The sequence below is a fragment of the Candoia aspera genome, chromosome 2, assembly GCF_035149785.1.
Source record: "Candoia aspera isolate rCanAsp1 chromosome 2, rCanAsp1.hap2, whole genome shotgun sequence".
NCBI classification, from domain to species: domain Eukaryota; kingdom Metazoa; phylum Chordata; class Lepidosauria; order Squamata; family Boidae; genus Candoia; species Candoia aspera.
Window position 1 is genome coordinate 97,631,216 of NC_086154.1, and position 144,179 is coordinate 97,775,394.

General features: G+C 40.4%; 3 protein-coding genes across 6 annotated transcripts; 1 reads left to right on the top strand and 2 right to left on the bottom strand.

The window, feature by feature from the left end:
* The first annotated feature begins 529 nt into the window (after positions 1 to 529).
* EVI5L (ecotropic viral integration site 5 like) lies at positions 530 to 56,030 on the top strand. 3 transcript variants are annotated; one of them, XM_063292504.1, is made up of 20 exons: positions 530 to 766; positions 14,335 to 14,561; positions 20,040 to 20,229; positions 21,299 to 21,523; positions 25,136 to 25,210; positions 26,996 to 27,121; positions 27,297 to 27,440; positions 28,005 to 28,094; positions 32,474 to 32,571; positions 32,953 to 33,013; positions 33,452 to 33,505; positions 34,457 to 34,489; positions 44,316 to 44,456; positions 45,511 to 45,639; positions 46,314 to 46,454; positions 48,536 to 48,694; positions 48,989 to 49,135; positions 49,529 to 49,624; positions 50,254 to 50,349; positions 51,347 to 56,030. In XM_063292504.1, the coding sequence occupies exons 2-20, from the start codon at positions 14,380 to 14,382 to the stop codon at positions 51,656 to 51,658; spliced, it is 2,499 nt and encodes an 832-aa protein (XP_063148574.1). In that variant the 5' UTR covers positions 530 to 766; positions 14,335 to 14,379; the 3' UTR covers positions 51,659 to 56,030. The 3 variants fall into 3 exon arrangements, with proteins under 3 accessions (XP_063148574.1, XP_063148575.1, XP_063148576.1); XM_063292505.1 differs by lacking the exon at positions 34,457 to 34,489; XM_063292506.1 differs by lacking the exons at positions 33,452 to 33,505; positions 34,457 to 34,489.
* Positions 56,031 to 59,432: 3,402 nt separating this feature from the next.
* Positions 59,433 to 89,865, bottom strand: LOC134489690 (transforming growth factor beta receptor type 3-like). Its single transcript, XM_063292507.1, has 15 exons — positions 89,756 to 89,865; positions 84,104 to 84,276; positions 83,127 to 83,243; positions 81,966 to 82,134; positions 81,235 to 81,394; positions 80,676 to 80,817; positions 80,038 to 80,227; positions 77,995 to 78,230; positions 76,466 to 76,612; positions 75,425 to 75,742; positions 74,831 to 74,960; positions 74,132 to 74,206; positions 66,839 to 66,949; positions 61,235 to 61,340; positions 59,433 to 60,032 (listed from the first exon to the last, which is right to left on the bottom strand). The coding sequence occupies exons 1-14, from the start codon at positions 89,832 to 89,834 to the stop codon at positions 61,255 to 61,257; spliced, it is 2,133 nt and encodes a 710-aa protein (XP_063148577.1). The 5' UTR covers positions 89,835 to 89,865; the 3' UTR covers positions 59,433 to 60,032; positions 61,235 to 61,254.
* Positions 89,866 to 96,173: 6,308 nt separating this feature from the next.
* Positions 96,174 to 133,478, bottom strand: MAP2K7 (mitogen-activated protein kinase kinase 7). Of its 2 annotated transcripts, XM_063292508.1 has the most exons (12): positions 133,336 to 133,478; positions 126,422 to 126,469; positions 111,241 to 111,388; positions 110,056 to 110,122; positions 109,464 to 109,577; positions 109,044 to 109,163; positions 108,835 to 108,942; positions 107,891 to 108,070; positions 107,399 to 107,479; positions 106,681 to 106,823; positions 105,681 to 105,726; positions 96,174 to 105,273 (listed from the first exon to the last, which is right to left on the bottom strand). In XM_063292508.1, the coding sequence occupies exons 1-12, from the start codon at positions 133,457 to 133,459 to the stop codon at positions 105,136 to 105,138; spliced, it is 1,317 nt and encodes a 438-aa protein (XP_063148578.1). In that variant the 5' UTR covers positions 133,460 to 133,478; the 3' UTR covers positions 96,174 to 105,135. The 2 variants fall into 2 exon arrangements, with proteins under 2 accessions (XP_063148578.1, XP_063148579.1); XM_063292509.1 differs by lacking the exon at positions 126,422 to 126,469.
* Positions 133,479 to 144,179: the final 10,701 nt, after the last annotated feature.

Genomic DNA, 144,179 nt, shown 5'->3' on the forward strand with positions numbered 1-144,179 from the left:
TCTCTCTCCCTTGTCTTCGAAATCTGTATTATTCGACATTTCAGAGATGACAAAAAACCCTTAATTTTTCTCATAGCCCATAGCATCCTGCGCTTTTTATCCCTAACTCCACCAGACGCTCCGCCTTCCCGCGCCCGTTATTATTCCCGAGCTCAAAGGGACTAACAGCCTCATTCCCCATTTGGCTTTTAAAACTCAGATAGGTGGAAAGAACTGCCTATTGCTTCTTTCCGGTGCCCTATTGGTGGAAGCGAGAGCGGTGGGGTTAATATTCCCGCCCCTCTCAGGTTTTCCTTCCTCTATCGCTGGGGCTGCGGGCGGCTAGATCCCTCTTACTTTGCTCTATGAACGGAGGCATCTAGTGGGGCGGGGCCAGGATCCGGTGCCTTGGCGAAAGCTGAATCCTGGTGAAAGCTGATTAGAGAATATGGCCAGGTAGGAGGAGACCGAGAGCCCAGGGCCCGGATCCTAATTGGTCAGTTGGAGCAAAGGATGTGGAGCAGAGGGCGGAGTTCGCTGCCCATCAATCGGGGAGTGAATTGGGATTGCCACGGCAGGCGGCGGCGGCGGCGGTTCCGGTGGTTGGTCTTTTTCCGCCGCTGTCCGCAGCGGCTCCGGCTCCTCCATGGCTGCTGCAGCCCCTGGCGCGGTTCTCCCTGCCGTGCTGGTAGAGGGGGAGGCGGTGGCCGTGGAGGCCAGGCCCGGAGGCTTGGGATCCCCGCCTCTCTGAGGAGAAGGAGCCGAAATGGCAACGCCGGCCGCCCAGGTAGGAGGGCGCGGGCGCTCGGTTCCTTTTTTCTGCTTCTCTTCGCTGAATAGTGCAGGCAGCCCTTGCTGCAAGGAGGGCGAAACGCTTTCCTTTCTCAGCCGCCGTTTGCTGTCCCCTTCTCTCCCTGCGGAAAAGCCTCTTTCGGGGAACCGGGTCTCCTTTTGCCCGCTATCTCTTGTCCTGCTTTCAGCCGGTGGGTAGGTCCTGCGCGTGCCTCGAAGGTGGTGGTACTTGGCCTACCTATATTGGGACCTCCGGATTGCCTATAGGTTTCCTCGCCTTGCTTGGGAGTTTTCCGTGGGAAAAATAGCCACGCTTTTCTCCCACTATATCGTTTTCTTATCCCGAAGAAGGACAAGTCATACTCCGTCAAACCCAGTAATTCCCCCATCCTAAAGAGGGGGCATTGACTACCCCTGAAAGAGGAATTTCTCCTTGCCTGCTCTCTGCCAACTGGGGAATGGTACGCTCCTCTTTTCTGCTAGGTAGGTCAGTAATTATGATAATCATTATGCACTCTGAATGTAAACGTTGTTGCTCCACCATCTTCAGTTACTTTGTGCATATATCATTAAAGCTCTTTTCTAAATGAGCACTGGGACTAAAATTGTTGGAGGGTATGTAAAGTATTTCTTGCTGATCTGAGGTTTGAACCTGTTTGTGGAAAATAAGGTTATTTTAGCTTCGTATTTTACCTCGAGTATTGGAAACAGTAGATCCTTGAACACCACTTGTTAGGAAGCATAAGCAGAAAGGTGCTATTACGCTCATGTCCTGCTTGGGTTGTATATGGACATCTCATTGGTCCCTAAATAACCTTTGGTTGGATCTAGCATGGAGGTTTTTACATTCTTCCATGAATACCCTGTGTGGATCAACACAGGTTCATTTGCATTGGGAACCACTTTCTGACCTAAAAATGATCTCCTTCCCACTGCCTCCCAGTGATATGCCTTGGACAAGAATGCAATTGGCATTAAGGATTCCCTTATATATAGTATCTCTAAATTAGTTCCTTTGGTTTTCTTTGAAATGAATGGACAGAGGAGTCTTCTCTCTTGTTCAAGAACAGTTAAACCTATCTTCTTTATTATTAAATTTTTGTTGTTGAGAGCTTTTAGGAAATGTTACTGGGTTTATATGGGTAGGAGAAAATTTAGTCTTATTAATCAGCCAAACTAACTTATTTCTAGCAGGAGAAAAATATTCCTTCTTGAATTCTGTAGGGTAGAAATTGCTGTAATGTTCTGATCTCAATAAATGTTTTGAGTTTAGTGTTTATATTAAATTCAGTCTCTTAAAGATTTTTAAAATTTTGTGAACACTAATTTTAGTTTGGCGTTTGGTACATTTTTCATAGTCTAACTGATGTCACCCAAAGTATATGCTTACATTGTCTAGTTGTTTATACTGAGATTAGATTAGATTAGTTTTAGGAATCAGGATAGAAGAAATCCAGGACACTTGCTCTCTTGATACAATTTTTGTACAACATACAACCATTCCTTTTTGTTGAAAGATTCCTGCACATATTTGACTTTAGGTTTAATGCCTATAATCAATTTGTCCAAAATGGCCAATACAGAGAAGTTTATTTGCTGTAGTTACTTCTTTGCAAATGAGAAATCATAGTTTGAAAAAAATTGATTGAATCCTGGCTGCTTTTAAAGGACAGTATGTAATAGAAATTGGGCCCAGGAATTGGCTGGATGCGGTTGATCATGGAAAGTGAAGCAGGGATTGGCCTGGTTAGTACTTGGATGGGAGATGGACTAGGCTAGGCAGTTAAAAAAAAAACACAGAAGAAGATAAAGGAACAACCTTTCCATATTGTGTCAAGAGTTTGACTTTAAGACTATACAAGCTTCTTCCGTAATATGTCAAACTGTAGAGGCGCATTTTATAACTGAGCATGCCCTTTGTTCTGGAGTGCTTCATTTGTGAATATTGATAGCACAAGAGGACCAAATTTAAACATGAAATAATTCTAGCTTATGTTTTACTGCTGTTCTTGCTGGCTCTTCCTACAAATGACATCATGGCTAGTTTACGGCTAAGCATTTGTTCAAACACAGAACTACTACTACATCTGGGCATTTTTAACCATGATATACTATGGTGAACTATGTATTTTGTGATGGTTGAAAGCAATGTTTGCAAATCATGCTGTTCCGTGATTTACTAGCTGAAAGCAACTGGTAATATGCCTTAATAGTTGTTAATCTATAAAAATGTTCAAGCTCAATTGAAATAAATGGTGTTGTACATGCATGGTCTAATATATGAATATTCATTTTAATAGAGTCGCACATGAAAATGAAACTTCTTATTACATTGTATCCCAAACCAGCTAGCAGTTGATTTTGGAAATGTTAAATTGTACTCTCTTCTACTCAGTTTTTGCGTAAAGATTTAGGCAGCCTTCATAGCTAAAAATAGGGTGGTTACAGCATCACTCTGTTGTAAATTGTCTTGTTCCTATCCCAATTCACTTTGTTGGGGATTCTTTATCCTTAACCAGGTGTAAGCTGGACTTGAAAGTTTTTTGTTTTTCTTTTAAAGAGCAACTCACTCTTATATTACTGCCAGGAAAACATCATAAAGATGTCCAGAGAGTTACCAGAAGTTGAATGTAACCTGAAGGAGACTTAAACTTTTTAACAGAAATTGGACATTGAGTTAGCCTGTATACTATTAAGGACCAGTGGGAAGCATTCTAATATTAATAGACATTTGTTTTTAGCTAGTTGAAGCCCAGGGTTTTAGCTCAAACAATGGGGAACTGTTTCCAAACAATGTCTGTCAAAAGAAGGAAGAATTAATCTATTCATGGGTACAGATTTTTGTTGTGGCATATACTGAAAAACCAACAATTGAGAAGAACTATAATTCTGGTTGCTGGTCATGGTTAACTATCTGTAAGAATCTTTGTCAGCTGGCTACCATGCTTGATGATTATTGAAAACAATTGATCCTAGTTCAGGATGTCTTCTTCACCTCTACAGTACTTTATTTAGAATTGTCTTATATCCGAGCTAGTTAAGAAACCAGTGTTTCTTAACCTTTCTGTGTTCATAGATCCTTCTGAGAATCTAACCAAAGCTGTGGACTCTCCTCTCCAGGAAAATGCACATAAATTTATACACACAGAATTTATTTCTTTATATTAAACTGTAAATATATACAGTTTAACTGTGTTTCCTTGCTCCCTTAACATCAAGTATTCACAAGTATTAAATAATAGTATGATTAGTTTGGCATTTAAAAAAAATTACAGTGAGCTTTTGAAAAGTCTACAGTTTTACTTTTAAATTCACATTGACCTGATTGAACAATAATGGCAGGATGTTTTTTCTTTAATTTTTATCAACAGGAAACTCTTTTAGACATCATAACATGGCAGTGATAATTATACATCCAGTGCACCCTATACTTTGAAGTGAAACAATGTCTTAATAATAATTTTATTAGACATAAGTACAGATTTTCCCAAAACATATTTTTCAAAGTAACAGGAAAGAAATTAATGGAGAAAGAATGAGTGGTTTTTGTTACTATTGTTTTGCACCTGGTTCACAGCCTCCCTGAGGACCATTCATGGTTTCCCAGGAGTCCATGCACCCAGTTTTAAGTACCGCTGGTATAAATAGAGATTGCTTTTCAGCTTCAGCTGTAATTCACTATGTGTGAGAGTGAATGATTGCTTGGAATCTGTCTTCAGATGTCATTACAACTTAATATTTAACCTGTTTATTACTGAAGTCAGCAGTTTTAGCACTGAACTGAAAATGGGATATGAGTTCTTATATGAAATGTGGTCTGTAAACAAGCATTTTAGAAAATGGTATTTTTTTCGAATGCTGCAATAGCATTCATAAGATACAGGGTTTTATTTCTAATATTGGCCATATGTTTTCTGTATTGTCATTCATGTTTTGTATTATTTGTCTGAAGTCTCACTAGTCTAAAAACATCAGCTGAATAGAAATTGGTTCCAATTGATCCATATGTTATTAGATTTTTATCCCACCTTTTTAATATATAACTCAAGGCCACCACAGCCACAATTGTTAAATGACTATTTGTAGCTAAAGGTGCAACCTAATATCAGTGTTTGAATCAGAGGTCCTTCTGTTATAGGATAACTAATATTACAGCTTTGGGGTATGTTTATACTAGTCTGTTACAGCAAAATTAATACTGTTTAACGCTATTATTACTCTGAGCATAAAAAGCGAATCAAATTCCCACGTACTCTAATTGCTAAATCATGACAAAACAAAAACAAAAGCCTCCCACAGGCTCTTTTCGTCCATTCAGAGTCTATTGTGTAATGTTGTAGACCTTGTTTATGATCCTCAAGTGCTTCACTGAAGTCTGCTGAAGACAAGGTTATAAAAGGATGAGATCTTATGCATATGAAATTTGTCTTTTTCAATCCTAGCACCTTCATACTGTTTCTTTTTCATCCTGCATTTTTTCACAGGACTTGCTCTTAATTGAGCAGTACAATTGAGCAAACTATTGGATCTTGGATTTGCTTTATACATTACACTGGCTGGATTTCACACAAATACCATGTCAAAGAAGGCAATATAGTTTTGTTGTGTCATCAGTAGATCAGAAACAACTGACTCATGTTGTTAATAAAATGTTTCTGTATTAGTCAAACTTCTTGTCCAGCCACAAAATGACTTCACTGTGTCTTTGGGAGCCAGCAAGCCTGTTCTGGTTTCTTGTGGATGTTCCAGGAAAACTTAGATGCATATTAAAGATTGAAATTGATAAAAGGGGAATGCAGGGAAAGCCCGATGAAGATATTTTTCCTTATTCCCCTAGTGAAATCTGATCAGACTCTGCTGTAGCATTAATAATAATTCTACAAAAATTAACAAGTTCACAAATGTTTATAAGAGCATCAGCCATCTCTTACATACTTTATTTTTGACTTCTTTGACATAATAGAAAAGAACTTCCCTGCCTGGGAGACTGCGTTTTAAGGAATTTAAACATCTGATTAGTAGCTAGTTACAATGCTGCTATCGTGTGAAACAGTGTCAGTGGTATGTAGTGATTTTTGACTTCTGAAAGTGGTGGTATCAAATACTTTTTTAGAGAGAAGTTCAAGGTCTTTGCAGTAATAACAAAAGCTACAGATAATTTTTTGGGCATTTTAAAAATGAATTATTTTTTCTAGCCCTAACTTTGTAGCTCAAATTCTACAAAACAGGGATTAACTAAACATTAACAATCTCAGATATGCAGATGATACCACTTTGATGGCTGAAAGTGAAGAGGAACTGAGGAGCCTTATGATGAAGGTGAAAGAAGAAAGTGCAAAAGCTGGCTTGCAGCTAAACCTCAAAAAAACCAAGATTATGGCAACCAGCTTGATTGATAACTGGCAAATAGAGGGAGAAAATGTAGAAGCAGTGAAAGACTTTGTATTTCTAGGTGCGAAGATTACTGCAGATGCTGACTGCAGTCAGGAAATCAGAAGACGCTTAATCCTTGGGAGAAGAGCAATGACAAATCTCGATAAAATAGTTAAGAGCAGAGACATCACACTGACAACAAAGGCCCGCATAGTTAAAGCAATGGTGTTCCCTGTAGTAACATATGGCTGCGAGAGCTGGACCATGAGGAAGGCTGAGCGAAGGAAGATCGATGCTTTTGAACTGTGGTGTTGGAGGAAAATTCTGAGAGTGCCTTGGACTGCAAGAAGATCAAACCAGTCCATCCTCCAGGAAATCAAGCCAGACTGCTCACTTGAGGGAATGATATTAAAGGGAAAACTGAAATACTTTGGCCACATAATGAGAAGACAGGACACCCTGGAGAAGATGCTGATGCTAGGGAGAGTGGAGGGCAAAAGGAAGAGGGACCGGCCAAGGGCAAGGTGGATAGATGATATTCTAGAGGTGATGGACTCGTCCCTGAGGGAGCTGGGGGTGTTGACGACCGACAGGAAGCTCTGGCGTGGGCTGGTCCATGAAGTCACAAAGAGTCAGAAGCGACTAAACGAATAAACAACAATGAAACAGTAGTAGATAGGCTAGATAGGCTCCTTGAGCAAATCACTAAGATACTCTATAGAGAGATAAATATATACATTTCTTGGTTTTAAAGCAACAAGGAGGCCCTCAAACAAAATGTTGCAGTGTAGAGCTCTTATATTCAGGGATTGATTGTCATTCTACCTACCCTCCGTTCTTTTTCTTCTCCAGCTGCCCTTTTATTTTTTTCTGTAGCTATCTGTCAGCATTCTGTTATTGGATTGAATGAAGCAAAAGGTGATTTGTTTAGTCTGAGTTATTCTGTGAACTCCACCAATTGTGAGTCATTTAATAATAGGTGGCTAAAGTATTCATTGTTTCACATAATCAATGAACCAGATTTGTTTTTGTTTTTCTTTTCCCCCCCTCTCTTTTGGGGATTTTTTTCTTGAATTGGACATGTTTGTGTCTAAACCCAGCACATTAAAATCTTGGATTTCTTAAATATCTCTTAGATTCCTTTGGACCTTGAAAAATAGCTTCTCACTGTGAACTAGGAAATGTCCTATCCAAATGCTTATATGAATCCGCTTTTTTATCCCTTTATCTCTGTTTTTCTTAGCCCTCTTTTTTCCCCAGCCATTCCATTCTCATTCTTGCATGGTTTCCTTGTTTTATTCAGTCATGCTATCAGATTTCTATTCCTACCTATTGAGAGCATTCCATACCATTGAATTATGCTTCTTGGAACATGTTGAATTTGCTATGAGACCTGCTTTGATTTCAAAATATAGTTACTTTGTAGCTTTTGGGATCAGGAATGGAAAAGACTGAAGTAAATGGATTCAGTTTGAACAATTGATGGATGTTGCTCTATGATACATGCAAAGAAGATCACAAACGTGAATATAGTATGCCACTTTTGAATGGATATTAACAACTATATGCTTTGTGTGTGTGTCTGTGTGTTGGAGTACATGTATATAGTACTGAAGATGCATGTTTGGGGAAGGCTTATATGAACTTCAGAAAGACCTAACTTGCTCCATTTCTAGTACTGGGCCCAGCTTGATAAAGATACTTGAATTGAATACTATTATTCTTTACCTAAAAGAGAAAAAGAATGTTAAATTTGTCTTCCCCGGTTGTTGAATGTTCTTCTAATTATGTCACATGCTCAAAGCAATATTTATTTACAAACCAGCTAGGCAAATAACTTCACTTGCCTTGAATAAGTAATTTTATTATCTTCTTCCCTGTAGCATTTTGCAGCCGAAAACAGAATATCAAGAATAATTTGACCTCTGCTATGTACATTCCTTATTTTGTATGTGGTTCTGCCTTCTGATTTATTACTTGGAAATTAAATAATAGTTGTAAAGTTCCAAAAATATTACTACTGACATCTGAGATATCTAAATATCAGCCTTGTGTTTCTTGTATTTAGATGGTTCATATTTAGCCTTAGTATTCTTATGTTTGTGGCTTGGGGTCACTACTCAACATGAACTTTTATTTCAATTGTAGACCAGTGTAAAATACATAGAATTGCAACTATTCCAGGAATAAGAATATATGTATAGAAAAACACATTAATATAATTATAAATATTACTAACATAGAATTGTAATACAGTAAAGACTAAAATACAATATAAATTTAAAAAGCAGAATAATATAAAATGAAATAAAATAGAGTAAAAATAGTCAGCAAATTTTTAAAAAACAGTTTATATTGTCATCACATAGCTTTCATGACAGTAGAAATTCACTAGCAGGCTACTTGGAATTATAGGAGTTAGAATTCAAGGTATAAAATAACATTTAAATATCAGTATTATTTTGGATATCAACACAAAATTGTAAAACTTTAACACTAAGATCTAACTGTAAGAATGGTATTACTAATATTAAGACTTGAAAGGCTACTCTATAAAGTAGATGATAAAATAGAATTAAATGACTCAAAAAAATGTCCAAAACTGTCAGCAGATCTAACAGTCTAGATTATAAATTATATTAAGACTTTACATTACCAGCATTAAAAGGTAGATTCAATTTATTTAATTCAACCAAATATATAGAAGAGAAAAAGAATGCATAAAGGTACAAACAGCAAGCATTGAAATGGAAAAAGAGAAATCCAGAGTTGGAAAATAGACAATCATAAAGTTTATTTTATTTATTTATTTTATTTTTATCCTGCCTTTATTATTTTTATAAATACCTCAAGGTGGCGAACATACCTAATACTCCTTCCTCCTCCTATTTTCCCCACATCAACAACCCTGTGAGGTGAGTTGGGCTGAGAGAGAGTGACTGGCCCAAGGTCACCCAGCCGGCTTTCATGCCTAATGCGGGACTAGAACTCACAGTCTCCTGGTTCTTAGCCCAGCACCATTTAACCCAGTTAAATCTAAATATAGAGAATCATTTTTGTAGCACCTGTGATACTATTTGTTTCCTAATATTCCAGAGACAAATTTTGTCACCTTAAATCTAAGGTAGTTAACATAAAAGGTTTCTGATCTACTTAAGTATTTAGTTAGAGGTGTTATGAGTAAATTTTGGGAGTTCTTGTATAATACATTAATACATGCGCCACTGACTCTGCAGATCAAAAAAGGCATGGACATGTCTTATAGGACACTAGCAAATCTACCTTGCATAATTGCAGAGGGTAAGGCATTTAAACAGGCTAAAGAAAAGGCACATTTTCTTTAACAACAAATTACAGATTGTTTCTTTAACAACAAATTAATAACAAATTACTAAAAAAATAAGATGAAAATTCTAGTTTGATTTCTGACTGCACCGCAACAGGTGGTTCTGCTAATGTAATTTTGTTTATCAGTATCCTGTGGGCATATTTTATGGTGTTTTTGGCTTTTGCATATCTAACAGATGCCATAAGAGTTGGATAAGGACTGCAACCCCTTGGTTTTGATTCCAGTGAAATTGTACACCTGGAGTGACATTGATCATACAATGTTAAGGGGGCTAGACCTTCTGGACAATATATCAGCTTAAACCAATTAGACAATCTGCTTTCCTAGATTGTGGCTTCTGAAGAAACAAAGCCAGCTTCAGTTTATTCTGTGGCATTTAGAACACAACAGGAAATACAGTACAAACGATCACACTCAGGAGTTTAGGTTGTATTTTTTTCAAGATGGTGGTCTTTATTTTTTATAGGTGCATCTGCATGTATTGTAAAGAAATTGGATGATTGCTTTCTCATGGAAAACCCAGAGAGTTGATGATATAAATTGGCAGATGCTGACCTCTGGTCATTTTCTGTGACCTGAAGGATCTGGACATTCCATGTCCCTGAATCCTTAGATGCTATGCCCAAGTATTTGTATTGCCTCATTTGCTCAATAACATGACCACTAATTGCCATTTGTGTCTAATTTGTTTTCCTGAAAAGATTGTAACTTTGGTTTTAGAGTAATTTATGCTGAGTCTTCTTCACAATACATTGCAAAGGACTGTAATGTTTTCCTAATCTCAACACCAAGAAAGAAATAGTGACAATGCCATTGGCATAAAGTAAGGTAGAATTTCTCTTTTGGCCAGAAGTGGGGAATAGTGTTTGTGGTTTCTAAGCACTTGGACTACAGAGTTTAAATAAAGATTGAACAGGAAAGGAGCCAGTATACAACAATCTTTCATTCACTTGTTTTCAGGGATGCTTTGTGTCAAGTGTCCTTGGGCATTTCAACTGACCTTAAGAAAGTTGTTTTTATTCAGTTTTCATAGTGAAGATAAAACCTTTTATCTATGATTGAAATCTCCAGCTTTTTCCAAAGTCTGTCATTTGGGATAGAGTCAAAGGCAAATTTAAGATCAATAAAGGCAGCATGAAGGGGCCCATGAAGGTTGGCACTGTATTTTTTTGCCAGATGTTGATTTCAGGCAGTGATCAATTGTAGACAGACCAGTTCTAAATCTGGCCTGTTCATGGGGTTTTTTCAGACTACAGCCAATTGTAAAACAAAGATGTCTTGAATATAGTTTGCTGGTTATATGCAGCAGATTAATGGGATGATCATTGCTAGGGTCTGCACAGGACCCTTTTTTATAACTGGGAATAATAATTGTCAGTCTTTTAAAATGGCCAGCAAGGAATCAATGACATAAAAAAAGAGCTGCTAAAATTAGTGCCCACAAGTGAATATTAATTTTGAAAAGTTCAGGGATATCATCCCATCCCACAGCTTTGTCTATTTAACCTGTGCCTCTAAGTTCTTAAATTCTATCATTATGATGGAGGCCACACTGGGAGATTGAAGGGTACAAGGTCCTAGGGTGAGACAGAATTTGTTACCTGCTTCTGAAGCTAAAAGGATTTGAAACGGCAATTGCCTGTTCACTGGAGGAATATGACAGGTTTAACCAAGCAGCTTCATTTTTTTTTGTCTTTTTGACTACGATCTGCCAACTGTTAACTGTATTTCTCAGTTATCGCTGTTCTTCACTTGATTTTTATTTATATGATTTGTATCCTGTCTGTTTGCCCGTAAACATTCTTTACAGTAAAAACAACAACACAAAACAGGATTTTAATGTTTTAATGTCCCTTAGAATATGGAGGACAGAATTAGCAGGTTCATCTGAAATACCTTATTGAAGTGTAAGTTCTGCAGAAAGGCAGTTTACTGAGGTCCTGTGAGCTCTGTATAGCAGCTTAGCAGACTCACGAAAGCTGTTGTCTCTTTATATTAAAATTATTTGAAGTTTTTCCCCAAGCGTTTGCCTTGTACCCGAGTTTCATAATGCAAAGTTTCATTATATGATAGCTATTCATTTTATATTAGCAAACTGAGAGATCGCAAGGTACAGTATAAACTAATAAACATCAAAACTATGAAACCAATAAACATTAGTGCCACGTGTATCTTCTACATTTTCGGTTTTTCCTCCAGGCCTTAGTTAACAGTTTTATCTAGATCTCTGTAGTGCCAAGAGTTTTGTACTCCTTTTTTGTTCCTTTATAGTCTTGGACATGGTAGCTTAATATCTGCTACGTTCAATCACTGTGTCCCCAGGTTTCTCCAGTGTATTACGTTTTTTTCTCTGAGATTTGCTATGAACTTTGAAGAAGCTCTTCTGTCAATAAATTAGGAGTTGACAAATGAAACCTCAAGGTGAAGTACATGTATATAGCTATTACATAAACTTTAAAGTTTAATTACAAGTTTCCCTTCCTGATAACATATAATGTTTGATCCTATCTACAGTATATGACAGAGACAGGTAATTTAGAACAACCAAGGCTTTCAGTCCCAAAATCTGGCCATAAATAAGATTGGAATGGGTCTAGAGTAGCCTTTCTCAACCTTTTGACCCTGGAGGAAGCCTTGAAATATTTTTCAGGCCTCAGGGAACCCCTGCATGTTCAGGCTCAAATATAGGCCAGAAGTCACAAAATTATTATATCTGTTTCACGTGTAGGCCTGCATATATGTGTTAACAGTGTTCCTAAACTAAAAATAAACAATGAAACAACCAAATGTTCCTTTAAATCATTTTGATCTTCTTCATCTCTTGTGTCAAAACGATTGATACTTGTTCCAATGTCATGAAATGCTGGATTTATGTGCTAAGTCTCCAGGCTGGCACCTATGGGGGTTAGGAAGTGGATCCTCCTGTAGCTTTGCGTTATTTATTTATTTATTTATTTATTTCTCAAATTTCTATTACCGCCCATCTCTCCCAAAAAGGGGACTCTGGGCAGTTAGAAGGATGGCCTCATAATAATGGTCACATGACTGTGCAAGGATAATACTGAATGCTAAATTTCAATAAATTTGTGTGCTCTGAGTTAGATATCCTAGTCTGCATTTCTCAATAACCATTACACCCCAACTGTTAGGCCACATTATAGTGATTTCTATACCTTCAAGGCCCCTTGCTCCTTTCTTGGTGGAGCAGCATGCCTGCAGATACAGGACAGTGGCTGGATGTCAGCATGGTGGTGCAGGGCAACTGTGGAAATGTGTAACAAAGCATCAGATTTCTCTAAAATGAAGAGAGCTAGGTATCCAAAATGCAACTTTTATGCATTGTAAAATCTAAGGCTGCTCTTTTGAATTACCTAAAGCAGAATCCCTATATATGAAACATAGTTAAAAGCCTCCAATGATCAACCAGTGCAACAGAACCAATAAGTTGAACACCAAGCAAAATGAGTTATTGGCAAGGCATGAACAAATCAGAATGTCTGAAAGTATTTTTTTTATTATTTAGCAAATTTATATAGCTGTCCATCTACCCAGAGAACTCTGGGTGATGAACAGAAACAGAACATCAATCAAACTGTAGAACTCTATTTAAAAGAAACTGGGTCAAGGCCCCTAAAAATCACATTATCGATACATCAAACATAACTACACCCATGCCAGAGCTCTATCAACATCCCAGCCACTGGCCTGGGAGGAAAGGCAGGGCTTCACAGCTTTCTGGAAGGCCAACAGGGTTGGGGCTCTCTGTATCTCATGGGGAGGCTGTTCCATGAGGAAGGCACCATGACAGAGAAGGCACACATCCTAGAGTCCACCAGGTGACACTGCTTCACCAGTGGGACCTGTGGCATGCCTTGTCTGCTCTATCTGGTAGGATGGGCAGAAACAATCTGGGAAAAGTCCCACAAATTAGTGCTTTGGACAAGCATTCTACATCCAAACTCCATAGCAGAAGAAACTTTTTTCAATCTGACTACAGTCAGGAGAGTATGAAACAGAGCTGAGAAAGGCAAATGTAGTTTATGTTTATGGTGTGGTCCTTTAGCTATCTTAGTTACAAGCAGCAACACCAGCACCTTCCAAATTGTTCCCATTGAATGCCTCTTTTTTAAAACTTTTAAAACTTTATTATTAATTTTTCAAGATATAATTAAGACACATAATGCAGAATATAAGACCAATAGAATACAAATCTAAAAGATTTGTATGTATAGTTCTGCATTATCTCAACATAACTTGCAGAAGCAATGACTCAGTTTTAAAATTAATAGGTCTAGTATAATATCCAAATTAATTGTATTGATCTAGTTACTCTTTAAGAGAAATTTGTATTTACATTTTTTTTTTTTTAGTTTAATGCTAAAAGCAGAAAGTGACCATGTGGATGTCTTTTTAAAGAAGGCTTGTAGAATATTCATTCATAATACTGATTCTGCTGAAAAATACAATGGGCTATCCTGAGTGTTTAGCAAGGATAGAATTTGTTGAACTCTGCGCTGTGACTTACATTCAAGTTATACAGGTTTGTCTTTGGAAAAGCAGTTCACATCCCCTGAATATTTTACAATTTTTGTAGCCAAATGTTGCTAAGGATTAATTGGGAAAATCAAAATGCTTACCTGAAAAGAAATGCTTCTTCACAAAAGAAATGTAAAAAACAAAGACAGACCCCTTGGTTATCTTGGAATAATGTTTCTTTTTTATTTGATCTGTAGTAGCAATTCTCCTTAAACTAGGAAGATTATGATCCAGTCTTGGGAACAGCTTATGAAGTAGAAGGGAGAAAAAGACTGCTGTTTTAAATAGTCTGTTGTCTTTTACAGGTGATTCCTTAACTTTCCTGATCACTGTTTCTGAGGACTTTCTGAATGAACATTCCTGTTACTCTCAAACTGCTGGAGATGGCAAGTCCAGCAGTCAGCCCTGACTCTTCTTCCCATGAAGCGCTCTCTTCTGTCAACTCTGTGCCTGCATGTTCCCCTACTTCCGACTCTGAGAACCTGAGCCCAGATGAATTGGAGCTATTGGCCAAGTTGGAAGAACAAAACAGGTAGGGCATTCTGAGTTTCTGCTGACTGAAAGCCAGGGGTTATAAATAGCTTATAGATCAGGGCTGGTGTTCTGTGTAAGTATACAGTTTAAATGTCTGCTGGATGCTCCAGGTTTACTGGATGGTCCCTGTAAATACACAGTTTAATATTTCCTGAAGCATCAGTATGCAAACACGAAATATCACCAGGTGGAAAACACTCATAGGTAACAGTTAAGTTATGATTCTTTAATCTATCTGGCAGTACTGTTACTGCACATAAAAAAAATCAACTTCAGTATCAACAGTCTTTTTGTTGGATATCTATTTATTGGACGAGTTATATATCCATACATCCTAAACAAGTAACTCTGGACAGCTAACAAACAATGCATTAAAAACCGATATTAATAAAGAAAACAATATAAAACAATATGGAATGCAATTAAGAATAGTTATCATATTATAGCTATAAGGCACCTTGAAACAGCTCATACACCAACAGGTGTATTGGGCTCCTGTTAATGTCCTGGTCCTCATGCTTGAGGAAAGAGCCAGGTCTTCATAGGCTTCCAGAAAGCTAATAGGGTCGAGGCTGCTAGATCACAAGGCCAGGTGCTGTGTCTGAGTCCCATAAGACAACATTGTTTCAGAGAGGGGACCTGGAGCATTCCCCTATCCCACTGGCAGATCTGGTAGGTAGGGTCACTGCAAGCAGGTGTGGAAGTTGTACACATGGCACCAAATTAAGTTTTAAAAATCAAATCTCCATTCTGAACACCAGCTGCATGTGCTCACTTATGTCAGACAGACGTTGTAGAAGCAGCATATATTGAAAGGCAAGGGGAGACAGATTAATTCAACTTCTATTCCCTGAGTAGAAGCTGAACAGCTTCAGACATTGTAATGGTATGCAGGAAAAACCTTGGGAGACCGGCAAAGAGATGCTGCCTAGCGAACGGTCAGATAAGAGAGAGCATAGCCTGCAGCTGGATAGTGGGCAGGGCAAGAGGCTCAGAACTTCCTAGTTTTTCCGGCTATAAAAGAGACAGTGGGAGAATTGTACTTTCAGACTTGCAAGATTCTGTTAATGTAGCTTTACAATGAAGTAGAATTAGCTCATCTGGTTGGGTTTCCTATCTGGTCTACCTGGTAAGTTGACAGGCATGGTGATGGCATGTGTTGGAGACGGTGAGGACCATGAAGGAGAAGGCATTTGTCTCCCAAGCAATGGTATGTGTGCCAGCAGGGCTGCTAGAGAGTGTGTCTACTTGCCAGAGAGATTGCAAGGAGGGGCGGGCTGGTTGTGTTGGTGCTGAATCCACACACCCTCCCTTTCCTACCTGCTCTTCATCCTCCTAGTCCCTCGAGTCTCCTCCTTTCCCAGGTTACCCTTGCCTGGGCCTAACAGGTGGCAGCAAGTTGGTTCCCCTTTTCTCCTACCCTCCAATCCTGCCTATTCTTGCTCCTTCAAGGCCAGAACTGCCTTTTGCCCTTCATAGTTATGTCCAAAATGAGTGCTTATATGTCTATCAGCAAAAAAGAGCAGAAGAATGGATTACACCAAAGGATAATATAGACTCCTTTACCCCCCAGGGTTCAGCCAGATGTTCCTGGGAACCCCTCTATCAGAGGCTTATTTTGTTGCTGAATAAATAGTATATTTGAATTAAGGAGACTGCTACGAGCACCATTTTGCCTTTTGCATAGGGGCAGCAAAAAACGTTTTGCACAAAGGGGCCTTACAGGTCAGTGGTGGCCTTGCTGGTAGGACAGGCTGAAACTAGTGGAGATAAGCAGTCTACAAGTAACCTGGCCATGTGTCATGTATGGCTTTAAAGGTGATAACCAGCACCTTGAATTGTATCCAGGAGCCAAAGCGGCTCGTACAGCAGTGGTGTCACATTGGTGAATCTTGGTGTGCCCAAAATTGTTTGTGCCACTGCATGAGGGATCCTAAATTGTGCACCAACTCTGTCTGGGGGAGTGCCACCATCCAGAGCCAGAGATGGAAGGTCTGCAGATCCAAGGGGCACGAAACCCCACAGCCATTCAGTCTTGTTAGGATTGAGTCTCAGCCTGTTCTTCCCAGACAGTCTTTCACTGCCTCCGGGCAGTGGATAAGAACCTTGATGGCATCACTTGTACAGCCTGGGCCAGAGATATATAACTGAATATCATTAATACTGAGGATACCCCACCCCATGCCAGTGGATGATTTCACTCAGTGGCTTCGAGTAGATGTTGAATAGGAACAGGGAGAGTTGAGCCCTGAGGCACCCCGCATATCAGAGGCCTAGAACTAGACCTCTCCCCTTTACCACCAACTGGAACTGGCCTCAGAAGAAGGAGGAGAACCATCACCGAACTGTACCCCCCATTCTCAACTTCCTGAGCCAGTCCAGAACAAAACCCCAATTAATGGTATTTAAAGCTGCCAAGACATTCAGGTGGACCAGGATGGATGCACTATCCCATCATGAGCTCTCTAGCATGATCAGTGCCATCTCAGTAATACAGCCTGGCCTGAAACCCAATTGGAAAGGTCCAGATACTCCACTTCCTAAAAAGAGAAGGTTGGAAACTGGACAAAAATTATCCAGTATGGTTGGATCCAAGGAGGGCTTTTTGAGGAAGGGACAGACCACCATGTCCTTCAAAGCAGATGGGATCATCCCCTCTCACAAAAAAGCATTCGTCACCACTTGGATCTAACTACATGTCATTTCCGGGAGGGGGGGGCTTGATCAACCAAGAGGGATATGGATCTAAATCACAGGTGGCAGAACTCACAGCCACAAGGACCCTGTCCACTACCTCAGGACCAATGGGCTGGAACTCTTTCTAGGTTACCTAGCAAGACCATGCCTCTGTCAGTTCCATAGGACCTGCCCAGCAGATTTGAGTAACTTGGTCTGACAGATCCCTAGTATAGTCCTCAAGCGACCTCACAAGGGCTCCCCTAGCCCATCCTTACCAAGAAGGGAGCTAGTTATCCAAAAGGGCTGCTGGTCAGCTCTCTGCAGACTCAGTAAGAGCAGAGGAGTAAGCCTGCTTTGCCACTTTTAATGGTACACGGTAAGACCTAATAAAGGTTCTCATCTGCACTTGGTCAGATTAATTCTGTGTCTTCCTGCAGTGGTTCTTTAGGCATCTCTTGTGTCCTTTCATCTCCTGGAATTCCTCTGAAAACCAAGGAGTCCTCCAAGATCCAAAACCACAAAGTCTGCACAGGTGTGATCCAATCTAAGGCTGTTGCTGCCCACTCATTCCAGGCTGCATCTAAGGCCATGTAACCAGGCTTCACCAAAACCACAAAGTTCCCCCTGGAATGCTTTCAGGTTAATCAGTTGCCTGGAGCAAATCAATGAAATAGGTCCTTCATTTGTTCAGTGGGGGATAGCTGCAGAGGCTCCCCAAAACTAGAGGGGAGTTGTAGAGAATAAGGAAGATGACCTTGATGGAGATATGCAGGGACCAATACCTAGGTAAAAGGGGCTGAAACATTTTTTTTAAAGTCCAGAGCAATGAGATAAGATTTGGAAGTGGCTAAGGCAGACATTTTCCTAATTTACTGAGTTATAAGAGGGACAAGGGGCACAGCACAATCAGACTTGCAAGATTCTGTTGTCATAACCAATCTCAATAAAAGTAGTTCTAGCCTTCCTATGGAGTTGGTTTCCTGGTCTACCTAGTGGGGCTGACAGGAGAAAAACTAGACCAAGTATGTGAAAGCTGCCAGAGATTCAACAGCTGCACCTCCACACCTGCTCTGGAATCATGGTTGGTGCTACACCTGCAACCCAGAACGGCATATTTCAGAGAGGGAACCCCCCACCCACCAATGCTCAGCCAGGTTTCAGTAATGCAAACCAGGTCAGCCCTCTCATTTATAGCCAGCAATTTCATTTAGTAATTTACTTTAATCATATGGAACAATCTCTGTGTAAGAATATGAACATTGATATTAATGATGAAAAACCCATTTTACAATCTCCTTGGGCTTTCTATCATGTTCAGCTTCAGTTCCTCCAGAATATCAAAAGATAGGTAGAGGTGCAATTTGGGAATATTTCACCATTTCAGTAAGGATTGGCTATTTCCCATCCATAAAATTAAATGATCCTTGCTCAAAAAATTAAATGTTTTCCCTTGTATCAATTACTGTATTTCCCATGAGATAAATGCTAAATCAGCATGAATGCTAAATCAGATGTGGAAGGAATGGGGATGGATGAATGGACATCCATTTATTAATATTTTATTTCACATTATGTATGTCAGTGTTGCTCCATCCACACTAGGGCCAGAACATTTGCCTAAGTAGATCCAGATCCAGCACTGAGGCAGCTATTAGTGGGAATCCTAGTTTGACTTTGCCTTCAGTTAATTGGTATACCTGGCTTTGACAGCTGCTTAAAACATATAAGAGACTGTAGATCCCTTTGATCAACCTATTTCTGTTAATATCCTGTTTGATTGCTATATGATCATGTGGTGGCAACATAATGTCAAATGCTTTATTGTAGTGAAAAAACTTATAATGAAAATATCAAATCTGGAGTACATAGGCAATGATTTTGGTTATTTGTCCAGTGTTGATTGCTCATTTGAAATACTTCCCCTTTTGATATAACATGAAAAAACTGTTTTCTCAGTCCTAAAGCAATTTTCTTTATGTGACTATTTTATTATAACTCTCTGAGATAATGATTAATAGCAAAATGTATTGTGTTGATGAGTAAGCAGCTCCTATTCTGAGAATCTGAATAATCAAATTAATGTAGCTGTATGTAGTAAATAAGATTACTTATTGAAGTATATACTGCTCTTGACTATAAATTACAAAATTTGGCTAAAAGGTGAAAGAAATCTTTAAAACTGGTATGTAGTATAACCTTGTAGAGAATTACACTGAAAATGATTTGTAGAAATAACTGAATTCAGTTTGTTTTAATTTTCTAGTATTGTCACAGAATACAATTTCTATTCATCTTAAACTGGTAAAACCAGAATGCAGTTTAAAGATAGAAAGGTTTCTCTATATCCTTGATTTTAACTACATGTTAAAATTCTTTTATAACTAAGAAAATGTTATAAAATGTTCTGTCTTCTTCTCTTCATCCCCAGCCTCAAACAGAATAATTTGCATAAATTATTTATTTATTTATTTATTACTCAAATTTAGCCACCGCCCATCTCCCCCAGAAGAGGGACTCTGGGCAGTTTACAATAAAATCCCAGTTACAACTTTATGCATGTATCCTTCCATTCTCCTTCAGAGATGGAAGAGTTTCTGATGAATGTTCAACATTACAAGAGAATTCTCAACATATTGGTTGGCAACCCTAATCTCTACATGTATCATGTTGCCTCTTAGTTGAAATGTTTGGAGAAGCTTGCTTGTGTGGAAGTCTCTGGAGCATCTGTGGTGCTCTGAAGTCTAACCTAGTTATGGAACTGGTAGAGATACCACTAAGTTTTTATGACATTTTCAAGGCTTCTGGAAGCTGATTCAAAGTCATTACGCTCTATGAATGGTTCTCGAAGGAATAGCGGGTCATCTTTGGTATCCAGTTCTTCTGCATCATCCAATCTGAGCCATCTTGAAGAGGATACCTGGATTTTATGGGGAAGGATTGTCAATGAATGGGAAGAATGGCGGAAAAGAAAAGAGAAATTACTCAAGGTGAGGAAAGTAATTGCCTCTAGTGGTAGACATGTTTTATAAGACTTATTTTGTAAGTCATAGGCATGTTTCCATTTGTTATACTTGGTATACTTACATGGTATACAATCATTCTTTTTCTGATTGTATATTTCTGCATCATAGTTGTGGACTGGAACAAGCGAGGCAGTGGGAAACAAAATTCTTTTTATGTAAGAACAATGTGTATTACAAGAATACTTCACATGTTCCTGGCTCTTTACAAGAAATGCCTGTAAAATGGTGATAAAAGAACTCTGTAAAGCTGAGGGCAGGAACCAGAGGAGAAACAAATTGTTTTCTAAAAGCCAGTTGGTTAAGGTATTGAATATTTATTTTGTGGATTCAGATGTTCCAGAAGACCCTCAGGATGAGTATGAAAACCTTAATTTTGAGACTTTTTATTAAGCTGACTCTTTGGTGTGTTGAAATTGTGGATGCAATAACTATATTGACCTGCCTCACCTGATCCTGCAGAGAGGGCATGTTACAGACCCCGTCTGTAAGAGAATTTCACCTGGTGGGGTCCAGGAAGCTGGCCTTCTCTGCAGTGGCCCCCGCCCTTTGAAACATCTTGCCCCCGGAGGTGAGGCAGGCCCCTTTGCTCCTGACCTTCCGGAAGGCCCTGAAGACTTGGTTCTGCCATCTCGCTTGGGGTGGGAAGGTGGGTAGCCATTCTTGGGGGTGGCTCGCACCTTAGAGCCCCTCCCACCGGATTGGAATTTTTATAGCCACTTGGATTTTATATTTATTTATATTGTATTTAATATCTGTAACTTGTTTTTATTTTTATAGGATTTTAACTGTTTATTATTATAGTATTAATTTTATTGTAAACCACCCAGAGTCCCTCTTTTGGGGGAGATGGGCGGTAACAAAATTTGAATAATGAGTAATATTGTACTCAGTTTCCCTTTTAGTTTATGTCAAGGGTTTAAAACTGACTATATCCCTTCAGTATTGAGTAGAAATATGAAAAAGACATGGAGTGTGAACCAGTTTTCCATAATGTCATTTGGAGTATCTTGTACTCTTTTTCCCTACTGCTTAGGAACTCATAAGGAAAGGAATCCCTCACCATTTCCGGGCAATCGTTTGGCAGCTTTTGTGCAGTGCCACAGACATGCCTGTGAAGAATCAATATTCAGAGTTGCTGAAAATGTCTTCTCCTTGTGAAAAGCTAATCAGAAGGGACATTGCCAGAACATACCCTGAACATGAGTTCTTCAAGGGGCAAGACAGTCTAGGCCAGGAGGTTCTCTTCAATGTTATGAAGGCAAGTAGAAGACAATGTTGCTTTTGAAATTACATTCGATGTATGTCCCTTTATATGCAAGTAGAGGTCTATTTCATGAAATTAACTTCAGTGTCTCAACTTTAAAATCAAATGAGCTCTTGTTACCTAGAATGGCAGCTTTCTTCATTTGGCTCCCCGATTTTTTTACAGTATTTTTACAGTATCAATAATTAGCCTTGCAGATCAGACTAAAACTGCTTTGCTTGTTAATTTCATTGGAGTTTAATTGGAAAAATAGAGTCTTATTCTAATAAATTATTTTTCTTTCTACTGTAAGCCTGTTATATACAGGGAAGATCAAATATGGAAATTGATTTTAAAAATGAATTGTTGTATAACAGCTACAAATAAGGCAGATAATTCTTTGATGTTTCTCTTGCAATCTCTGACATACTGTAAAATTAGTCTTTTAAAAAGTAGGGTCCTCCAGGAGTGCTGGAACTAAAATTCCCAGAATCCCCTCTTAGAGTGTCCTTGGCTTTTTTTGGGGGGGGGGTTACTAATTAGCCTGGTGAGAATTTCAGAAGGCCTATCACTCTCCCATTGCATTTTGGTTTTATATATTCACAATTACATAAATTAAGGAGTTGACTGGCTTCTGTAGATGAAGTGGGAAGAATATTTAGTCCTTAATAGACAGCCAAATGCCTTTTGCTCATTAAGAATTGTGTACCTTGGAATAATTGGATACCGAATCTAGTATTTGTGCTCTACATGACAAAATACACATTGTGTCCAACAAGCTGTTGTTCTCTGAGCTTGCTTGTTTCTTACTGATGTTTCATTACCAGGTTAGGTAACATCATCAGTGAAATCAGCAATTCAGTTCTGAGCTACATTTGTTCTCCACTGTTAAGAGTTACAATAATAAAGATCCTTTGGGTGATTTCACAGTTTACCTTCCATTAGAAGGATGTTTAATTTATTCTTACATTCTGCTTTCTGTGTATGATTTATAATATAGCCCAGATCGTTAACCTTAACCCTGCCAGATGTGGCTTATTCAGTAAAACATGGTTAAGGAAATTGTGGATTAGCATGGTATCTTATTTTTTTTTATACTAAAGTGTATGTCCTTTTTTGGTTTCATTTATTTATTTGCTTGTTAGATTTATATCCTGCCTTTTGTTAAAGGAGCTCAAGGCAGTGCACATAGCTCTCTTTTCTCTCACTTTTCCCAACAATAACTCTGTAAAGTAGGCTGAGCTAAGAGAGGGTGATTGGCCCAAAGTCACCCAGTGACCTTCTGTGGCTGATGATGGAAGTGGACCTGTCTCCCCAGTGTTAGTCTAATACTTTAACTGCTACAACACATTAGGAAACTTATTTTTCTCTAATCATGTTGCTTGTATGGACAGTGTGATAGATTCTTTACTGATTATATGTATTCTAGCTGTCCTATTTGTTTTAGTGAAAGTCTTCATGGTCTCTTTCACATTTTCTTTTTAACCAGCCCCCCCTTTAAAAAAAACCCTCATGTGATTCTTGAATTTTCATGGCAATATTCCATCTACACATCAGTGTAGTATAACTAATTCCATGTGGTTCAGTAACATTCAGACTCTATAATTGGTGTTGGGTACCATTGAGGACTAAGTCATCTCCCTTTTGATTACAGTCATTTAGAACATCCAAAACTTTTACTTCTTTGTTATATTGATTTATTTATATTTCAAATTTCATCACCGCCCATCTCACTCAAAGATATATTATAACTAATATATGCATATATCCAGTCTATCTGTGAGTATTTACAGTCTTCTATATTACTACAGTTATTTTTTCCTTTGGCTGCTCTCTTATCATTGTCTCTCATGAGCATTTTAGTGAAAAGAATAGTAGTACTGAAGGTTTCTAATACTAAATCGATATTCTTGGAAATGCCTTTTCTGTAATTTTGTAGTTGGAGGAGAGGAATATTTTTTAAAATAATTTTTATTGAAAGTCTTTTTAAAAAAAAACAATGAAAGACAATACAAACTAAACTCAAAAGGAAAAGTAAAGAGAATAGAAAGTGCAAGAAAAGAGGAAAAGAAGAAAAAGGAAAAAAGAAAAAAGAAAAATATTAAAGAAGTGACTTCCGATCTTCATCACAAGTACAATCTTACTAATTCTTCACCCCCCATAAGGTTGCATGCAAGTATTCTCTTCTTCCCATAAGTCATCCCTTATCCATATGCAAATCCATAAACCATTAATATTTCAGTACCAATTGAAGCGAAAATTTGTAGCTCAGAGTTGAACTGTGGAGTCTTTGGTGCTCTCTGAGCCTTGTTGTTTTCTTGCAGACGTTTCATTGCCAGGCTAGGCAACATCTTCAGTGCGAACAGGGAGAGGGCCTTGCTCTCTGTTTATATACTGTCCAGCTTGTGTTGGTGGAGGTGTTGTTCTCTCCTTAGGAATCAGCCAAGCAGCAAACAACAACCCAATCAAGGAACCCCTAAGGAGAGAACGACACCTCCACCAACACAAGCTGGACAGTATATAAACAGAGAGCAAGGCCCTCTCCCTGTTCGCACTGAAGATGTTGCCTAGCCTGGCAATGAAACGTCTGCAAGAAAACAACAAGGCTCAGAGAGCACTAACATTTCAGTCCTGGCGTCAGCAAAAGTCCATAAAGGGTTCCCAGAGATTTATAGAAACATATCTGTAATTGGAATAGAGGAATATGTACAATAATATCACATTTGTGTATTTATCGTTCATCTTAGTTTCCAGTTGGTTCCGTAAACAAAAAGAATGGATTGTTGAATAGATACTGAAGCTAGGGTATTTGATTTGGGATATATCTCAGATTTCAAGAATGAAATGAGAAACATCCTGAGTTCCTAAGAGAAAGGGCAAGATAAAAATATAAGAAAAAAATAAATCCAAGAGAGGCAACTGACTGCTCTTAAACCCTATAAAATCAAAGCAGATTTTTTTAACTTTTGCATCTTTTGTTGCAATTTTGACAATATAGCCTTGTTACTTATTTATCCTACTCATGTAGTTGCCAGGAGTCAAAACGGACTTGAATGCACCAAAAACAGCTACCTTGTATTATGTAATTCCTTGAAGTATCTCACATTCCAAGAACATGCAAATTCTTACATTTCCCAAGAGTTGCCTGAAGTGTATCATCTAATTAATGCACTGTATGTGCATCTTTCCTCAGTTAATCCTTCTCTTGTTCAACTGGGCAATATTTTGCATTTATTATCTTATCTTTGTTTTCTAAAATATTGATCTTAATTCCTTGCTATAAATGGTAACTTAAGCAATTATGCTCTCTCCACCTCAGCTATCTCCATATCAGATGCCCAAGATAACCAAGTTCCAGATTCATTACTTTCCCATAGTTGATACCTGAAACTTTTTCATGGCAGGAAGAAAAATTCTGTGGCTAAGTTTATGTCCATGCATCTTATAGAGAGAACTGTGATTCATGAAGCCTTGTTTAATAATACATTGACTAAACTTCAAGGTATCGCAAGAATTTTTGCACATTTTAAGATATAGCCGCGTACATCTTTTAGCTCTTTCAGATGAATTTATGGCTAAGTTGTGAGCTGTAAATCTTTTTCTTGCTTAAATTCCTATCTCTTTCAGGCTTATTCTCTAGTAGACCGTGAGGTTGGGTACTGCCAAGGTAGTGCATTCATCGTGGGACTACTACTTATGCAGGTCTGTGCTACTTAAGATTAGAAATCTGTCTGGAATACAAGTGTTAACCGTTAGGAATTTCTAGACCAGTTCATTATCTTATAAAACTATTACATTACGGGTCTGTAGGCTACAATTTGCTTTTATGCATTTGTTCTATTTATATTGCACCTTGCTTTTGGAAGCTCAGGGCAAAATACCTAAGCATACTGTCCTCCAATTTTTCCCCATAACAATAACCTTGTGAGGGCTAGGGAGTAACTGGCCCAAAATCACATATACAATTTCCATAGCTGAAAGTGGACGACATTAGTTCTCGTCTAGTTTCTCAAACCTTAATATTGATTAAAAATATGAACCCAGATTAATTCTTGTTTTATATAGAAAGAAATTTTTGTCAGTATACACCTACTTAAAAACTTTTAATTATCCAAAATTTTTTGGAAGCAGGTCCCTAAATATGTTGTGCTTTTCTAGGGATTTGAATATTTGACCTGTGCAGATTACACTCAATCCACATTGCAAATTTAATATATGCTGTTTTGATGAAGTGTTGAGGCCCAGCTGATCCAATTTGATAGGTGTGGTTTCAGATCCAAACAACTTTTTACTGGTTTGAAATGAAGCAGGGCAACAGCTTACCCTAAACTTAGAAGAGGCTGGCTGGCTGACTGGTTGGTTCTGCGCATTGTTTTGCAAGGATGGCCTTAGAGCTTCCCTCAAAGTAAAGGGCCATTTGGAAGATTACAGATTCTTGACATTCAGCCTATAATAGGGCGACACTTACATTTTTTCCAGCCTATATTAGAAAAAGTGTAATCTAGAATGAACAATAATATAGTTACCTGCATTTTAAAGCATCTGATCCATATCTCTTGATGTTCAACTTGAATTGATGTCATTTTTAATGGCATGATCAAATTTACTAATCACAGGCATGCACAGTGTAAAATTCCCAAAATAGTATTTGCAGTGCTTTAAACTAAAGTCTAATAAACTGGGAAGTCCAAAAACATTCCAAAAAAAGGCAGTGGGAAACCATTTCACTACTGTTGCCAAGAAACTGTGTGGTTGTGTCCATGTAGTCATTAAGGAAGGGAGGGCAGGTGCTCAAAACTAAGGAACAAGAAAAGCCAAGTGCCCTTGAAGAAAACTTAATTATTCAGGTCTGCAATGTTTTGGAAGTGTACCTTTTCCAGGGACAGGATGAAAAACAGATATAAAGCCATGATACATACTGTAAACATTGCACTGTTTATTATGCAGTAAATAGGTCAAAAGCAGTGACTTGATTTTTAATTACAATGGCTTAAAAGCATTGTATTGATTGTGATGAGTTGTTTTTCTTATATAACTTGTATATAGCAGTTAACAAAAACAAAAACAGTCAAATTTATTACTTCTTTAATCTCCATCCTACTTAAGACATGTGGTTGTGTTGAATAAGTTTTGTTGTATATTCATGCTTGTTATTTTCATGCTATCAAGAATAAAAACCAAAACATTGTAAAATCACTCACTTATTAAACAATTGCAGTTGCTTTAAAAAAGTTTTCTTGGGTTGTTATACAGTGGAGCTGAACAAAGGAGGCAAGACTTTTCTTAATTTTGATTAATTTTGATGAACTCTTTCTTTTTAAAGGAGATAACAGAGACTCAACTGAAGAACCCTTATATGAAGAACATATATTTTACTATTATTAAGTTTTCTCCCATTTGGGCTTTTAGTGCTGAATATTGAGCAGAAGATTTTCATCCTTCATCAGGTTTTAAAGAGACTCATGCAAATGCACTCTCTACTTCTAGATGCCTGAAGAAGAGGCCTTCTGTGTATTTGTACGGCTGATGCAAGAATATAGATTACGGGAATTGTTCAAACCCACTATGGCTGAGTTAGGACTTTGCATCTACCAATTTGAATACATGCTGCAGGTAAAGAAATTTCCAAATCTTGGATTTAAAAAATGAACTGCCTTCTTCTTTCCAAATCCATTACCTTAATTTTCAGAATTGAGAATCCTGCTGAGGAATCTCTCAATGCCTGTGTAGTAGTGATTGTTGGCTGGACTTTCTCATAATTAAGATTTATGTTATATGTTTCTGTCAGGAACAACTGCCTGAGCTGAATATCCACTTCCGCTCCCAAAGCTTTCTTACCTCTATGTACGCATCATCCTGGTTTCTTACACTCTTCCTCACTACTTTTCCTCTGCCTGTGGCCACACGAGTATTTGACATCTTCATGTATGAGGTAAAGCATATGGAAGGGGAAGAAATTGAGTGGTCTGCATAACTGATTTGATCATTAGAATTGGCACTGGGAAAAATAGAATATGAGGGCAACAGCATTCTTATCTTGCTGTACCCTGGCAGTAGGACTCTACTTCTGCTTCTGGTCGGGGGAGGGGGGGAACAGATAATCATAGATAGTAGCCATTGCTACCCTTACTCTCCATGGATTTGTCTAATCCATTTCTAAAAGTTGTATCTGAACGAATAGTCCAGATTGATTTGTCACAGAATGCTCTAGCAATATTTGCTTCTGTAAATACACTAGTTGCTGCATAAGCATCTGCTCAGTTAAATTTAGAATTCTTGGTATAACTTGGTCAAAGATGAAACAAGAACATTTTAAATGGTGTATGTGAGTGGATAGTTGAATTTGTGAGGGAAAACCAAAGTATGATTCCCATTATATGTCTTATACTTTAATTTACATTTCTTTCACATAGGAAGGACAGTTTGACAATTATTGTAAACCGTGGGAAACTCAGTTACAGGTGGAGTCTATCTAACCTCTGCTGACTTCTTATAGGGATTGGAAATAATCTTCCGTGTAGGAATGGCTCTTCTACAATTCAACCAAGCTGAACTGATGCAATTGGACATGGAAGGGATGTCACAGGTCAGCTCTATAGTACATTGTGGGACTAGAGGAAAGATGGTTAGATGTTGTTATAACAAATTTTCAGTTGTCCACAATTCCATATTTAGGCTAGTATGAGTGGGAGATTTACAGGACTGAGGATAGGATGAGATAGAGAACTGATCCCAATAATATCCTAAATTTAAGCCATTTAGAACCACTGTTCCAAAGTGTAAAAACTCAGTTTTCAGAGAAGAGAAGGTTGAAGACCCAAGCTCTGGCTGTTTTGTTTATGTTCAGTTTTACTATATGTGACAAGGCAGAATCAGCTGTTTTCATCACTGGCTATGAAGACCTAGAAAGTAGTTTTAGACCTACAGCCTGAAGCATCCAGAATGACCAGGGGAAGAGAGATGGCGAAGCAGTGACTCTTCTGCCCATTGCCTGTTTGTTTTATTCTTCCTTCTACTTAGAAAAAGTCTCGTGTGTTTTCCATCTTTTTGTGGCAGTATATCAATATGTTGAATATTGAGGATATCCGTTAAGTGCCTACTAGGATATCAGGCAAAGATTCCTGAGGACCACATGGACTGAAATCCAGTGAGTTGGTGGCCACATCCCTGTAGTGGGTAGGGAGAGAGCTGTCAGTTCTCTCCCCCTGGCAGATGCAACACTAGATATCTAATGTAGCTTTTTCTCCATTGCCTTTCATAGCCAGACATAAAAGCTTAGTCCATGCACTGGGCCAAGCCATAATGCAATTTGTTTAGTTTTAGCCTAGCCTTTCTTTGAAACTCAGTCCCTGTGACATCTTTCACCAATCATTTAAAACAAACCATGGCTGAGAATGAAGTGTGTTTATGGTCTCCCCAGTACTCTTGCTGCAACCACAAAAACTATCTTGGCTGCATTAGGAGTCCAGCTAGGGAAGGTATATTGCAAAGATACCTTTCAAAGATCTGTACACTGCCAGCTGCTAAGAGCAGCTGCACAGGACTCCTGACTTTTTGCTGCCCACCGATGATCTACTTGTCAGTGAAGTGTGTGACACTCTCCAATACTCAGTGGGCAGGCAAAAGCCTCTGGGGCATGAAGTCCAGTACAGGAAGGAATAATAAAATACATTTATCTTTCTCTCACACACACCACACCCACTCATTTGCAATCATGTACAGACTCTTGGCAGCCCACAACATAAAAAACCAATAACAATCAAATTGATTATACAAAAAGCCCAACAGTCAAAATAGGCAAACCTACATTCCAGAAACCATCTGGCATCCACCCCCAAACACACTTCTCATGGGAGGCCATCCAGAAGCCAGCCAACTACAAAAAAACAATGATTCCACATCTCTTCCCCTCTGTCTCACCACGACCTCCCCAAAATGGTGGGATGACAAGCTGCTTCTCCTAGTGTGATTGAAGTGGCTGGGTTGATTCCAGTGGATTGATATATATGTCTGTGTAAAAAATAATCAGGTGTGAGAGTGATTGTATAGTGAATATGCTCTCACTCCAGTAATTTAAACATTGGGCTTACATCCTTTAAAATAGTTCTAAAAATAAAATTGACAGGATATTTGAAATACCCATGTGTACACCTTTTTCTGAAATACAGACAGCAGAAACATGCATTTCCCCAGCTATGAAAAGCAACTCACTGCTTGGGTGGATATTTAAAAGTAATGTGAGGGGTTAGCTGGTGGCAAGCATTATAGGTTGGCTTCTGCATTTGGATTTTCCTATTCACCTAGGATAACTGCTGGTCACCTAGATGACTGGCAACTTATAAAGTTGAACTAGTACATTTCGTGGCTCCAGACCCATAGAGTTAATAACTGCAAATGTAAGGCAGAACCAAAAACAACAGCCAATGGAAAGAAATTTAAATTATTTTGCCTCCTGATGCTAATATCATTTAACCTTGATAACTCAGCTTTTCACCTTACAGATGATATGATGACATTATATGAAAGCATTCCTATTAACTCTAGTTATAAACATCTAAATTCATGAAAATATACAACTTGTTGGTATATGACTTAACAATCTTAAGCCCCAAAATGCTTTGGGAGCATTTTGGCTAAGGGTTGTCCAGACAAATTTCACATAAATAACAATAGCTTTTCCATTTGTGATAATGCCACAGTGGGTTTGTTTGTGTTTAACAAGTGAATGCTCTGAGCTAAATCTAATCTGTATACGGTATATCAGATTTAATCTCTGCGGGGAAAGCTTCTCTTCAAAAATATAGAATTACTTCAAGCAAGTTTAATAGTTCTGATACACCTTCCTTCCCTTCCTACAATATTGCATATTTATTTTCTCATTATACAACAGGATAAACTAGCTGAGAAAAAATGTTTTACTCATTACAGCTTATATCCCCATACCAAAAAAGGGAAACACTAAAGAATGTTCAAACTATCGAACAGTGGCACTCATTTCACATGCCAGTAAGGTAATGCTCAAGATCCTGCAAGGTAGACTTCAGCAGTTCATGGAGCGAGAATTGCCAGATGTACAGGCTGGGTTTAGAAAAGGCAGAGGAACTAGAGACCAAATTGCCAATATCCGCTGGATAATGGAAAAAGCCAGGGAGTTTCAGAAAAACATCTATTTCTGTTTTATTGACTATTCTAAAGCCTTTGACTGTGTGGACCATAACAAATTGTGGCAAGTTCTTAGTGGTATGGGGATACCAAGTCATCTTGTATGCCTCCTGAAGAATCTGTATAACGACCAAGTAGCAACAGTAAGAACAGACCACGGAACAACGGACTGGTTTAAGATTGGGAAAGGAGTACGGCAGGGCTGTATACTCTCACCCTACCTATTCAACTTGTATGCAGAACACATCATGCGACAAGCTGGTCTTGAGGAATCCAAGGCTGGAGTTAAAATCTCTGGAAGAAACATTAACAATCTCAGATATGCAGATGATACCACTTTGATGGCTGAAAGTGAAGAGGAACTGAGGAGCCTTATGATGAAGGTGAAAGAAGAAAGTGCAAAAGCTGGCTTGCAGCTAAACCTCAAAAAAACCAAGATTATGGCAACCAGCTTGATTGATAACTGGCAAATAGAGGGAGAAAATGTAGAAGCAGTGAAAGACTTTGTATTCCTAGGTGCAAAGATTACTGCAGATGCTGACTGCAGTCAGGAAATCAGAAGACGCTTAATCCTTGGGAGAAGAGCAATGACAAATCTCGATAAAATAGTTAAGAGCAGAGACATCACACTGACAACAAAGGCCCGCATAGTTAAAGCAATGGTGTTCCCTGTAGTAACATATGGCTGCGAGAGCTGGACCATAAGGAAGGCTGAGCGAAGGAAGATCGATGCTTTTGAACTGTGGTGTTGGAGGAAAATTCTGAGAGTGCCTTGGACTGCAAGAAGATCCAACCAGTCCATCCTCCAGGAAATAAAGCCAGACTGCTCACTTGAGGGAATGATATTAAAGGCAAAACTGAAATACTTTGGCCACATAATGAGAAGACAGGACACCCTGGAGAAGATGCTGATGCTAGGGAGAGTGGAAGGCAAAAGGAAGAGGGGCCGACCAAGGGCAAGATGGATGGATGATATTCTAGAGGTGACGGACTCGTCCCTGGGGGAGCTGGGGGTGTTGACGACCGACAGGAAGCTCTGGCGTGGGCTGGTCCATGAAGTCACGAAGAGTCGGAAGCGACTAAACGAATAAACAACAACAACTCATTACAGCATAGAGTTAGAGGATGAAGAACTGGGATCTGAGTCATTTTTCCTAATTTATGAAATTGGAGTATTGAACATTTCCACATTGCGCTAAGAGAGATTTAGGCAAGAGAAAATGTGAAAGGTTTTTGATTCTCATTGCATTAATACCTGAGATTATCATCATCTAAATAACTTCTGACCTGTACAATTGAAAACACTGCATTCTGTCAGACTCTGGCTCCATAGGCCATGTATATAGCATAGATGTGTTCCATCCAGGTACTAGCAGTATGCTAGAAGTTCTCCTTGAAGTTGGGAGTTATCCTATAGGAATGATTTAAGACTGTACACTAGTAAAAAGCACTCTGTTCTGAAATGTCTTGTTCTTTGTGCATGTGTGCTCATGTAAGCATCCAGACTTAGAATATTTTAATGAGCTATAATAAATGTGGTCAGTAATGCTTCTGTACCTATTCTATTCTAGAAGCTGTCCTACCATAGTGTTAGACTTGAATTTGAATTCAATTTAAGTTTAATGTAAATGGCCCATATTTGGAAGAATCTTTTCACAAGAAGTATTCCAGAGACTGACCACCCCTGTCTTGTTCAATTTAATCATCTGGAAAAGAATAGTACAATAAAAATGTTAGAAATTACATTTGATGATAAGACCACGTAACTTGGATGCATTTTCACTTGAGAATTGTCTACTGCAGTATTTTCAGAAGGTGATTCCTCATCAGTTTGACAGCTGTCCTGATAAGTTGATCTTAAAGGCCTATCAAGTCAAATACAACCCTAAGAAAATGAAAAGGTACGTTTTCAATTTTCCATCCTCATATATAGCTTAAATGCTAAAGAATACAGGATTTAGGTAAAACTCATGAGGTGGACCAGTTCATAATGTTTATGTTCCAGATCAGTATGTAAAAGAGAACACAGCTATCCTTTGTATCTTGATGTACTTCTCTGAACAAAAACTGAATGCAAAAATGTGTTACGAAAAATATGCTCAATCTGCAGTTTTTGTGCTGACTTTCAAAATAAAAGTTAAAATGGAGGTTATAGGAAAGTGGGCATTCTTCCACCATTACCATAATTTATCTGCCATCACATTAAGTTTGGTGCAGAATGAGCCTTGAGTTTGAATATTCTGTAAGGAGAAGCAGAATGAACCCTATTCTCTATTTTCTAGACTGGAGAAAGAGTATACTGCAATCAAAAACCGGGAGATGGAAGAACAGATTGAAATCAAGGTAAGCCCCCTCTTGTCTGGTACTTACAATACTGTAATCAGAAAGAAGAATTGGTGTAACTTGTAATGCTCAAAATAATGTTACCTGAAAAATAATCCTTCGTAGATAATACTCAGGCCACATTATTTCCTCTTCATATCATCGTGTCCTAGCTTTGTCTGGACATCTGGGTTAGTGATTTTGTTACCTATAGTGGGCATGTATTCTTAGAAGTTCAACTTATTTCTGTTGGGGTATATGTGTGAACTTTAAGAATTCCCTTTTTTGAACTTTAGATCTATCAGTCTGGAAGTGGTGTGATTTTTTCCTCTCCTAGCTATGATGATATTTAGTTCAGCAGCCAAGATTTTGGCATAACATTTTGGTATACTGGTTTTCACTTGAAAAAAGCTCATGCTTGTACAGCAGAGCACATGCTGATTCTAATCTTGCTTGCAGAGGCTCCGTACTGAGAATCGCCTTCTGAAACAGCGAATTGAAACCCTGGAGAAGGTGAGAAGTGTACCCAGCCGCATGAGAATCCACTTCCTCCGCTTCCAGACTAGCTTGGCCACCAAAAATGAGGCCTTACACAGCTGTCTGTCTCAGTTGACTGTAGACCATACACAGAATGCCAGCCATTAGTCTTTGTGCATCCTCTCAGGGACTGCCCTGCGCATGTATTTCTGGTATCATTCTTAGTGTAAGCACCCAAGGCAGTATTTCTCACCCTACCACTACTGGAAATCATAAAGAGGTGACCTGCTGCCAGGATTCCGTAAGATGGAAAACTAATCTGTAAAGGTGTTAGATATAGTTTCTCTGCCAAACTGAAAAACTTTGATCAAAATGGTAAATTCATATATTTTGGATACAAAGTTATTTATTTATTTTGTGGTTGATATGACATTGTTTTTCAGCCATCTTGTGCCATATACTTACACTGACCTTGTCTTTGTGCTTAAATATTAAACACTTTCATGGAAAATACAAAAAATCCTTGGATGTATTTTATTGTGGCATAAGTACACTGATAGTTAACTGGTTAACTATCTTAGTTAATTGCCCAACAAAGGTGTAACAACTCCAAAGAGTCGTTCTTACTTTCCTAAATCTCTGGACAAAGGAAGCGTGACGCCTGAAATTCACAGACATCTTTGTCCATTGGTGAAATGGGCAGGCCAGTTATGAATTGTGATAGTTCTTGCAATGTTGGGGCAAAATGTATAGGTGAAGCTGCTTCTGAGAGATCTGTTATCCGTCATTCCTTACACACAGGCACATCCTTATAGCCTGCATGATGGAAATGACATGCTGCAAATTTAAGACTATTCTGGAAGTTCCTTCTCTTGGGGTCTTTTGGGCTCTTTATCTTTTTCTTCTGTGCTCGTGTGACCCTGCTGTTGTATTTTCTTTTCTTCATCTTTCCTTCCTTGTCTGGATCTCCCTCTTCTGGGTCTGTAGGAGAGTGCTGCCTTGGCAGATAGATTGATCCAGGTACAGTAAAACAAATTTTTTTTAAAAATTTCCAACTCTCCTTTTAGTTTTCCATTTCATTTCACTTGAAAACTAGTGTCTACAGTATTTGATGTTATTGATCACTGGCATTCAATAAAGTTCAGACTAACAATTCTGTTTCGGTTGTTCAATCTTCTACATTATTATACAGATTTTTTTATACGGGACTTCGAAATTGTGACTTACACATCACTGTTTTAGCAAAAGGCTAATTAATTATACTGCTTACACCAGCCAAGTGTTTCTGGTTCAGAGCAGGTTAAATATTTTATTATGGCAAACCTAGTTACACACTTGGTGAAAGATTTAGTATTAAATGTTATAGACAGATAAAATCTCCGTAATTTTCCTGCTTTCTGGATTATAATTAGGGGTTAGGGAAAAGGAAGAAGAATGCCACTGGGGCATTTCCTCCCTGTGAAAATCACTATCGAGGATGAAACATTTTGTATTCTTAGATTTGTATCTAAAGTCTAATTTCTTATACTGGAACTTCCATGTTTTTACATCAGTTCTACCATTAGGAAGTTCATTGTATATCGTAAGTATAAATGCCCATCTTTTAATTCTGCAGAGATATGCAAGAAAAAAAGGCTTTATTAAAACTGTAGGTACATCATGGGAATTGTTTGAAGGTGTCAAAGTGTCCGAGTAGGGCTGAATAATCTGCAATTTCTGCTGTATATTTTAAGGATGGATTTTCTTTTAGAACATTAGAAAGTACAGTAGGTGGAAAAGGGTTCAGAACTACTAACATTATTCTTAGCTAGATACCTATGTCTAAATTTTATGGGGAAATGAGTCCCTTTGTAGAAGATTGCAAAAAGTAAGATTGTATAGCAATTTCTGTTCATCTAGGATTTTACTGATGTTTATGCTTGAAGTAGCTTCTTATGGTGAAAAGAAATTGTGGGAGTGGCCTTGGCAATTTGTCATGGGGCCTGTGACTTTCTGGGGACTTTCCAGTGCTTGCAGCCACCAATTATCTTAAAGCCCATAAAGTTTTCTACCTCAAGATTCTCAAGACTTGATTCCTATGGGAAAAGAGACATTCAGGAAACAGACATCTGCAACAATAAGGAGTAGGGAGGGCAGGGAGTTTCTATCATTGTCCTTCCCCACCAATCTCAACTGCCTGGAGATTGTGCCATCATCTGGGATGACATTAGGATGAGGAAAAAGAATTTGCCATTGGGAACAGCATGTGGTCTTTGTGTACAGTGATTGCATGCTTCTGGGTTTAGAATTGTAGGATAAATCATGCTGAACAATAACAATATCTTGGCTTTTAGCTTGGCTTTCAAACAACATAATTTGTGTTCTATGTCGCTTCAAATTCTGTAAGCAGGGAAGCAGTGCATGAATACCTTCTCTGTTGGGAGTTCCCTACTTTTCATTAAAATGAAGAAGTGTGAAGCTTAGAATTTGTCTGGAATATAGGAAACATTTATCCTGACAAAAAGTAATATTGCAGTCATGGTCTGGCACAGCCTTTCTCAACCTTCTGACCCTGGAGGAACCCTTGAAGTATTTTTCAGGCCTTGGGGAACCCCTGCACATTCAGGCTCAAATATAGGCCAGAAGTTACAAAATTATTATATTTGTTCCATGTGTAGGCCTTTATCTATGCATTAACAGTGTTCTTAAACTAAAAATAAAGAATGAAACTTACCTCTTTAATGTGAAGTTGCCCAAATTTGAAATAATTTTTTAAATAAATTGTGATTTCCCAGGAAACCCCTAGTGACCTCTCAGAACCCTAGGTTTCCAAAGAACCCTGGTTGAGAAACCCTGGTCTGGCAGCTGGTGGTTTAAGTGGCACAACCAAACAAATGAACACAATGTTTAGGTCATGCCATGAAAGACTTTGAATGGAGCACTTGTCGTTTGAAAAAGCCATATGGAAATACCACTTCCCCTCCCGTTATCCGAAGGATGGATTTGCATGCGAAGTTGTTATGCAGACAGATGCTACATTCACACTCCTGTGTGTTCCATAGTGCCTTTTGCAGACTGAATACAAATACATCAATGCATTGCATAGCTCCAATGATTTAGATCCTCTGTTACATGTTAATGTAACTTTCCAATGCACATTGATGCACACAGCAAGCAGATGCTTTTCCAGTTATTTAGTGATATGCACGTTCTTCAAATATGGAGCAAACTTAACACATATTTAAAACCTTGAATCTGCAGGTACCTTAGGAATTAGACACTTTAGCAATCGAAGGATATAAACAGGATTTTCAAAGAGTACCTTATCAGAATCTACAAATATGGCTGAAACTACTAACAAAGCATTAGTATTAAGTAGCCTTTTGTCAAGTCTGCTCTAAGCAAGGTTCCTTAACCATGTTTAGGCATGTGATAAGTAAATTGCTGCATTTTAAATAGGTCTTTCATTAGAGTAATTATTGTTTTTCACTAAACATGATTAATTACTTTTTTGTTCACCTTTTCCTATGTTCTCTGACAACTCTTAAAGGAATGTACTGAGTAGCTTAAGTGTTAAAAGTCTGGAAAATTGAGTAGTAGGAAAAAAATAGCCATTGACAGGCTTCTTATAGCAATTACCTGACTGCAAGAAGATCGTTTTATCTACTTAGTTCCTCTTCTGATGCAGTCCTGGTTAAAAATAATTAAGGACTAGTATAAGTGTCTAAAAAGCACCACAGTGTTCCCTTGTGAAATGAACCTTTAAAAAAAAGTATTCAGAGGAAGAATAAATTGCCATGCCACTATGTTCAGGCCTTGCCATTTCCATTTCCATAGAGGATGCTAAGCAGACCATATTTTGAAGAAGGGATATCCCTCCCATCTCTCATTCTGTGAGGTTTACTAAATCAAAATCTTTCTCTATAGGGTGAAATATGGTGTCATAGCAAGCACCTTTTTCAAAGCTAGAGGCCGTTCTGTAAAATTGTGGGTAGCAAAGGGGAATATAAAGATGCCATCAAAGTAGGGAGAGCTTTTACTGGACTGAGTGCTTTATTTGTTTATTTGCAATGCTCTTTTGTTTAGCTTGGTGTGTTGTATGAATCCAGTTAACTATGGCTTATGTAATACCTCAGGATTAAATAATTCATGCCTTAATTCATTGCATAAACTCAGCCATGGTAAAAATAAGGTTGTGAGCAAAAGAAGGCTCATTAACTAGGAGGTAAAGGGTATAGAGTTTGGGAGCACTTACCCTCGTGTTTAGACTTCGATGATAATCTTAATTACTATTGAGATAGGGGAGATTCCAGCTGGCTTATAGTTGGTGAGGTTACAGTTGCAGGCAAAATGTAGGCACTCTGATCAAATCAGTGAACAGAAGTTGTTATAACTTCTACATGGAAGAAAGTTACACATGACATTTTTCTGCAAATTTCCATGCACAGTATTTATGTATACTTGTTTACAGATTCAAAACAAAAAGAATGGTGAAGAATGGTGAATATTTGCAGTGTAGAATTTTAGACACCCTTTCAGTTCATTCAGTACTACTTACTTTAAAAAAAATACATTTACATTGTTAATAAAGCCCCAAAAGATGGTGGATTTGTTAGCTTTACATTTAACAAATTGAACAAAACTCTAACCCTTCTGACCTCTCAGATTGTGATAGTTGTTCTGTGTTCTTCAACAACCCTTGGGCTCCTCTGAGCAGTTTTCTGAGCTTTTGAAAATGAAAATAATCCATTCTTACAAAGCAGGGGAAAACTATTTTAAAAATCTCTCAACTCTTCCAGCTTGGAATTTCAGTTGTAAGAATTGGAAGTTTCATGGAACTGTTGAAGAAAGATCTAGAAGAAAAATGTCCATTAGAATTGTCCAAAAACTAGTACAATATGCAAAACAGAACCCACAGATTACTTCAAATGACCTGCTGAAAAGTTTAACTGACACTGAAGTAGTTGTCCACAGGTCTACAATATATGTTATTTGTACAACAGTGATCTATATGGGAAAGATGCCAGAATGAAATCTTTTCTCTGACCTAACCCCAAAATACTAAAGTATGCAAAATAAAATCTTGATAAGCCTGAAACATTTTGGAACAAAGTGCTTTGGACTAATGAAATCAATATTGAACTGTCTGGCCACAACCACACAAACTGCATAAAAGGGTGAAGCATTTGAGGAAAAAAAAAACCTTAGCAACTATTAAGCAACAGGGTTTTGTGGCAGACAGCGGCACAGGAAATATTGTGCAGGTGGTACGAAGAAAGGATTCAACATTATCTAAATACCAACATTATCTAGAACAGCCTTCCTCAATCTTTTGACCCTGGAGGAACCCTTGAAATATTTTTCAGGCCTTGGGGATCCCCTGCACATTCAGGCTCAAATACAGCCAGAAGTTAAAAAATTATATTTGTTTCATGTGTAGGCCTGTATATATGCAATAACAGTGTTCTTAAACTAAAAATAGAGAATGAAACTAACCTCTTTAATGTGAAGTTGCCCAAATTTGAAATAATTCTTTAAATAAATCGTGATCTCCCAGGGAGATCTGCTAGTGACCTCTCGCAGAACCCTGGCTGAGAAACCCTGACCTAGAACCTAGTGTCCCACAGTCAGTGAAGAAACTGATGCTGAAAGAAGATTGTTGTCTCACAGAAATATACAGTCTGAAACATACCTCCAAATCAGTGATGAAATACTTAAAGGAAAGAAAAATAAAGGGCTGGGAATGTCAATTATCCCAGAATTGAATATTACTGAAAATCTGCAAGGAGATCTCAAACTTGCAATGGATGCAAGGAGACTAAAGAATATTCAGAGGTGGAAGAGTGGGGGAAATTTTTTGAAATCAAGACTAGAAAAACTCTTAACCAGATACAGGAAACTTTTGGAAGCTGTTATTTCTGCCGAACAGGCTGTAACAAAGTACTAAAAGGGTGTCCGAACTTCTGCACCTGCTATATTTATTGTTTCTTTAATTCTGTAAACAGCTGCACATTAAGTATTCCTTCAAATTTGTGAAAAGTTACGGTGTTAACTCAATATATAAAACTTGAATCAGATTTTGCTTACTTGAGGATTCACTGAAAGATGCATGCCACTGCCTTTTGTGGGTTCTCAGGATTTGACCCCAGACACAGCACATCAGACACTTTTTCCTTTTAATTCAGCAAGCAGAAACAAGCTTCTAGTTTCAGTTTGAGGCAGCTTTCCGTTCTCCTCACTTTCCTGCCAGCTTTACTGATTAGCCATGGAGAAATGCTTGTAGAGCCATAAAGCACAGTAAAATCAATAGAAGCTGAACTAATAAACGGTTATGACATATTTCTAAGCTAAGGCCTTCTTTCTTAGTTAATGGAAGTTTCCTGCTCCAGGCAAACTTCACCTTGTTATGTGTATTGCTATTTCTGTATTCCTGTTCCTACTTAGAGATAGGTAAGGGATAATTGTGCTAGGTGTCACTCCCTCAGGTTGACAGTTGCACTCTCACTCCTGGTAGGGTGTGACTCTCCCCCCTCCTCAGTTTCCTGCACAGAGACCATTGGTAGAATTGTCCCACTAAGACTCCTCCTGTTCTTCAGGTCACACTCTGCTCCACTTCTGAAAGACAGCCCAGCCTGTCTTTGAGTCAACAGCACACCTTCAGGGGCCAATGCTGTCTAGGTCCATTTTGTTTCTGGCAGAACTTACACCCCTATCTCCTTTCCAAAGTTCCTTTTGTTTTGAAGGCTCCACCTTTCTCTTCCCTCTGCTACCCTAGCAGTACTCCCTATGAAAAAAAATATTCTACTAGCTACAAACAACAACTCCTGTGTTTAGGTGTATATGTGACAAGATGTTACAGAACCACAGGCAGTTGCAGACTGCCATGATTCAACTTGACCAAGATAAATTTTGCATGCAACTTTATAGGGATTGAGAATGATCTCAAGGATCTGTTGTTAAATTTGTGCAGTTTGAGATCAAAACATTATAGATTAAAAGTGAATCTAGCAATTCACTGCCAAAGAGAAGGTGATTCAGTTCAGTAATTTTATCCAGTGTACAGGATAGTTCTGCCAGGGTGTGGGGCAGATGTCCTTTTTAAATAACAGTGTTTATTACTTCAGGTATGGTGAATTAACCCTTTTCCCCATTCCTCAGATGGGAAATGGTACAATTGTAAGAAAGAGAATGAGACATCATCAGACTACATTTTTTGTTACTTTACACTGAGTGTTCTTTGGAGGAACGATAATTTTAAATTCCTAATTCTCTTTTAACATTGTTTCTATGCTTAATGTCTAGAGTAACAAAAATTGTTTTCATTTCTTGATATCTCATTCAATCTTCAGTTATAATATTAAAAGTGTTAAGAGGTATCATCTGGAGGGAAGATCACTCCTGGTTTCCTTCCACCTAAATATCAGTTAGAATAAGGACCTTCTTAACTTATAATAGAATTGATTCTCAGCCAGGCAGTTCTTTTGAGGAACCACAACCACGCCATCTTTGATTTTGAATAAGTGATATGGATCATGGAAGGATACGGGGGTAGGAAAATAGGTCTTGCTAACAATTCATGCAAATACCTACACAAACTTACAAGAATATATCCGTTCTTTTTTTTTTTTGCAATGGAAATCTTCTGGAATGTTTGATTCTGGAGTGGAGCTTTTTGGTTGAAGGCTAGTTCTGAAAAAGGAGGAGGAATCACTGCACGTGGCAACTGCTGTGAGTTAATGCACAGTAAATTGTTGATTTTAATGTGATGAGAGAATGCACTCTTCCATCCCCATATTGAAGTTTGCTGTAGTTAGGGCATTTGCCCAGGACCAAGCCTGAATTAAGCCTCCTGGAGCTTTTTATACAGGCTATGTGTCCCAGATGACAGTAGTGTAGAGAGAAATAATCACCAATCAAGACATAAGCAATTTTGCCCTTTCTGCTATGTATGAAGAACATATTTGTTGGTACATCTTAAAAATAGGGGTGGAAATGGGGCTATAAACTTTAAAAATATCCAAACAATGCATTATTCCAGTCAAGTTTTGATAACAAAAATATGCCAGGGAATTCAGGAACATATTCCACCCAGGATAATCATTTGAGTCTTAAATTCCACACCAGGTTATAGCTCTTTTCCCAACCTCCCATTGTTTTTCCTTGGCTGTTAAACTAATAGCAAATAAGGGATTAAAGAACCAGGTGAAGGAGTCAGCAGACAAATACCAACATATTTAGTAGACATTGTAGGACAGTCAAAGTATTTACAAATCTGCAGGCTTATCTTGAAGGTCCACCCTAAAGTTTTGTGTTTCTCTTGAACACAGTGTGGCAGGTCACTTTTTTAGATCTAGAGAAGTATTTGGTAAAAGCCTGTACACAATGTCTTCCAATGTCAAAATGGTTTAATGGTGCTGCTAGCAAATCACAATTGGTTGCTTTACTAAATCTGATGGAGGATCTACTTTAGACCTTTCTTTTAAAATCTGGCGTAGGAGTGAACTATGATCATTGCAAGTTATATTGCCAAGTCACTGGATGCCTTGGGTAAATTAAGTTAGGCTGAAATATTCTCATTAGTATGGCTATAAGCCTAACATTTTTGTTTTGAGCTCATCAGGAAAGGGTAACATACGAACAAATATAAAGATCTACATATGAAAACTTAATACTCAATGTGTTTGAATAAGGAATAAGTGTGCTTCTAGGGGACCCAGAACTTTCATTCATTTGCTACAGTCATTTCTTCAAAAATACCTCCTTTTATGCACCAATCCATCAAGTGGCACAGTTTAACTACTTCTTTAGACATTGCACTTAGCAAACCCCTTAACAGTTTTGCCATGTTTCTCTGAAATGTTTGTGATGTGTGAAGAAAATATAGCTCTTTTTTCCATTGGATTCCATTTCTTTGAAAGGCAGAGATTAGAGGACTTGTTGCCATCACTTCCAACTATAAATAAAGCCTAGGAAGTGTTAACGTCTCTGTAAATCTATTGCACTGATTTTTTTTCCTTCAGAAATACGTAGATCTGGACATGCTATCATAATTCTTCTAGGATTCTGTTCTTTGTCCAAAACTTGGAATAGTTCCCTAAAATTCTGCCTCCCTAAACCATTGAATCCACTTTTTTCCAAAATTGGTATTAGCTCCAGCATTCTACAGTTTAATAAACTCATTGTAGTATCATCTTTCCATAGTCAGAACATGAAGACTGAGTTACTAGAAGCAGATTATTAGTCTTAAAGCCGAGTATTGCTCTAATACAGCTTTGCTCAATCTGAATGCCCTCCAGATGCATCAGTCACAACTCCCAGAACTCTGCCAGCTCCTAGATTGGGGAAGGCTGCCCTATTACTAGAATCACCAGTCCAAACATGATTGGTTTTCTGCTGTACTACTGAATCCATTTGACTTTCTGCAAATTACTTTGGCAATCCAGGCATCTGCTCAACGTGGCTGAGAAGTTCTATTTAAAGGGCTCTTTGTAAAGAAAAATACCTTGAATAATATTTTCATATTTAGTGCAGAGGTGAGGAATCTGTGTTTCTCCACATATTCCTGAATGGTAGCCCCTGATATCTCTCACAATTAGCTATGCTTGCTGCAGCAGATGGGAATTTGAACACAACAACAAAAGGGCAACAGGTTTCCCATGCTTTATACTGTTAGAAAACATGACTATATTTCAAGAATATTACAGTATCTATATGAATTACTGTTTTAAACTGATAGAGGCCACTAAATAGTTCAAATGTAGTGGTGGGAGACCCTTCAGATCTTGATTATTTGTCCTTGTTTTGTTTCATGCAAACTAGCTACATTTCTTCAAAGCTGCTAGAGCAAGGTTTTTCAAACTGGGTTCCATGATGCCTAGGGTCCCACGAAAAAGTTGATGGGAATTCTGTGAGAGAGCAAGGAAAAAATATCAAATGACTTTCATGTATGATTAAACTAATTATTACAAACACATGTTTTGCTTTATTGCCAATTTTCTATCACTAGAGCTTTGCCTCTTGATCAAGGGGCTCTGAGAATTTTTTTTTTTAACTAACAGGTTTTATGACCTGAAAAACTTTGAAAGCCCATGTGGTAGAATCTTGAAATTTAGGTCTGTAGCATACTAAATTCCCATTGAGCTTGTAATCCTGGGAATTGTACTTATTGGGACTTTGCAAATTTGGAAAAACTGGGAATGGTGCAGAAATCAAGCAAAAGATGGACTATATGGACTTGTAGTTACCATAGAAGAGGCAGGAGAGCAGTCCAAATGCCCTGTATATAGTCTTTTCCCATTCAAAGTGAAGCTTCTTGAGGGGATTGAAAAGTTAGCCTCCTTTCTTAAGGCATTGGTTTGCACTAATAGTGAAGGCTTACTATGAAGATACTTTCAAATTAATAGTATTGATCATTTTGAGTTTGGACCACTTTCAAAATGGTCAGAACAGCTTTGGGACAACTTTCTTCAAGCTCATAGCAGGTGTTTTGAACTCAAATATTTTGAATTTGAAACCCTTTGAACACCTATACTGTAAGGAATAATCACCCTTATCTGCTTTATCATGTAGTTCAATTTTGTGCATAACTCAGTACTAGGTTTGACAGTCCTGAGTCAAGCTTCAAGTAAAAACTATTTTTAAGGCATGTGAGCAGTAGAAATATGTATCTTCTTGTGTTATACTAGAGCAACACTTTAGAATGCTGAATGTTAACAAGGATGGTTGCAAAGATTTTATTCTAAATCCAACCGCATTCGGCTTACTATAATGAAATAAATAGTTCCTTTGTTTTGCTGCTCATAAAGAAATCCCACATGAATGTCCTTTTCTTAAAAGAAAACATAACTTTGAGTCTTCTCTTCTTCAGGGTCAAGTTACCCGTGCACAGGAGGCTGAGGAGAACTACATTATCAAGCGGGAGTTAGCAGTTGTGAAGCAGCAGTGCTGCTCAGCCACAGAGAACTTGCAGAAGGCGCGAAGCACCATTCAGCAACTTCAGGACCAACAAGTAACTATGGGAGTGGAAGATACAAGAGTGAAAGGGGCTGTGTGATTGGGAGGGGGGAGGGAGGGGAGAGATTACATGCAAGCTGCCCAACTTAAACCATGGGATTTTAAAACCCATGTGACTGTTTTATGGGGGAACCCTGGAAGTGGTAAGTCCAGCCATTCCCATTCCCATTCCCATGGCAACTTCTTAGAATAAGCTATACAAAGCTGTATATTTTACTGGGCTGATTTTGGTAGTTAATGTTTTTCTTGAGATCAGCCATGTAGTGCAGGGCCTTCTTTTGCTCTTATCCCACTCTTAGGTTTAGGGAAGATTGTACATACTCAGATCCTTGCTTCAATATTTATCATACTTTAGTCTTGACCAGCTTTTCCCATCCTGAAGCATCTGAATGTGTTGAACTACAAAATAAACTTGTAACTTCAGCCTTTATGCCCATTAGAAATCTTGGCTGCTAATGTGACTTACTGTATAACACATCTGGAGGGCATCAGATTGAGGAAGTCCCATCTAGGAAAAGAATTATTCCTGGACATGACTATTCCTAATACTTATAACCCATGATTGAAGGCCAGATTTGAGAGTTCTGTGCATAGTCTCCTGAAATGGAAAGAAAAAAAAAAGGAACGACAAAACTGTAATCCACTAGGAGGCTATGGCTTTTATAGAGCAGAATAATGCTTATCTTCTTTTTCTATGGACCATAATTTAGTTTGCATTCAAAGTCACCCTCCCTGAACTGCAGTTTTCCTCTAAAGATAGAGCAATTTAAAAAAGGGCAGGGAGCTATTTTGTTCAGAAGAATGGCCTTCAGGAAAAGCCTTAAACATCTCTCTCCTTTGCTCCTCATACTCACAGCCCCCTTAAAACAACAAGCCATTCAGAGAATTCATAAGTTGCCTGCATTCCAACGTATATGATTCTGACTTCTAGTTGTAGAAATTAGAGCTAGTTGATTGCAATAAAAATTATAGGAACATTGGAGACTGCATTTATTTATTCATGGCTGTAGTAACTTGCATTGATTTACTAACATTTCTTTACTGTGTAGGGAAATCCCCGCTTCTCTGAGGAGTTTGTGAGCCATCTGGAAACAGAACTGGAGCAATCCCGCTTGAGGGAGTCTGAGACTCTGAGTGCTCTTAAAGAGATGCAGGATAAAGTCCTGGAGATGGAAAAGGTAACTTGTCTTTAAAAGACTGACCCAGAAGCAAGAAACACACACGTGTTAGAAAGTAACCAAGGCACGATCCCAGATAGCAGTATTTGAATTGGCTGAAGTCTAAGACACAATATAGATGCTCCAATAGAGACTTTTCTGCATCATGAATATTGATGAAGATTGTATCAAAAGCTTAAATGTATTAATTTCAACAAGTGTGAAAGTCCTAGGACTACGTTTTCTTTCTCACTGTTCTATTAGGAGTATCCCCTTTTAAAATGTATTCTTTGTGGTAACAATATTTACCTGTAGCAAATGACAATTTTGAAGGCATGTATAAATATGGTTTAATTATGTCAACATCTTAAGGAAAGATCAACAGTCTTTTTTTCCTGGTAAATTATTGGCTAAATTCATCTCAAGGTTCTGTGGTGGAGAAGGCAGTCGAGGGCCACCTCTGGGTGCAGATCTGACCTTGCAGGTGCAGAATGCCTAGAACCATCTTCAGCCATTCTAGGCTACTGGAAAGTGTTTGGGCCCAAAGTAGCCGACATTGCTGGGAGGCAGGAGCAGACTTGCTTGAGGTCCAAAGAGCTGCATAGGGAAGCCTAGCAGGCCAAAGGTTCCTCTATCTATGCTGTGGCATACTTAAAGACATATATAGCACTAATGCTTAAATCATCTCCTTCTAGAAAAACAGCTTGCTTCCAGATGAAAACAATGTGGCCCGTCTGCAGGAAGAACTGAAGGCTATGAAGGTGCGGGAGTCTGAGGCAATGAAATCCTTCAGAGAGCTGCAACAGCAGGTGAAGGAGCTCAATGACAATTGGCAGGTATGCTACATTTGAAAGATGCTGTACCTGGTGACATCTCACTTGTTTGACATAGTTGGCAAATTTCTTGGCTGCGTTCATGGTTTTAATATATATTTTTGCATAGAAGGCCGCAAGGACTGATCCTGTAAATTACTTAGCAATTAGTATCAAATGAATTAATAGGAAGCACCTTCAGGGTTGCAAACGTTTGGAGAACCACTAGATGGCAATAAAGGACTAGAAATTCTTGTATCTCCTTGCTGCCATCTACTGGTCATCAGGATTTTTTTAGCTTAGATTTGGGAGCTCCAGGAGCTTAATAAAATCTGGTTTGATGCATAAATCATGTTAAGCAACAAAATCCTAAAACTGGTAATGTTTGATAAAGTAGCAATAAGTTTAGAGTTACAGGTGAATGAACAAAGTTGTAGTTCAATGTATAGCACGTGGTTTTTATGTAGACGCTTCCCAATTTCTTCATATCGGATTGAGAAAGGTCTCTCCAAGATCTTGGAGGTAGACTGCTTGTCAGTGTAGATGGTGGTAACTAAATGGATCAACAGATACTAAGCAAGCATGTGTTGAGCAAACTGTTGTTCTGATTTTTTTCAAGATTTTTCCAATTTCTTGTTTTAAAGGTGGCATGAATGAAGTGCCATGTTAGAAGAAAAATTCAACTACAGGTAGTCCTCGGGTTACGACGGTAATCGGGACCAGAATTTCCATTGCTAAGCAGTTGTAAAGTGCAACATCATGTGACTGCATCGCTTAGCGATGGAAATCCCGGCATTTCCGATTGCCATCATTAACCAAATTCCACCGGTTGTTAAGCGAGGATCCACATTGATCCAAGCCATTTCCAGCTTGGTCCCTCCCAACCCCGAGCTTCAGTAAGGTAAGGAATTGCCTCCTCTCGAACACCCCTCACCCACATCTCTCTCCCCCTTTTCTGCCCTTTTGGCCTCCCTGCACAACGGCACTCCTCAGTGGTGGTGGCAGCGCTGGGGCTGAAGTAGAGGCCTGGGGTCTTCAGCAGTCTCAGCTGGCCACCACCATCCCTGGGGCAGAACTTCAGCCCCAGTGCCACCGCCGCCACCACCAAGGAATGCCACTTAAGCCCTGAGCTGTGGCCAGCCACCCTGGTGCCATAGCACAGAGCCCCAGCAGCCCTGCGTTCTGTGGGCCCTGCTGCCCCCAGCTGACCTTCGCCATCTTCTTCCTCCTGCTGCTGATGAGGTGCCCCTGGCCTGGCCCTATTCAAGGCAGAGTCTGGCTGCACTAGGCCTTCTTCCCGAGGCCGCTCCAAATTGCACACTGCCTTCTTGCGATGTTTCTGATAAGCTCGCTAGAAGGCCATGCCTGCCCCTCTCCAAATTGCACCCGGCCTTCTCATGATGCTTCTTGCAATGTTTCTGAGGCCTTCCAAAGTATCGCGAGAAGGCAGCACAGACGATTTGGAGAAGGGCATGCATGGCCAGCAGCTGCCTTTCATAGGGTCACACCAGGCGTGCCTTGTCAGCAATGGGAGGAAGAAGACAGCGGGGACAGTGGCAGCCAGCTGAAATGGAGTGCCGTTGTGCAGGGTGGCCAAAAGGGCAGAGATGGGGGGGAGATAGGCGGGTGGGAGGAGTTGATGCACCCCTGCAGTCATAAGTGCAGGCCAAGGGAAGGGAAGTCTAATATTCAATTACTGTCTTCTTATGTTTTCTGTAAAGCCGTCAGTGCTGTTGTTTATCAGAACTAAGTTGTCAGGAGAACCAACTTCTACCAGACCTGATAAAGATTATTTTATTTATTAGATTTATATTCCAGCTTTCTCCATCCTGTTTCTCCCCCACATCACTAACCCTGTCAGAGAGCGACAGGCCCAAAGTCACTCAGTGAGTTTTCATGGCTGATGGTGGAAACTGCATCTCCTCACTCTCAGCTCAACCTCTTAACCACTACCCCACACTTATGATGACCATGACCTTGCCATTTAGATGCAGAATAAGCATAATACTGCTTTCTGTTTTGTTGTGTCCATACTCAGCCTTGGTACTCCTGGACCCAATATGCTTGGGCCTAGATTTGCAGATGATAGTTCTGCTCCCCTTTAGGCCCATCTGAGCCGGACTGGTGGGCGATGGAAGGACTCTCCCCGAAAGAACACAATGAACGATCTCCAGGATGAACTGATGAACCTCCGTCTGCGGGAGACACAGGCCCAGGGTGAGGTCCGGGAACTGCGTCAAAGAGTGGTGGAGCTTGAAACCCAGGTGAGTGAGTGACAATTGTGGCAGTTCTCCTCTCCACTAAGAGTATTCCTACGGTTAGACATAATGAGTTCTTTCTACCTGCAATTTCTTTTTTCCTGAGATACAGCAGTTGTTTCTATTTTTTTTAAATGTGCAGTTTTGTATTGAATGTGGAAGTGCAAAGTTTTCAAGCATATGGCATGGTCTCTCTGTGTGTGTATGAGTGTACACACACCTCAGGTAAGGCTGTACTATGCACCAATGTAGTTTTCATATGTGACAGAGTATCAGCTGCCCCTTACTCTTCTTTTCTAGGATCAGATTCACAGCAACCTCCTCAGTCGGATGGAACAGGAGTGTTCTGGGCTGCATGAAAAGGTGCAGTATCTCACTGCCCAAAACAAAGGGCTGCAGACACAGTTGAGTGAGACCAAGCGCAAGCATGCTGAATCTGAGTGCAAGGTGAGTTACCCCATTAAAGGGTACAGGGCACATGGCTTTCCCATACAGTATAAAATGAATCAAGCTTGCTCAACTGCTGCTCAAAGGAAGGAGCTCCAAACCAGAATTCTGATTCGTAAAGCTTAGCTTGTTTTTTAAAAATCCTTGGATGTTGGAGTTACCCAGCACTAGTGCACCACAGTGTGCTGATCTGCCTATTGTCAAAATGACCCAAATCCTGTCCCTGGAATAGTTTCCAGGAAATTTAGTGACTCAGCATGAGTATAATGGCATCTACAGCTGCCATGAGGAATTGTAGGAGCTAAGACTTTTTTCCTGTTCCATATGTTGTGCAGATCTCCTTGCTTGCAGTCTGGTGGGCTGCTTCCATTGTTTTTTTATTATCTGTTGCAGAGCAAAGAAGAAGTTATGGCTGTTCGCCTGAGAGAAGCTGATAGCATGGCTGCTGTTGCAGAGATGCGGCAGAGGATTGCTGAACTGGAAATCCAGGTTAGGGGAGAGTAACCAGCAGGTGTCCTTTTCAGCCACAAGTTAAACAAGAGCCAGCAGTGTGTTGGCAGCTGGGAAAAAAGCAAATGCTCTCTTGAGGGATTAACAGAAGCATAGAGTCCAGATCATGGGAAGTAATTGTTCCACTATACTCAGTGCTTGTTGGACCCCGTGCCATGTCCAGTTCTGGGTACTACAGTTTAGAAAGGACACATTGGAGCAAGTTTAGAGGAATGCTACTAAGCTAGTGAAGGATCCCCTGAACCAACTCCTTTGTGGAAGAAATTGGTACTATATGTTTAGCCTACAGAAAAGACCGAGGGGAGATATAATAGCATTTGTTAGATACCTGAAGAGTTATCACACAGTTGTTGTTCTCCTTTGCTTGTTTGTTCTCCTTTCTTCAAACTGGCTGGCTGGAAAGTTATCTGCCAGTGCTGCTCTAGTGGATTCTGCACTGGGGAGCAGGGAAAACTGGACTCGATGGCCTCTAAAATCCCTTCAACACTATGGTTTGGTTATTTATGCAGGTCATGAAATAATATATGTGCTGGGCTAAAGTCAGAAGCTGTCATGCCCTCTTCTCCAAGCAACGATCATTTTTATCCCCCTCTTCTTTTCACATGCAGAGAGAAGAAGGAATGATCCAAGGTCAACTCAACAATTCTGACTCCTCCCAATACATTCGTGAACTCAAGGAGCAGATTGATGAACTCAAGGCAGAGGTGAGCCCAACCTAGTGGGAGAAACCATTGAGGCATTTCTGATGCCTTCTCTGTTGGACCGGGTTAACAAGTCACAGTTGTCTTTTCTATCCAAAACAGGGAAGGATTGCAGAGCTATGAATTCTCTTGGTCAGCTCTTAGTATGTAAACTAATCAAGTAGTCCACGGTTTCTCAACCAGGCTTCCATGGAACCCTAGGGTTCTGTGAGAGGTCACTAGGGGTTCCCTGGGAGAGCACAATTTATTTAAAAAATTATTTCAAATTCGGGCAACTTCACATGAAAGAGGTAAGTTACATTCTTTATTTTTAGTTTAAGAACACTGTCGATGCATATATACAGGCCTACCCATGAAACGGATATAATAATTTTGTAACTTGTGGCCTATATTTGAGCCTGAATGTTCCCTGAGGCCTGAAAAATATTTCAAGGGTTCCTCCAACCTCCAAAGGTTGAGAAAGGCTGGAGTAGTCAGTTTGAACTATATTAGTACAATAGCAGCCAGACTTCCATCAGGCAAAAGTCAGTTTTTATTGGGAAGAAAAGCCCACACAAATAAACGTCATGTTGAAAGGCACAGAGTTCAAAGGCCCCATGTCCTGTGTGATTTAAAGATCTGCTGAGACTTGTCCTTAAAGTGGCTGTCTCTCTTTAGGTTTTTGAGATAACCTATAGAGAAGTGAATCTTCTCTTACGTGTTGGTTGTTATTACTTGTTATCCTTTTGTTTGTGATGCCTTGCCAGTCCAAGGAAAAAGAGGATATTTGTGTACAACCCCCACCTCTAGTAAGTCTTAGGCTGGGACATGGCTTTCGTTATATAGCTATTCCATGGCAAGCAGGAACTTGGCTTATGTGTAATAAAGCAGCAATTCCCTCTTGTCCACTATGGATTATTTTTCTAAATCCAAGTTATTCCCAGAGCTTCAGTGGATTTCATCGTGCTGAATGCCAAACCGTCGTAGCGGCCCCAGTATCTTCTCTTCCTGTCTCCTGCAGATTCGTCTGACGAAAGGACAGAAGCCTTTTGAGGACTCTATGGGCTTTGATGGTATACATATTGTGAGTCATCTGGCAGTGGATGATGACTCGCTACATTCTTCAGATGAGGAATTGCTGACCAGCCCTATGGTAGTGGGTGCCCTGCAGGATGTCTTGTACCCACTGTCTCCCCACAACACACATTTTCTGCATGGCACTGAAAGCTCTGGTAAGGAGAGTGATGGCACCACAGATAGCGATCCAGACGACCCTGCCTCTGCCACTGAGGCCAATGGCGCGATCATCTTTGCAGAGGCCCTGGGCAACTGAGGAGTGGTGTTGCCATCCCAGCTCCATCTGGAAGGCAGCTGATCCACTGGCTATGCTGTACTGAGGAGTCAGGGACCAAATGGAACTGAGTCTTCTGCCCAGTGACTGTCATGCCTCAGATGTGGCATGGTGTGCCCCACATGAACTATATTGATTGTTGTCAGCACTGCCTTTTTTCAGCTTTGTCACTGGGAGTTAAAATCCAAATCCAGGTATTGGTCTCATCCATGTCCTGCTTTCCACACTTTTTTCCTTCTCTACACAAAGGTTTGCACAGAGGAGAACTTTGAAGGGGCAGCAGAAGCAGTCAATCCACTGATTCCCTAAAATACAGCCCAGTTGTATTCAGTCTGTCTCCTTGCTGTGCTTGGAGAAGGGAAAGGGGTTAGTCTTCCCTTTATTTATATTTGTCTCCTAGCATGCTGCTCTGCATCCAGAGGAGAAAACTGAGTGCCTCCATACTTGTTTGTAATTTTCCACCCTGAAAAAAGGACAGGAAAGGAAAGTAAGCTTCTGAAGAGGTGATTGAGGGAGTGAGGGAGATAATATTTTTGTTCCTTGTGTGTTATTTATTTCTAGAGTGCAATTACTAATCCATCTCTTTGAAAAGGTCACTGATTTGGAGGGCTTTTATGGAGTAGCAGAAACTGCTTCTGTACCTAAACATACATTTTCTATTTAGTTATGTAAAGGGATATTCACTAACTCCACTTTTGTAGTCATCTTTTCAAACACTGTTTTTTGCAGTATTCTGGCTCAGTGCCCAATTTGACTCAGGCAGGAGGGCAATCCTTCAATGCATGCGTACTCACACACACACACACACACACACACACACACCCCTAGGGGGAAAAGATACATTAGTAAGATGCTCCTTGAGTCATGAAATCAGTATTAATTGCTAAACTTTCAGGCAGCTAAGAGTTTGACAAATGAAGTTACTATGTGGAGAGAGAGAAATACAGTGGAATGTCCAGATAGCTGGTTCTGCCAAGACAAAAAAAAAAAAATGGAAGCCCCCAGGGGCTCAAATTTGAATTACACATCAAGTAAAAATGAGGTTCCTAGTATTGCCTTTGCCTCCAAACACTAGTAGGGTAGGGGTAGCTGGGGAGAACCAGCAAAAAAGGTATGCCTATCCCTTTGTGCTTTTATTGATGATTCTGTGCAGATGTTCCCCGGTTCCTTTAAGCACTGGGCACATTTGCTTGTATAAAATGTAGTTCTGCTCCAAGCAGCAATTCCTTGTGGAAGTGAGCCTCTTCTTGAAGTGTGTGTGTGTGTGTGTGTTTATGGGGGGTGGTTGGGGGCAAGGCAGGGTGGGGAAAAGAACATGTTTTCTTAACAAGATTAGCTTCTAACAGCAAAAGGATTGCCAGCAGCCCACTTAATGACAGTTGGTAAATAAAGAACCCATAATTTACTTGGGGCTTCCATTGAAGAAGAGTTTAAATAAAACTGTACAGTGATGCTTACCTCAGTTGGAAATACTGCAGTCATTGCAATGCTATTTGTAATTCAGTTCATATTCAGTTAGCTGCAAAAAGGTTTGTTTTCCACAAAGTGGGGGGCGGGCGCATCAGTAGTTGAAAAAAATCAGTGGAGCATTACTTAGGAGCACTTCATGTTTTTTGCAGCTAGAAATAATGCTGCAGTTGATACTCAGATACCTTCTCTTCATTTTTAGGGTACAGAACGGAAAACTGCTTAATTTTGTTCCCTTTCCTTAACAGAGTCCAGGTTTAAGAGTATTAAAGCTACTCTGCCATAGCATGTTTTTGGGGAATTGGTGCAGCACCCGGACATCACCGGGACTAAGATTCCAGACTCTACCGCACCAAAAAATAGGGCAAGACAGCTTTATGGAAAATGCCTTTGAAAGACATGCAGTACTGTTTCTTTCCATTTAAATTAGGGAGGTGTGCTGTTTTGAAATATTTAGCATTGCAAGGTGTCTGAATAAAGGTATTATTACAAATGATAATGTTACAGCTGAGAATAAAGATCACCTGCACTAGAAGATGGAAAGGGTTTCACAGAAGGTCTATGAAAGAGGCTGGGCAGATGCAGAACGTCGAAGATGTAAGGCTTTGACCCTGCCAAGAAGGTAGGCAATTTTGTTAAGCAAGATCTCTGGTTGTGGAGGGCCATCTATGAAGAGGTTCAGGTAGTTTTTGAATTGGAGAATGAAATATTCCTCCCCTCAGGGAAGAGGGCCATTTCTTGCTATGGACGTATTTTCTTCATCCTTTGCTCAATTTTATTTCCTTTCTCATCTGTAGCAAATTAATATGCCTTTTAATTTTACCTAACTTGTAAAGCCTGCAACTTTATTAATAACTGAAAATGTTCTGTATCAGACACATAGACCTCTCTTTTTGGAAGAGTTCCCCATGACCCTTCCCTTGGCATGAGTTTGGAAGGGATTTGTAAGGGAGAAGCTGCTTGGATTTTCCAAGTGCTTTTTCAGCTCCCAAGTCAGTGAGGGTAAACCAGCATTTGTGAAGCAGGAAAATAAAACCTGCATCTGCCTAGCCACCTACCACATGGCTGGCCCTGAACTATTGAACACACACACACACACACACACACACACACTTACATAATATGCCCAGGGAAAGGCACCAGTTTGGCATAGTCTTGCATATATTACATACACGTTTTACACACATACACATACACCCACGCTACACTGTATTACTAAAACTTTGTAATTTGCCCTTTCATTATTCAGTCTCACATAGAGGTAATCAGAATAATATGTGGTCCAGATGAGTTCAGTTTGCACTGTTGTTTTGATCTGCTTGTATCAATCTGAAGCTCCCCTCCCCTCCCGCTAGCAGTGGGCACATGTTTGCAGTGTTGGATGGCTTGTGAAGCTGTTTGCCAGTTGTGCATAATTCCTAGCAGTTGTGGATACTTGTTTTGTGTAGTGCTATCTGAATGCTTACTGCCTCCAAAATTACACGTTAGGAAGACCTTTAACTAATGCTACTTCTAAATATGAAGTAACTCCATTGACTTTAGTGTTCCATAATTACACTGGAGTAAATGAGAGAAGGTGGTTCAAACCATATCCAAATTGTTTTTTCAATTTGGTTCAAGATGTTATTGTTAAACTTAGTCTTCATTCATTTAGCTGATTTATCCTTTAAGGTTCATTGTGGCATAACCCTGACTGAAGTGAAGTCTGTTAACCTCTTCTATACAAATTGTTCACATTACTGAAGCTTTTTTCCAGTGTTTAGATCGTGGCTGTAGAGCCTTTTAATACAGTTTATTAAATGATGCCACAAAATCTGACTTCCCCCTCTCCACTGCTTCTATACCTGCAACTGTATAGAAGCTTGAAGAAAATGATAACTTTCTTTTTCTTCCATGCCAGCAGTTACTAGGAACTACAGGATATATAAAAAGTGTTTTGGTCTAATTTCTCAGAGTAGATCCATGGAACTTCGGAGCACAAGAGTTGAATCCTCCTTTTGCAGATTCCCAGGAGATAGTATTGATTTTTATCCTGTTGGAGCTCTGGATGGTAAACATAAAACCATGTGATAAAAGTTATTATATCAGATAACTTGCAATGAAACCTTTCGAAAATTAATAATAATGTAAGTATTAGGAGCAAGAGACTGGGCGAGTGATAGGAATTTTAATTTCATTACAGCAAAGTGCAGGAAACTCAGCTGTTCAAGTTGGCATAATCTGTTGCTTTTGGTTGAGTTTGGTTAGATACCAAATGTCATGAATAAACCACAGTATACTGAATTACATTAGGTCATGAAAAACATAGCCTTGATTCTAGTGGAATGAGCTTGATTTACCAAGTGAACCATGTGTCTAGTTCTTCAAAAAGAATCCATTTTCATCAAGATACCCATGACCCCCAGCCCAGACCCATTCCTCTGCTGGATATAAATTACAATATCTCCAAGAAATTTTCTTTTTTCTTTTTGAAAGTGCAGGCCTACTGAAAACTATCCATCCATAGAATCCATGGCAAGCATGTTATAAGAAAAGTGCAGCCAGCCAATCCTGGTAACCTGAGAATCAAACACTTGTTTTTGATCTGTATCTTAGAGCAAAACTATCTGCCTAATTAGGGTTTTTTTTTAATTTGTAGGAACTTTTCTGAACATGGTTATGAGTTTCCAAGACAAACTATATGTAAGCCAGTCATTTGCTTCTGTTTTTAAATTTTCTTTTGCCCTTGGCATGAAGTATTATAAACAAATTTTAAAGGATGAAGCCAGTTCTTAATGCAGTGGTTCTTGTGCGGATTCTTCCCTTGCATTTCCTTTTGTGGCTATTCTTCGGGCCTTTATTCTTTCCCCAGTGAAGGTGCCAAACCCACTCAGTCCTTTGACATATGGGGTAGTAAAGGTAAAGGTTTCCCTTGATGTAAAGTCCAGTCGTGTCCGACTCTAGGGGGTGGTGCTCATCTCTGTTTCTAAGCCTTAGAGCCGGCGTTGTCCATAGGACACTTCCGGGTCATGTGGCCAGCATGACGACACGGAACGCCGTTACCTTCCCGCCGAAGCGGTACCTATTGATCTACTCACATTTGCATGTTTTCGAACTGCTAGGTGAGCAGGAGCTGGGACTAGCAACGGGAGCTCACCCCGCCACGCGGTTTCGAACCGCCGACCTTCTGATCGACAGCTCAGCGGTTTAACCCGCAGCGCCACCGTGTCCGACATATGGGGTAGCTATATATATAAATTCTCAGTAGAACTTGGTGAGAAAGGAAGCAAAACACCACTTTGAGGTGCATTTTTGTTTCTGCCATGAGTTTCCACAGGTATATCCTCTCTTACCATATCTTCCCTGGCGTACCCTGTACTTCTGTCCCCCAGTATTTATAACAACACAGAGCCATTAGGAATCTCCTGTGCTTTGCAGTAGGGTTCACATTCTTATGCTAAGAAAGAGAAGCCACCTGTAAAATAGTTCAATACAGCCAGTACCTTAAAGCAGCCTGCTATGTTTGGCCCCAGCAGATTCCTTTGGACAGGCTAGGCTGAAGATGGTGCTTGTGGTAGCTACCAGCATACTTCAATTTGCACTTTAATAGGGTGTTTCTTTAGATTTCCTTCTACATAGAAGGAAATCAATGTGGTGCTGTGTTAGGGCTGGGAGTGGGACTGTTACTTCTGTTCTCCCCCCAGGTTTGACACTTGACTTTGAATCGCTCACTAGCTTGAATGCATCCCTTTTGGGTGCCAGTACCCCTTCCTGTTTAAGCAGGAAGAACTATTCTGTGTAACTTTCGATGGCAAGTTATAAATTACACTAAATAGGTATCTTTCTTCCCCACTCCTATCCTGGGCTGCAGTGCAACCTACCAAAAAAAAAAAGTAAGTTCCAGAGAACTGAGTGGAATTAGAAATAGAGGTAAGAGAAACTGGTCTGTATTTCCTAGGTCCTAGTTTATTCAGCCTTTTATAATAGAAACCACATCATTTTAAGAGTAGCAGAGCCAAACTGAAGGCATGGTGCTTCTCACCATGAAAAGGTACATTTCCAGTCCTGGAATAAATTCTGTAAAACTGCTCTGATTATGTAAGGCATGTACTGGTTAGCATCTGTGAAATTGCCGGCACACACTGTTAAAAATAATGCTATTGTTTTTAATGGGCAAGAGTAAGAGTGTGAATGCTCCCTTTGAGAGGCATACCTGCTCCAGTGTTCAAGTTATATATTGTTTAAATTAATTTCACATAACAGGTGAAAAACTCATTATGAATGCCTGTAGAATATTCTGTAGTCTTTACCTCAAATTGTTAAACACTACTGTTAAAAGACATAAGATTTTTTTCATTATTACATTTATTTTTCATTATTTTCTTAAGAAAATATAATCGTGATGAAGAAAACCATGTAATCCCTGTGGGATTTGTTTCCACAAAATCTCTGGTTTATTATGCTGTTGGGATACATTGTCCTCTCTTTATTTCTCCCGCACACATACAAATACACCTCTGTATTGTGAAGAGAGAATTTTTTAGTGGTACCAAAATTAAGGTTGATCAGAACATCTTTGCAACAGATTTTGATAAAGCAAGAGCCTTAGGATATAAAAATGTATGTTTGGGCATGATAATGATGGAAAGGAAGGAATAATAACCTGAGATGGTAACCCAGCTGAAGAATTTTATTTAATCAGGATAGACAATAGGAGATCATGCTTTGGATTGTGAATAATCAGGCACCAAATATGTTTTGATTATGCAAATTGCTTAAGCAGGTTTGATACTGAGGTGATGAAAAAAAGAAAGCTTCCCTCTTTGGCTATGAAGTCATTGCCTAGAAAATCCTGGGGAACCTTTGTTCCAGAGAAAGTGTTCTGCCATGTGTATGTAAAAATATTCTTGCTGTGTGTGTGGTAGTTTCTGAAATGCACAAAATTTGATTGGGATCAGCTTGCCGGCTGCTATACATTAAATTGGCCACACTGCATTGAAGTTAGCGATGCAAACTCACCACATCTTTGTTGTATATCTAGTTCTCACGTTTGAAAGTGGAAGAGCTAGTGAAGTCAACAACACGCTCTACCGTATTGGGGCTATCACATGCACAGTGCTCTTCCCTGCCCACATTTTATCTTCATATACTGACTTCCTCCTATTCTGTACAGCTAGACCACTGATTGCCAGCAGGCTGCTGAATATCCAGAAGCAGTGTGCTGGTAACGGTGTGCTTGCTTTCCAGGTGAGAATGTATTGTTCTCTCATATCCCCAACTGTTCCAGAAATCATGTGTTTAGTGTAAGTACGTACCAGTGTCCCTTCTCTGCTACTCAGAATATAACTTCCATTCTTTCCAGCCCATTCCCATTTTAAAACAAATATTGTTGTACAAAGTATCTGTACTTAAAAAAAATAATAAACTATTTACACTGACTTTAACTTAGTGTCTCAGGCCTTGTCGGACATATAGTACTATCATTGGGAAAGAGTGCTTGTGTACCTTGGGAGTGTCAACATCTGCATTACAACTGTTCCAAGATTGGGAAGTTTCTCTCCAAGATAGCTTTTTCAAGAAAATGTTGTGGATTGTAGTCACAACTGGAAGGCCTATCTTGTCATCCTTACTACTCACAAGAGTCCCACATCACACCCAAAGTTCTGCTAGCCAACCTATGATAGGCTAAAACAAATATGTGGTCCTTTATGCAGAATACCTGACAACTTCAGGGAAGCTTATAGTAGGATAATTGCTTGGGCATGAATGTAGGGAACCTGTGGGCATCAGCTCCCATCAAGTAGGGATGCCCTAGGCACAAATTCTTCTATAGTGCCATGTTATTGGCAAAATTATTTCTGTATGCATTGTAGGAATGAGCCCAGATTATCCTTTTTCTCAACATTTGGGCCAATAATGAAGGTTAAATTAGAAGCTGTTAACAAGTGCAGCAACATAGATATTAATCACTTGACCACTAAATAAAGGTTTGCAAGCAAAGCAGATGTTATAATTGATCAAGTGGCATTTCAAAATAATAGTATTATAAAGCTGAAGACCACTGCTGCTGAAAGAGAATCACAGTGCATTTTTTGCCAGTCTGCTCAACAGTTTAATAGAAAGCAAACCACGTCACTTGCATTATGAGTGACAAAACTAATCCCAGAAGTTTTGCTAAATTTTAACTTTTTGCTACTTGCCTCCTTGAAAACTTTTAGAGCTGGTATTTAGTTTATATTTCAACGTAGTTTAATATTTATTCATAAAGGCTGGACTGATACAAGATTCTAGGCTATGCTAAAATGTAGTTTAACACGTTGTGGAAATTCAGCCTTTTCTTAGTACACTTGGGTTACTGGATCATTACATTAAAATCTAAAATAGTTTATTTGTTGGATAGGGCATGTCATGTGAACACAGCTGATACACAGTATTAGCACTATTGGATAGGAAAACACAGCCAGACAACACTCAGTGGGAATATTAAACATTCCCTGATCTTTCTTTTCTCCCAAAGTGTTTAATTGACGACTTCCCCAAGTATAAGAACAGCAGCATATCTGACACAGTAGAGGAATGTACGTATTTTAGCACAGACTGAAGCAGGAGAGTTCCTTTTGTTGATGCCCCAGTAAGAGAGAGGAGCCATACTCTAATGAAGCAACACAGCTTTCTAGTCTTCCACTCTGTTCCATAATGAAAAGCCTTCCTACTGCTAATTTACTTATTGACGCTAAAGCTTCAAGCACCAAGTCAGGTAGTGTAAGAAGATCTTGAAGCCTCCAGTTGTTAATAGGGCACTATAGTGCACTATAGCTGAAATCTTCATAAATGTATCTGATATGGGAGAATACTAGTAGGTTTATAGAAGCTTGATCAAAGCTTGAAGCTTGAAAAGTCATCCCAGAATCTGTAAGAGATTAAAAAAAAAAACATGAATAGAAAGATGGTTTCCATACTGTCCCTTTCCTGTATTTCTAGCCACCCTGTTATGGTTCTCATCTTCCTCTCTGCAGCTTTTTGCATGTCAGTTGCTCCTGTCCTCAGCAGATTGCAGCAGCTGTCACTCTTGGCTGAGCTCAGAAAAACTGAACAGCGCTGGACTCAGGACTTGGATGAGATGAGGGAACACCAGGAAATCCCAGGGCCACAGACTAGACTGGGAAGTCAAAAAACATCTCAAAGAAGGCAATGGCAAGCGTTTCCATCTTACTGACAAGAAAACTACATGAGCAGGCACAAGGAGTCATCAGGAGTTGAGCTTGACTCAAGATTCTTCACCTTTACAAATTACTATTGATACATTTTCATAATTGATACAAGCTTGCCCTTTATTCTGGAATGCCTCCCTTGTCAATGTTAATAGCACAAGAGCAACGCTTTTATACATGAACTATGGAGTAAATTTTAACAGCTGCTTTACAGCTCCTTACTGGCTCTTTCCGTAAATGGCCACATGGCTGGTTTACAGTTTAGCATACTAAGCAACGTTACTTCCCATCACTTTTTAAACCATAATATATTGCAGACAGTGGTAGCTCTGCATTTTGCAACAGCTGGAAGCAGTTCTTGTTATACATGCTGCTCCATATTCACCATCTCTGTGTTCACCATTTTTGAGATCCATGTGCAGTAAAGCAGTCACAAAAACAACAGGCAATATGTCTTAGCAATTGCAGCCCAGGGAAATGTTCAGGCTCTTTCAGATTAAAGGGTTTTTACCAGAGTGCATGTTTGGTCTTTCACAAGGCTATCCATTTCAGTCAAGTGGCACAGGAAATGGAACCTAGTATGCTACACTAGCCATTCAGCTTGGAAATGCTAGGTTGTCATGGCATCCACCCAAATGTGGCACAAAGTTTCAGCCAGTGAAAAGTAGGACAGCTGCAGCTGCGTGCAGGATCACTCACGTGTGAGTTGCTTCATTGCCAACCTAACACTTGCTCAAGAGTTCTTTATTCTCAATCAAATCCACAGAATAAGTAACATCTCCATTGAAAATTAAACATAGTTCCACATTGTTACCATCTGACAAAAGATTTGGCCCTCACTGCTTTTGTTGTTATTGTATCCCAGCTGCATTTTCCCACAAACTTTTACAAATTCAGCTACCTGTGTTTCAAGAGAGGCTTCTAGGGCAGGGAACCATGTGCAGGGCTGGCTACATTCAAAGCTGAGGAAATATTCAGAGAAGTGGAGACACCTGTTTCTTCAGGAGCTGGTAGGTGAAATGCAATAAAATATAAATGAGTTGTTCTCTTTCTTCCTCCAGCAGCTACTGCTGCTTGCTTGCAATATAGGGTTATTGCCTCTTCCAGAAATGGGCAAACTTGCCTTCTACTGTTCGCTTTAGGTTAATTTATGAGCATCTGTGCACAGTTCCAGTTTCTTACTGTTAAGTACTGAGATCAAACAAAACTAGCTGAGATGTACAACAGTCCTGCTTTGGGCGTATTTCTCATTGGCTCAGAAGCAGGGAAAGGAACTTTTGCACAAAGTAATTCACTGAAATATTTGAAGAACACTAGGGTAGAGAAAATTATGGGTTCAAGCCAAATTAGGGATTCCCATGGAAGAATGAACAAGACCGTCTTTTGTATGAGGGGAGAGGAGACAGGGATCTGTGCATCCTTACTGAACTACAATTCCCATAATAATTTGGGGAAAACACCCCAGTGAAATATAAAACCAATAAAATTAACTAGGTTGGCTTTCTTCACATGCAGAGGTCAATTATTTGTCAAAACTAGGAATACAATATCAAGAAATACAGCTACCAAGGCTGGCTTCTCAAACTACCTCACCTTTCTCAGTTGCAAGTTGAATCTTCTTTCTGACAGTGGTCTTACCTAAGAATTCAAGGACAGTGGTAGCATATAAAACATTTATTTTTAGAACTCATTTTTTTCCTGGGGGAAAAAGCATGAAAAAGAATATGCAGTATCTACTAGAAAATTTGAAGAAAGAAGAGGGTCGTGAAAGTGGACTTCAGTATCCCACAGGTTTAACTCCCCGTTCTGACCCCCACTTCGTATCACTTCAGCAGTTATCATCATTCTTTTCTTCATGGTGAGAGCTGGGACTTGAAAATTAAGCTTATGCACAGAAAGCATTGTGACATGTTGTCTACTTTAGTCTGTTTCTTATAAGAGTAAATATTAAATGTGCCAGATCAGAAGGCTGAGGAATTTTAACTATAGATCCTCATCTAAATGCCATATCTGATCCTGCCATTAATTAAACTGCAATTATTTGTTGTCATTTTTAACACCTTAATTCACTGCTCCTCTGTACTTAAGCCTAAGTCCATCATTTGGTTTCTTTCCAGTTTTTTTCCAACCTTCTGTGTTGAATCTCAGGTCTTGTTAAAGCAATAATTGCAATAATGGTGCAGTCAATAAAAGAAGGAACAAAGTGACAGGAAAGTTAAGAGGATCAAATATTTCCAGAAGGTTTGGGGGGTTTTCAAACCCATGATAATGAAAGCTCAGCTAAAAATATTTATTAGATTTACTGTATATCCCACCTTTATTCTGTACAATTCAAAGCAGCATACATAATCCTCCCACCTTCTATTTTCCCCACAACAACAACCCTGTGAGGTGGCTTGGGCTGAGAGAGAGGGACTGGCCCAAGGTCACCCAGCCGGCTTTTGTGCCTAAGGCAGGACTAGAACTTACAGTTTCCCGGTTTCTAGCCTTTACCATTAGACCAAACTGGCTGTATATTGCTATATTATTATTCAAGAAAAGGTACCAGAAGGTCCAACACAGGTCAATACAGCATAGTTAGCAAGCATTGCTAAGGAGACTTCTAGAAAAAAGAAGGCTTCTGTTTGAAATTGGATGTTTATCTAAACAAGGATGACCAAAATGGACACAAATTTACCCGGGTAGGGGGAGGAGGAGGAGGAGAAACATGCAAGAAAATAACAAAAAATTCAGAAAATAATTTTTCAAAAGCGTATTGCTAATGACACCAAGACTAACAATAAGCATTATTTGAATACATTAAAAGAAGAAAGATGTTGTACCACATTGGAGAATCAGCTGACAGAAGAGTTAAAGGTTAGTATACTAACAGCATCAGGAAACTGCAAGGAAGATGAAAAATTCTTATTGTTTTTCAGTGCAGAAGACTTTGAACAGCAATTTGTGGCTGAGCCTATATTTTTCAGGAAGGGTGCCTGGGAAATGGAGGCAAATAGTTCTGACAGGAGATAAAGTTCTAGAGTTTATTGACAAATTGAAAAACAAATACCAGTTCAGATGCTATCCATCTGAAGATTCTTATGGAATGGTAAGCATATGAAATTGTAGTTCCTCTCACAAAAATTACAGAATTTGTTCCTTAGAGAAGCCTCTGTACTGAATTTTTAGAGGACATTCAGGAGGGATCCATAGAATTACAAGATGAACTTGCAAAATTACAACTTGAACTTGCTCCAGATAGATTTGCAATAGGCATGATTAAAAATAAACTTTTATTTATTTATTTAATAAATGAATATGGCCGTCCATCTCATATGCATGACTCTGGGCAGCTAACAGTTAGAAAAAGAATTTTAAAATAGTAAAAAAAAACAAATTTAAAAACATCAGAAATAACATAGCAGCTGAGAACACTCAGTCAACAACCAAGACCAAGAAATGGGCTCACTGATGCTATCAGGGCCCCAGACTTGATGGCAAAGCCAAGTTTTCAATGCCTTGCGAAAGGCCAACAGGGCCGGGCAGCTCTATTGTCTGGGGGAATGATGTTCCAGAGAGCGGGTGCCACAGCAGAAAAGGCTCTCTTCCTGGGTCCTGCATTCTGAGACACACAGGCGCTCTCACAGATGGGACCTGGAGCATGCCGCTTCTACTGGATCTCACAGGATGGGTAGACACCATTCAGGAGAGGTGGTTCTGTAGGTAGCCTAGCCCCAAGTGATGATGGGCTTTAAAGGGTAACTGCTAGTACCTTGAATTTATTTTAATTTATTTAGCATATTTCTAGAGCCACCCATCCCACATACACATCACTCTGGGCAGCATACAACACAACAACAGCTAAAAACAATCAAAAAGCAATCAAAAATAAACATAAAACCTCAGAAAGCAGGAGAACAAATCTCATACAGCCATGTTGCAGGCTCTCCCTGGGATCCCCAAGGCTGGTGAAAAAACCAGGTTTTCAGGCCTTCTGGAAGGCTGACAGATGGGGCTAATCTCACCCCAGGGGGAAGGGTGGGGGCCAAAAGACACTGCCTGGGTCCCGCCAGATGGATCTCCTTTGGAGATGGGACCCTCTTGCCTGAATTGCACCTGGAATTGCATCGGGAAGCACACTGGTAGCCAATGCAGCTCATGAAGCAGAAGTGTCATGTGTTCCAAACAACTGCCACTTACACTGCCTGTGCTGCTGCATTGTGCACCAGCTGAAGCTTCCAAATACTCTTCAAGGGCAGCCCCATATACAGCCCATTGCAGTAATCCAAGCAGGAGTGACCATGAGCAGGGCCTTCTGTTCCAGGAATGGGTGTAACTGGTATACAACACAAAGCTATGCAAAGGCCCTCCTGGCAACAGTACAACCTGCTTTCTGAGTGGAAATTGTGAGTCCAACAGGACCCCACAATTGAGCACAGGATCTGTCTGGGGCACTGCAACCCCATCTAGAACAAAAGATAGAAGGTCCCCAGAACTAGGAGGTGCTAAAACACAAAGCCACTTGGTCTTACTAGGGTTGAGTTGAAGCCTGTTGTTTCCCATCCAGACCCCCCATGCACCAAGACAGGACCTCCCCAGCATCAAGTAGACAACCATGGCATCACACATGACATGACACTCCATGGCGTAACTCCATGGCATCACTCAGCCTGGGGTGGAGATATAGAGCTGGTTATCATCAGCATACTGATGATAACCCAAACCAATGGATGAGCTCACCCAGTGGCTTCATAGAGCTGTTAAACAGGAGAGGAGAGAGCACTGAATCTCGTGGCACTTGGGGCAAAGCCACCTGGGTGTCCTTGGGCCATTCACTCTCTCTCAGCTCTAGCAAGAAGGCAGGAGCAAAGCATTCTGAAAGATGTTGCCAATAAAACTGCAGGGACCTGTCCTATGACTGTTGCACCAGCTACATCACAGCTTTCCTGTTCTATCGTCCAGACTGATCAAAACAATTCTATAGTCTTTCTGCTGCTTTCAGACAAAAATGTTGCAAAATTTTGTGTGATAGTAGCGGGACATGAAATAACATCTAAGCCACCTCTGTGAACTGGCCAAGTCAGTCACGATTTAATTTTTATCCTGAATGTCTTGGAGTGATGTTAGGTTGCAAATGCATATGTATGTGAATAGCTACAGCTAGATGAAGCTAATGCATCTTTTAATAAATGATGTACTGATTTTATTTTATTGCTTAATATTGATAAGCATTTAACCTGGCTGTTCTTTGGTTATAATAAAATTTCTTTTTCTACATTACAATAAAACTGTTACTGAATTTCTACTTAGATTTGGACACATACTAGGTTAACAATATTTTAAATATTTTATATTTAACAATATTTAACTTCTGTGACCCTTGTGATCCAATGGATAGACTCTCAAAAAGCATTTGAAAATATGTCTCATGAAAGATTCTTGAGGAATTTATGCAGATTGATATTGAGACCAATGTTCTTTAATCTTCTCACAAATGATTTGGACATTTTAAAGATGTTATTACATTGATTGATTGATTGATTGATTGATCGATTGATTGCATTTCTATCCCATGGCAAAGGACAAAAGGCTGAGTAATGATAGGTGACTTTTAAGCTGACAAGGAGACAGATGTCCTACCTTCATAGGCAGGGTTGTGAGATTACTGCAATTCCAAGACACCTTTCCTAGTCTGCCATGTCAGCTTAAAAGACGTAACTTGCAAACAACACAGAATTATTTAAGATGGGTAAAACAAACATGAACTGTGAAAAGCTTTGCAAAGAGCTTTCCAACCTGGGGAAATAGGCATTAAAACAGCAACAGCAGATCACTGTAATCAAGGATTGAGGATACACAAGGAGATGGATGTCCTTCCTCCATAGACAGGGTTGGAGTGCAATTCCAAGACACCTTTCCTAGTCTGTCATGTCAGCTTAAAAGCGTTTGAAACATTAACCCATATGCATCAGCCATAAAAAATATGAAATCTATCTTGGGATTCATTAGGAATGGAATCTAAAATAAAACTATCAGCAACACTATTCCTTTCTGCAAATCTAGAATGCAGTTACATTTAGACTACTGCATAAAGTTCTGATAAACGCATCACCAAAATGAATAACTCAAATTATCAAGAGCTGGAGCTATTTCTATAGAGAGAATGCTTACCCTTTGGTTTTTTAAAAGTAATAAAAATAATCAGACAAATAACAGATGTATAAAATTATGAATTATGTGGAGAAACCAGACAAAGAGCTCCCTGTATTCATAATACTATTCAGCTCATAAAAATTATTGTCTGGAGATTCCAGTCAGAGCTTTAAGGATGTAATAGATGCAGTTAACCCTTAATGGGCCTTCTTTGTCCTCTGGTTGACCACTCTGGGAAACACCAGATTGAACTAATAGGCCCTTCATCTGGTCCACTATGATGGGATACTTTTTGCTGCAGATTTTGACAACAGCCACAAATAATGTGGAATAATGTTAGGAATAGCACTGAAAACACTGCCCGTCTTCATACCTGTCTGAGAATGAATGAACCAGAGGCCACCAGTGAGGGAGATGCCAATGATGAATGCTGAAAAGGCTATGCCAATGACAGCTGGGAGTGCCAGAACGGGTGGAGCAGCAGCTGCAGAAAAGAAGGAAATACGTGGAATTGAGAAGTCATGTTCTGTTTGCCCAATAAAACCAGTTGCAAAATATGAAACAAGTCCTTAAAATTAGGGACTGCAAGAAAAAAAACCTAAAATCAAGGTTCCATTCATTTTTAGTTGATTTCCAGAAACAGAGAGGAAAATTGTTCTGACTTGTGCAAAAGCGTCTTCTCATTTCAAACTCATTAAGTTGGACAGATTTCAGGCTTGTGGGATCTACATTATTTTCTGTCGGAATCCTATAGGCTGATACTCAAGGCATATACTTTGAATTAAAAATTACGAGCCAGCTAATAATTTTCAGTATGATAATTAAGGATATAAAATTCTCCAATTAGGGTATGTTGTGGAGAACTTTGGAATGTCTGGTTCTTCCTCTGTACACCATTCCGAGAGGGGTTTTGAGATGGCAACAGACCAGGCTATGCATACGATTCAACCAGTGGAAAACTACTTTTATTAACAGACTATTTACAAACTAAGTGGGTGTGTTATGTTGTTTGGTATTGCCAGAGTGGTTGTTTACGGTGAATTTATATTACAAAACTGTCCTTATTTTACTCCTGTTATTTTTGCAATTCTACTTGTCTTAAATATTATATTTCCTTCACTGCTTGACTCTACATTCTTCCTTTCATTTTCTCCTTCATTAACAGAGCTTATTTTATTCACAGTTATTCCCTCCCACCTTGTGTGGAAAGTTCTTTTAACTTTCAGCTAGCTAGGCAGGCTATTCTCTTCCCCCTCCCTGCCCCTGGCAACTCTTTCTCAGCTTTTCAGTGTAGGCAGCATTATGAAGACAAAGACTTGCCATCTGCTTTCTCTTCTATTATTCTCTGCTCTCTTCTTTCCTTCTCTCTGGGACCTTGATCCCTTCTCTCTGGGATCTTGTCTCTGGGATCTTGATCCCTCCCTTCCTTCTTCTCTCCCCCTGGAATCACAGCCATCAAATGATTGAACAGCTGCAGGCCTCTTTTTGGAAGTCTTTGAATTGGCCTTTGAACTCCTTTGTCTTCTGTCACCCAGATGCATCTTAATTCCTTCTCCTGTGATGAATAGCACTTCCATGTTCTTGTCAATCCTTGGCTTCCACTTCTCCCCCAAACAGCAGCTAAAACAACTTCTAATAGCATCATGTCTCTTAGACCCCACTTTTCAGCTTCTGCGTGCAGTTCATACAACTCAGGTCAACATGACAAGAACAAATTTGATAATCTTGGATATTCTGTCACAGACAGTGTTAAGGTTTCCCTACTAACAGATTAAGCTACTTTTATACCTAATCATTTGGCCAGGTGAAGGGGTTGCATTTGATTGTCTCCTCTCACGTGCTTCATGCAAAATAGCCTGGGGGGAGGACCTGCCCGGACTTGTTCTTCACTTCTTCTTCTTTTTCTCTCTGCTGGAAATGTAGCTCAGCAAGGCTTGCTCCAAAAAGGGAGCTAGGTCCTTTAAATGTTTTGCTTTTGTTTTTGTTTTCTGTAAATAAATTATTTTTATAGAAATGCTTGGTGTGTGACTTTTTTGACCTCTCCTGGGCTAAAGGCTTTCCCAGCATTCTGCAACAGGTTATGGGCCCAGTAAAACAGCCCAGTAAAACCCAGAAAGAAAAGAGAGATCAACTCCACACCTCATGCACAATTTAAAGGCAGGTAGTGAAGATTTTCTTTGGAGCCACCTGGAGATTTTCCAGCAACTGCCGGTCTGCAGGACTTAGAAGCTAGCTGAGGTGACTTGCAAAAGAAGGAAGAAGCCATGGCTACCTCCCAGCCCTCAGCGATGCCTCTGGAGCGCCTATCAGAGACCAACTATTTGAATTGGGCCCTGAAGATGGAAATGTATCTTCGCAGAGAGGATCTTTGGCTGCCAATTGGTGAGCAAACCCCCCAAAATCCCAATGCTGAATGGCTGAGAAAGGATGAGCGGGCTAGAGCCACCATTATCTTGGGAGTTGAGGACAATCAGCTAGTCCACGTGCGAGGCATGCAGTCTGCAAAGCAACTTTGGGACGCTTTGAGAGACTTATATGTAAAGGCAACAGCAGGGAGTAAAGTTACTCTGACGAAAAAGCTGTACAGAGCCTACCTTGCAGAAGGAGAAAGCCTTCCTGAGCACCTGCATTTTATTCAGCAGCTGTATGTTGAGTTGCAGGAGAGAGGAATGGAATTTACACCTCTCACAAAATCCTATATCCTCCTGTCCTCACTGAATGAAACGTGGGACACGCTGATTTGTACCCTGGAGGCTATGCCTGAAGCAGACCTCACCCCATCGTATGTGACACAGCGCTTACTCGCTGAATGGGAGAAGAGAGAGGAAAGATCCCCCCCCATCTCTTCTGGAAAGCTGCAAGACCAGAAAATGAGGGAAAAGAAGGGAAAGGAACCTGAGGCCACAGCGCTAGCCAGCCAGCGATGCTTCACTTGTGGTTCAGCTGGACATTTGCAAAAAGACTGTGCCTTGAGACCCAAGAGTAGAAAGACAGAGAAGAAGAACACAAGGGCAACACAGAAGAAGGCTCTTCAGACAACCCAAATTGCACAGGTTGCTGAGAAGGGTAATTCTGATGTATGGGTGTTAGATTCTGGGGCCAGTTGTCATTTATGTAATTGTAAAAGCTCTTTTGTGTCACTGTCTAAAACTGAAAGACAAAGTGTATCTTTGGCTGATGGGTCTGTCACCAAAATTATGGGACAAGGTGACTTGTATTTATCCTGCTTAGGAGAAACTGTAAAAGGTGTGTTGTATGTGCCAAATTTACAATCAAACCTTTTATCTGTGGCACAATTGGCTGCAACAGGGTATATCATAACATTTAAGAAAAATGGTTGTGAGATACGTAAAAATGGGAAATTGTGTGCTACTGGTATGTTAAAAGACTCCTTGTACATTGTGCAAAATGCAAGGAAGCCAAGCTGCAAGGCTGCAGTTGGCAACACACCATATCATGACCAATGTGTACACCTGATGCACAGGAGACTTGGTCATGCTAATTACAAGTATATAGCACAAATGCCACAGCTGTGTGCTGACCTAAAGATAAAACCCTGTGCTAAATACTTAGATTGTGTAGTTTGCAAAGAATGCAAAACACTAAAAGCTCCTGTGAGTAAGCACAGTGACAGAGTTACAACTAGACCTTTGGAAATTGTACACTCTGATATTATTGGTCCTTTTGCTCCAAGTCTTGGACAAGCAAGGTATGCAATGACCATCATTGATGATTTCTCAAGATACACATTTATCTACATCTTAAAACATAAAGATGAGGCATTTGAGAAATTTAAAAGTTTTGTGACATGGGCAAATGGAAAATTCCCTAGGCCTGTATCTGCACTCCAATGTGATAGAGGAGGAGAATACCTTTCTCACAAATTCAGAAGGTTCCTAGTGGAAAAAGGGATAGAACAAATTCTTTCTAACCCGTACACCCCTCAGCAAAATGGTGTTGCTGAAAGAAAGGGCAGAACCTTGCAAAATGCGATGGAATGCATGTTAAAAGATTCACGATTATGTTTTAAGTACTGGGGAGAAGCTTTATCGACTGCTTGTTATGTTCAGAACAGGTTGTATAACTCTATGATTCAGGACACTCCATTCCATTTGTTTTATGGTGTGAAACCAAAGGTAAGCCATCTTAGAGTGTTTGGTAGCACTGCATGGGTTCACATTCCAAAACAGCAGAGAAGGAAAGGAGGCCCCACAACAAAGAAAGCCATCTTTGTTGGCTATGAACAAAGCCAGAGGAGCTACAGGTTCATAATGGGAGAGAAATTAATAATTAGCAAAAGCGCTTCTTTTGCTGAACAAAACTGGGGGAGATTAAATTCTAGCTCTCCAGTTGAACTGACCACCACAAGAGAACAGCAAGGACTTGCTGATGGTGATCTTTTGCCTGATGAGGACATTAAACCAGAAAAGCAAACTGAAGATCTGTCTGATGAGATAGATGCTTCTCAGGAAAGTGATAGGAGTCAAAATTTAAGCCCTGTATTACCTCGCAGATCTCAGAGGAGTAATAAAGGCGTTCCTCCATCACGTTTTCAGGCTGAAACAGTAAAGGCTTTTCACATATTCACAGAACCTGAGTCTTTAGAACAAGTGAATGCTTTACCACCTGAGATTGCACAAAATTGGCATTCTGCCATGCAACAGGAATTAGCATCCTTGAAAGAAAATAAAACATGGAAACTGGTAAATCTACCTCCCAATGAACGCTGTCTGGGTTGTAGGTGGGTTTTCAAACTGAAAAGGGATGCTGATGGCAAAATCCAAAAATATAAAGCAAGGTTGGTTGCAAAAGGGTTCACTCAAAGGAAAGATTTAGACTTTGACAAGACTTTTGCACCAGTTACTAAAGGTGAATCAATTAGATTACTGTTAAAAGTTGCTGCACTCAAGGGAATGTCAGTTAACCACTATGACATTCAAACTGCATTTCTTTATGGTGATTTAGACCACAGATTATACATGCAGCAACCCCCTGGCTATGAAAAAGGGGAGAATCTAGTCTGTGAACTGCAGAAGTCAGTCTATGGGTTAAAACAAGCTGCTAGATCCTGGAACCAAAAAGTAGATGAAAAACTGCAGAATTTTGGTTTTGAAAAAGGAAAAGCAGATCCCTGTGTATATATGAAGAAGGACAAACAAGGCTGTATGTATCTGTGCATTTATGTTGATGATTTGCTGCTATTCACATCAACAGAAAAACAAAGGCTTGATTTTGAAGCCTGCATAAAAAGCCATTTCATATTAAAAAGCCTTGGAGTTGTGACCAATTACCTAGGTTTGGAAAAACACAGGAAGAAAAATGGTAACTTTCTGTTAAACCAAAGGGGAGATAATGGTAATGTGAATGGAAAGACATATAAAGTCAGAGAAGATTGGTTTGCATCTTAATCTGTAGTGTAAAAAGGGGAGTGTTAAGGTTTCCCTACTAACAGATTAAGCTACTTTTATACCTAATCATTTGGCCAGGTGAAGGGGTTGCATTTGATTGTCTCCTCTCACGTGCTTCATGCAAAATAGCCTGGGGGGAGGACCTGCCCGGACTTGTTCTTCACTTCTTCTTCTTTTTCTCTCTGCTGGAAATGTAGCTCAGCAAGGCTTGCTCCAAAAAGGGAGCTAGGTCCTTTAAATGTTTTGCTTTTGTTTTTGTTTTCTGTAAATAAATTATTTTTATAGAAATGCTTGGTGTGTGACTTTTTTGACCTCTCCTGGGCTAAAGGCTTTCCCAGCATTCTGCAACAGACAGTACCCAGAGTGTGATCTGGAGGAGATTCAGTACATTCTGCTCCCAAATCAGTGAGCTTTGCACATCCCTAATGAGAATTAATTGGAATCATATTGTTAAACAACTGGAAGCCAAATTTGTTTTTTGCACTACTACAGAGATGTAGCTAAACATCTCAGCTCAGTTAAAGTGCCCTTCTCCCATCTGTGAGCCAGCAGATAAGCATTGCTGCCCCCATTGCTAGTCCCCATTGCATCTAATCTTGGCTTGCAGTCAGAGGACAGTGTCATTTCCCACACAAAGAAGGCTACCTTCCCCTCACTTTCTCTGTGTCACCAGCTGACAAGAAAAGTATTTGCCAATCACAGCACTACTACAGTTGGCAATGGGTCTGACAGATGGCTGCACCTTGAAGAACTACAAAACCACTCTAGAAGGAGTCATTGATCTGACCATGTTAGAGCCTATCCATGGTAAAGATATGCCACCCCCCACCCCACCCTTGCTTTCTTCTGCTATGTCCACAAGACATTTGCCTTCACCTTGTGCCCAGCCCATATCTGAGGCTGCTTAAAGACATCCTTAGCTGATCTGATGTTAAAGTAGCGTTTTCCCCTGCGAGCACCAAACAAGCCATGTGTCATGACCCCGTTGCAAGGCACAAAGAGCCTCACAACGTGGATCATGATCATTAAGGAAAAGAGGAAGGGGATAATTAAAACAGTGCTTAAACCAAGCACCCAAAGCACCCACACCCATGGACTCATATACAGCTGAAAAGAAGGGCTTCAGATAAGCAGCGATAAGCCGCACCTGGTGCTCTGGAGGACACACCGGAACCAAGAGGACAAGGAAAGACACCGGGAAAACGCCCACACAGCCATCAAGGAGCCCATCAAGAGGGATTGGGGACAATGAAGGGTGGAGGAGCACAGGACCCCGCAAGAGGGTATAAACGGGGCGCCTCACCTCTGCACCCCCGTTCCCGTTTTTCGTTCTGTCAGCCACCATTCCAATAAACCGGAAATCCTTAATACCTATTAAGTGAGTCCGTGCCTTACTGCGAAGCGAGACTGACCCTGACACCATGGCAATCATGGGCACATTCTCATGCTTTGTTGACCATTTTATTGATAATGTACTGTAGATCTATCAGGTGAGCCAAAGGCGTGTAGGATCAGTCTGGCATTTTTTTCTTTATTAATCCACAATCCTCAGCTCAGAGACCTGAATCAGCCTAAATTGTACTTGCTCACCAGAGGTGGTGGGGTTGCAAGATGAAATGTATGAGAGTGATAGTTCTCTTTCTCTGCTGCTTTACAGCACAGCCCCTGATCGTGTATGGCACAGCATAAACCCAAGTTCAAAAGCAGAACAAATAGCTACAAGTCAGGGAGATGCATAACCATCCTTCTACATCTGTCTGCCATTCAGCTTGACCCAGGCCTGAGGATTGGCTAGGAGACCCAGCAGGTAAACAGCCGCCCCCTCCCAGTTTGGGCAGTTGACCTCCACTCTGGGAGAGGCAGCAGATGAAAGAGAAGCAAGCTCTGGCACATAGTTAAACCTGCAGGTGCAGCCATCTGTCAGACCCATTGCCAACTGTAGTAGTGCTGTGATTGGCAAATGCTTTCCTTGTCAGCTGGTGACACAGAGAAAGTGAGGGGAAGGTGGCCTTCTTTGTGTGGGAAATGACACTGTCCTCTGACTGCAAGCCAGGATCAGATGCAATGGGGACTAGCAATGGGGGCAGCAATGCTTATCTGCTGGCTCACAGATGGGAGAAGGGCACTTTAACTGAGCTGCAGGGAAGAGCCCTAAAGCCTCTTCTACAACAGGAGATGGAATTCAGGTTCAGAACTGACTCTATTCTCCATACCACAGGAAACATGCTTAGAGAAGTAAGACATCAGTGTTTACTCACTCAGAACTTGCTGTGCCTTCCTCAAGTTCATTGCATCCTTCATTGATTTTCCTTGCTGATTAGCCAGGAAATGATCTATAGCAAAGAATGTAAGAGTCAGGGAGGGAAAGGTCAACAAAAATATTTTCAGGGTATGGCTTCCATAAAACAAGTTCTTCTGAGTTACTTCTGCCCACCTAATCACTGCTATATGATAAGATAGAAAACTAATAGTAATAGGTAAAAGATGTTGCCTGTAACTAGGTGGGAGGAAATGCACAAAGAGACTCATCTATCCCTGAATTCAGATCCTGGTTATTGGAAAGGCACTGTGAGGACTTTCTTCCCCGTGCAGGCACTAACAGGGCTGCAACTAGGGGAGGGCAAGCAGGGCATGTGCCCCAGGCGCTGTGCTGGGGGGGGGTGCCAAAATGAGTGCTGGGGGGGGCGCCAAAATGGGCATGGAATCCATATTTGCCCTGGGTGACACAGACCCTAGTTGCGGGCCTGGGCATGTGCCCTGGGTGCCGGGCTGGGGGAGGGCGTCAAAATGAGTGCTGGGGGGGCACCAAGATGAGCACTGGGGGGGGCACCAAAATGGGTGCAGAATCCATGTTTGCCCCAGGTGACACAGACCCTGGTTGTGGGCCTGGGCACTGAGATCGATTCAGGGATGCTGAACAGTGATCTGTTCTCCAGAACCAATATCCAAGGGCCTACCTGGCCTCAGACCAGGAGAAGCAGCTCTGAATGGAGTTTCCATGGTCACTACGATGGGCTTTGTGATGGTACGCTGGAAGTGCCCACTGGCCAGCTCTTCTCTCTTGCAGGCCTTGTTCTCAAACTGGCACTGAAACAAAAATCTGTCTCAAAGAGTACCTCTTTGCAAGGGCAAACAGCCTGAACCAAATACAACTATCTCTCAGGTATCTAATTTCTCAAGTAGGTTAAGTTAGGTAATTCTGTGCAGAAACTCATTTCAGATAGATTAAGAAGCTTTCCTTTTTGCCTTGTCCCCAGGTTCCCAACTGTTCTTAAACACTACCTTTGCACACTTCCAACAAGTGTATGCCAAGGCTCAGTGACAGAGCACCTGATTTGCATACAAAAGCTCCAAGAAATGTGGAAGAAACATGGTGTCTGATACCCTGTGCACCAAAATGGTCAACACTAAGCTTGGTGAGCACTGTAGTCTGACCTAGTGTAAGACATCTTCTTATGTCAGGACAGCTTCAGAAACAGAAAATGGGTGTTGGCACAGTGCTACTGGATAGCTGCTAAACGCCTATTTTCCTACTCCAAGGAGCCAGAGACCTTAGGAATTGAACTACTAGGTTTGTTGGGGTCATGTGGTTCCCTGCTGCAGAGTGTCAGGCGGCAATGCAAGAAATGAATGGAGTCATTGGAGCGAGGCTGGAGCACAAAACTTAGTCGTTGGCGTTGCTGGTATCCTGGGGGCAATGTCTGGCCCTGAGCTGCCTGTTCAGGTTCTAACAGAGTAACATGGGCATCGGCTGCACAGCCATGCTGGATGAGCAGGTATGGAGATATCACTGAAGGGTCCGAAGAGGGAGAGAGGAAGCATTGCTGGATGGTGAAGCCAAGGCAGAAGTTATATGTGGCCAAAGATGCCTGGAGGAAAAAAGAAACACTGTAGAGTTAGCAAAGCCAAATGCCTGATCTTGAAAGGATGGACGAAGGAACAGAGAAAGCATCACAGAATCTACCTGGCAGGGCTGGAGCCCAAATATATACAATCACACCATACAGATTTTGCTCGATGGTGATCATGAACAAGACTGTAACTGTCTTCCTAAACTCTCCCAAGAATGCTATCTGGCCAACTACAGTCTATAGGATTTCCATGTAACAACTGGGCAATCATAACACAACCATCCTTGGCCCATTTACTGAAGGCTTTCCAATACAGGAAGTCCAAACTGGATTCAACCCACTTTTTCTTCCATAACTGTCAACAAAAAGAAAAAATATATTCCCCCAAGTGACCAATCCTTGAAGGACCCTAGAAGTAACTTCTAATTAATCTAGCCTATGAAACCCCTTTTCCCAAGATTTCAGGAAAGCCAATCCAGGTAGAGCAAACAGCTCCAAAGCTGATACCCTCCAGGTATGTAGGACTTCAACAGCCTCTCAGGTAGTACCTATCAACTTTAGAAAGAAGCAGGCAGACTACTGCCCTGGTTAAGGTGAGAGATGCTGGGAGTCCTAACCACAACCTCTGAAATAAGACAACTCAGGAAAGTGCAATGGGCTTGCACTTGTTTAGGGACAAGAAATCTGAATCTTAGTCTTTGCACCAGAAGTCAGCTTTTTCAAACTGAATATCAGTATTACCTCCACAAACACCCGGCTGTTGGCAGAGACAGTACAGAGTCCTGGTTGCTTGACAAAAGCCTCAGAGCTGTACACTTCTAGGCTGAGCAAGACATCATCATGGTGAAAGGGGAGGTCCTGTAACTTTATGGCTTCTGAGGAAAATGTCTAGGTTGAAGTAAAAGAGACATGGGAAGCTTTAGGAAACAAAGAGGCTTATATCTGGCACAAGAGTTTAATTGTGAGCATCTGAATCACAGACCAACTACAGTTTATGCCTACTGTGCTTTATGAGGCATTTCTTCTAAATCTCAGACAAGCAGTACACTGAAGCACCAGTTCACCATTTCCTTTCTGTTGTGCCACTGGCATACCAACAGTTGGGGCAAGTCATAGCTCATCAGAGAAGACTGGTGAACCCCAAGGGGAAAACCAATGAAATGCTGGATCTTTTTTCCAAAGCAGGTTCAACAGTGGACCAATGGCATTGTGATCCGTCCTCCCTCCCTCCCTCCCTCCCTCCTTCCTCCCACAGATGAATTTGATAAGAGTTCTGCCAGTTTCCCATTCTAACCCAAGTAACAGGAAGAACAGCAAAGCATCCTTCATTAGATGCATGGGACAGGAAGGTGCCAAGTGGGGGAGTCAATGAAGGGGGCTCATACAAAAGGTCTACCAATGAAAGCCACGTGTCCTCAAGGGCCCCCTATGAGAAGGAAAGTGATTGGCACTTGTTTTCCTGGCACAGAGAGATAAAGGCCATGGTAACTGCCATGCAGACAAAAAAGTTGGCCAGCATTGTTGCCAAAGCTAAAGAACAAACTGAAATCTGTACAGCAATTTCTCAAGTCAGCTTCATTTCCAGCTGGGTTCAGCAGAGGAGGTAAGCATTTTAAAGCTGCAGTATGGAAGAGCCCTAGGACTGATTGTACCTGATGTCTTGTACATCGCTCTAATGAAAAGGTAACTCACCAGCGGAACTCAGCCTCTGAATGGTAGAATTCTGGGGTGGAGAAGGCCTTTGGTTCAATTCTTCCATTTAAAAAGCCCTCAGGTGACAAACCTGGGAGAAGCCCTGGCCCTCATATGCTTAACTGCTATTGTCAAGCAGGGCAGGGAGTCCTGCTGGAGCAGAGAATCACTAAGCAGGCAAGCTAAGGCTTAAAAGGTTTCATGGAGAGTGTTCTCTAGTAACCAGATCAGAAATGCATTGAAGTGTATGCTGAGTCTACAGATTACCTCTAAAAACTCGTGTGTTCTGTATGAATGCCTATGTGCATAGTTGTTTTAATGGGTTTGTTTCAACAAAGGCCTGACACTTTATCTGTAAGGTAGCAGGGTATTCATTCTGCTCAGCCATTCCTACCAACAAATGTTTGGCTGACCAGTTGCATCACTGTTTAAAGCGGGTTCCTATGTTCACACAGTCCGTTAGAATGGTGTTCCTGGGGGCAGGCGAAGGTCTGCCCATCCACCCTTCTGCATGAAATTGTACTCTAGGGGACCTATTCTCTCTCCTGGCCAGGAGCCATCTCAGCTAGTTTACTTACTTTCTGCATATCCTTCTTTTCATGAATGGGCTTTTGGACCCCATAGCATAAAGCAGATTCAACTTTCTCCATTTCAGCTGCAGGCAGGGGATAGAGAACAGAACTGTCCTTCTGCTTCGTTTCCCGACCTACTGCGACAGCCTCTGGAAAGTGCTGTCCCTCAACTGCAAGTTTGAAAGGAGACAAGAACATGGGCCCAAAGAGTACACAATTCTCTGGAGGAGCAGTTATGGCCCCTGCAAAGAAAACAAAAAAGACAAGTGTGAGATACGGCACAGTCATATGCACAACAGACGACTGCTCCTCGTTAGTAAATGAACTCTTTCAAGTACTACTGAAATCATGGGGGTTTGAGTTGCTGCACAATATGGTCCTCTCCTGTACAGATTCAGCACGCTAGCTGGAACAAAGAGGTGGGATGGCCTCTATACATTAAACTCGGGCTGTCATGAAGGTTATGAATGTCATGAAATATTTTATGCACTCAGCAAAAAAGTGTAGAGGCACAAGCATATTCCCCTACTATGTAGGAGTGAGCTGTCTATACAGTAATGCCAGGACAACTAAGTCAATATACTGTGTCACGTTACACCTCACTGCAGTTGTGTTCCTGCAAGCTCTGTTCCGGCATACTAGCAGCACCCTCTAGAGGGTCATGGATCCAATACCATTTCTTTGAGGTTCTACAACAGTACAGTGCTGTAACAAAATCCCTCTCTTGCTTTGCTAGTCTCCTAAGTTAACTGCAGTATTGATTTGTTTGCTAGGCTATCGGCATCAGAAATTGAAGTTTAACCACAATTGTTCCAAACAGCAATCTGTTTCCACCAAAGGGATGTATTTTACTGGCTTCAAATTCTCCCAAATATGGGAAGCCTGGCTTGGGCCCACCCAGCCAGTTAAACTACAGTAATACACTTTTCCAATGCATCTTCCTGCAAAGATTTCTGCACGTGATATGAAAAGCAAATAACAAGCAACTAGCTAAGTTAGTTAGATTATTTATATATATATGCATATATATGCATATATATGCATATATATGCATGCATGCATGCATGCCAATCTGAGTGTACCAATTGTTTTTCCTTGCTTTTTCTCTCCCCCTTCTTTTTCCAAAGAAACTCCTTTATATAGCATGGATATTCAGCTGCATAATTTTAAATAGTGATTTCTCACTCCTTCTTCCATGAAGCCCCTCCGATATGCTCTTAAATATTTCACAAATTTGTAATATATTGGTTGTCCTTTGGGCACTGGGACAATAAATCTAAAACTATTTCTACAGAATGGCTGAAAAGAACAATCCTTGCATTGAAGGTCTCTAAGTAGCTGGCCAGCCTAGCATGCATCATCAGGTTCACCCTTGTAATTCTTTGAAATTGTTAAATTATTATTTAAGTAATAATTTAATAGATTAAAATTAAAATATGAGCCAATTTTTGAGATCATTGACATTCTGGTATACATAGTTTTTAAATATCCTTTAAAGAAGTAAATTTGCTGCCTTGACTTATATATTAAAAAAGGCAGGAAAAAAATCTAATCATCATCATATCATTTTCATCATCTCACACAGCTGACAGTGGGCTTCAACCTCCATCTCCTTGGACTTAGTTTACTCCCTGTTCCATACTGGATATTCACCATATAGTGTGGCCAATCAGAACAGGTTCAGTTATATCCAAAAATTTGAATAGAGCATTAGTCATATTCAATAACTAAAAATATTTTTGATGAGAATATATGATGCTTCAAAGAAATTGTAATACATGGGGGGTGCCTTCAAGTCAGTCTTGACTCCTGGTTACTCCATGGAAAATCTCCCTCTTCCTCCTCCTCTTCATATCAATGCAGTAAGATAGGGTAGCACCAGCCTATTTTGCAGAAATAATCAAGAACAGAATGCAGAAGGTGTTGCAAGATGAATTTCCAGGATAGGAGTGTTATAATAGGCCCCTGTTCCTCACGACCACTGCTGGTATCTTTCCAAACTCTTTGGTGAATACTTTTTCCACCTTAGCCCATTCAAGATCTACCTACCGTTCAGGCCAACAATCAGGAGAAACCTGTTCACCCGGTCAGCCTCGGTGTAAGAGGTGAATGCCGGTAGCTTCTGCTCTGCTGTGTATTGTAAAGGGTCTCTGGCATAAGCCAGTTCAGGAGATGTCTGCTGGGTCACAGTGAGAGGCAGCTTCATTTCTGGGCTACTGACTAGGACTTTGTGTGAAGCCTGGAATGAAAACAGAGTCCAGGCGGACAAGTTCAGAGCACAGAAGACAATAGCAACAGCCAACTCAAAGGGGAGACAGGCCAGGGAATCAAATGGTACTGTAGTGCTTAGATAGGCTCCTGGGTAGAAAAGCAACTCCACCCTTTTGGCAATAAGGAATAACCCCTGCTGAGAAGAAGAGCAGAGCCAGGAAGCATGACTCACTTTACCAAGCCTGGAGTTATATCCAGCCAAGGAAGCAGTGTTTGATGCCAGGGAGAACAATGGTACAGACCAAATTACAGAAGAAAGTGGGTAAGACTGCCTGTTTCTGCAAATATTTGTAGTTACATTTGTATGTGAGAAGACAAACCTTGCCAGATATCTACCAATAGCACTCTTGCCTAAGAGAGAGCACTAGGAAGCCGAATGTGTACAAGTCTGCTGCTGGAGCAGATCCTGCCCATACCAGTACATGCAGCTGGCCAGTGAGACGGTGGACACGAACCATCCATTGGGCAGCTCCTTCGCTCTTCAGGATCAAGAGGAGCCCCTGGCGTGGAGATCTTCCAACCGCGTGAAGCTCCACAGTCAGATGGGCCAGCCTGGGCCTAGAAGAGAGCAGACTGCCATCCCCACCTCCAGTATCATACCATCAGGCTAAACGTCATGGAATTGGAAAGGGCTGTGCTTCTATGAACTGTTAGGATTCCTTGAATCACACATGTGCACGCACACACACACACACACACACACAAATTACCCCAACATCTAAAGCTAATTATATGTGCAAGCCAATCCCTGATATTTGTGCCTTTATTTCACCCTTAGGCACTTCAAGATAAGCCATTTTGATGCAGTTTATCATATGCATGTTTTTTGCTTCCCATTCCATTCCCCATCCAACTCCAAAGAACAATGTCAGCTTTCCATAATAGTCTAGCCTCTTCTAAATATAAATGGCCTTGCTATGTTATTTCCACCCACACATTAATGTTAGACCATCTGGGCAAGGTGTGAGTGCATACCTGGGGGCAACATCTTTGGAAAATATGATGTGAACTTCAATGTCTTGAGGAGGGTCAGAATTCTGGCAAGTTCTCAGTGGCTGCAGTTGGCATTCAGAGGCAAAGTGCTTGGGTGTTATGAAATTCCTACGCAATTTGCAAGTTGCCCGGGCAGTCGCATCTATTTAAGGAGGAAGGGAAAAAGAGAATTACGAATGTATATAATCGCTTAGGGAGGGTCTTCCTAAGGAAACAAACTTTGACTGGTCCCCCTGATTTAACCTCAAAGACCTTTTACTGCAATTTCATTCTTTTGGCTGTCAATGGGTTTTCAGTTGAAAGGGATGAGTCCATGTGGTCCATGCCTTTATTTCACTGACATTCAACCTCTATGCCTGCTACGATCCACCTAAGTACAGTCCAAATTGTAACCTGTATATTTTTAGCAGAATTGGTTTCATCAGATTATACTTGGGTCTGATTCAGTTTAGGAGCCTGGTTTTCTCCCCTCCTGAAGCCCTTCCCTAAGTTCCCTTGAGTTGGGGACTAAACTCAAAGGTTACTTTCCACCTCTCCCCCCATACACACACATAACATGCTCACATCCATTTCAAGCTCTTCCCCTTAACAGCATTATACTGCAAACCCCACATCTTCTACCACCTGCATTAAGACCCTACAGAGTACATCCCATCCTCCCACAGAAAGGACATGTAATTCTGATGCCAGCTCTGCTTCCTTGTGGCCCATACCAGCCCCTAGGCGTGTGTAGATTGTATTGACTCCATGATACTCAGCCAATGAAGTGACCCCTCCGTGCTTCCTACGTGCCCACTTAAGCAGGCCCCTGGCAGTATCTGGGAAGTCAGTCTCTGCAGATGCCACCAGCTCAGGGGCCAAGACACTGGAGCCCAGAGAGACCTGCAGACAAGGGAAAGACAAAGGTAAAAAATCCTGGCCTTAACTCTCTTTGAATCCCCAGTGTGGAACAGTAAGCATAAATCTCAGTAAAGAATGCATTTCACTTTAAACTGGGAGATTGTGACACTAGCTACACCTCAGCCATAGACTCGCAGGCTCACTCAAACCAGTTACTAGATATTTGAACAGGCAAAGGAGGACACAGACAATTGGAAAGGAGGACAAATGGGGGCAAGAGGAGGACACGCTAACTGTTTAACTTTCTTGGCATCTACACAAAAATTAGTGAAAAACTGCAAAAAAAAAAAAAGTGATAAAGTCTACATGTACATGAAATGACTTTTTCCAGCATCAGAAAGACTTCTGGTTTTTCAGTTGCAGGACTGTGCTAGAGCTGGTTAGGTGGCAAAAGCCTTCAGCCTGTAACTGATTGAGACCTTGTCAATTTCAAGCAGCAGCACAAGCCAGGGGGAGGGTACTAATCAAGGTTACAGAGTGGAGCTTGTTAACTTGCAGTTAGCATTTATTAGGGGAGTGTTGCATATTGGAAAGGGTCTCTGAGAAGCGAAAAGCTGCTCAGAAAGAGGTAGCTTGTAGATACTCAAAAAGCTGGACAATATTTAAGGCTATGCCTGCCAGATGGAGGACATGAGGACAAAAAGGAAGACATGTCCTCCTTTTGCCAAACGTCTGATAATCCTACTCAAACCTCACTGACTCAATTCTCCCATTTGTACAGTGGGAACAATAGTACATTATTGTACAAGGTGATCCTGAGCTCAGACAAATATAGGTGACTATGTACTTTATATGTCTTTAAAGCATTATTAAAAAATGGATTCACTACCAATCTGTCCTTTCTGCTAACACTTTGCTTGTTGTCTTTGTTTGCCCAGGAAAAAGACTTCAACCACCTCTTCAGAGGTTCCAAATTTAATATAAATTTAATATGGGTGGTTCTGTAGAATTTTCTGTCCAAATTTTATTCTCACCTGGAAGGTCCAATTTTTTCCAGGGGAAGATGACAGCATCCATTGCACTGGCTCCTGGGAGTGCAATACAAAGATGGGGGCCTGGCTCAGAAGATCTGGAGCCACCGCAAGCGTTACCTGAAACAGGGTCAAACAGACAAAATCTCTCCTCCACAGACCTTCAGGTTTGAATGATGTCCTGGGTACCTCCATATAATGGTTCTCGGAAAACCTTCATCTGATACATTTAGATTTATCTCCTGTTTTGGCAGAAATGGAACAAGATCTATACAGATGGCCTAGAATTCTTGGGGATATCCAAAGTAAGGTAAATGTGATTAAGATTAGTTTAATCTTAATTGCTTGCCTTGTGGAACAGCATCCTCCCAGAAATCTGGATGCCCGGATGGCCTTTTGTAAGGCTCTAAAGGCCTGGCTGTCCTCCAGGGGTTTGGGCCAGGCAGTTAGGTGAGCCTGCTGGTGCTTTTGTTTTGGCGGTTACTGTTTAACCAGGACATCGCGAGTTTATATTGTTATCATGGTTTTAAACTTGGAACAATGCCCAGAGTCACAGCTGTGAAATGGGGGGTGTATAAATTATTCAAACAAACAAAATTCGAAACTGATTCGTATTTGATGAGGTCTTCCTTTTTTATTTCTTCACATCATTTTAAGCAAATGCATAAGCTATCAAATCATTTTAATGATTAGGGTCACCCTTCAAGAGTTTCGCCACATAAATTACAACTGCTTGATGAGAAAGGTGGAATTAATGTTCCAGACTTATGGGATTGTAACTGAGCGTTTATTATACCTTCAGCTGTAGGCTGGGATTCAGTTCCTAGAGAGTTCTTCTCCGATTCCATGACAGAACATTTTGCTGGAGTCGCACTCCGAGCCAGCATGGCAGTTCCAAGGAGAGTGCTGGGTCAGGGGCAGCCAGACCATGCAGAACATTAACCAGCGTTCCCCCCTCAACCCTTCCCACTGCCCTGTACCTGGGCACTGGCAGGCCCCCCCCTGCGCAGGCTGATGACGTGCACTTCTTGACCCGTGGAGGAGAGTCCCCGGCTGGTGCATCCTGTGCCTCTTCGCAATACCTCCCAGAAGCCCAGGATAGGACGAGGGCTGTAGGCAGAGGCAGGCAGGCAAGGGAGATGGGGCCAGGCAACTGCAGAACAAAAGAGAGATTGTGCCTCTGGAGCCAAGGCTGCCTTCACTCTGTACCCCTCATTCCCAAATGCCAAACCCATGCCAAAGTAGTCAGGAGTCTGAACTTAGAATATACCTCTGTTTACTTCATCATGAGATCAATTCTGTGCTCACATGCAAAGAATATCAGACGTCTGGAAGCGAATGAGGACAGAGGGCAAGTGAAAGCAAGAAGCAGAGCAAATGCTGGGTGGAAGGGTCACTGCGTGCACAGTTTGTGGCATCTCTCTGCATTGTTTAAGTGCTGCTTCTCTCTGAAGGATTTGGCTTCCAGATCGTAGAAGTGGGCCTGTAAAAAATATCTGTCTGTATTATTCCACCCACCTTTCTATGCTCCCACCATTCAGTTAATTATACCCAGTCCAGATAGATTATATGCTGAAGGGCTTCAAGCAGGCAGATGTCCTCTCTCTGCTTCTCTTTCCCAATGGAGCCTGAGCATGCCTGGCCTCATCTGGTACATTTCGGGTAGGGAATTGGCACCTTCTGATTTTCCTGGCTTGCTTCTGCATGCCTCTGGGTTTCTCCCAAACGCCTCCCTTATTTTGCCTTCAGTGATGACGTATAATTATGTTTTGTATATTTTTTTGAAAAAAAGCATCCAAACCTTTTCTTAGAGAGAGAGTTTAAATAAAATATTCTAATTTTTTTTCCTTCTGCTGCTAGTAATTTGGAAGCAGACTTAATCATTCAACATGGTGCACCCCAAATTATTGGCTCTATGACCCTTTCCAGCCATAAGTGGAAAGAACTTATGTCATTCATCGGTTGCTGTACCAACATAGCAGTAACAAGGCAGGTTTGATATCACTGGAGGGATGGCTGGATGACGCAGGGATGTGCAGAGCGGAAGCTGAAAACGTGTTTCAGAACAAGTAGGGATGTGTGTGCTGCACCCCCTTGTGCCTCCTTTGTGAAAGCCTCCTGGTGTAGGCTTTCACAGATGGTATCTGTTGGGCAGTGTTGGGCTTCAGGATTTAGTGACTGTGTCTAGACAACAGATTTCCTGATGTTTTGCTGGCACCTGTGGCTGGCATCTTTAGAGGCACCCTGAAACCCAACACTGCCCAAATTTTCAGCATGTTTATACCATTTATGCAGTGTGTTTTCAGTGCATTTATACAGTTCTGGAACATGTGAGGAGTATTATTTTCACTGCCATTCACGTCAGAAATTCCAGGCTCCTCCACCAGTCCCCCTAACTGCCGCTCAAAGATGTCCTGCTGACCATGATCTAAAGATGGGTTCTCGGGAGGCAGTCTTTGCCTCATCCCCAGCCCATATCCAAAGCCAACTAACTTGGTAGCTCCCTGATCCGATGCTAATGTTGATGGAAAACTCCCAACATGCGCCTTCCTCTACGCATGATCTCTGCAGTCTCGGTATGACTGTAGTGATGACCCAGTTACAGACTGGGAATTACTCATCTTGTATTGGCCACTCTCGGCTGCAGCGTCCACACCTATACTTTTCAGTCCTGGTAACTTCCAAAAAGAAAGAGAGGGGAGTTCCCTGCACAAAATACAGTAATGCCTTTTCTTCTCCAATTGTTTCTGCTCACCCACTACCTTTGGGCAAAATGGGTACACTCCAAGTGAGTGTACTCCAGGTCCCTTCAATCAAACGTTGCCAACTTGTGGATCTGAGGAACTGCGTCTTCTCTGTCACTGCCCTGCCCAGTGGAACAGCAACACCCCCAGCATCCCCCCACCGCCCAAGAGCCACCTACTCTCCTGGGGTTCTGGAAGGGTCTTAAGACCTGGCTCTATTCCCAGGCCTGGGTTAGGGTATCTGTGGAGGCCCAGTTTTATTTCATTTTGTTTTTAATTGTTACGGCCGCTTTTTAGTCCTGGCTCTTATATTAGGTTGTTATGTTTTTAACAGTTTCAATTATATATTTTGATATTGTAACTCACCCAGAGTCTTATGGAGTGAGCAGCTATAATAAATCTTAATCACCATCTTCTCCTTCTCCAAATTATGCCATTCTGTCACTGTTACGCATTACACATTCAAATTGTCCTGTGCTTGCTCCCTTTGGCAAAGTGACCAGTGCTGCAGCTTTTGATGGTTATTCTGGCAATGAGAGTGGTAGAGAAGACTAGCTACAATGCCAGGGCTGGGGGGTCAGGGGTCGGGGCAGGATGGCAGGAGAAGTGAGAATTTTACCCTCCAGGATCTATTGACAACTACCCATCAGCTGTTTTTAGACAGGGCAAGAAATGGTACGCAAGAGAGAGAGAGGAAAAATAAACATTGTGGGTGAGTGGGAGGGAGTTCTGGTAAAGTAGGGATCATAGCATGTCAGGGTTGAAAGGGACCTTGGAGATAATCCACTGCTACACATGCCCGACAGATGGCTGTCCAGCCTCTCTGGAAATACCTCTCCTGCTCCCCCCTCAACCTAGATGTGATCTCTGGGTTAATAGAGGCCTCATCCCTTGCACATCAGTTTCTGACAGATGGCTGAAGCATGGCTTAACTCCAAAGTATAAAATTCGCCATTCACTTTCCTCAGCTTGTCCCACGTTGATATTGTAAGGAGAGCCCCAGCTTCACGGTTAATCCAGATCAGGGCAGAGCAGACCTCAGAGTACGCCTTTGCCCTGCCTCATGTCTGGAGGAGAAGCCCTGTGGTGTCTAGGATCCCACCTTCCTCTTCACAGGAATAAACCCCAATCGGCTGGTAATATATGCAGCAGCTACTGAAGGACATCCTCTAGCGGGGGAATATGCTCCAGGGCCTTTCAGCTCTATAACTTCCCACACCTTGGATATAGCATCCCCAAGCCCACCCAGGCTTGCTGAAAATGTGTAAGTGTTAATGTTAGAAAAGCAGAAAACTATTAAACCAATAGGGTACAGTCAAGTTTAGAGGTACTATTTCATATTTTGGGGGAGACAGAGTGGAAAGGCCTGCTTCTGAATACATTTATTTTTAGAATGGATACACCACTCTTCAGAATGAAGTTTCCAGCACAGCTTACAAAAGCTAAAACCATGATTTAGAGTAGCATTTAAAATACCTAACATAAAAGCAGTAAAACAGCAGAAAGGTAACATTTATGCCGAAATTTAAATTAAATCAATAAATTTAACATTTAATAAATTAACGTATTTAAAAGATATTAACATATTTAAAAGACTGAGAAAACTGCCTTTCTTTAGTATTGAAAAAAGGACATTCCAGAGCTGGGGGTCTGTCACTGAGCATATCCATTCCTTTGCCCTCAGTGGAATTTAAGGAAGAGTCCCTAACACTTTAAGTCAACTGTCTGTACTTGGCTAACACTTTAACCTTAAGTCAACTGTCTGTACTTGGCTAAGATCAGAGCCTGAGAAGGACAAGGAGAAGCAGAGGCCTTCTACTGGCATTAGCTTAAAAAACAAAGTGAAAATTACCAGACGAGAATCTGCATCTGTGATCTGCAATATGTCATGTGTCTGTTCTTGCCTGAAAACAGCCTGGCATATATTTTCAGTAATCTGTTGTAGGAAAGTGTGAAGAACAAGTCAAAGGACTGGAGCAATGGGTGGCCACACTTCAGTTGATGAGAAAATACGAAGGTCTTTCAGACCTTGAAGATATAATTCCTTTAAAAGGAATCCAAACAATAGAAAGGGAAGAAGCACTGTGCTGGTTGCTAAAAGTATCCATACCTCCCCAGAAATCCAATTGAGTGAACTTAGGGATATTGTAGAGAGTATCTGGGTTACAATAAGTGGAGGAAGTAAAGTATGCAATGCTGCCGTTGGATCCTACTTTCATCCACCCAGCTAAGAAGAAAAGATGGGTGTTGCTTTCCAAAAGCAAACTGCAAATCTTCCAAAGAGGCATGAAATATATATATCAGGTAGCTTCCTTAATAGATCGTGAGGTTGCTACACTTACAATATATCATGATTTCAACAAAGCTAGCTCAAAAATCATACCCCAAATGCTCATCAATGATTCTTCATCAAACTGGAGAGGTTCTGAATAAGATTCTAGGCCTTCTATTCTTCCATATTTTTATTCATACTTTGGTAGAGGAATTTTCGATCAAATTTGCAGATGATGCAAAATTGGGTGGGATAGCCAATATCTTAGAAGACAAAAATAATGAATAAATAAATAAAAATTCAGAATGATCTTGATAGGGTAGAGAAATTGACTGAAAATCATGGAATTAAATTTAACAGGACAAAGTTCTTCACTTAATAAATAGACATCAAATGCACAAGCATAGAATGAGGGTGACTTGATTTGGTATACAGTACTTGCGAAGAAGGATTAGTAGATGATTGCAAACTCAATATGAGGCTTCAAAAAAGACAAATGTACTTTTAGGCTGCATTAAGAGAAGTACAACTTCCAAATCACGGGGAGTAACAATTCCATGTCATCTTCATATTTCATTGATCAGATCTCACCTTGAATATTGTGTCGGGTTCTGGGCATGATGCTCTAAGAAGGATTTAGAAAAACTAGAACAGGGTCAGAGTAAAGCCAGGCAGATGGTCAGGGAATTGGAAATTAAGTCCCATGAAGAGCGATTGAAAGATCTGGGAATGTTTAGCTATAAGAAGAGAAAACTAAAAGGGCATTTGGCAACATTCTTCAGGTACTGAAAGGAAGTCATACAGAATAAGATCCAGGGTTGTTCTGTATTGTTCCAGAGTACAGAACATGAAATAATTAGTATAAATTCCAGGAAGGTGAGTATTTAACAGCAAGAGCTGTTCAAGAGTGGAACCCTTTACCCACAGAGGTGGCAGGCTCCTGTTCAGTTGGCGTGTTTACGCAGAAACTAGGCAGCCATCTATTGGGGATAATTTGGATTTCTGCCGTTAGAAGAGGGGTGGATTTGATGTCCCAATATCTCTTCCAACCCTATACTTCTAGCTTAGGAGTTGGAAGGGAATACATGGGAAAAAGCACTCCCTCGGATATTATGGCCCCAGACTGAGTATGAATACCTTGAACTGGTGTTTTGCAACATAAGCATAGCCCCCAATTTCAGTTTGTGCTCTTACTGCCTTAAATTGTACCAGCTGAAGTTTTGAGAATAGCTCCACATATAACTTGTTGAAGAAATCTTGGCAAACCAATACCCAATATTGTGATTATGCACACACACTTCAGGGTACTCGCAGTGTTCTGTTCTTAAGAATTGGAAAGATTTCATGCCTCTGGCATGCCTAGCTGCTAGTACACGGTCCATTTAGTTTTTCATAACAGTGGTCAGAAACGGTTTGAGCTTGCAAGCTGCTCAGGGATACAAGTGAGCTTGAGACAAAAACCACATGATAGATATAATTAGGGGAGGAAGATATTACAAGTTCACTCTCACACTCCCCACCACCATTCCCCTTTTGATACAGTGGATCAGCCCTAACAAATCACTCACTGTGGATTAAAAGCTGGGACAGCTGCATTTTAGCAGCTTCAATTTTACCTGTTCCAGAGCAAGTCCAAATGACAAACAACAAGCTCCATCTCCATAGACAACTGGCTGGTTGGCAATTGCCATGCATCGTTTGCAACACCCAAAGCAAGGCTGTAGGTCTTTACTAGTCACAACCTATGTAGGAGAACAAAATCAAAACAAGAAAGCATAAGAGCTGAAGGGAAACATGTTTCACAGCCTCCAAGCTTTCTGAAATTCCTAGACAGTTTAATTTCCTGTTCAGGCTTGAAGATAAGACATCAAGCACTTACCTCTGTAGTTCTCTCTACCTGAGACACAAATGTAAAAAAGAACTAAAAACACACATCACCAAGAACTCTTCATACAGAGCCATTACTCCCTACAGTCCTCTTACCATCCTGTTGCATGCAGGATATCCATAAACCAAATCCATCTTTTCACTGTGTGCGTCCAGCATATTTATTGATCTCTTGACTTGAAGTCCTGACCAGATCCTTGACTAACTGAAAGACTGGGATTATCTTAAAGATAACAAAAACCTACTACCTTCCCATTCTCTGCAATCAATAGCGGTCATTCAATAAAATTCATTATGGTTGCAATCAGTATAAAACATTTATTACACCATTTCATGGTAATAATAACAAAATAAGGGATATACAGGTTACATAAACTGAAATGCAGTCATGTGCAATGATAAATGGAAAGATGACCGATTCCTATCTTCCTGGGCTGTCAAACAAAATTCTGCTAACTGAAATGTAATTTTGAAGTCTTCATCAGGAAGTAACTAAAACAAAAGTCATCCTTGGTCCTTTTTGTATTAAGGGGCCTCTCGTGGTGCTACAGAAGCTCCTGCAGAAGAGGCAGTCCTGAAAGCCAGGAGCCAGTGTTTCTATCATCACATGTGCCTGACACAGAGCTTTTCAGTGAGAGTAGCGTTCTTCTATCTACTCTCAAGTACTGCTGGAGAGAGGGTGTTAAAATGTCTAGGGGTAAACATTCCGCAATATTCTGTAAGAGGGATCTGTTTGAGGTTCCATGGCACATGACAATTTTGTGACCAAATCCTACTACTGCATCTGCAGATGTTCCACCTCAATCGTCCTGTGTATCCATATCAGTAAGCCTCTGCCTCACTGTCTCCATGCTGTGATTGCATCCCATTCTCACCACCACCTGAAGATAAAGCCTGCTCTATCATTCTTCACCCCACCTTCAGTTTCCAGGATGCATGAAAGAGATCTACTACTATTAAGGGGATAAGGCCAGGCCTTACGGGAGAAAATGAAACATTAGCCAAAAGTTAAATAACCTCATCCTGGCCCCAGATGATCCGATCTTTATTAGGTCTGTCTAAGTGTTGAGTTCAGAACATACCGCCCCACATTGTCCTTAAAAATTAAGCCTGAATGGTCTCAAGTGGAAGTCACTTACTTGCTAACCCTAATTCTACTCCATAGAGAAGTTGTGGTAGGGCTGTAGCCACACAAAACTTGCTAACAGATTGAATATACTGAGCTTCTTTCATGTAGAAAAAAGACAAAATAGATTCTATGCTCACTTACGCTTTTAGGGCTGCATATAAGAAGTTTGCTTTTTGATTACACTTTTCCCTAAACCATCCCCCAAATCTTGGACTCTCTGAGGATGGGAAGCTGGCTTCTATTTAATAGCCCACGGGTCCATTTAATCTTCATTATGCCCTCCAGCTGATTTCCCAACAGTCAGGCGTGGCCTTCTTGAACATGTGCTTGCTAGGGCTCAAGATGCAAGGGGACATTTTGCATACACCAAATGTGCCTCCCCCCCGGGTCTCTCCCATCTTTGGTCAAGGGCTCTTTCCCCTTTTCACTGGATTTCCTCCAATGTCTTCTACTTATCACTCCCACCTTTCAAAGCTGCTTTAGAAGTAAAGCAGAAGAAGAACTGCTGTGCTTGGGAATAGAGCTACCTCAAGATTGCAAGCTTGGGGATTATAGGAGAGAAGGGAATTTTACACGATTCAGCCCGCCAAGCAAGTAGGACCCTGCAGAGAGCCAGGCAGAAGGACTCTTACCTTCCTCTGCAGAGCTGCTTCGGTGCCCTCAGATCCAGACACTGTTTGGGAAAGCCGAAGAAGAGAAATTGCTGCCTGGACTGAAGAGGAGGAAAGAAGTGGGAGGGTGCTGTGCTACTTCAGGAGATGCAGAAATCATGGACAAATCAGTGCCTCTTGTCCCCAGGCCGGCATGATTGAACAATAATAAAAATTATGCAGGTCAATGTAAAGTTAAAAATAACCGTAGGGCCCTGGGAGGGTCAAGTTACGAGTGAGAGGGGAGGGTGCATGGAGTGTGCGGCAGCTGTTGATTTGCAAAGGAATTCAGCAGTGGAGGAAAGGGGCTCCAGAGACGAGGAGTGGGCACTGCCAACCAGAGCATCCAGACTCCCATTTCCCTCTCTCCCCCTTTGTCCCTGTTGGCATTGGCTGCTCCACACTCCAAAGCAAGGCACGAGCCGCCCCTGGTGGCGGAGAGACACCAAATCAGCAAGCTTCCCCCGATGATGCCTCACAAAATAAGGAGCACAAGCAAAGCCCAGCGTTACTAAGGAGATGGCTGGATTTATGATTAACGCAGGCAGAGGAGGAAACTTCCTGAGCATCATTGGCGGGTTTGTTGAGCCCCGTGCTGCGCTCTAGGTCAGGGTGACCTGCTGCCACCCTTGGAAGGTTGGGCTTGGAAGGAGACATTGCAGGGCATCAGTTTGGCTTTAATGGATCACTAGTTGGGTCCAAAGAGCATCAAGGAATTTCCAAGTGGCAGCAAAGAGACCAGGCTGTGTGTGTGTGTGTGTGTGTGTGAGAGAGAGAGAGAGAGAGAGAGAGAAAGTAAATAACCTGGTGTTTTGCATTGTATTCATATTTTCAAACACTCGGGGGAGCAGAATCCAAGGTCATACCAAGATCAAGCTACAAAGGGATTGGTCCATGGCCATGCAGCGAGACACATCTCACAGCACCTGCAAGCAGGGTTGGGGAACCTGATATTGCTGCGCTACAATTTCTATAGTACCCAGTCATTGGCCAGGCAGGAAGAGGCCAATGAGAATGGGAGTCTAACAACATCAGGACAGTGGCACAGATTCTCTAGTCCCACCAGTGGTTATATCATAGGCTAGTATAAAATTAGACTTAAGAAATCTGCGTGGGTAGATTTAACTGTCACAATGATAGGCTCTAACATGGTAGCTCCACTTCTGGCTGAGGAACTGGGAATTTCACCCAGCTGTATCCCTACTACATACAGTCCACTACTGGCTCAGGTTCTGGCCAACCCATATTTCTGCATCGCACTAATTTGCTTCGCCTGGCTTCACCCATGTTTCTAGTTTGGTGCACAAGTTTCCACTGGGCTTTTATAATACCCAACTTTCTCAGTGCCCCAAATAGTTCCACGCGAGTATTTGATCCTCTATAAACTACATTTTTGTTATGCACTTACAGTATTTCAATCACTTGTCTTTCCTATCTTTCATAAACTTTTATGAATTGAACTTAGCTCAAAAGTATTTGTATTATTTATTTAATTGAACAGCACGCAGTATTAACCCTGGAGAATGTTCTTAGGTAGGTTGAGGTTTCTCCTGCTATAATAAACCACCCTTGCAACATTTTGCTTAGTACAATGAAACTCACAGCACATTTTGTTTTGCAGCCTGCAGTGATTAGCCATTTACCCTCTCCAACCCTTTCTGGAAAACTCCCCACCCCAAGATCCATTTTTGACCTGGACAGTGATGGACTAGTTCAATGACCTCTAAACGTTTTAGCCAGTGGGCAGATTCTGAAATGGGTCCCCTCCCCTACATCACAAAGATTTAGCAAGTGGCAGGTCTTTGCCAGTTCCCTAATCTATTGGCTCTCATTTGTATGGAAGTAATACAAATGTGGTGTCACGTGGCTGGGTTCTAGCGGTGGTAAATTAATCCTTGAGAGACGGGGTTGTTCTTGAATCCCTTAAGGCGGCTTTAGTTTGCCCCCTCCTCAAGAAGCCATCACACCACACTGGACAATTTTCATCCAGCATCTAACCTCTCTTTCCTAGGGAAGGTTGTGGAGGTGGTTGAGCAGCGGCTTCAGCTTGAAGAGCATCAGGAAGCTTCATGTATGCCCCATGGATGGCACGTTACATCCCTGCTCCGTGAGCTGCATCGGCTGTTAGATTGCTTTTGGGTGCAATTTAAGGTGCTGTTTTTGACTTTTAAACCCAACATGGCATGGGACCAGGTTATTTGAGGGGCCGCCTCTTCCCGATCACATTTCTCTCTCCCATCAGGTCCAGCAGGAGGGGTCTGTTGCAGGTCCCATCTGCTAAAGAGCTCCAACTGACAGGACCCAGATGGTGTGGCTTTTCTGCTGTGGCTCCCACCCTCTGGAACATGATTCCCCCCACACCCGAGGTGAGGTTATCCCCATCCATGTTAGCCTTTGGGAAGGCCCTGAAAACGTGATTCTTTCAGCAACCTGGGAGAACCCATTAGGAGCCTGCACAATTGTTATACTGTGTTTAGATGGATGTGCTTCTCCTGCAATCTTGCTTTTATTTATTTTTTTAGTTTTTAACACCTGTGACATTGTTTTAATTGTAGGTTGTACAGTACGCTGCCCAGAGCCACATTCAGTGAGATGGATGGCCATATAAATTTGTTAAATAAATAAACACTTGCTGAGTTTTAAAGGGAAGAGGAAGAGGCTGCTCAAGAACTCTCAAAAGCATTGCAGTTTCAACTCAGAGCTGGAAGGGGGCATTTAGGCCACTGTGTCCAACCCCCTGCTCTGTGCAGGAACCCAAATTATATCATCCAAGACAGATGGCTGTCTAATCTGGGCTTGAACACATTCAGTGAAGGGAAGCCCACTACCTCTCTGGGTAAATGATTTTACTGTCAAACTGCTGTTATACCGAACACTAAAATCTGCTTTCTGTAACTTAACTTCCCACTGTGTCTGACATCCCTGGTATTTCCGAGTGGTTTTCCACCCCAGTACTGACTTCGTCTGACCTGCTTAGTTTCTGAATGCAGACAAGGACACCCAGATTCTACCAAGAACCTTGGTGGGTACTAAAGCAAGCACTGGCATTACAATATACATGGGGGTCATGTAGGTGAGGGAACATCATCCATACTACACCTAAACCTGGGCCACAAATTAAATATTAAACAGTAGCGGGAAGTAAAGGGAAATGCTGTCAAGTAAATCTTGAAATTGAAAATCTTGGTGCAGAACAGAATGCTGATAATAGATGACAGGTACTGCAGGCTTACAGCCATTCAACAGACAGTTATTGAACAAAGCGTTTTAGGTAATCCCCATCCAAGGGCACTGCTACCTCGCAGCTGCCAGCACAAGGGGAAAAACTCTGTGATCTTGATACCCGATCCTGTTGCCAGCACAGTAGCCACCTTCCTGGTATTGTTTGACAACGACGTGGGTGAGCTGGATACGGAAGGCAGGAACATCATTTGAGTTGCCTCAAAACATGCATTTTGCAAAGCATGCATGATATAGGAACTTTGAACTTATTTGGCACTCCAGCGTATGGAAGACCTAATGCTGCTTGCATCCCTTGCATTGTTTCAAGGGAAAAACAGATCCTGCCCCCACTGTGTCTTTATTCTTACTTAAAGGCTAAGTATGAGGCATCCATGAAGCAGCCATTGGCCAAGTTCTCTCTCCATTTGAAAAGACCTGTTGATTGATCTTCTGGAGTTCCTCAATATTGACTCATGCATTACACTTGTAGCATGCTAGAGACATACTCCGAAGTGATGTAGAAAATAGGGTCACAGGCCGGCTTCCAGAGTTCAGACCTCATGGCACATCCTGGATGCAGGTCTCCCCACCTCAAGAGGTATGTAGAATGCAGACTAAGTGACAGGCTCCATTCTGTGGAATATCCTCCCCCACCCCTACCCCAAGGCACAGATGGCCCCCGACTACTGATATTTTGCAAACTAGTTAAAGCAATGCTGTTCTAGCAGACATTTGGCCTCTGGGGTAGTTTAAGCCATGAGGTTTTTGTTCATTGATATTTTTGAGTAATTATTTGTGTGTGTGTGTGTGTGTGTGTAGCCTTTCACTCCGCCCAGAGTCCTTGTTGGATAGTGTAAATGCTATTAATTTAATAAACACACATGCTCCTGTTTCCCTTTTCAATCCCAAGAACATGTTCCACTTCTTACAGTAAACTTCCTTAATCCAGTATCTCCTAGATGTTCTTATTAACAACTCTCATGTTTCCCACGCACTGTGGCAAATTACCAGGCTGACCAGGAATTGGGGTGGGGGACTGAAGTCCAACCCATCTGGTTAGCCTCAGAATGAGTGATAGAAATATTATTCTGGGAATGAAGTCTTTGAAAACAAGAGATGAGACTTGTAAAATGTAAATCACAGGCATTTAGGGAAAGAACGTTTTATTTTGTTTTTAAGCTTCTATGAGGGTTTGTACAAACAGTAAAAAAAGCTTTTCAAAAGTAATGAAGAATGTTCTTTGCTTTACACTATTGTTGATGTGTTTTTAAATCCCAAAGTTCCACTCAAATGGACCAGACTGACCTCACTACCTGGAGGCAAACTATGGCAAACTATTTGGACTACGGGTATAGAACAAGGATGGCGACTAGAAGAAAATCCTTGTTCTAAGACTTTGAACATACCAAGTAATGGACAATGGGGTTCAGGACCATGAGCCCAACCTGAGAGATGACTAGCAAAGAAGTTGAAATAGGTAATCCAGAATTGCCATATGTAGCTTTATTGAACCTACAGGATGGTTCACTTGTAACAGAGGGACAGAAAGAGGTGTATTTCATACCAGACTGTTGAAGACATCTGAAGTTCCTCAACCATTTTTTAAAACTGATCCAAGACATAACTGATAATAAAATTGAAAACTTGTTTTCTGATTTTTCAGTCTGTAGGAAAACCGTAAGCTCAACTAACCACACAGAAACTGTTCAGCCGGCCCAAGGCCATACCTATGTTATCCGAGCCTGCGAAGAGCAGACCGTAACTCAGAACTTCCTGTTTTTGCAGATGGACTCTAATGTTCATTCCAAGAAGACTACATGTTCTTATTGCCCTATGGAAAGGTTCTGTATCTGATCACTGCATCCAGTAAACTTTTCAGGGCAAGCACCAACGTGGGATTTTTGTGTAATACCACAGGCAGCAAAGCAATTTTTTGAATGGCCCAAACCTCATGAGTTCTTATGCAAATACACAGATTGTGGTAATTGGGCATGAGACCTTGATCATTTGTGATTAAAACAAAAATTTGAAATCAATGGGCTCCATCTAGAGATGTTGTTGCCAACCCCACCCTATTATAAAAACATCAAATTGTACAGTTGGCACTTGAATTCTTTTCATGCTTGTAACAATGCCCCTAGAAACATAATGAGAAATTTCTCCAGCAAGGTCAGGAAGGCATATATGCTGGACTCCATGAAACATTGGATGGGAGTGAAGACTGTTGGCATATTCAAGTGGCTTAGTCAGAATATGTCACAGATTCGTGTGATATAGGAAGAGGATGATTGAGTTTTTGAAACCAGGGTTTTCAGCCTTTGCCACTGCCCAGATAAATAACTTTAGTACTTTTGTATAAGTACTGTTACCTTGCTTTTTTTTAAAAAATGGTTTGTTAAACACCAGTATGGAACTAGAATCAAACTGTTAAAAAAAGAGAAGAGAAGCTGAATGAGATAGATAGATAGATAGATAGATAGATAGATAGATAGATAGATAGATAATTGGTGCTTTTCTAAAAAGCGCCTCTCAAGAAGGATCAGCGAAAAAGGCGCTTCTTCAAAGCGACATTAAAGTTTTGAGAGGAAACATAGTTTCTCCAAATTGCTCTGACTCTACAACTAAGTATGTATTGTCAGAAACAGTAATGGAAACCATCACTCCTGAAATAGAGAGAAATAAAGACACGGGGAAACCCTCTACATCTCTGCCCCAGTCAGTTGTTTGCACAACCTTTTAAAATAACGCTTACCCTATAACCTTTTAATTCTTATTCCTCTGATCTGGGAGAATATTTACTAGCTACGACAGAGGCAAGCAGAGGAAGAATCCTTTCTGCCTACTTCAGAAAGTACCAGACAGTGTCTGTCACTTTTCCTTTTCATTCGCCTACAATTATCACATGTGTCTTCATCTCTTCCACAAAGCTATATAGACTTCTGTTTTTGATTGCAACTTTTGTGAACTAGGTTTTTGGGAGATAATCTAAACAGGTCATCTATATTAGGAATATACCTTTTCTTAAAAGCTTTGTTGGTAACAATATGCTCTATTTGTTCTATTCTAGAAGTCTGAAGCCAGTAGGCAAATATATTTAACATCAGCTTAAATTACAGGTATAAAGCAAATCTCACGATTCAATATAGTTTGGTAATTCTACATAATTTTGAGCATCCTGATTCCCAGTCTCACATCTCCTCCCAATACTGCCTACAAATAATTTCATCTATCTGTCAACCAAACTTAAAAAAAAAAAAAAGTTTACTTCCCTATCCCTTTGTTGATGATCTGCTTTCTTTGGGTCCCTTGAACAGCATGAAGATGGGACATTGAACCCTGGGGGTTTCAAAGTTACATGGGTCCAGAACCTCTCATGCCCAGCTGCAGCTTGAATACCACACGTCTCTTGGAAAAGTATCAATGCTGGGATTTAGCAGAACAAAATTCTAAAGACTGCAGTGTTATTTGCTATGTCCCATCTTTCCACTTTGACAGTCTATTCAGTGAATGCTATCAACAAAAAATACATTTTCTTTAAGAAGTGAAAGAAAGGGAAGTTAAAAAAAAAATTAAAATAACACACAGTTCCCTGTGGGCAATAAATAAATGTACACAAATGTAGCCTTGATTATTGGAAGTAACAACAGAGCAAACGGTTGAACAAACAAAGCCAAACTGAAATCTTTGACCTTCCTAAGGGTATAACATTGACCAGGTGCCTTCAGTGGTGCAAAGTCCTCCAATACTTTCATTATGTAGATTCCAGTAGAATAGGCCAGCAAAAAAGAAAGGCATACTGTCTGGGGAAATGCCCACTGACCACCAGTTCTGTGCTGGCTGCAACTCAGGTTGCTCTATTCTCAACCCCCTCTATGAAACTTTGGATAAATCATGCCCTTTTCATGAAAAGATAACAAAACAAAGATTTAGTGGCTACCAAAAACAAAAAACAAAACCAAGCAGGTCCTAAAACAGGTGTTCAGACAATCCTGAATCAAGACAAGTGACCAAATTTACAAGGAATCCAAGTTAAAAGTTGCTTTCTGTATAGGATAGGTTACTTCTATTTACTTTAACATGCAAATTTATAATATATGATATATAGAGAATATAGTGAACTGCTAATGCCTAGAATATAACCATCTATCCAGCTAATCTCTGCCTTAACTTTGGCATGATTTTTTTACAGTTTTGTTTAAAATCCCCATTTGAATTGCATGCATCACACGCTGCACACAGGTGCCCCTCCCCAACCCCAATATCCCCACACACTTTAAGAGCAGATGTCAGGCAGGCGATTGTAAACATGAGCCACCCAGATTAAAAATAACATTAACAAAGATTTGTTCTAAATCAATACATTAAAAAAATAATTCTAAAAATGCAATAAAACTGCATTTCTCTCTCTTCTTTAAAAGACATCCCATATTTTGAACAATTGAAAAAAACCCTTTAACACTTCCTATACCTACTACTGCCCCACATCTTCCCCAACAAGGAATCTATATTTCAGCTGCTTCGAAATGGAAGAAGGCATTCTTCCAAATTTGAAAGGTAGGCAAGCTCCTTGTAAGAGACTATTCTTGCTTTCTCTTTAAACCAAAAGGAGGAAGATACATGTTTTTCCAGAGGCCAACGTTTTTAGGATAGTCTGTGATATCCTAAAGCTTCAAATCCAAGAGGAAACAGAACAATGAATCCACACTAATTTCTTGAGAGGGACAAAAACAGCACCTCTCTTGTACCAACATTTCCAGTAAACTCTTTTATTTAAAACTTGCCACAACAAAAACTATCCTGAATTCTTGATAATAATATCCCTTTAGGAAGTGAATCAATTTTTTTCCATAATTCCCTATACTTCTTTCTTTCATCTGGAAAAGGATATAGTTTTAGTTTAAGAAAGCTGTTTCCTGTCTAGAAACTTAATCCTAATTGACACTTGCTGCATTTTGTAACAGAAGAATTATTCTGTTCTACAATTTTATAAAACAGCAGCTAATATCTTTCATCTATTAGCCACTTACAAATACTACAGTCCCATTTTGATCGCACTGAAATACTTAAATACAAGGCAGTCTAATTCCTTGAAGCCTCTGAAATGACTCAAATGTTTGCCGTGGAAAGGAAGGATGACAAAATCATGAGATTGATGGTACCCTTTTCCTTCCCCGCTACTGTTCTTCTGTTCATGTAATAAAACAGAACCTTACTAGACACATTTTCAATAATTTTGGCTAATTAATTTCCTAACTTTCTAGAAGTAGCTCTCCTGGGCCTTGAAGACTTGTGGCACTCAGTAGGGTTAGAATCTGTGACCCTCTGAACTGCATCTTCTATTAACCCCCTCTGGTTAAGGAGATGAAAACAGATGTAGCCCAAAAACATCTGGAAGATTAAAGGGCTTTCAGAACTGTCATGTGGATATAACAGCCAAAGGATGGATACTACAAGCTCCCAGTAGAAAAGGTAAGTTGAGCACAATCAATGCTCTTATGACTACTGATTGTTTTAAGCATTTTTCAAGAATGGGCCACTTTTTTAACAATTCCAAGTTCACAAGATGCGATATAAGAAATAGTCAACAGTAACTTAAATCCTGTTACCTTAAAAATGCAACTGGTATTATTTCTGGCAGGGAGGGAATAGAAGGCACTTATTCATAGGAGTCAATAGGCCCCCATTTGTCCCAAGAAGCAGCAAATAAATTACTATCAAATTCTTAAAAACACCAGAAAGAAACACAAAAAACGTATTTATAAAAAATTATCTCAAGTTTACAAACTCAGGATTAGTGGGATTTTGCTTTTTATAAAGAAGAAGATCTGGTTATTTAACAACTTCTTTGCCCCCAGTTCATTGTTTGATTAAGACTTCCAGGGGACTGGTTCAGCTTTAACCAATTCATGCTGGGAACTGCTATTAAAACAGTTAAGAGATTTGGAGCTTTAAAAACTAAAAAAGTTTTCTATCCAGTCAGAATGCAGATTCACTGCTAGCTTCAGGATAAAGATCTCCTGGAGGGGTGAAAATGCCAGCTGTCATATTATGTATCACTTGTTCTCTACCAACTACTATGGTTACGTTGCTGAAGTATATTTAATAGTCTAGCAAGATGGAATAACAAGCAACAAAGCCAGAATAAGGGTACATCAAGCTGTTAGGACAAGGCTATTCAACTGCTTAGATGGCCATTCTTCTGTCCACCATCTATAGCCTTTCTGCTTACTTTCTATACATTCCTTTATTCCAGCGGGCAGTTCTGCACATCACTCTTTTCTCTATGTAGCCATGCCGCTATCAGCTTGTACATGCTGTTCTTCAACGTAGATTTGGAAACCCGCTTTTCACTCCCTCCTAAATATCTCTATGCTCTGAACCCTCTCCCACATTCTTAACCCAGAGTGTTATATGCCCAGGCCCTGATAGCTTGCCAATCAGCAATTTACTTTCCAAGATGAATTCCTCTAAGCAGTTAGCAAAATACACAGAATTACTGAACAAAATGCTAGCAGAAAAATGAGAGCCTGTCACTAAGATAAGACTACTTTGATTTAATACATATATAATGGGAATTCTACTGCAACTGTCCTAATGCAGTCTCATTAATCAGTCACCCAGATTGTAGCTCTACCATGATTTTTACACTACATCCTTTAGCCATTAGACCCTGTCCCTGATGGAAACAGTTGTCCGGAGGCTGTTTTGTGTACTGCACCTGTTTCATTCTTGCTCTAAACATTTCAGGCTTTGTTTGATTCCCAATTTTGCCACAAAATATACAAAATTTTCTCATCACTTTTCAAAATGGCTCTAGAAAACATGCTTTATTCTTCTCTACCTTTATTTATTAAGTTTATATGCCACCCTGACTCATAACTCTTGGCACTTCACAACAATTAAAAATACAATAAAATATCCTTCCTTAATATCCTGGCAAATAATCACTTTCATAGTATCTTTATAGATACAATAATCACTTCATAAATTATTCTATAATGATTTTGGAGCTTGAGACCTGTATGACCCCCAAGTGAAGCTTATTAAGTGGGCCTCAAAGGAAATGGGCATCTTAATAATTTGGTTTATGGTTATATAGAACATATCCCTGCAGACCACTGGATTACCTAAACATGGAAAACAATTAACTATAACAGATCTTGAAAGCCAAAGCCATATATTATAAAGTTGAGAATAAGTGCTGGGCCTAAATGTCCCCCCCACACTTCACTGGTAAGTCAATCCCATTTATCTTCGATTTCCATCCCCATTATGTTCAAAAACAGAAGGTTTTTAAAAATTCTGTTTTACTAATCAGGAGCTAATATTTGTTCCTGTCTCTCTTGACCATGATTTAGCAAGATACATTTTGCCAAAGGTATTATAGCTCAATTTGGACATAGAATGTATTTCCAAACTGGGCCAAAATACCTTTCAGAATTTTTTAGAATTGAGGAAAGCTTTTAGGAAGTTACCATCATAAGTAAAATCAAAATTCACCAGTGAAATGAATCTAAATAAACTTGTTAAAGGAATTCATCTTGAAAGTTAAGCATCTTTTAAATGTCTCCCTAATACACCATCCTTCATTTCTTTTCATATACCTTTCTTCTGGCTTCATCCTACTGAATTTCTGTAAAAACTTCTAATAATCATTCCTTGTTTCCAACTTGTTTCTTAAGCCATAAATTCTCTTTCTGCTTGCTGCACTTTATTTTCGCTAGCTCTTCCCTCCCTCCCTTCCTTCCTTCCTCCCTCCCTTCCTTTTCTATCTTCTTTCATATAATGGATCTCTTGTCATATAACACACTCAAAACACTTTTCTTCTTATACAAATTCCCATGCCTTGTAAAGTTTTTGCACATGACGAATAGCCTTGTTTTTTAGATTCTGAATAATGCTACCTTAATAGTCATAATTAAAGCTGGCAGAGTAATAGAGTGTCTACACGATGCAGTAACCTTGACCCAGTCACCTGAACAGGTGAGCTACATCTTATACAGTTCTCCTTCCTCTCCAAATTCTTTGGCACCTTGCAATCTGTGTTAGGATTTGTTCTGAAAAGCACTGCACTCACAGAACATGCATATTATCTGTATACTTTCCAGTAAGATTTGCACATTCACCTTCTGTGACAAAACCTCAGCAAGGCCTATCTGACTTCATAGCAACTCGTCTCTAATAACCAAGCCCTCCGTATGCCAAGTCTGAACATATGGCTCTGCTAAAGCTTCTTCTTCCTCCTCTGGTTCTGCCACTGACTCCTTCAGTCCTGTAAATGCAATGGCTTCTTTTGCAGAACAGCCAGAATACACTAAATTGTATTCAGATAATGCGGGACCCATTATCTCAGGGTGATACCAGGCTGATATACCTGGAATATCAAACATTACAAATGCACCTCCTTTTCAGCCCTGCATTAACTACAGCCTCCTAATGAGGATACAACTGTGTGGGGCCTTTTCTGGCCTCTGCTATAGTATCCAAGCTTTTGCTAGTAGGAGAAAGCAGGAACAAGTCTCAACTCCAGAACAATATTCAGAGGTTCGAGTAGTACACTAGTTCCAGAATCTTGGAAACGCTACAACTGGGAACTGCCTGAAAACAACCTCCTGACTCACTCCCAAAAGTCTCTGGCCAACTTTCATTTCCAAATGAAAGATGGCTCGGACTGCCTGCAAATTACAATACAACGTTAGTGACCCAGACACCTTGGTTCCTCTGGCATGCCTCCATCAACTTGAAAATGCTGGCCAGTTTAAAAGGTGCCTTTGAATTTTAAGTGATTGGATCTTGTCTCTTCTTTCATTTATCCTGTGGAAAGTGTTAGCAAAAAAGAAGCTTGATTCTGAAATAAAGGAGAATGCTACTTTCTTTGTTTACTGAACCTTCTGTATAGTTTAGGACCACACATATATGCTTGAAAGTTAAGCATCCACACAGATGCTACTGTTCCAAGCCAGTGGTCTCATAGAGCAAACTGATTGCTCCTCAATTGGAAATACATAGTTGCTACCAGTTAAGACTCTAAACCAGTAAGTCCACAACAGATCAGAGGTCATAAATTTGTGACCATTACTTTTTTTTTTTTTTTTAAAGAATCTCTAATGTTAGAGATAATTTGGGCTGACTCTCTTTTTTAATGGCTTTCTTGATGCCAGGATTATCTTTAAGTTCTGCTTTTCCTTTTCTTAAATACTGGAAGAAAATGAACAAGCATTTATCCTAGCACCAAACACACACTTTGGTAATAAAACACCAATGACAAAACTTTGCTCACACTTAAAAGAGGAACCCTGAGATCAAAAGAACCAAAGAGGGGGAAAATTTACTTTAACTGAGCAACTCTTGGGCAAGAATCTAGCACACATTTCCTTTCCAGGGCAACCCCCACCCGCAAGCCCTATGAACAAACAAAATCAAGACAACCGCAACTGCTAAGCTAAGCATCAATAGCAGCAGCCAATTCATCTATCCCAGCCCCCATTCCTCTTTAGCAAATACAAATCCAAAAACACAGAGAGAAAAAAATCAAACAAATAAAGGACATGTAATAACGCAGAGACCGGTGAACAGGGGCAGCAGGCAGCCCACAGCACCAGAAGTCCAAACTTAATAAATAACTTGTAAAAAAAATATCTTTTCTTTTTTCCTTTTGTGTGTTTTCTGTCTGTTCACAGTGCGTGAGCAAGCGTCACTGTTGCATATCCTCGAGCCTCTGGTCACAGTAGAGAGAGACAAGCAGGAGCACACTCTCACTGGGTGGCAACCCCTGATGGCCGATGCTCAATCCCAGAAACATACAAGCATAGGCGGAAGAAGTACTTTCTCATCCAAAGCGTTGTACATTTGGGCTGTCTGGTGTGGTGCCTGGAATGCCAAAGGCCCTGGAACATACCCACATTCCAGAAAGACCAGACCTATGACCCATCTCTTCCTGGCAATACTGAAGAAGACAAAATGGGCAAGGGTGACTGAGCAGGTGAAGCAGATAATTCATGCCACTGAAGAGTTGTTCTAGTGAAGGCTGGTGCTTGTTGTGGTGCTCTCTCTCTTAAGATCTGGCAGCCAAGGGCCCCTTCCCTGGTACAGCAGCCACACTGCATGGCTACCTGGTGAAGAATGGCAGGTGATGCTGGCTGAGGATGCTGCTCGTGCGGGGTGACTCTGTCTTAGCCATGACATCTTTGAACCAAGATGCCACATCCACTTCCAGTGTCTCGTAACGCTTGATGAAGTTGTGTTCCTGTAAAGGAGTACACACAATGAGACAGAATGCAGTTCTTCATTCTGTTCCTAAAAGGCTAAGAGCAACTCTAGGTAGGACTGAAAAAAAATCCTCCTGAAACCGAGGAAAGTGCCCAATACTGCTGGCCCAGATTAACTAAGACCTGACTCAGCAGAGTCAACTATGTTTGAAGGTGTGTGAACAGACACACAATGGTGCTGAATACAAGCAAAAGGAAATGGACAGTCATGAAAAAAATCAGCTTAATAGAATTTCCCCTCTGCTTTAGGAAACTGTGTGTAAAAAAAAAAATCCAACCTCTGTACCAGGTTAAAATTCTTTTAAGATTAAAGTTGGCAGAAACCCCTCCTGCAGCTATGATATAACTGTTAATATGCACACAAAGTGTTGTATCTAATACTCACAAGTAGCTTGTTGTACTTTGGTCTCTTCCTGTGATCTTTAGTAAGGCTAGAAGGATAAAAACACACATTCAAACCACTTATTCCCAACTGAATTTTGCTGAGGGCACAATAGTTCTTTTATCTCCAATACTTCATAAGTTATTCCCCCTCTAGATGTTTGCTAGTTAACAGGATGAAATCCATCACCACCCTGGCACAGCATAGGCCCAATTTTCCACGTCTAATATCCCATGGCAACCTGGTTGTCATTTTCAGCTCAAAGAGTCCCTCCTTACTCTTCTGCCATTAGCCAAGACATTGGCCAAGGGACAGAAGCATGAGCCAAGAGCATGTTGACGAGAGGGAACAGAAACTAGTGCAATGGCCCACGATTTGTGCAGCCAGAAGGCTGAGATGAGATTTAATTTCATGGAAAAATAACAAAGATGCTTGAGTTCACCTTTTCACAACAGCACATTAACAATCTGACCAAATAAAGCTGTGCCAATGACCTATTCATTTATTTATATATAATTGAGGTCACCTTATTCCAAACAGTTCTGAGTGAGATACACTTTAAAAGCGAGAAACAATAAAAATTAAGAAAGAGATCATGGATGTCCAGAAGAAAAAAATCATACATGACAACAAAAAGCAGTCTACAGGGGCTCAACAACCACCCGAATCCAAGGGAGTAAAGCCAGGTTTTCAAGAACTTTCAGAACACCATCAGGATGGGAATCATCTAGATGAGAATCATCTGGATCTCTGCAGGTTTACTATTCCAGAGGACAAGTGCGATTACACAAAATGCACACTTTCTGGGTCCTGACAGGCCTGGAGTGGCCACACTTTCTATGAGTTACTAATTCTGACCATTGCCTCAAATGTTCATCTGTGTCTGAAGAAACAATTACTGTGCAAAGTGAGGGATCAGTAAGATTTTTACTGTAGAGTTCACAGACCATACAAGAAATTGTTGACTACGCACTATAAGTTGTTTTTGAGATAATTCACTCACCAGTCTTTTACAAAGGACTGGAAATCCACAGAAAATTCCATGTTATTTGGGAGAAGAGGAGGATCTTCCTGCAAAACCTTGGTGAGGACCTCAAAATCTGTTTTGCAGTTCTTGTAGGGAAACTGACCTGTAGCTAACTCAACCTGCATTGGAATGGAGGTGAGAAGAAATGCCAAGAGTAAGTATTAAAAATTTAAACAAGTTAGCAAAAATTATCATCCTCTCTTTCACTATCATTAAATCAGATCAGTTTTAGTTTTCCATGTCAATGGCTTTCACATTGTTTGTTGTTTCAGCTGTGATCTTCCCTTATATGCCAAGGCATCTCCTCTCACCCAACTGGCTGAAATCCCACAGTATCACTGAATCTCATGATACTGTCACAACCGTCCTAAGATGTCACAAAATTGCCTAAAGCTCAAAGACCAAGTGTTTTGTAATGTTATTCTGAAGTTCAGCTTTAAGATACTTTTAACTTTGCTTTCACATTCTTCACTTTAAAAAGAGAAAGTAAAGCACCCTAAAAACTGCTACCAGTCTATTAAATAATAAATACCGTACGTGTGAAAAATTATTTAAGCATACCCAGAACTGAGCAAGGCATAATTAAAGGGTTTTGGCATCTACATGGGTTACAGAAAAGACCTCTGAGGAAAGCAGGCAGCCTGCAAGCTATGGGTTGTCCATTTGCATGTCAAAAACAGAGAGTTTAACTTACCAGAGAAATGCCCAGGCTCCACACATCTGCACGGATATCATAATCAGGTTTTGAGGGATCAGGAGGATCTATTCTTTCAGGCTAAGAACAAAAAAGCCATTAAAAGAATCAGATAAAATAACAACTGATTGCTGATTTCTTACCTGCACTTAGGAAAGAATCCCCAATTATAGAAACTAAATCAGAAATGGAACTACAACTGTACCATAGCGGAGTACAGTTTCAAAATCTTAGGCCAGATTCTAGTGGCAACTTCCTACGGATATGCTGTGAACCACACACACCAGATGTGTGATTCTGATTCCAAGGGAACAGTCTCAGGCAGAGATGCACTCCAACTGATAAAACCTAAGCAGGCCTGGCCCAGAATACTGTTGAAAAGAAAGCCTATTAAGAATTGATACAGTGATCAATTTGGAGCACACTGTAATGGATTACAAAATCATAGCAAGATCCCTGAAGATATTCCCTAAACACCTCTCTAATTCTTACCGCCATATATGCTGCACAACCGGCACTCCGGGTTTTGGCTTTTGAGTCTACCAGCCTCCCACTGATCCCAAAGTCACACAGCTTGATTTGCCCCCTCTCATCCAACAAAATATTGGAAGGCTTCACATCTCTATGAATGACACCATGCTTCTCTTTCAAATAATAGAGGGCTTTCACAATCTGGGGGGGAAAAAAAATCAGAAATCAGTGCTGAAGAAATGACTCACTGTAAGAAAAGTAATTTTTGCATTGTTTAGGCTTCCCAAAACTGAGTGGGGTTGTTGTTGTTGTTGTTATTTCTATGAAGCTACTTGGAAAGCAAAGATTAGTCACTTGCTTGGAAGTTTATGTGATTATTTAGAATACAGAGTTTTAGTTACATAATCTAATATGCCTAACTTTATTACACCATAATCTTTTATCCATATACTGTACATCACCAAAAAAATGTCAAAGTCATTACTAAAGGAGAAATACTTATGTGAAACTATATCCTTAGCACTTCTCCTTGGAAGGAGAAATGTACCAGTCTCCCTATATGATGATTTTTTATTCAGTTTTATTCAGATCGAATAACATTCATTCAAACTGTCAACCATAGCCTAGAGACTAGAGCAGACACGTGTGAGCTAAACCAGCTTTTTTTCTCAATGTTAGGATGACTTTTTAAGTTTTCAACTTCCATACTGCCATACATTAATTGGCGCCTCCTCTAAGCTGCTCATATAGCCTTCACAGTGTGTGTGTGTGCGCGCGCACCAGAGAATATTTTAAATTCCAAAGCAAAATGCACAGAGATCATTAATAGGCACTTAACAGTTTTAACAATTTAATATCTAGAGAGAGATCTGTAAGTACTTTTTTCAAATCATTGCACCTATGTTTGCAAGCAACATACATTTTTCTTATTTGGTCAAACTTTTTCGGAGGTTATCAACACTCACCGCCACAGTCATCTTTCCCAAGATCCTCTCAGGGATAGGTCCTTGAATGCGTTTCTTCAGCTTCTCTGCACATGTGCCCATTAGCTCCATTGCTATGAAAACATCAGTCTATGGACAAAGAGGGAAGAAATGAAAGGATATTATTATGACTAAGTTAATCATATTGCATTTAAAAAATAAGAGCAGACGGGAACACTGGGTTCACTTACATTTGTGATGAAAGTCCCAAAGCACTGAACAATATAGGGACAGTCATGACTCTTCAGCACCACATCTAGATCCATTAGGATCCTCTTGTTCTCTTCTTTGTTACCAGAACGACGCATTTGCTAAGCAGAGGGAAAAAGGATGGGGTACATCTGAGCATGGGAGGGGTAGATAAAATATCCCCCTCAAAAATGATGATGTTCATGCCTTCCCTCACAGTGCTTGAACGCTTCATTATTTGTTCAATGATCATCACTATTTTCCATCTACAAAAGACACCTATTGTAAACCCTTCATTCTATACCCTCCGTCTCAAAACGAAATAAATCATACAGGCTCTAATCAAAGTGAATAAATTCCTGATCTCTTTTCCTTTTGTTTTAACAGTTTTGAGTTTCAAAGCTCAAGTATATCTACCTCACCTTCACAGCTATGATGTGTCCTGTTTTCTTGAAGCGCATTTTCCACACCTGTCCACATGTCCCACTACCAATCTCACCCAGGTTTTCTAGGTCATGGATTTCAGCTTGATATCTCTGTGAGAAAATGAGGACATACAGCTTAGATGCAAACAGATATTAATGTACCGTATACCGAAAAGGGGAAGACTGCTTTATGACAACTTTCAGTGCAGTCAATTGTTACCCCATCAGGCTGCAAAGTATTTTAATCCACTGTAATCTCTTATCTCTGCCTGTAAGATATCCTCCATAAAGCGATACTAACTTGCCAATCTAAAGTGGAAGTTAACAGTAGAACTTCAAAATCCCTGTCTGAGAGCTAAATATTAACCAAAAAATAAATAAATAAAAATACATTGCACCAAAATGAAAAGCAACAAAAAGAGTAAGATGGACAATCCATAAATTCCTATATCCAAGAATGCAGGCTGTGACATCCGATCAGACTATGCAATTCATTAGCATGCTTTTCCAACCTCAGATGTAACCAACTTTAATTAGGTATTGAGCTCGGCATACTTTATCTATAGCAGGCTAGATCAAGTCAACTTACCTGACCTCCAATGGTCAAGTAGCCAGTTTGCTTCATGATCTCCTGCAATTTTTGATCGATTTCTATGCTAGGAAGGGAAAGAAAGAAAAGCTAAATAGCATATGGAAGCTTCCATCTGTGACATGGGACTATATTAACATACTCTTTCTGCAGGAACAAATACTATGAATAAGAGTGTACACAGCCCTGTTACAAAGCTCCCATGTTCAGCAACCACATCTAAATAATTATGTAAAGAAGAAAAATTCCACAGAGCGAAATATTTAGATTTGCATTTAAACCTCTTGGCAAATCAGTCAGTTCTACAACAAGCCCTCTAAATTAGTTCCAGCTGTAAAGAAGAAGAATGCAGATTGCCATGAATATTTACTTAACTGCTGAATGCAAAATAAGCAGCAGGCCCAGTTAATAAGCCAAATTGGCACATTCTTTCATGGACAGATGCTTTTAAACTTCTTATGGCTTAATACAGATATTACACCAAATATAACAAATTGCATTCCAGTACATATGAAAGTGCGGTATACTGAAAATGAATGTGAATTACATTAAACCAAAGCATGAGGTGAATTTCATTATACCAGAAAGCAAGCCCTTACACATTGCCTAGTATGAAGGCATTCTGACTGTGGCAAGACATGATGGGTTGTAATTATTTATTTGGCCCTAATCTCATTTTTGAGTAGTGGGTATATAAGACACTGGGAGTTGGCAGTGACTGGAGCAAAATATAAGACAAGTTAGTCTCAACTCTAGGAAGAGGGCAATGGCAAAACATTTCCAAAAATTATTACCAAAGTAGTCACCAGGAGTCAAGAGTGAACTCAAATCAAATCAAATCATCAGCCATCAAGCAATTAAGTAAGCAAGCATCAATACTGAGGTATATAATAGTGACCCCACCCCAACATGCTATTACCAAGCATCATAATGGCATATGATTTGCAAGCTCTTCCTGTATGGTGTAGACGAGAGTGTCAGTGTACTGTCCTACTTGTTACATATATTTCCATTTCATTAGACATTAAAGCAACATAAACACTGTGCTATAAACTGCTCTTTTTCCCTCTCTTAGTAAACTGCCCTCTCCTGACTTGAATGATACTGCATGATAAAGGTCCTAAAGCATGAGATAAATTCAGTGAGCATTCCAACACTTGGCTACTTTGCTCCAGCTGTGCTTACCTCTCCATGCTCCTGTGCATGAGGAATGGCGGCTGAGGAGGAAGGCCCAGAATATTTCGGGGGCGTGACGGATGTGTGTGATGTTGGGGCGAGTTTTCCAACGAGGAAGAACGGCTGCTGCCATCATTGGCTAAGGGAAGCTGCAATGCTGAGAAAGAAGAGGAGCATTAGACAAAGTAGAAGCAGCCACATTAGGAATTCCTAGGCTGAATCCTTTTGAATTCTTGGAAAAAGTGTATTATTATCGTGACTTCTCACTTATCAGCTCAGCATTGCTAAGTTGTTTCCAAATATCAAATACCTTGCTACTTCTACACAGTAAAACCCATGCATCCAAACCAGAGCTTTCAACTACATCATCATGAAAATGGCTCTATTTTGGTAAAGAACCCAGGTTTTCTTCTATATTGCTGGAAAGACTGGCCAGACCTAATATTAACTGCAAAGAATTGTAAACAATGAATGCATTCTATTATCTGCTTCCAGATTTTCCTTTTCCTGTGAAGCAAATGGATGATGGTTCAACATTGAATTCTGAAAGCCTTTGCTTAAACTTCTGCTTTAACTAACAACACACACAGTAGCACCATCATGCCTTGTCCCTTCCAATTACAGTCAGCTCTTAAATTGAAGAGCTACCATTTTTAAGGATTATACAAAAGCTATTCTAGTATGGAGCTGACTACAAGAACTCTTATGTTGTGGATAACTGTTGAAGAAAGGCAACAGAAAACTAAAAACTAACTTATCTTTTAAAAATAGTTACCTGGCCAAAGCAAGTACTATAGCTTAATCAAACTGGTGTCTCCTATGCTAGAATAAATTATATTATATTAAATTATACTCACACTGCATAGTTAATAACTTGCTTTAGACATTCTGGCTACATAAATAATACATGGGTGGGACGTTTGCCCACTTTAAGATGGCCTTAAATGGAACAAGCCAGATTCATATTTAAATCCATTTTAAATAAGTAACTGACAAGAAATTTGCCAGACTAAAGAAACCCAGAGATTTCTCTTCTTCCTCTTCTTCACTAACAGTTAGTGCACTCAGCAGAGTTCAACTCCTATGTGCTAAAAACAACATTCCAATGATAATCGTGTACCTTAAAATAGACATACATTTAAAGAAAGACCCCATAATGAGCACATGATAAAGCTTACTATATGGGGAATATCAAAGGCAAAAAAAGAGTAAGAAATCATGCTACACAGGCAACAAACATTAGCAATTGAATAGATCTGATGTGTTTCCAACAAGGAATGTAAAATTATTCGATATTTGATATTTCCAAATGCATCCTGTATTTCCACGTATGTTTTGTCCCTTTTCTATCTAAATGGATTTTACTTCAAAACCAGAAAAAAAAAGAGTGGATGTAAAATGAAGCAAAGTGAGTTGCCAGAATGAAGAAGTCTTATCTATATATTCTAGTCTGTCTTTAGCTGGCCTAGACATTAGTAAAGGTAAAGGTTTCCCTTGACATTAAGTCCAGTCGTGTCCGACTCTAGGGGGCGGTGCTCATCTCTGTTTCAAAGCCGAAGAGCCGGCGTTTGTCCGTAGACACTTCCGTGGTCATGTGGCCGGCATGACTGAACGGAACGCCGTTAATCAAACAAGCAAAAAATTCCCTGGAACTGCAGTAGAGACTTTGTAGAATGCAGAAAAGGTATTTGAAATGATGCAATTCAGATTTTTGAAGCATGCTTTGGCCAATCTTCTTCCTCTGATTATGTGGTATGGTATTCTTATACTATAGCCGGGGTTATAATGGTTATCATATCATGGTGTGGATTAAAACTATCCTGACCTTAAATGATATCAGTAGGCATTTTTTAAAAATTTCTCTATGGAATCCAAGTGATCAAGTCCAATGAACCATTATGGGCTCAATCAGAAAGTTATTATATTACTTTTTTGATATCAGAACAGGGGCTTGGTTCTACTTTTACTCATATTGCAACAGTATTTCTAGCATTAAACTCTGTAAGGCTTGTTTGGGAGATGTTGGGACACAAATTTAATTTTCATTCTTATTCACATGATAAACTTATATTTTGTGATAATCCCATTTTGAAAATAGAAGGTAAATATCCTTTTCCCTAAATCCATAATCTAATTTTGGAATTTATGAGCTAAACACTGGATTTATCACAAGAGAAATTTGGATTGCCTAAAATTGAGGACTCAAGCATAACCAATTAAATATCTCTTGGTTTCATAATTTGGTCCAGATACATTAGCATCATCTGAAATTCTTGAATTACTACCAACAGTAAAATGCATTTCAGATTATTCTAAATCTCCTGTATTTTCACAGGCAATTAAAAGAGAATCCTTAAGGTGGATATAAATTTGAAATAAAGTGTCAGAAAACCTATCTTAATAAATGGTAAGAATCTTAAACAATATTATGTTTCTTATGAATTTAAGATGAAATTAATTAACAAAAATATTTTTTTATGTTTCCTGACAACCTCAGAGAACCTTTAAAAAGGATGGGCTGTCAATTTCACTGTAAAATGATGGAAGGGATATTTACTGATATTTATATCAGATATTGGCTCATTCTGTTTTGTCAAGTATCCCTAAATTTGTTGGTATGGTTTTAAGAAGAATAATGTGGTTTTGAAGATGTGAACGCAATTTTGAATTGTATAACAAAAAATTAAAATTTATCAATATATGAAGAACTATGGTCTGTCTGTCTGTCTGTCTATGTCTGTATGGTTGCCCATCTCAACACTAGTACTCTGGGTGGTGATCAATGGTTAAAAACCCAAATAACAATGACAACCAATAAATATGTAATCAGCAGCCAAGGTAAAAACCCATCTGAACTATTAACACAACCATCCCACAGGCTCTGTCACATAGTCCAACCCCAGGAGCAGTGGCATAGCCAGGTCTTCTAAGTTGTATGGCAGGTTACCAGGGTTAGGGCTAATCTAATCTCCAGGGGAATGACATTCCAAAGAGTGGGCATCATGACAGAAAAAGGTCTCTTCCTGGATCCCACCAGATGGCTTTCTTTAATAGACAGGACCTGCTGGATATGATGGGATGGATAGACACAATCAAGAAGAGACAATCCCTCAAATTACCTGGCCCCATCCCATGAAGGGCTTTATAGTTAACTAAAACCACTTGAACTGAACCCAGAAGCACACTGTAACTAATGCAGCTCGTTGAGTGGAGGTGAAATATGTATCAATCAGGAAGTGGACATAACTGCCCAGAGCACTGCATCTTGCACCAGCTGCAGCTTCCAGATGCTCTTCAAGGGCAAGCCCATGGAAAGTGCGTTGCAGTAGCCCATTCAGGAGGTGATTACAGCATAACTGACTGTAAGCAGAGCCTCTTGGTCCAGGAACGGGGGTAACTGGCACATAACGCAACTGTGCAAAATCCCTCCTGGCCATGGCTACCAACTGCTCCTCAGACAGACCTCAACAACAATGGCTAAGGCAAATAACTGGCTTCCAAACCAGAACATAAGTACTGAAAAGAACAAGGTTGATCAATAGCATTAATTAATGCCATTCATTTTCTCTTTTTAAAAATCTCTGTTGGATAAAGGGCATTCTATCAACACACTGAACATCAGGAAAGTTTTTGTAAGAACACTGAACCTCTGTTAGAAAAGACAGCATCATGTTTGGAACTAAAACAGTTCCAAATATATTATATCCTTAAACTTTACTGTAAAGCATTATGCCCATATTAGAGATAGGGAAATAAGTTCTGAGGCTCAGATTTCTTCGTATTCTGATTAATGCTGCCCAGTCATTGTTGAATGGGATAGTCTCAGAAATCTAAATTATAAATGAATAAATAATCTTTAATTATCATATATGATCTGACCCACAAAGTATATGGAGTAATGCTGAAAAGAAAATTGGAATAAAGACAATATAACAGAGACATAATTTAAGAGTACAATTTCAAATGTCCAGGGAAGCCATCTTTTTAATGAGTTAAGGTTTCAAAAAAAAAAACACAGTAAACATGAAATAGATGGCTGTATCTGTTGACTATTATGCAAGAAGTTGTTGCATAAGTGTTAGAAAAAGCTAATGAATTAGGGCACCAAAATAACTGAGGAATTATCATCCAATTTCAATAAATTCCAGAAAGGAACCTTCCCTGGTTAGAAAAATTAAGAGAGAGCTGCTTATACCTGGAAAAAAATATTAAATTAGAGCCAGTTTAGAATGGTGGTTTAAGTCACTGGGCTAGAAACCAGGAGACCATGAATTCTAGTCCTGCCTTAGGCACAAAGCCAGCTGGGTGACCTTAGGGCAGTCACTCTCTCTCAGCCCTAGGAAGAAAACAATGGCAAACCACTTCCAAAAATCTTGCCAAGGAAACTGCAGGGATTAGTCCATTGACTCAAAAGCATACACACATATAAAATTCTCCATACTGAAAAAAGGTAAACTCTCAGCTGACCTATTACTAAATGTATCCCTATCAATGCAGCAAAGGAGTTGATATAACCTGACACCTAAAAAGTCAGTATAAAGGAAATAAATGAATGGAACAGTATGCTACTAAGATTCAAGACACAACTTTTAACATCAGAAAGATAAAAGTGAAAGGATGTCAAAGCATAAACGTATTAAAACTTTGTCCTTGGCATGCCTTTTATGACCTTCTTGGTTGGCTATCCTCTTTCTTGCCATAGGTCATTACCTAAATCTCCACTTTCTTCATTTGAACAATCCAAGTCCTTTTCATATTAGATGAAAATACTACTGCCAAGATAGTGATAGTCTTACAGGTAGTCTTCATTAACAATGGTAATTGAGCCCAGAATTTCTGTCACTAAGCCATGCAGTTATAAAGCGAGATGGCATTGCTTGGCAATGGCAATCCTAACAATTCCCCTTGCCATCATTAAGTGAATTTTACCTGCCCTTAGCCTGAGCACCCACCCAATCCAAGCCATTCCGGGCTTGGTTCCTCCCAGTCCCGAACAGTGCCTTCAACTCCCTCTTGCCTATCTCCCCCCACCTATCTCCCCCCATCTCTGCCCTTTTGGAAGCAGAGTTCCAGTTCCCCACACCTACCTTTTGCCTTTTTCACTCATCCCCTACAGGGGAAGCAGAAGCAGCTGCCTGCCTTTGTGAGTCCTTTTTGGACCCAGCTTCTCTGGAGAACATTGTTTCTTCCACGTGGCTCCCTTCAGAACGCTACCTGAGGCGCTGAGAAGATAGGGTAAGATGAGAAGATAGCGTTCTGAAGGGAGCCACGTGGAAGAAACAACGTTACCCGGAGAAGCTGAGTCTGAAAAGGACTCACAAAGGCAGCCAGCCACTTCTGCTGGGAGAAAAAGGCAAAAGGTGGGTGCGGGGAACTGGGAGAGGAGGCAGCTGGGTGAAGGAGTGCAGGCTGGGGAGGGTGGGGCTTGCTATTGGTGGCCTCGTGCCCACGCGGGCGGGACAGGACGCCTCGCGCCGTGTGGGTGGGCTTCCCGCCCCGCAAGGCAGGTTGCAGGGCTTCCAAAAGGGCAGAGGTGGGAGGAGATGGGTGGGGGGAGTCGAAGCACCCTTGCAGTGGTAAATGCGGGCAGGCTGCCAAATGCCCGAATTTTGATCACGTGACTGCAGGAGTGCTGCAACAGTCGTAATTTCAGGCACAGGTTGTAAGACCATTTTTTCAGCACTGTCATAATTTCAAACGGTCACTGAACAAATGGTCATTAAGTGAAGACTACCTGTATATGACTCTATAATGTGACCACATTGGAATGCTATATACAGTTCCAGTTACCACACTTCAAAAAGGACAGAGCTGGAAAAAGTTCAGGAAAGGGAAGACCCCAATCTGGAAATGTTATAGGCTTTGGGACTTTTTAGCTCTAAAGATAAGCACCTCTATATATTGCTGAACTATAAACCACATCATATAAAATTTTAGAGATATTTGCTTTCTTTTCTTTCTTGTAATCTATTGGCTGAGTGTCTCATGGGGTTTATTTAGATAGTAGTAGTAGTAGTTTATTAATTGATTAGTCTTACGGCCATATCAAAGAAAATAAAATAAAGATAAAATACAGGATCTAATTCCAGGGTAAAATAGAGAAAAGAAAATACAATAATAAAATACATGTGTGGTAAATACAAAGAATCGGCATTCAGATATATATCACCTTTGCATGAAACAACAATCTGTTCAACATAACTTTGCTTGCGCCTATAATTGAGCAGCATATTTTAATTATTTGTTGTTTATGAATGTCTAGCATAGAGGTAAAACCACTGGCCAATTAATTGGTAACTCCAGTAAAAAGTAAAGTTATGGTAGAAATGTAAATGACCTGCACTACTATCTTTTTAACATGAAAAATGGTTCACAGAACCAGTACCACAGTCTTTGAAATGGAAAAGAAAAGCAATTTTGAGTTTAGCCTCTTCGATCCAAAGACAATGTTTCTACAAGTAATCACCTTGGGTTAAAGTGTGTGTTTTCTTCCATGTCTAGTTTTTAGAACATACTTCTGGGTTCCCATGGCACAATGAGCCACAAACTAACAATATTTTAGCACAGTATGTGATGTGAATCCAGCTCATGAAGTTAGTTTATTATTCAATGTGCAAATAAATCCAGAAAACTGGGCTGAAGAAACCTTGGTTAATCATGACTAAGCCCATCCTGCAAATACAATCCGTACGAGCCAGCTTCAACTGAATTACCTTGACTAGTATGATTCAGTTGAACAAAAGCCCTCCAGGATAGAGAGTTTTACCTGTTTATCAGATGGCATGCTCACAATGAAAGCAAAGGATTATTAAGCATAATGTACAGATCAGGGGGAGGAAGGTACAACTGTAAACCCTCATTGTAGATATTAAAATTTAATTCAGAAAATCCAGAAATGTTAATGTTTGTGGACGTGTTACTAAACAAATATAATTGCTATGCTCCATGTCACTCCATTATTATTCACCTCCCTCTGCATCCAGATAAACACTATAAAGATCTGAAAACTACAAACCCACTCTTATACCATACTATGCTCATGGTCTCAATCCAAGAAGCTTGCATGCTACTCAAAGCTTGATCATGCAAACTGATAAGCCTCTATCTGTCAAAAAGAAACCCACAGCAAAGGGGAAAAACATGCTGAAGAAAAGGTCACTCACTGCAGTATGTTTCAAGAAAAAGTTATGTTAAAAAGGAACAAAATACTCCTAGTGGGTGAGGGAGGACAGGACATGAAGCAAGTCATAACAGAGAGAAAAAAAAAAGCAAAGCAGGAAAGTTACATCGGTGGGCATAAGCAGATACAGCACAGAGAGTGGAAGTGCAGCAAAGCAAGCAAGCATGCAAGCAAGCACTGGGGATTCTGATATGGGGCATTCACCAAGAACATTTTAATTAGCATAGCTAGTTATGTGACAGAACTCCAATGGTCTTTCTAGACCTGTCCTACTTTGAATTATCAAGGTCAGATCATGTGATAACCAAGGCAAGTGAACTGCACATTTTGCATTTTCACAAATCAGTTAAGATCATTGCCATAGTTTATTTTCTCTAAACAAAGAAGGGGATACTGAGATTTTAAATAGGTTAAAGGTAAAGGTTTCCCTTGACGTAAAGTCCAGTCGTGTCCGACTCTAGGGGGCGGTGCTCATCTCCGTTTCAAAGCCTTGGAGCCGGTGTTGTCCATAGGACACTTCCGGGTCATGTGGCCAGCATGACTCACGGAACGCCGTTACCTTCCCGCCGAAGCGGTACCAATTAATCTACTCACATTTGCATGTTTTCGAACTGCTTGGTGTGCAGGAGCTGGGACGAGCAACGGGAGCTCACCCCGCCGCGCGGTTTCGAACCGCCGACCTTCCGATCGACAGCTCAGCGGTTTAACCCGCAGCGCCACCGCGTCCCTTTTAAATAAGATTTTAAATAAGTGTTAGCTAAAATATGACAGCACTAAAACTAGCCAAAAAAGGGAAGTTAAATCCACACCATTCCCAGATGATAGGCTAAAAGCCAGTTTTCCTGACATCTCTCCAATGAAACATCTATGCCGCAAAATGATCACACTGTTAGAATAAAACCTCTCCCCAAACTATCTGATTTTAGATAGCTAAAATCAGAAGCCTGTAGAGTTAGACTTCTTGCAAGTGTAATTCTGTGGAGTCCTTAGCGCTCTGTGAGCCTTGTTGTTTTCTTGCAGACATTTCATTGCCACTGAAGATGTTGCCTAGTCTGGCAATGAAACGTCTGCAAGAAAACAAGGCTCACAGAGCACCAAGGACTCCACAGTCCAACCCTGAGCTACAAATATTCGCTTTGAAGTGCAATTCTCTATCCATCCAAAAGCAGTCCTAAAACATTCAACACGATACACATTTAAGTAAGTACGCTTAGGACTGACTGCATTAAAAATTGCACATACCCAAGGCCATTGAGTGTCACAAAGAATCTAAGCCTCAACGTGCCTATTCTGTGCATGCAGATTTCTTTTTCCATTAATGTAGTTTGCCCTAATATTAGATGCTGTTCCTAATTATTTTTTTAAGAACATGACCAACTGAAGATGATAAATCTGGAAATGCAGGAAAGGAATATTTTCCTGGGATGGGCAACTTATGTTGCTGATGCTACTGCTGAAAACACAAGTCCAAGCACTCCTCATAATTTGCCACTCTTCCTGGAGCTGCTGGGAGATGAGGAACAACAACAATTGCCCATCTTTGTGCTGAACAGATTTGTTTTTAAAAAACATATATGAAAAATTAATTTGCTATATTTAAAAGGACAAATTTGGAGGTCAAAAGAAATATGAGTTTTATTTGATAGTAACTATCTATAGTAAATACTTGGAAAACCAGGAAACTATCAGAAATGAAGAAATACCTATTAGGATAATGGGACGTAGCTACTTTAAATAAGTTACCTTGATACAAAAACAGTGGCAAAATATAAATGTTTTGAGACACAGGGAAACAGGTATTTCTGAAATACCAGATAAGGTGACATTAAAGCTATCTTGATTGACATCCATGCACTAAAAGGGCAATTAATTTTTCAATATTAATGCTGAGACTTAAGAAAATACATACGAGTGAGAAATCTACTGCTTTTCAATGTAATTTAGTTCCCATATTATCATCACCATCATCATCAACATCAAAACCATTATTCACCACTCATGGGAAGAACATACTTTCGTTTTTTTACATTTCTGAAGATGATACATTTAAGTATTTACATCATCCCAAAGTTCAGGACTCACATAAAATTATACTTATTCCTGAGATTGATCTCCTTCAAATGACTGAAAGAACTTGCAACGGCATTTCAGCCACCAAGATTATACTGACATACTTAGCACTTAAGGCATCTATGAACTCTTAAAGAGTTAAAAAAAAAAAAACACCACCAAGCTCCACAAACTGTGTATATTGCTACATTTAGGGACAAAGATTTTCACCTGCTCTTTCCTGATACTTAAATGTTTCACTGCTGTACCAAGCTCCACAGCAAAATTAAATGCCCCAAAATGCATATCTGATAAAGAGAGAAGACTAATCATTTACACAGAGAATAAAATTAAGCCTATACTTAATGTTTCCTGTAGCTTTATGTTTATTTTAAATGAATATTTATGACAGGAAAATGGACTAGGCAACAGACCTGGCAAGAGGGAGAAGAAGTCAATCTTTTCACATTATGACAAGAATAACCACCTCTACAAATGCCTACAAAGCCTGTTTACAGGAAGGCAAATAATTCCTCAATCTCCACCTCATTTTGAAAAGCTACTGACTTGTAATCTCACCTCTAACCAACTGCAGAAGATCTGCGTATTGTGACCTGCTATATCCCTCAACATCTACATTTCAAGAACATTGTGATGGGGTAATTTTTACAAGGACCAGCTGATGTCCTTTGCAGGAACAGTGAACTACGAATTCAGTGGAAATCAGGACGATGTAAATTCATTATAACTATGTAATTTCTGTTGCCTTGTTGTTTTCTGCAAAAACGGAAAATGTTACTGTTCACTGACTATCATGGGGAAAATAGGCAGTGCTAGTAGAAATCAAGAAAGAAGCAGGCACCTGGAATCCATGAAAAATATGCTCTAAGGTGTGTAAGGTTTATTTATTTGTCAAATTTATATGGCCACTCATCTCACCAGAAGTGACTCTGGGCAGCATACAATAATAAAACAACAACATGTATATAAAAACAATCATATAAAAATATAAAAAATTAAACATTATTAAAATTAAAATATACAAACCCCAGGCATGGACAGAGTGAATATATCCACCTCAAACCTCAGGCCTGATGACATAACCACCTCTTGAGGGACTTCTGGAGCATCAAGAGGGATGGAGCCAACCTAACCTCTGGGGGGCGAATGTTCCACAAGGTGGGGGCCACAGCAGAGAAGGCCCACCTCCTGGGACCCACCAAATGTAAGTCCCTGGCAGATGGTACCCGCAGCGTGCCTTTTCTGCCAGATCTAATGTGATGGGCTGATGTAATCGGGGAGAGGCGGTCCCTCAGGTAACCCAGTCCCAAGCCACGAAGGGCTTTAAAGGTCAAAACCAGCACCTTGAATTAGACCCAGAAGCAAAGTGGCAGCCAATGCACTTTGTGGAGCGAAGATGTAATATGTGTTCTTCTAGGGGCATACATAACTGCCCATGCCGCTGCATTCTGTACCAGTTGAAGCTTCTGGATACTCTTCAAGGGCAGCCCCATGTAGAGCGCATTACAGTAGTCCATTTTAGAGGTGACCAGGACATGTGTGGCTGTGAGCAGAGCCTCCTGATCCAGGAACGGGCGCAACTGGTGCACAACACAAAGCTAATTGTTGAATCCCTCAAGCACACTGATCAATAACACATGATTGTACTGAATTTGCTCTTGTGACCCCAGTTATACTTTCAGATGGTACACTATCTAATGCCATTTTATCATTTAAAAATATCTTTGTAAAAAACTGGAAAATTTGAAGAAACTACTATACCAAAAGTCCAGATATGGAAAGTGTATCCTGTATCTTAGAACTTGGAATTTATTTTGTATTATTTTTTTGCATGAACTAATATGAGCTGAGTTAAATAGACATTTTGATATAAGTTAAAATCTAAAATCTAGTACAACTCTTTTCAAAGATCATTTTGGAAGCAACTGATTCTTTGAGGTTATAGACTGTTCAGTGATCTAAAGGTCTCTCTAAGCAGACAAAAGTCAAGCAGCATCTGAATAAAGCTGCAGTATGAAAAGTGGCCCTATGTTTTAATGATGATGAAACTGTAAGAGCAAAAATAACAAAACAAATTACTTTATAAATGTTTGCTACCACAATTTTTTCTTAACCTCTATCCCCCATCCCTAACATACTTTTCCTACAGTCTTACTTCCCTAAATGCAAATTCTGTCTGCTCTCCTAACAGGTGGGATCAAATTACTGCAGATAACCAAAAGCTATATGAACTTTCTGAAGAACCTCAGAGAAAGAGTTCTAGCAAAGCATCCCCCTATTTATTCATTTAATTTATTTCTATTTCAAATTTATATCACTGCCCATCTCTCCCAAAAAGGGGACTCTGTTTTACTTTCTAAACAGGCAATTTTGCTAAGCAAAAGTAGCCTTCCTTGCTTTGTGTTAATACCACAAATTCAAACTGTTCAGTTTTCCTGTGCCATGGGGGGGGGGGGAATGTACATCTGGAATGCAATTTATAATCAACAATTGCTATTTGATACAACAAATTAAATTGTTGTCACAGACAAAAAGATGTACAAATATTAATCTTTGAATATATCATCTTGTAATTCAAAGAACAAGAGTTCCAGGTTAGCATATTTTGTTTGTCTGCACACAACTAAAATCCATATTCCAATTACAAATTCAGAGCATCAGCAGCACCACCAGAATTGCTTGGACCTGAGATCTTTATCGTGGACTACAAGTTTTAAGAACTAGTAGTTAAAAGAATGACTACTGTGAAACATTTTCTAACAACTGATAAGTTTACCAGAAATAGAGAAAAACAGCAGGTGGCACACATTTTTAACCCCCCAAAATTTATTATTCATCACTGCATACCTTGATTCCTTTGGGATTCAAGCAACAATATTCTGTATAAATAAGATAAAACCTTATTTGAGTCATGCTCAACTCTTGGTGACACCATAGATCTGTCAAAGTAGTTTTCTTGGCAACAATGTGGAAGTGGTTGGACCTTGTCCTCTTTCAACTTTCCAGTCTAGCCTACAGCCATTTCCTAATGATCTTCTATCCAAGTGCTAACTGGGTGTAATCCTGTTTAGCTTTTCATGATTGGCCAAGATTGCCCCAGAGAGTTTATATAAAAGGAGGGATAGAATTGTATAGCAATATGAACCAGAGCAGTGTTCTGTTGTATCTATTTCATCAAGATTTATTTATACAAAGCAGAAGTAATCCAATCAAGTCCCAAAGAGCTGATTGTTTTATAAATAAGAAATACATTGTTTGCTTCATTCAATCCTCTAGTAAGAAAGGTTGATTTTTAGATCTATGTTGTTTTAAGCATGACTTCCTATGTACGGTAGTCCAGGTTAGAATGTAAAGGTAATGACTGGCAATATACTTGAAGTGATAAAGTGAGTGTGATTCTGCCAGTTCCACCTATTAGTATCAGCAAGATTTCCTTCTCTACCAACCTGCTTGTAAAATAATTCACTGACAATGTATTGTTTGTCTTTTACTTTGGGGGCATCAAAACAGCATATTGATTACATTTTCAAACTTTTTTCTGCAATCACAACAGATTTCCAAACTGAAGTCTCTCCAGTCACTCACATTTGGGGAAAAAATGGAAATCAAGTATTTCAATAAAGAAAATAAAGGACTAAAACAAAATGCAGCTCAAAACCTGGAGCAAACAAGGAATTTGGGTTCTATCTACCTTGCTACATGTTGCTCAAATAGCATGATTAGGTTTAGTCAGAATTTAACTGTCTGAAGTACATATATTTTAGACAATTATGTCTCTTAGCCAATCATGTGCACATGTAAACTTATACACATATAGGGAGGCACAGGCAAAGGAACAGAAGCGTTTGGTTCATGAACGTCAGTGAAATATCATTTTGTTATCTATATCTCACGTTTCTACAGATTTAAAAATACAATTCAACAAAAATATTATTTTATGGAGAGTGAAACTTTATACTGTACATCTTTTAGGAAAAATTTGGTGGATTCAACTAATTGTTGGAGATGTGGTGATTAAAAGATGTGTTTCACAAAGTGCTCACATATATATCAATGGCTTGGAAATTAAAAGGATGACAAAAGAAATGGATATGACATTTTTAAATAATAAAATAAAGTTGAAATTACAATGTTTGAAGGCCACCCATTCTCTTTCAATGGTGTAAAGAACTAATCTCTCTTTTCTATATTTGCACAAGAATTTTACCACCAGGAATCCTGTTTGGAAAACTAATCTGAACTAAGAAATTTTAACTATGCATATGAATTTATACGCTTAATATCCCATTTTTGTACTGTTGACTAAAATTATTTAAATATTAAAAATTTAATTGTATAGCATGACATCCATATGTAAGATTAGCTTTGTTTAGTGCTTAAGAAATATGTTCTTTCTTTCCTTCTTTTTGCAATCATATTTTTAAAAATATACTTCTACAAAAAAAAGTTAATTTAATATTGATTTCAAAATAAAAAGGTAAGAAATTCAGCTGGATTATATCTGCAAAGAAGAGCTGGCAAAGCAAAACAGCACAGGTAAGAGCTAGTGTAAGGCAAAATTGGGAAGGCCTGGATGATAATCTATTTAAACACATTCCCATCCTGAGGGACTTCAAAGCACTAATAAGCAAGCTTCCCCAAGACAAATAGCATGCTGGCCTTTCTGTGTTTTCAAGACTGCTACCTCTAGGATAGGAAAAACCACAGTAGCTATTTCACAATCCACAGCTATAGTAGCTTAAGGCAGAAAATGAAGAGGTCCTTTTATATAAACCAAAAAGAATATTTGGCAAGACAAGTTGAATCAAGATGAATAACTGAACATTTACAACGTTAATCCCTCTCACAGTGCTATGGCCTTTAGTCATTAGAGCATGCAGGAACAGATTAACCCAGAACTTTCAATAAAAGATACCACCACTACAATATTATTTAAAGTATAATGTCAATCTAACAACAAAGCAAATAAGGGCAGTTCTTTGTGAAGAGAATTCTACCACCACACAAAACCGTGAAAAGACTAGAAACAAAAACTGGATTTAATTTCTGCTTCAGAGCAAGCACTAATTCCTGCTGTAGTTATGCAGGTATGGCATGAAATCCTCAATTTCATTAACTCTGTTAAAAAGTTCTCAGCCAATAAAATAAAGGTAGTTCTGAGGAAGAGAGTCCTTCAAAGATAATATATCTTTATGCAACATCATACAAACACTTACAAGGCAATACCAAAAACATAACTCATATACTGTTGTGCGATGCTGCCTACTGTTCAATTTAGGTTTCTTTAACTTGCCCTAGGAATCTTAAAGCAATTTATGTTCTGCCAAGTTCCAAGGCTGGGGTGCTCTGCTCCCATTTTAAATCTTGGCTAGAGTTGTGCTTAATGAAAGGAACAGTCGTGATTTTCTGCCCTTAAGCAACTGAACAGCACTGACAGTTTGCTACTAGGTTCTACTTCGAGACAACTGCACTTCACATCGGAAAATTCTTACTTGGCTTTCCTACACGCAGTTGCTTTTTCCACCCCCAAATATTAATACACATTGTATCTATATTTCTGCCACTTTCCACCAGGCATCTGGCAGCGGATCTAGGGAAGAAGGTTGGTAAGACATGGTCCAACATACACATAACTTAAATATTACCTGTTTTCATAAAGTGCTTTGACATAATCAGTAAAGGAAGGTGCTAAGCAACTAATGCAGCTGTGGACAATCAAAACACGTTCTCATGCATGGCTTTATGCATTGCTTTGTCTAGCCAGTCATGACAAGTTAGGCTAGATAAAGGCTAGTAAAGGAAAATACCACAGTGGGAAAGAAGCGGGGTCAGACACACATTTGGAACAGAAGCAGAAGAGTGGCAATTCTATGCAGTTGAAAGAAGCATTAGATAAATGATGCAAGAAATCCAAGCTGCGATGATAAAAAGTTCTGGTACCTGCACGTTGGGATGGAGCGGGAGCAGGGCTTAGAGTGATCACAATAACTGGATTGGGAAAAGGAAGAAAAAAACACGATAAATCACAACAGAAACAGTCAAATCATCAAAATGAAAATAATTCATGTTCAAATCAATTTCAGGACAAGGAATTCAGGAAATTCAGGTAGGGAGAAATCAACAAAGGGGACAGAAGGGTGAAAATGAGATGTATCAAACAAATGAAGAATTTGCTCTACAGTTTTATCAAACAAGTGAAGGATCAATTTCTTCCTCCATTATATTTATGAGCGCTGTTCCTTTAATCTCTGTAGATTTCATCTCCCTACATGGTAACATTCCTTTCAATGGTCTTTCTTCTTTCCTTCCTAGACAGAACCTATTTATTAGAACTTCATCAACAACATGTTCTACCACTTCACAATGATATGAAAAAATATTTCTCCCCTTCTGGATTTTCTGAATTGTTGCACCTCTTTTTCTCAGAATGTTATCTGGGCTTCTTATGGGCCCTACTGTTATATAAAGGGAGACTGAGTGATCTGCAACTTTTACAGTAACACTAGCATTTTGCTTTTGTTTCATATATTTCATAAGCATGAATCAAACACATGGTATGCCAGTGTGAAAAAGTAATCACACCCTTGGATTCAGTATCTATATTACCTTTAGCTACAATAACTACAACCAAATGCTTCCTTTAACTGGTGATCAGTCTCTCATATTGCTGTTCCATCCTGATCCATTCCTCCATGTCAAACTGCTTCAATTCAACTTGAGGGGTTTCTATCACAAACTGCTCATTTCAGTCCTGCCATTACATTTCAATGGGATTTTGACTGTACTATTCCAAAATGATACTGTTCTTCAATCATTCTCTTGTAGACCTGTATGTTTGAGATCACTATCATGTTGCACGATGCACTTGCACTTCAGTTTCAGCGGGTGGACAGATGGCCTATTAGTCCGTTAAAATTCTCTGATACAGGACAGAATTCATGCTTCCTTCAGTGACAGCAAGCCACTCAGAAAACAGTGAAGCATTTCCAAATTATGACAACTATGGAATCAAGTATTTGGTTTCTGACAGGCATAACAGCACACACACAGTATAGCCTGAAAAGTTCCAATTCTTTACTCATATGTCTATAGAGCAACCCTTCAGAAGTCTACAGGATCACCCAGATGCTTTTCTGGCAAACATGAGAAGAGCATCAATGTTCTTCTTAGTGAGGAATGGCTTTTGCCTTGCTAATCTCATGAATTCCATTTTTTTTCCGTACTTTTCAGATTATGTTACCACGAACACTGGTATGAATTATGTTATGGTAACATAATGTTATGTTCATGTAACACATTATGTTACATGAACATAACATTATGTTACCATGATCATGTAGAGCCAGATTGGTTTAGTGGTTAAGGCAACGGGCTAGAAACCAGGAGACTGGGAGTTCTAGTCCCACCTTTGGCATGAAAGCCAGCTGAGTGACCTTGGGCCAGTCCCTCTCTCTCAGCCCAACTCACCTCACAGGGTTGTTGATGTGGGGAAAATAGGAGGAGGAAGAAGTATTAGGTATGTTAGCCACCTTGAAGTATTTATAAAAATAATAAAAGCAGGATAGAAAATAAATAAATTAAAATAAATTAAAAAATAATCACTGATTTAGCTAAGATGACAGCAGCCTGCAGATCCCCGGATATTGCTCTGAGGTTCTTTGTGATTTTGTGGATGATTCTATGTTGTGCCCTTGGAATGGTTTTGACAGGACAGCTATTCTTGGAAGATCACTATTATTCATCAAGATCATACCTTTCTAACTGTGAATTGATGGAGCTCCAGAACTTTTGTAGACTGATGGGTACCAATGACATTTTTATGGAGGCCTTCAGAAATTTCTTTTGAGTTGGCCATGATATTTCTCTAGAATCTGTGTGGTGAGGGGAGGTTTCTGAGATTCGTATAAGGCAGAACTGGTGCAATCAACTCTGATTGTTTATTGAAGTATTCCCACAACTGACCCTAGTTAATTTTTTAACTGAATTGGTTGAACTAGGGAGGGAAGTACTTTTTCACACTGACATGCTGCATGTTGGATTACCTTGGTTATGAAATAAAACAAGCACCAAACTTTACTCTACTCAAAACTCTTCTTATATATCAGTAGGACTTACATAAAATCCTTTTAACATTTAGTGGCAAAGTTAACTACCAAGAATAAGGATTGCTAACTAAATTCCAAACTTCTGCTTCAATGTGTTAAGTACCACTGCAGCACAAGAATTTTTAAATTCCTAGGTATCTAGGAAAGTTATATGTTATTTGTGAAAGCTTAGCATTGAGCACACATATTTCTCTGATATAAAATGTATTCATAGACCTCTATACTGGAAAGTCATTTAGATCATCTTAACTAAAAGCAAAAACAGAATTAAAATTTATTTTCAATTCATATTAATATAAATTTTGAAGTTTTGAATAGTTAATTGTCCTCCATTTCTAAACCTGATTTGTCCATCCATTTTTATCTAGTTTATACCCACCAAACACTATTGTTAGCTATCAAAACCTGCTACTACAAGAAGTGCTCAGACACTAATAATAGTCTATTTGATTCTATTTTTCCTTTATCCCCTCACCTGAAGATAGTATAAAAGTGTATTTACACTTTTGATTTTCTGAAAGTAATTCATAACTACCATAAACATTTAAGATAATTAGGTACAGAAAACATCACCAAAGTTTTGCTTCAAGAGAACAGACATCAGAGATGCATCAATATTTGACCACTTAAACACAGGCAGCTCACTAAGGGGCACTAAGCAAGCCTTTAAACAGTAACCCCTAGCCTTTAAAATGAGAAAAAATCCATAGATTTATTACAAGGATGTCTTATTATTGTTGAAAGAATTATGCAGGAACACTGACAGAACTATAAAAAGATAAACACAAATGTAGCATTCTAATAAAGATCTGACTTTGTCCTTAAATGATAAAAAAATATAGTAAAACATATTTATTTTGCTAGGAGGAATATAAACTAGCCTTTCACTGAACTGGACAATCTGAATTGGACCACCTGACTCAGTCACTCCCAATTTTAGACCTCCAGATATTGGATACAATTCCCATTATCTCAAGCTGCAAGCATTCTGGCATGGGATTACAGTAATCACACTCCAGTAACAATTTGAGTCTGATATTGATAAGGGATGATTCAGTGCTTTCCAGTTATTCTGGACCACAATTGTCATGATCACTGTCCATTGGTTAGACTGACTCAGTTTATTAGAGCTGTTGTTATATAATCCTGAACTGCCTAGCAGTAATTTTCTTTAGTTTCAGATAGGCCCTTTCCAAGTAGGGCTTTGTGTATGGATAGAATATATTCTACTCTGTTCTTAAAGTTCCTTTCTTCTACCAGAAACTAACAATCACTAGGAAACTGACATTAGCAATTTATCATCAGATTCTAAAAGGAGTAGCAATAACATCCACATTTACAAATACACTATGTAACTGACAACTAAAAAGAAACAAGGTTCAGAATCCAAGCATTCTCTATTGGAAACTAAAGAACTAAGGGAAATTTATCAATTAAATTACGGCTTCATATTGCTTTTGCAGATCAAAACAAAAAGGTCTGACAGACCTGAAAACAGAAAAAGAAACTCAACCAAATCAGTTTATTCTGCATATTAAGAACCATCACTCCAAAGAAATTTCAGACTAGGATGCTTGTATTTCTCTAACTATCTGTAGTTATTAGGGCAATGAAGTGCTTCAGACTCAAACTGAAAAGGTGCTTCAGAGCATGTGGGGCATGAAGGAGATGCCACATGATACCAGAAAAAATGTGGCAGGAATGCATACATAGTCTTAGTTGGTATCCTGAATTTGAAACACTTCATAAATATTGTTTCTCCTTTTAAGTCTGCCCTCATTTCAAAAGGTGTTGGACTAGGACCAAAGAGACCCAGGTTCCAGTCCACTTTTAACCATGGAAATTCACTGGGTGACTTTCAGCCAATCAGTCTCTCAGACAACCCCTCACAGGCTTGTGGGGATAAAATGAAATAAAATCCCTATGTAAGCCAACTTGACCTTATGGAGGAAATTCAGAATATAAATCTAACAAATAAATAAACAAAGCTATTTAAGAAATTTCTTGCCTTATTCTGTTTCAGAAAACCAAGGCACATCTATCATTGCTTATATTCTGCAAGGCTTCTTCCACTCTAGGTTTTCAGTGAATTAACTATTACAAGACTGGACGATCCACATGTACCCCTCAGCACCCAGAGAGAGGACCGCTCGAATTTTGTTGGAAAAAATAATTTTCTGTGAAATTATTTTTTGGGTCCCCTCCCCTGCAAAAATAAGAATCTGCGCTGCTGGCCTCTGAAAGGGAAACCACCTAAAATTTTGCTCTCAAATTTCAGTGGCGGCATTTTCAATCATTTTGGAAAGAGGATTTTAAAAGTAGAAATGTGAGTTGCTCGCTTCCCAGATGTTTCCTGCTCCTATTCCCACACTTAACACCCCCAACCCAAGCCAAAGATTTGCTCCACCCCTTTTTTTGTACCATTTCCATCATTCCAATAACAACCTGCAGCCCTCTTGCTGGTCAGGAGAGCAATTTGCAGCCCCAGCCTGGGAAAGTTGCCCACTGTAATTTATTAGATAATAGTACAGCAATGGGCAATGAGGAAGGTCACCTAGTCTTTTAGTCTAGGAGGAGACCAAGCTATTTGTTTCTATTATGCCATTAGCTATGTTACATTATATTACAATAAAGTTACAGTAAAACTCACAGTAGGGGTGGAGGCATAATTTTATTGTTTCTCTGTTCAGATTTGGAAACACTCTTAAGGCATTTTTGAAGACATCTATCAACACAACCTATCATGAGTGATAACCATACAAGATTCTAAAATGACCAAGTAGATCTAAACAGGGATTAACTAAGCACATCCATACCTAGGTCAACCTGGATCTGAAACTGCTACCTAAGAGGGAAATTCAAAAACTCCTATGGGATTTGCATAGCTAAGAGGGATAGCTACTGATATATATATTTGATGCAACTGCCATCCATATGGCAGTCACATATGTGGATAGATTTATATGCATAGCAACTGTGTGAACACAGTACCCTTCCACACAAGAATGACCCAACCAGGATCTTTCCTCATAAGATTCCCAACTAGTATGGCTAATGATGAAAAAGCTGAGATTTTAGGTGGGTTTACCTCAAATGAGCCTCAAAAATGAAACTGGCACTGTATGATCTGCCATTGTTGTGACATTCTGGCCAATTCAAACAGATTAAGGGCTTGGAACAAATCCATATGTGGAAATCTTATAAGAGTTGAAACTTTTCAAGTCAGAAAAACAGCAGGTAAGGTAGAACATGATGGACATGTATAAATGTATGCAACATGCAGAAAAAATAGAAAAGGAATTCAGGGTCATCCAATGAACCTACATGGTGGGTTCTTAGGAATAATGGTTTGCTGGGGAATACAGGCATGCAGATGCTACTATACTATATGTGGGCTTTCTATGGGCATCTGGGCTGGCCAAACACTTGAAAAGAAAGATGGAGTAGAACAGTCATCTAATCCAGTATAATTCTCCTAATATTCTGAGTCAGTTCTATCATTGGCAGATGTGTGTGGATACTATATTTATCAGCGTTGCCCGCAAAGAATTAGGCAAGGAAAGGACAATATGCCAAAACGCAATGGAGGATGTCTAGCAGTTGTTCTGGAAATGAATAAAAATACAAACGAAACTAAATGTAGGTGAAACAAGCTTTTAGTTTTAACTTAAAACTACAAGACCTAGGTATCATACTTAACCTGATTACTGTCTGGATTCAAACAAAATCTTTATCCTGCTTAACAAATTCACCCATTTTCTGAGTTTACACAATACAAAGAATTACCATTACCACCATCCAAAACCAACCCAATATGGAATTTTAAAAAATACCTAAGCTTAGAATGTTGTGAGTATGCAGTATAACAGCTAAGTCTTAGACTTGGTGAGAACCAAGTCAGAATCTTGTAAGCACCGTATACAAAACATCCTATATTTAGCTTGGAACTAGTCTCACTGTTTCCAAACATAAAGAGGCACCAATCCTGCAGATAGACTCTAAGTATCTTTGAGCACACAACTGAGCTTTAAAAGCATTCTCAATCCAGCAGTTTCATTCCTCCCCACTCCACATCAAAAGAATCTGTTAGGCCTTAGTGTGATCCTTTCATGGTCCGTTTTTTAAAATAATTCATCTGCACAACATCTCCAGGTTCTCCCTGTGCCCCAACTGATCTTTCACAGATGTGAACACAGCCCACGTTCATGTGCTCACCGAACTATAAATCAGACAACCATAAATCAGCCTAATGTATTCTGTGAATCCAGCCCATGTACCTAGTTTATTGCAACCCCAATTGTTTAAAAACCTTGGATGTGTCCATGTGCCCCCCCCCCCCGGGTCAATTCTTTACCTTTACCTCGTGAAAAGCTTTGGCACTGGGCTTCAGGGACCTCATAACCCACACCAGGCCATCTTAGGGACTTCCACCCATCGTACACATCTCTTTCTACAAACTCCTCCCTCCCACTCTTTTCCTTATTTTTCTTTCTACCTCAAGACTCAGCTCCTGGGCTTCCACTTTCCCAGCTTCCTTCCTCAACAAGGGCTCGTGGACGCCCCCTCCCTCCACGCCGAGGGAAACAGGCCTTGGCTTCGGCTCCTTCCCCTTTGCCCCGTCCCTCCCGCCCCCTTGGCGGCATCTCCCTTCCCCCAACCCGTCGGTCTCCAAGCGCCTTCCAAACTGGGCCCGCGATAGCCAGGCAGGGCCCCTTCCCAAGGAACTCCTCCACTCAACCCCTCCCTTACTAGGCCGAGCCCGGGCCGGACTGATCTCCAGGTTGAGGTCGATGCGCCGGCGGGCCTCCCTGTTCTCCTGTTTCAGCTTGGCCTCCAAGCGGGACAGCTTCTGCTCCAACGAGGACGCCGCCATCTTCCCCCCCCTCCCCCGAAGACGCCGCCGCCGCCGCCGCCGCGCAGCCAAAATGCACAAACACCGCAACACGCAGGCGCCGTACGAACCAACCAGGCCACCGTAACTCCGACCTCCTCCTCCGGCCCCAGTTTGCCCTACGCTTGTTTTGCGTCGCAGGTCTGTCTCGCACGCACGCGCAAAGCTGAAACCGGCTCCCCGTTCTAGTTCCTGCGCTGAAGCAGCCCGGGTGTCTGTGGCACGTGTGGAACATGTCTGGTGATCGGTGCCGCTCCTGACCTCAGTTAACCCTTGGTAAAGATACCCAGAGATCCTGCCGTGAGATTGATCGAATCGCCCAACTACCCTCGGGTTTCTTCTCGCGACCACCCGGCGCTCCAGAGCTGCGTTCTGTCATCCGACTAAGCCAGATTGTGGCTTGCTTATTGACTGGTTAGCGTGAATTGCAACTCCTGTGATTTCGTAACCATGGTGTGTGGTCTGAACCCACTTAGAGTGTAAAACTGTGGCTTATTGTGGATAAGTGAACTATGGTTTAACACAGATATCCAGAGACCTCTTAAAGTTAATAATATAACAAGGGAAGATTATTAAACACATGACTAGAGAATAAATATAAATATATTTAAATTAAATTAATTTTAAATGCCAAGCCAAAATGCATTACCATGTGTGTCATATGCCCTCTAGTACCTCAAGCTCCTGTTCCATACCTAAAGATTTTGCTCAGCTTAGCAATAATTTTGCCCAAGAAAACCATCCCCCAAACCTTGATCCCTTTAGCGCTCAAAATGACTAATACCCAGCATGGAATAATTTCCAGCCGATATTAGGGTTTATAAGTGGATGTTCCACTGACTGTCCTGGCTGTTTAACACTGTGTGTGTGTGTGTGTGTGTGTGTGTGAGAGAGAGAGAGAGAGAGAGAGAGAGAGATTTCCTCCCCCCTGCAGCTTCCCATTTGTCCCGAATACCTGCTTTGGGAAAGCTGCAGAGGGGAACAGTCAGTGGAACATCCACTTATAAACCCTAATATCGGCTGGAAATTGGAATGCTGATGAATTAATGGGGCAGATGTTGCAAGGCACAGTGTGCTAGAATGGGGGCCCCAAACTCTTCAGCTCATTGACTCCTTCATGAAGTTTCAGATTGTTCATCACCCTCCCAAACATTTATGATATTTAATAAATGCTTTATTTGTTTGTTTCTTTGTCAAATTTATATGGCCACACATCTCACAAAAAAATCACTCTGGGTGGCATACAGCACTTAATAAAACAATAAATATATAAAAACCACAAGGCACAAGAGAGAGTAAATGTTAACCACAGTAATGGAGTCACCTCAAGACCTCACCGGTCCCCTGGAACCCACAGGCCTGATGACATAGCCCGGTCTTAAGGAACTTCCAGAACATTAACAGGGAAGGAACTAACCTAACTTCTAACTACTTCAACTATTATTATTAAATAATAATAATCTTCAGCAAAGGATCATTACCTTGCTGTGGTGCTGGAGCTTCAGCACCTCAGTGATGCCATGAGCTAAACCGTGAAGGGCCACCCAAGACGGGAAGGTCGTGACAGAGAGGTCAGACTAAATGCGATCCCTGGGGAAGGTAATGGCAACCCACCCCAGTATTCTTGCCGTGAAAACTAAATGGATCAGTACAACCAGATATTTGTCGGTATACCATCAGAAGATGAGACCCCCAGGTCGGAAGATGGTCAAAATGCTACTGGGGAGGAACAGAGGATGAGTTCAACTAGCCCCAGACGTGATGACGCAGCTAGCTCAAAGCCGAAAGGACGGCTAGCGGCCAACGGTGCTGGTGATGAACGACGAATCCAATGTTTAAAGGATCAACACACCATTGGAACCTGGAATGTAAGATCTATGAGCCAGGGCAAATTGGATGTGGTTATTGGTGAGATGTCCAGATTAAAGATAGACATTTTGGGCATTAGTGAACTGAAATGGACTGGAATGGGCCACTTCACATCAAATGACCACGAGATCTACTACTGTGGACAAGAGGACCACAGAAGAAATGGAGTAGCCTTCATAATTAATAGTAAAGTGGCTAAAGCAGTGCTTGGATACAATCCAAAAAACGATAGAATGATCTCAATTCGAATTCAGGGCAAGCCATCTAACATCACAGTGATCCAAATATACGCCCCAACCACAAGATGCTGAAGAAGCTGAAGTAGAGCAGTTCTATGAGGATCTGCAGCACCTACTGGACAACACGCCTAAAAGAGATGTTATTTTCATCACGGGAGACTGGAATGCTAAGGCGGGCAGTCAAATGACACCTGGAATTACAGGTAAGCATGGCCTGGGAGAACAAAACGAAGCAGGACATAGGCTGATAGAATTTTGCCAAGACAACTCACTCTGCATAACAAACACTCTCTTCCAACAACCTAAGAGATGGCTTTATACATGGACTTCACCAGACGGACAACACCGAAATCAGATTGACTACATCCTTTGCAGCCAAAGGTGGCGGACATCTATACAGTCGGTAAAAACAAGACCTGGAGCTGACTGTAGTTCGGATCACGAACTTCTTCTTGCACAATTTAGGATCAGACTAAAGAGATTAGGGAAGACCCACAGATCAGCTAGATATGAGCTCACTAATATTCCTAAGGAATATGCAGTGGAGGTGAAGAATTGTTTTAAGGGACTGGACTTAGTAGATAGGGTCCCAGAAGATCTATGGACAGAAGTTTGCAACATTGTTCAGGAGGCGGCAACAAAATACATCCCAAAGAAAGAGAAAACCAAGAAGGCAAAGTGGCTGTCTGCTGAGACACTAGAAGTAGCCCAAGAAAGAAGGAAAGCAAAAGGCAACAGTGATAGGGGGAGATATGCCCAATTAAATGCAAAATTCCAGAGGTTAGCCAGAAGAGATAAGGAATTATTTTTAAACAAGCAATGTGTGGAAGTGGAAGAAGACAATAGAATAGGAAGGACAAGAGACCTCTTCCAGAACATTAGAAACATTGGAGGTAAATTCCAGGCAAAAATGGGTATGATCAAAAACAAAGATGGCAAGGACCTAACAGAAGAAGAAGAGATCAAGAAAAGGTGGCAAGAATATACGGAAGACCTGTACAGGAAGGATAACAATATCGGGGATAGCTTTGACGGTGTGGTCAGTGAGCTAGAACCTGACATCCTGAAGGGTGAGATTGAATGGGCCTTAAGAAGCATTGCTAATAACAAGGCAGCAGGAGACGACAGCATCCCAGCTGAACTGTTCAAAATCTTGCAGGATGATGCTGTCAAGGTAGTACATGCTATATGCCAGCAAATTTGGAAAACACAAGAATGGCCATCAGATTGGAAAAAATCAACTTATATCCCTGTACCAAAAAAGGGAAACACTAAAGAATGTTCAAACTATCGAACAGTGGCACTCATTTCACATGCCAGTAAGGTAATGCTCAAGATCCTGCAAGGTAGACTTCAGCAATTCATGGAGCGAGAATTGCCAGATGTACAAGCTGGGTTTAGAAAAGGCAGAGGAACTAGGGACCAAATTGCCAATATCCGCTGGATAACGGAAAAAGCCAGGGAGTTTCAGAAAAACATCTATTTCTGTTTTATTGACTATTCTAAAGCCTTTGACTGTGTGGACCATAACAAATTGTGGCAAGTTCTTGGTGGTATGGGGATACCAAGTCATCTTGTATGCCTCCTGAAGAATCTGTATAACGACCAAGTAGCAACAGTAAGAACAGGCCACAGAACAACGGACTGGTTTAAGATTGGGAAAGGAGTACGGCAGGGCTGTATACTCTCACCCTACCTATTCAACTTGTACACAGAACACATCATGCAACATGCTGGGCTTGAGGAATCCAAGGCTGGGGTTAATATCTCAGATATGCAGATGATACCACTTCAATGGCTGAAAGCGAAGAGGAACTGAGGAGCCTTATGATGAAGGTGAAAGAAGAAAGTTCAAAAGCTGGCTTGCAGCTAAACCTGAAAAAAACCAAGATTATGGCAACCAGCTTGATTGATAACTGGCAAATAGAGGGAGAAAATGTAGAAGCAGTGAAAGACTTTGTATTTCTAGGTGCGAAGATTACTGCAGATGCTGACTGCAGTCAGGAAATCAGAAGACGCTTAATCCTTGGAAGAAGAGCAATGACAAATCTCGATAAAATAGTTAAGAGCAGAGACATCACACTGACAACAAAAGTCCACATAGTTAAAGCAATGGTGTTCCTCGTAGTAACGTATGGCTGCGAGAGCTGGACCATATGGAAGGCTGAGAGAAGGTAGATGCTTTTGAACTGTGGTGTTGGAGGAAAATTCTGAGAGTGCCTTGGACTGCAAGAAGATCAAACCAGTCTATACTCCAGGAAATAAAGCCAGACTGCTCACTTGAGGGAACGATATTAAAGGCAAAACTGACATACTTTGGCCACATAATGAGAAGACAGGACACCCTGGAGAAGATGCTGATGCTAGGGAGAGTGGAAGGCAAAATGAAGAGGGGCCGATCCAGGGCAAGATGGATGGATGATATTCTAGAGGTGATGGACTCATCCCTGGGGGTGCTGGGGGTGTTGACAACCAACAGGAAACTCTGGCGTGGGCTGGTCCATGGAGTCACGAAGAGTCGGAAGCGACTGAACAAATAAATAACAAATAATAATAATAATAATAGCAGCAACAATAATGGCTGGTCCCATTGAACCTTGGGGGCTGATATTGAGCACTTTGAAGAACTCTGTGCTAGAGGACAAGAACAATGCCTCGTGTGTGTGTGTGGACTTCAGCTTGCCCAGTGCTGGGTTTCTCCTCCTGGTTTCCTACTTGCCTTGAATAAAAATGTCCCTGAGCAAATAGGTTTGAACATTAAAAGTATTTGTCTCTACCCAATAAACATTTGTTAGTACCTTATAGTGAGTCCCTACTTCTTTTCTATCACAATCTGTTTAGTAGCACCTCCAAAATTAGGCTAGACTGATAAGGTCAGTGTAGGGAAAGGGGATACCAGTTAAGAGCCCAGAACAGAACACACACCCACTGAAAATTTCCCACACTTTACGAGAACTTGGCTCCAAATGTCAGTTGTCAATGTGGCCTCCCAGCATGCACCTCATCAGTCAAATTCCACTCCTGCCCCCTGCACCACTACTTCTGAGCATGTGTTGAAGGTAGGATTTTCATAAGGAAGAGGTAAATCAAAGAACTTAGTGCAACTGTGCATTGATCGTTCCAAGTAGAAATTGAACTGATTTCTGCTCTTAACCTGCTAATGGAAAGCATGCATGACCTCCATTACAGAGATGCTTAGGTGGTCAGTGGTCCCAGATCATGGTTGGCTCGGGTACTGCATCAGTGAAGTCTTGCACATGTTCTGGCTAGAGATTTCTGCAAAGTAGCCAGCACTACCTGCAATCTGTTTTTCTTGCCTGCAGACATTTTGAGAAAACCAGAAATGGCAGGCACAAAAAATGTTTTAAGTGATGACAGCTGACTGGTTGGGAAAGCACAGTAGTGGAAACCGTAGTGTAGCACATCTGGAGGAAAGTAGGTTGGAAAGAAATTGTCCCTCCAAAATTGGCAAGAGCAATCAAAAGCAAAGATTAACCCAGAATACTCAATGTTCATTCAGCAGCCCTGGAAGTTGACTTAAGGGCATACCCATGTCGCATCGCCTTTGTTTTAGTATGCAACTGGATGGCCACATGGGTGGAAAGGTATAGTGGTAGATTCTTGCACTGGGCAGGGGATCAGATTAGATTATTTTAAAATTCCCTTTCAACCTTTACATTCTATGATTCTGTGTTATTCTGTCTCCTTTAATCCATAGCAAGAATTTGCAAGGCCATTGCAGGCAGTAATCAGTTGGCATATATATAGCAACTATATGTATAGGGGAGCTGGGTTTCTCTTTGGAGAATACTCCATACATGCAGTGCAAGTGGCACCAAGTAACGTTACCCAGACATCTCTTGCAATTAAATATAATGACAAGGTTTGCTATACTCTCCAGTCCTGACCCTGGGTCTGGCAACTCCAAAGCACCCTTCTTCCAATTCCTTAGAAGAAAGGAAAGCCTTATTTGAAATAACAAAGGACTACTTACTGTAGTTGGACAGACCTGGAGCAGATTGTTCAAGCCTGCCAGAACTACTGACCAATCAGAACATACTCTCCCCGCCCCCTGCCCTATTTACAGGAACTGAAAAGGGTATGTGCATACATACTCCATCAGCACCTGCCAAACCCCAAGGAGACAGCCACCTTTCCCCAAACTGCCTAAGTAAGGACACATTGGTGGCACAGGGCAAATGGCATGTTTTCACAGGAGCTAGCCAGCACCATCATCTGGCCTTAAGGAAAGATCCAAACTGATCTCAGGCTAAAGTGGAAGTGCATGAAAGCAGTTACGGTTCAGCAAACAGGACAACAGCATCACGGATTTACTGTAATAAAATATTGATAGAAACCTGGAATGCCCCATCTTAGGACTTCAGCTCATAACGTAAGGATCGGAAGGAGACTGGGAAAGGCCATAAGAGTACAAGAACCTGGAAAAGGACATGTTTATAGCAATGTGGACTAAAGAAATATTGCCTAATTCTGACCAGGATTTATATTTAGCACCTACCAGCTACTTTGGGCAGGGGGAGGGAGTGCCTTCAACTCCGTGTTGACTGTTGGCGACGTACTTTTGTACGAAAAGAATGCAGCTAACTGCAGAGTTGTATTCGGAAAATACATTGCAGTGTTGACTGCTGGCGACTGCCTGGACTAGTCCCTGTAATTCCCTTGGCAAAATTTTTGGAAGTGGTTTGCCATTGCCTTCTTCCTGGGGCTGAGAGAGAGTGACTGGCCTAAAGTCACCCAGCTGGCTTTGTGCCTAAGGCGGGACTAGAACTTGCAGTCTCCCAGTTTCCAGCCTGGTGCCTTAACCACTACACTACTTAACCGCTAGTGCCACCAGTTAGAGTACTCACACAGAGTAGGCAAGCTAGCAACATCAGTCACATGTCCTACTGCATCCTGGGAGGAAATGTTTGCTTCTGACAAGGGATCAACCGAATGCTGGCACGGCACAGCAAAGTGAAGAAACTACAGTGCTAAAATACCCACAAAACAGAAACAGAGGGAGGCAGATTTATGGAGGAATGTTAGGAAAATGACAGAGAGACAAAAGGGACAAAGAAGCGGAACTCCAAGTGTCTCACACTCTGAAACCAACCCTGAGGGTATGGCAAAGCAGAAGAGGAGAGCAATAATGCTATTGCAAAACTTGGCAAGTCTGTTTGACTGCCAACGCAGCAGTGATTGCATGCCAGCCCTTTACAAGCAACAGAAAAGTGACATTCCTTCTAACAGTTCAAGCTCCCACTCCTGCCCTCTGAATTCCCTCCTCAGTGTGAAAAGACAGGAAAAGAAGACCTGACCCAAGCAATAAAAAAGTGAGAAAACCATCCTGCATGTTTCTGGAGGGTGTTTCATGCATCAAACAGGGAAAAACAATGGTGGTGGAGGCAGCTGCCTGGGGACCAGAAGAAAGCATCCACATTAGCCTGAAATGGCCAATGAGAGCCCAAGTGATTTCACCCATTATTGTTTGCATCACATTGTTACCAACATAATGAGTGGCAAAGCACAACACCTTGCAACTGTTGCTTGATGCTGTTGGCCTAAGGAGAAAGACACTATTGGAACAGCCAAGGATGACTTAAGTCTGTCTCACTCATGGGCTGGAGATTTATTTGTTTGTTTGCTTGTTTGTTTATTTCAAATTTAGTCACCACCAATCTCAAAGAGCTATGCAGTGAGGGTAATGTCACAGGGGCACAGCAGAAAAAAAAGGTGTTGCCAAGATATGTTTGTACAGTGGCTAAATGCAATAGGGGAAAGGCACTCTGTTTCATGAAATTAACTACTGTAGGTATCACAGTTTGCTTTGAAAAAAAGAAAGAAAAGGTTTATGATGTGTTGATGTTATGAAGAAGAGCAAGTATGATATATTGGATATCTCAGCAGCATTGTCTGGATTCACACATTTTACCAAATGATTTACTTTTTAGTGTACTGTAAATCAATCCATTATTGCTTCTTGTAATGTGTGAGCCAGTTTATAAAAGCTGATTCAACAGATTATGGTTTAAAGTCTTGGATAATGTATACCAGCACAATATGGTACAGATGTGCAAAATTTTATGGTCCAAGGAATGGAATATTACACAACTGGACATGGAATCATTTTCAGAGAATAAGCAATCACTTCTGGGAGAGGCAGATGTGGAAATTCTGGGCCACAGAATTTTGAATATAACTATAATATAGTTATTATGAAGTGCAGGCCCAAAATCCAATCCAAAAGTGCTGAGTTCTTGCTCCTCAGAGTTACTTTGAGAATCGGTGTCTTTGAATCATGGAACTGGAAGGGGCTGTTTAGAGCAGGGGTTTCAAATGCATCCTGCAGGCTGTATTCAACTGTCTAGGGCCATGGCTGGGACATCCTCTTCTCTGACAAGAAGCAGCTAGGAGCTTGGATGCACATTCCATTCAGCGCTTGGAGTTTCTTGAGAAGCACAGCTAGATGCCTCCTTGTCTTTAGGCAGCACAGTGTGGACACCCACTCAGCACTCATTCCAACAGAGATTCCCTGGGATGCAGCCACTCTCTGCTGCACTCCTGCTACTTCCCTCCTCACTTGTTAGCCAGCTACAGCAGATGTCGTGGACAATGGCCCCCAAAGGAGGGACTTGGTTGAGCCAGCTACTGGCAACATCACATGGAGAACTGCTGCCACAGCTGCTGCCTCCTCCTCTGACAGCATACCTACAAAATTACTGGGCTGAAACCAGGACTTGCCCAAGGCATAGCACGGATCCCTGAAAAAGCAAGGCAGACCTAGCCATCCATGAGGGAGGGAGGGAGGGAGGGAGGGGGCTAGCAAGGGCACAGGCTGTGCTCCATCCTGCATCAAGTGTGCTTCTTTCACTCCAGGCTGACGGGTTGTGGAGCTGCACAGTGGAGTGGATGGTGCTGGCAGTGGGAGCAGGCCTTGGCTGGGGCCCTACCTGACAAGGGGCAGGTCTGGCAATATCTGTGAGCATTGGGGGGGATGCCAAATATTTTCTGCCCATTTTGTTTCTGGTGTGTGGTGTCTTCTAAAAGATATTTTCAAGCTATAGATGGCCAAACCCAGCAAAACAATCATGTCATTGAAAATCAGCAAATTTGGCACTAAATTTCAGCCCATCAGAAGGTATTCAGGAGCTGCCCATGGGCTTCCCTCCTCCTGGTATACAGCTTCTGGCTTCAAATGGCTTGTCAACTGCGATCTTTATAACAATTTTAAAAAGAATACACGTACAAACTGGCCTGTCCCACACCAGACAGGGAGCCATATTTCTGTTTCTAAAGCTGAAGCAAGAAAGAGCTGTTGGCATGGTGGAGGCAGGAGGAGCAGATCCCAGCCCAGGCCCAGACTATCATAGCTTTGCCCCCACTGGAGGGGAAGCCTCATGTAGGGGGACAGTGGTGCGGGGCAAGGCCTGGGGCTGGCTTGGGTAGGAGTGGGGGACCCACCTCACCTTGCAATGCAGCTCCTCCTTCGCAGAGCCAATGGCTTCATTACTCCCAGCTGCTCTTCACACAGGAGCCACCACCCCATGCCCAGCTCCAACATCCATGGCAGCTTCAACAGCCACTGAGCATCCTTCCCTGCAGCCTAAGCAGCCAAAGGGAAATGGCAAAAAAGTTGCAGTTTTTCGGGAACTTTTTTTATTGAATAAATGTATGTGAAATGGTATGTGAAATATACAGTGAGATGGGCAGCATATAAATTAAGTAAATAAATAAATAAATAAACCCATGACCCTCTTCATTTTCGACTGACAAGATACTTTTCTATCAATGCACAAAAAGTGATGCTTGGGCTAATATGGCCCTCACAATGCTTTAAGATTGTTGCTTCCTTGTGGTCTGCTCAGATACATCCAGTAAAGAGGAAGAAGAGCCCACCTCTTCTCTGGGTGATGAGCTTCGAGCTCTTACTTTCAGGAACTGGCAGCCTTCTGCCTCCTACATGTGTCTTGCTCAGTTTGTACTAAGCTTTTTGTGGAATCACCTGGGCTTCTGCTGCTGTCCTCCATTCTTTTCCTTATCTGAATAGTGTGAATCTCCTTTTTTAAAGCACTGCATTTCTCTTGAGCACCTTTTCCCTTTTGCTTCCTTTCCTGCCATGCCATCCTACTGAACATTAGGATTTCTGAGTTTATTAAAATCAGCCCTTTTAAAATCCAAGATATATCTTGAGTAAACTCAGCTTTCATTTCCCTTAACATTAAGAACTCTTGAGATTATGTGATCATCCTTCCCTGACTTCCTTGATACTTTCACTTCCTCAACAAAGTTTTTCCTATTAGTTAGGATCAGACCAAGGATAGCTGATCCTATTGTGCCTTCTTCTGCCCCCTGAAGGAGAATATTGTCAGCAACACAAATTCCCTGGAAGGACCATTTTGGTTATATTATCTCTCAGTGGATGTCAGAATAATTAAATTCCCCATCTATTTTACATATGCTTCCTCTCTTTTCAGTGAGAAATAAACACACACACATGCGCACGCACACACATGTTAACACAACTACCAAACTAAATAATTACTAGCAAACCTTTATTAGAGTCTTTTCAGCAGGTGATATTCTAGCCCGTCCCA

Excerpts from the sequence above, each read along its gene's own strand:
- EVI5L (XM_063292504.1), top strand. The coding sequence starts at position 14,380 with ATGAACATTCCTGTTACTCTCAAACTGCTGGAGATGGCAAGTCCAGCA. Across the intron at positions 32,572-32,952 it reads AACCCTAAGAAAATGAAAAG|ACTGGAGAAAGAGTATACTG; the intron begins GTACGTTTTCAA and ends TCTATTTTCTAG. Across the intron at positions 50,350-51,346 it reads TTGATGAACTCAAGGCAGAG|ATTCGTCTGACGAAAGGACA; the intron begins GTGAGCCCAACC and ends TGTCTCCTGCAG.
- LOC134489690 (XM_063292507.1), bottom strand. The coding sequence starts at position 89,834 with ATGCATGGCAATTGCCAACCAGCCAGTTGTCTATGGAGATGGAGCTTG. Across the intron at positions 80,228-80,675 it reads CTGGCCAGCTGCATGTACTG|GCTTCACACAAAGTCCTAGT; the intron begins GTATGGGCAGGA and ends TTTTCATTCCAG. Across the intron at positions 74,207-74,830 it reads TTCTCCTGGTCTGAGGCCAG|ATCATTTCCTGGCTAATCAG; the intron begins GTAGGCCCTTGG and ends TCTTTGCTATAG.
- MAP2K7 (XM_063292508.1), bottom strand. The coding sequence starts at position 133,459 with ATGGCGGCGTCCTCGTTGGAGCAGAAGCTGTCCCGCTTGGAGGCCAAG. Across the intron at positions 108,943-109,043 it reads TTGGGACTTTCATCACAAAT|ACTGATGTTTTCATAGCAAT; the intron begins GTAAGTGAACCC and ends CTTTGTCCATAG. Across the intron at positions 107,480-107,890 it reads GTTGTGCAGCATATATGGCG|CCTGAAAGAATAGATCCTCC; the intron begins GTAAGAATTAGA and ends TTTTGTTCTTAG.